This window comes from Suricata suricatta, chromosome 5 (assembly GCF_006229205.1).
Source record: "Suricata suricatta isolate VVHF042 chromosome 5, meerkat_22Aug2017_6uvM2_HiC, whole genome shotgun sequence".
Lineage (NCBI taxonomy): Eukaryota > Metazoa > Chordata > Mammalia > Carnivora > Herpestidae > Suricata > Suricata suricatta.
In genome coordinates this window covers 79757070-79886354 of record NC_043704.1, presented here as the reverse complement: position 1 = coordinate 79886354, position 129285 = coordinate 79757070, and the positions used below count along the sequence as shown (strand labels likewise).

General features: G+C 43.7%; 3 protein-coding genes and 2 long non-coding RNA genes across 25 annotated transcripts in view; 2 read left to right on the top strand and 3 right to left on the bottom strand.

Moving 5' to 3' along the window:
* The window catches only part of ST6GAL1 (ST6 beta-galactoside alpha-2,6-sialyltransferase 1), a 119735-nt gene extending 97968 nt beyond the window's left edge, over positions 1 to 21767 (top strand). For 19 of the 20 annotated variants that reach the window (XM_029939663.1, XM_029939659.1, XM_029939662.1 and 16 more), the window contains 5 exons: positions 2141 to 2238; positions 14963 to 15061; positions 16177 to 16351; positions 18225 to 18456; positions 18820 to 18940. In XM_029939663.1, coding sequence (XP_029795523.1) covers positions 2141 to 2238; positions 14963 to 15061; positions 16177 to 16351; positions 18225 to 18456; positions 18820 to 18847 — 632 coding nt within the window. In that variant the 3' untranslated portion in view covers positions 18848 to 18940. Of the gene's footprint in view, positions 1 to 2140; positions 2239 to 14962; positions 15062 to 16176; positions 16352 to 18224; positions 18457 to 18819 lie in introns of all 20 variants that reach the window. The other variant, XM_029939678.1, reaches the window with a different exon arrangement.
* LOC115291910 lies at positions 12462 to 15221 on the bottom strand. Its single transcript, XR_003908726.1, has 2 exons — positions 14921 to 15221; positions 12462 to 12624 (listed from the first exon to the last, which is right to left on the bottom strand). It is a non-coding gene; the product is annotated as an uncharacterized LOC115291910 (long non-coding RNA).
* A 16938-nt stretch (positions 21768 to 38705) lies between the features above and the next one.
* Positions 38706 to 113834, top strand: RTP1 (receptor transporter protein 1). Of its 2 annotated transcripts, XM_029940748.1 has the most exons (3): positions 38706 to 38755; positions 111060 to 111257; positions 113232 to 113834. In XM_029940748.1, exons 2-3 carry the CDS (start codon positions 111094 to 111096, stop codon positions 113749 to 113751), a joined length of 684 nt encoding a protein of 227 aa, XP_029796608.1. In that variant the 5' UTR covers positions 38706 to 38755; positions 111060 to 111093; the 3' UTR covers positions 113752 to 113834. The 2 variants fall into 2 exon arrangements, with proteins under 2 accessions (XP_029796608.1, XP_029796607.1); XM_029940747.1 differs by lacking the exon at positions 38706 to 38755 and having other exon boundaries at positions 110986 to 111257.
* On the bottom strand, positions 64178 to 70276 carry LOC115292717. Its single transcript, XR_003909105.1, has 4 exons — positions 70261 to 70276; positions 65706 to 65761; positions 64558 to 65053; positions 64178 to 64358 (listed from the first exon to the last, which is right to left on the bottom strand). It is a non-coding gene; the product is annotated as an uncharacterized LOC115292717 (long non-coding RNA).
* An 11921-nt stretch (positions 113835 to 125755) lies between the features above and the next one.
* MASP1 (mannan binding lectin serine peptidase 1) overlaps positions 125756 to 129285 on the bottom strand; it is a 59860-nt gene continuing 56330 nt past the window's right edge. The window contains exons 14-16 of the mRNA XM_029939657.1: positions 128952 to 129019; positions 126694 to 126793; positions 125756 to 126301 (exon numbers count right to left, since the gene is read on the bottom strand). Of these exons, the coding sequence (XP_029795517.1) occupies positions 126111 to 126301; positions 126694 to 126793; positions 128952 to 129019 (359 nt within the window). The 3' untranslated portion in view covers positions 125756 to 126110. The remainder of the gene's footprint in view (positions 126302 to 126693; positions 126794 to 128951; positions 129020 to 129285) is intronic.

Below are 129285 nucleotides of genomic sequence, written 5' to 3'. Positions count from 1 at the left end.
TGAGCCACCCAGGCACCCCAAGAGGTTTTCTTTTTAAATAGGAAATGTGGGGTTCAGTTTAGATCTATGAGCTGCCACCACCCAAGTTTGTGACCCTTCTTTGAGTCTCAGGTTCCTAATGGAACACTTATGGAGGTGTCTTGGATGCCATAAGTCCTTCCAATTTCCTGAGCACCGCAAGCTTTTCAGAATGCTAGAACTTTGCACTTGTGGGTTACATTGAGCTTACAGTAGGGTCTCCATTTTTCCAACAGGGCTACAGAAGTATGATCCACTGGTAATACTAAGAGAATATTTGGTTTGCCCTTTTGGTAGCTGGAATAGTGATTGCACTTTAGGTAGCACCCTGGGCCTGTTCACATTTCTCTTGCACCCGGGCACACTGGAGCCATTGAATGGGTTTCAGGGATGCCACAATTGGAGCCTCCTTAGCTCTCACAGTGGCTGGGCAGACAGGTGGTCCTCTCTGTCGGCAAACAGACTACAAACCTGATTGCCCCACATACATGGTGCCAGAGTCCAGCTCCAGCAGGTCTGGGGGTCCCTGAAGGATGGCCAGTGTCAGCAAAAAGGAGTGAGAGAGCCTCGAGTTTCTTTCTTGATTACCAGGCAGGCATCTCTGCTCTGTCTGCTTTGGCGTTTTTTTTTTTTAATTGGTCAAGCAATAACATGACATCAGAAAATAGAAATTATTTACAGCAACTAATTCTTAGTGATAAGATGCTTTAATCATCAAAAGTGTACAAAAACAAGTTTTATAGAAGTATTTTTTAGAACTATCCCATTCATTCTTGGCACCAGTCTCCCAGATTAAGAAAGTAACAAACCTATCTTGCTTTGTATGGGTTGGTTTTTTGCCAATAATTATGACTTTGTTTTTTAATTAACAAGTTATAACCAAATCATGTAATGCACTTACAGTGAGACTGAGTAAATCTCATAACCAAGAATGTAACAGGATGTTTTTAGTAAAAAACAGGATAAACATACATATTATTTAAGTTAGTAATGCTAAGCTTGAAACATAGGTTAAGTTGTATATAGATAGGCTACGAGTTACTGTGATTGGCTTATAAAATACAAGAGAAAGAATATTTGTTAATAAGTTGTTTGGGAAAGCCCTTTCTCTGATGCAATGGGGGCCCTGTGTGTGTTGGCCTTGGACCTGGGTTTCCCACATTCTTATCCATCCTCATAACTGAAGTCAGTATAAGGGATGATATTTGTAGAATGTAGACCTTGGGAGGGGATCATGTTTTGACCTTGTCTTCTACTTCTAATATCCAATTTAGGCTCCAATTCTCTTTGGATCAGACTCAAATGGACCATGTTTTTGACCTTGTTTTTATTTCTTTCTTTTCTTTTTTTTTTAAATTTTTTTTAATGTTTTATTTATTTTTGATACAGAGAGAGACAGAGCATGAGAGGGGGAGGCGCAGAGAGAGAAGGAGACACAGAACCGGAAACAGGCTCCAGGTTCTGAGCTAGCTGTTAGCACAGAGCCTGACGTGGGGCTTGAACCCACGAACCTGAGATCTGACCTGAGCTGAAGTCGGAGGCTTAACCGACTGAGCCACCAAGACGCCCCTTGTTTTTATTTCTTATCTCCAAATTAGGCTCCTTTTCTCCAGGCTAGACTCAAATGCAATTTTTATGTTTTTAACCCCTTTAAGTCTATGTTTTGGGTCTGCAAGGCTCATTAGAAGAGCCTTTTGTCAAACATTTATAGTGTTTTGATCCAAAATCTCTTATGCAGGGACAGGAAAATGTTTTTTCTTATGGGGTAACTGTGTGGGGAATATCGGTCTGATTTGGAATGCTGTAAGGCCTAATTGATGACAACAGGCTTATTTTCAACATGGGCATTAATAGCAGAAGGAGATACCAGTTTCACCTCTCATGGCAGGAGCTGTGCAAACGTCTGCCATTTCCTCATTGTGACTGTGTCATCCAGCAAGGCTGATGCGGCTCCCAGCAACATGGGGCCCTGTCCCCCTGTGTAGCATGATGGGATAAAGACTGGAAAGTATTATTCTCTTTCCCTTCCCTTTCCTCTGGCCCTCTCTCCCCCCAGACCGGTCTCTGTGTCTGCATGTTGCTGGTGCTCATCACCTCTTCTCTGTTTCTTTGTGGCTTATAGATGATCATGACGCAGTCCTGAGGTTTAATGCAGCACCCACAGCCAATTTCCAACAAGATGTGGGCACGAAAACCACTCTTCGCCTGATGAATTCTCAGGTAAAATGTCTTCTGTGCAGCTCTGAAGTGAGGGAAGGACCACAGTCCGGGCTCTCCCGTAGAACCCGTCTACTAGGAGCACATCCAAGGTGCCAAATTAAGTAAGTCCCACGACTGACCTTCCTGAGTCCTGGATTCCTCGTGGGAGAAGGAGAAGACAGTGATTCCAAGACCCAACCTGGTGATGTGTTCATGAAAGAGCTCCTGGGGCATTGGTTTGTAGCAATAGAGGGGTCCAGCACCCAGAGAAAACACAGTTGTGCTGTCCCCGAAGCTGCCAGCTTATGTCTGGAGTGTTGCACAAGGGACAGCACAGCAGAGAGTATCAGAGAGTGAGGGATTCTGTGAAAAATCAGTGAAGCAAGAATGTGGGCATGTTTTATAAGCTGTAAAATAGTATACAAGTCTTGTAAGACACCATCACCCCATGATTATGTGTTACACGGCATTAGAATTCATGTAGTACCTCATGAATTCCCCTAGATAATTGGCTTCCTGAAGTATTTCCAGGTAGCATATGGTGATTTCTCAAAACCAATGGAAACTTGAGACATACTCTTGCCACAGAGTTCTGTTAATATATTTAATTAGTGGTTAAAAAAAAAACCTGGATGATATGGTATTAAAACTAGCACGAGACATCTGGACACCCATTCACGTCACTCAGGACCTGCTGGTGTTTGTTGTTCTCTGAGTAAACACGTACACTTTGGCTGGTTTTATGTTAGTATTTAGAGTCTGTACATTGCTTGGGGCTCTGTGGATATGGAGCGCATCCTAGGGTAATCATCATGCCCTTTCAAACTCTTTTTTTTTTATGTTTTTATTTATTTTTGAGACAGAGAGAGAGACAGCATGAGCAAGGGAAGGTCAGAGAGAGAGGGAGACACAGAATCTGAAATAGGCTCCAGGCTCTGAACTGTCAGCGCAGAGCCTGACACGGGGCTCGAACCCATGAACTGTGAGATCATGACCTGAGTTGAAGCCGGACACTTAAATGACTGAGCCACCCATCGTGCCCCTTCTTTTTCTTTCTTTCTTTTTTTTTCCCCATCGTGCCCTTTCAGAACTGTTGCAGGAGGCCTGCACTTCTCCACTCCTCTGCCAGGGCTCCACTTCTGTTTCTCTCTGACAGTGATCTCTTCACTGCCTGCCCTTGAGGAAATCCCCAGCTGAGTAGCAGCTGCCTCCTGCATGGCCCACTTCCCATTTGAGGCCCACACTCCTAGGAACCTTTTTATGAGGGGACTGGGATTGATGAACTTAACTCCTTTGCAAATGGCTGCCATCTTGTTTTCTGTCCTTTCTCAAACCCCGTGATGAAGATATTACTTTTGTCACTGTACTATACTCTGTAGACTCGATGTGCTTTCAATTCCTACTTATTATTTAACCTTATATTTTGGGTTTGATTCTACTTTTATTATAAACTATAAGAGGGTAGATTAAAAAAAAAAACAGATTGGTTAGCAAGAGACTGGAGCACATGGCACCAGAGGTAGACTTTGAAAGATGGGCAGGATTTGGAGAAATAGTAATAGGGAGGCATTCTAAAAAGTGGTATTGGTGGGACAGAGATGCATAGGAAATGAAGGAGACATTCAGATAGGTCTGGCTATCATGGGGGAGGAACATGGACTTGGGGGCACGGGGGAGGGAACAGTCATGGCTGCCTGGACTCTGCCAAGTCTAGCAATCAGGCAGAGGAGTTGAGATGAGCATTTCTTTCTTTCTCCTTTTCCTTCTCGTGACACAGTCAAAGACATGTTGGAGCTGAAGGGCACCTCAGGAAGTGCTAAGGCTTAATCTCTCCTTGTATGTAAGATAACACCTGAATATCTGGGAGAGATGTTTATTTTGCTTCCTTCTCTCTCTCCCATTGCCCCCATTCACAGATACGGTCAGTACTGAGTGGAATGAAATTGCAGGCAATACGTAGATTGGCAGTCAGTTTGCATTGGGTTGAAACCCGCTCTGCTGCTTAATAGCTAAGTGATGCTGTAGAAGTTACTTATGCCTCCTCGTCTGTTCCTCTGTGGAGAGGGGAGGTTAACAGTAGCTTCCTCAGAGCACAAGGTTGTTATGGGGAGTAAACAAGAAGACTGTGCAGTGCACCTAGTACCTGGCACACATGTCGGTGGATGATGGCTCCTCTTGTTTATGTGGGCAGACACTGCGGTGGGTTTGCAGGATACAGTGGTGAGCACAGCAGGCTGTGCCTTTTCGTGTGCTGCCTGTGGTGTCTAATTGTCATGCAGAGAAATGGAAAGTTGCAACAGAGGATTGCAGAGGACAGGATCACAGTGCTACCAGGGCCCACAGAGCGAACTTTTCCCTGGTCAGGGATATCACGAGTTGCGAGGAGAGGAGGCAGCTGTGTAGGTGTAGAGGATGAGTAGGGCTAGGGCCTCTCACGAAGAGGCAGCAGCCCGGGTAAGGCCATGTGTGGAAGGGGGCAGGGGAAGGCGAGGGCCGGGGAGGGAGTAATGCTCGTGGGGATGTGGTGAGCACTGAGGCTGACGGTAAGGACCCACCAAGCGGAGGTACTGCAGTAAGGAGTATCTTCTCTGTGGCATGACCAGACTTGCACTTTGCAAACATCACTGGCATCCATCTGATCAGAGGCCCTGCAGTGCATGGGGGGAGACACAGTTAGGAGACACAGTTCACCACAGTTAATGAAATGTCAGTAGTTGCTGCGGAGTAGACATGAGGGCAAGAGGGGGACAGAATGGATTCAAGAGCCATTTGGCATATATGGTCCACACGCATTAGTGAGGGGTGAAGGGAGAGAGGCAGCAGCCGGCTTGTGTGGCTGGGATTGTAAGTAACTTGAAGACGTTTTGGGTTTCAGGGCTAGGGTCAGAGAGGCGGGTAGGAGAGAAACTATGGTTCTGGATAGGGTTGATCTGAGGTGCCTTGTAGATACCCATGAAGAGATGTCAAGCAGGCAACTCTACAGAGGGGGCTGAAGTTCAGCGGAGAGCTCTGTGCTGGATGTGAGAATTTGCGAGTCATCTTGATCTGTGAGACAATTAAATGGTGGGGCCAAATGAGAGCATGAGGGACCGGGTGTAGACAGAAGTTCTGCGCAGGGGCATTGGGTAACAAAAATAGAAAGAGGAGGTAATCAGCACTGTCTGATGCTGCTGAGGCCAATGGAGGTGAAGATCGAAAAGCACTGTTCCCTCTTTGGCAAAAGGGAGGCTCACCTGTGACCTTCAACAGCAGCTCTTGGGGAGAGTAGTAAAGCCAGAAGCCATATTGGAACGCAGGGTGAGGAGTGAATGGGAGAGGCAAATGTGGATAGTTCTTTCGAGGAGGCTGGCTCTGAAGGGCAGAAGATAAGGAGGGCGATAATAGCTGTGGAGAGTCGAGGGTTCCAGGACCAGTTTCTGTTCTTTTCATTTCTTTAGATTGGAGAGAATGGAGTACACTTAAAAGTCAACGGGAAGAGAGTCACAAGAGGGAACATACTATATTGTTATGCTTACAAGGAGTTCCTAGAGAAGTCCAATTCATAGAGACAGAAAGTAGAACCGTGGTCCAGAGCCTGAGGCAGAGAGGGAGAATTATTGTTTAATGGGTGTAGAGTTTCAGTTTTGGAAGATGAGGAAGTTGTGGAGGTGGATGGTGGTGATGGTTGTATGACAGCATGAATTTGCTTAATGCCACTGCGCTGTATACTTACACATGGTTCATTTTAGGTTACGTTTAGGTTATATTTTGCCACAATAAAAATATTTTTTAAGTCAATGAGGAGAAACCAGTTGATAGAGGGAGAAAGTGAATATAGTAAAAAGAGGAGATAACAAGGAAGTCATGGGGAGGAGGGAGTTGATCCAAAGCCCAGTTGAGAACCAAACCCCATAGGAGGGAGTCCGAAGGGAAGAAGCCTAGGAAAAGTGTAGCTGGAGGTGGTTTATATTGGAAAGATGAAAGGGCTTCTATTTTCTTCAGCAAAGTAGGAAGTAGAGAAAAGGAGGCTTTTTGTAGGGACACTGAAGGGAAGAAGAGGGGTTTCTGTAGAGGAGAGAAGGTTTGAACAAAGAAAGCTTGACATGTCATTGGGGAGAGGAGAGGAAGTAACCAGCTAGAGGAACAGAACAGGATTTCCAGGCCATGCTGACCACTTCGGGGCTGGAGAGTATGACCTCAGAGAGAATAGGTATCTTTCTGAGATCTCCAGATTGGTAGGCGGCAGCGATTGAGGAGAGAGCATGGAGGAGCCCTGAAAAGCCTCTTGGATTTGGGAGGCTACCCCCTTCTTAGGCATCTCTTCCAGGTGGTTAGTGAAGAAGTAAGTCCCCATCCTGTGACGATTTAATTTAAGGCTACGGTAGGTGCGCCTACGAAGCTCTTCTGGGCTGGGGAGTGAAAGCCTATGTCATGTGCATGGTCACAGTGCGTGCCGATTAGATTTGAACTAGGATGTTCTCAGATCACATACAGGGGCTTATCCTGAGACCATTGCCTGTGCCACTTGTTCAGTACTTCTGTTTGAGACCCGGGTTGGTGTGAGCATCAACTGTCATTTCAGAGACGACACCAGGGCCCCAAGAGTCTCAGTGAGTTGCTCAGGAGAGGGCTGAAAGGAAGCATTAGACTTGGGATTTGGATAGAAGTTCACTTGCCAATTTTCTGGAAGAGTTTGTGTAAGAACTGGTATTTTTATTTTTTTCTCTTTTTAAATTTTGGTAGATTTTTTCCAATAAAGTCATCTGGGCCCATAATGTACCTTGTGGGAAGTTTTTTAGCCACAGATTCAATTTCTTGAATAGATTTAGGGCTAATCATGTAACTCGTTCCTCCTTGACTGAGCTTTGGTAGTTTCTGTCTTCCAAGGAATCTGTTCATTTCTTCTTTTATTGAATTCATTGGCATAAAGTTGTTCATAATATTCCCTCACTATCCTTTTAATGTCTGTAGAATATGATGTGGTGTCTGATGTGATAGGACGACCTTTGGCGATTCAAATATTATTGGAATTCACCAGGCTTAAAAGGACTTTGTAGATCAATTAGCCACGAATTCATTCCTGAAATTCTCACTGATCATCTGCTCCATGCCAGCACCTGTGAAGGGAGCTGGAATTCAGGAGTCCACAACAGCAACACAACAGAGACGGATGTGTCCCCTGTGCTTGTGGAGACCACCGTCTTGTGGGGTCATTTCATTTTTTAAACAAGATGACCGAGGCTCGGGAAGGAAAGGTGACCCGCACAGCTGACATAGGGCAATGGCAGACCTGTGTGGGATGAAGGCCTCGTCACAGCTGGGTCAGGCTTCTCTCTGGTCCCCTGCTGGTGCCTTTCCAGCCCACGCCTGTCACCACTGTCATCCTAGTTACCCATCTCACCTGTTGCCGGCTCCCCCACCATGATGTATGGGCTCCAAGAGGAGGTGTGTTCATTCTGTTTGGTTCACTCATAAACCAAGTGCCCAGATCACTGCCCACTACATAGTTGGTGTGCAATAAATATTTGCTGAGTAAGGTATAGTCTAGAGAACCTTCTGCTCACTCAGTGGACTGCCTCCAAACTTCTCCAAATTCTTAAAAAAAAGTTTTTATGAGCTTTTTATTTGCAAGTACTTAAAACTTTCAGCAAAGCTGCAATAATCTGACTAATACCAAGAATGCCTGTATACACTTTGCCCAGACACACTTATTACCTTCTAATTTTGCCCACTGCTGTATCATCTGCTCTTTTCATTCTTCATAATAGATTTTCATTTGAAAGTAAGTTGTATATATTGTAGACATTAATTCCTAAGGACTTGGTTTAGACAGAAGGTTTATGCCCCCAACCCCCATCTACTCATTTGTTGAAGTTCTAAACTTCAATGTGATTATATTTGGGAATGAGGTCTTTCAGAGACAAATGTATTTAGATGAGGTCTTGAGTGTGGGTCCCTATGATATATCTGCCATGTGCGGAAAATGGCCATCTACAAGCCGGGATGAGCAGCTTTACAAAGAACCAAATCTCCTGGCACCTTGACCTTGGACTTCCCAGCCTCCAGAACCATGAGAAGTAAATGTGCGTTGTTTAAGCCATCCAGTCTATGATATTTTGTCATACCAGCCTGAGCTAAGATTTTTTTGGTACTGAGAAGTAGGGTGCATAGGGCGCCTGAGTGGCTCAGCCAGTTAAGCTCTGACTTCGTTGATTTGAGCCCTGTGTCGGCCTTTGTTCTGACAGCTCAGAGCCTGAAGCCTGCTTTGGATTCTGTGTCTCCCTGTCTCTCTACCCCTCCCCCTCTCATGCTCTGTCTCTCTCTGTTTCAAAAACAGATAAAACATTTTTAAAAAGTGGGGTGCAGCTATAACAAAAACCTAACAATATGTAGTGGCTTTGGAACTGGGTAATTGATAGAAGCTGGAGGATTTTTGGAGGGCATACTAGAAATAAAGATGCTAAGGGACATTCCAGTGAGGACTTGAAAAGAAGAGAGGCAGGGTACCTGGGTGGCTCAGTCTGTTGAGCATCGGACTTCAGCTCAGGTTACGATCTCAGGGTTCCTGAGTTCGAGGCTCACATCAGGGTCACTGCCATCACTGATGAGCCTGCTGCAGATCCTCTGTCTCTCTCACTCTCTGCCCCACCCCGGCTTGTGCATGCGAATGCATGTGGGGGTGTGTGTGTGCTCATGCTCTCTCTCTCTCAAAGATAAATAAATATTAAAAGTTTAAGAAGAAGAAGAGAGCTGGAGGAATAGCTTCTATCTTTGTAGAGACTGTGGAAATAATCATGAACAGAATGCTGGCAGATATCTGGATAATAAAGACCATTCTGGTGAGGTCTCAGGTGGAAATGAGGAATATGTTACTTGAACAATGGAGGAGTGATCCTTATTATAAAGTGGCAGAGATTTTGACTGAACTAAGTACTAATGTTTTGTGGAAGGTAGAACTTGTGAGAAAAGAAATTGGATATTTATCTTAGGTGGTTTCTAAGCAAAATGTTGAATGAGTAGCTTGGTTTCTCCGGACTGCTTTTGGTGAGATATGAGAAGAGAAAAATGAATTTAAAAAGGAATTGTTTAGCCAAAAGAAAACAGAGCTTAAAGATATGGAAAATTCTCAGCTTATCTATACTGTAAAAGAAAAAAAAAATGAGAAAGCTTGTTCTGAAGAGGAAACAAAGAGGTGGCCCAAGACCATTTGATAAAGAGATCAGCAAGGGTGTGAGTCACAGAGCTAATCAGCCACCTCAGCTGAAGGAAACGGATACAGGACCAAGTGGAGGAAGGCTCCTGGGCTTCTTAGATCCTATAGGACCAGACCTTGGAGCTCTTTGGCTGCAAACATTCATTGTTCTTTACAACAGGAAAAGCACGATCCCAAAGGTGATTCAGAAATGGTCAGTGCTGCGTCCTTGGTTTCAAAGGTGGGAGGGGGGCATTGCTGTGGTTTTATTCGTCCAGATGACAGCAACCCAGAGCCTTGGGGGTATGACTCCTGACTGGTCCCAGTGGGTGCATGAGGCATGGCACTGAACCAAAGAGGATCTTTTTAAATGTTTATTTAATTATTTTTGAGAGAGAGAGAGAGAGAGCGAGCGAGCGCGCGAGCAAGCGAGCGTGCACAGGGAAGGGCAGAGAGAGAGAGAGAGGAGGACAGAATCCCAAGCAGGCTCTGCACTGTCAGCACAGAGCCCAATGCAAGGCTCAAACCTATGAACCGTGAGATCATGACCTGAGCTGAAACCAAGGTTCAGACACTTAACCCACTGAGCCACCCAGGTGCCCCAAAGAGGATTCTTCTCAAACCTCTACATCTAGTTGTATTTATTTTGCTAGCTTCAGAACTTCCTTGGGACCTATCACCTCTTTCGTCCTTCCGATTTCTCCCTTTGGTAATGGGAGTGTCCATCCTATGCCGTCCCACCATTGTATTTTGGAAGGACATAACTTTTCTGGTTTCACAGGTTCACAGCTGGAAAAGAGTTTTGCTTTAGGATGAACTATCACACCCTTATGTGATTTAGATAATATTGACATGAGACATAGGACTTTAGACTTCAGAGTTGACGCTAGAGTAGGTTGAGGCATCCGATGATGTTGGGTGGGTTAATGTGTTTTGTGTGTGGGAAGAATGTGGTTTCGGAGGATCCAGGGGCAGGTTGTTATGAGCTGAATGTGTCTCCCCTGAATTCATATGTTGAAACCCTGACTACAATGCAATGGTATTTGGCAGTGAGGCCTTTGGGGGATGACTAGGTAGATGATGTCTTTAGGGTAGAGTCTCTATGATGGAATTAGTGTCCTTATAAGAACAGAGAGAGAGACCAGAGCTCACTTTCTCTCCACCAGGTGAGGACCCAGAGAATTTGCAAGCCACAAGGTGGGCTCTCACTGGGAAAGAAACCAAATGTGCTGGTACCTTGATCTCGGGCTACCCGGCCTCTACAACTATGAGAAATAAATGTCTACTGTTTAAGGCATCCAGTTTCTGGTATTTTGTTATAGTAGCCTGCATGGACTAAGTTCATATGCACTTTAGTCTGTATTTCCTAAGAATGAGAATATCACCTCATGCATCCAAAGTACAGTTATCAACTTCATCCATTTATGCTGATCATCACATACTTTTATCTGTCTGCATTCCAGGCAGATCTGTTTGCTGACTGACCTAATCATGTCTTTTATGGCATTTTTTTTTTTTAGTACAAGATCCAGTCCAGGATCAGGATACACATACACATAAAATTTAGCTGTCATGCCTTTTTAATCTCCTTTAATCTGGAATATTTTCATAGCCTTTCTTTGTCGTTTAAGGCACTGACACTTTTGAAGAGTAAAATCCTTCTTCTAAAACAAAAAGTATTAGGGGGTTGTCTGAAGCTTTCTGAAAATTAAACTCAGTGTGTGCATTCCTGGCTGGAAAACTGCATAAATGATGTTGGGTCCTCCTAAGAGCATCAAATAAAGAGGCATCCAATGTCTGTCTGGCCCTCAGCTGATTTTAATTTTGATTCACCCGGATAAGGTATTGTCTGACTTCTCCACTGTATAATTATTATTTTTTCCTTTATGGTCTATGGGTGAACACTTCAATATTGTGCCACTGTTCTGCTCCTCATCAAAATTTCCTCTCTTTTGCATTCATGGCTCACTTTTGCCTGAACCAGCCTTTACTATGATGGTTGCAGAGTGGTACTTTTAACTGTAGCTCTCTCTGCCCCACATCTCTGGGCTGGTGCTCAGAATTCTACTGTAAGCAAGACCCTCCCTTCTCCTCCTCCATTTATTTTCTCCATCCCTCCCTCCTCTACTTTCTTTCTCTATTTTTTATAGGTAAGAACACATGGATTCCTATTGTTTTCAGTGGTTTGTAATTCATCGGTGTTCTGAATTTGGTATTCACGTTGTCTTAGAGCTGACTCTTGGTTCCCTGTGACTCGCGTGTTCTCGTCATTTTTTTTTTAACACTCTGTGTCTTCTGGCATAACCAGATATTCCAGTTCATTCTATACTTATCTGTTGCATGTTAAATGTTTGATCATTATTAGTTTTCTCCTGAATATGTGTATACACAGTTCTTTGGATCAGAGACAGATTTCTTATTTAAATACTTTATAGTAGATAATGAATGCATTGGTCCCTCTTTGCCGAAGCTCCTACTCCTAGGGCAATGCAGCGAGAGCCAGATCAACTATCCTGCATGATTAGTCAGATACCCCAGAGGCAAGGGACAAAAAATAAGTGATTACCCCCCCCCATCCTGCTTGCAGATGGCAGGAAGTGGTTTGGTTTTCCTCTACCCCCTCCAGAAAGGGGATTTTTTTTTTTTTTTAAGACAAAGAGAGTGTGAGCAAGCAGGGGAGAGGAACAGGAGTAGAGAGAGAAAGAATCTTATGCAGGCTCCACGCCAAGTGCGGAGCCCAACTTGAGGCTCAGTCTTATGACCCTGAGATCATGACCTGAGCAGAAATCAAGATTTGGCCACTTAACTGACTGAACCACCAAGGCGCCCTATACTTACGGTTCTTTTGATGACTTTCTGGGATGCCAGGTAGAATTCAGGCCCCTCTGACTTGGGGTTTGTGGGTGGCTTTCCATTTGAGGTGCCCTGGGCACCTCCTGTTCAGGTCCAGTTTACGATGGTCAAGACTTCCTTTCTCATGTCTACTCAGGACCATGACCGCCCTTTGTTTGTCTTCCTATAGCACAAACTCGGTTCGTGACTTGCAAATTTCCAAATCAGCCAGAACACACTCTTTCTTTTGTTATCCCTTGTTATTTTGAATGAGGGTTGTCTGGTGCAGTGGGAAAAGATCAGACAGGCCTTGGTTTGCATCCTGGCTCCATCCATTCCTGGCTGTGTGATCTTGGGCTCGCTATGTAACCTCTTAGCGCTTCCTTTTCATACTCTGTTTGGGGCTGGGAAATATTGTGAGGGATAAATGAGAAGACATTGAGTTTGATTGTTGTGTGAATTTAACAAAACAACTAAGTCTAGACTCTAAGGTATCAGTATCTACACACACACACACACACACACACACACACACACACACAGGGGATATTTGTTTCCTAGGCCTGCCGTCACAAAATACCACAGATAGGGTGGCTTATACAACAGAGATTTATTTTCTCGCAACTCTGGAGGCCAGAGCTATAAGACCAAGGTGCCATCAAGGCTGGTTTCTGATAAAGGCTCTCCTCCTGGACTGTGGATGGCCACCATGTCTCTGTGTCTTCACACGGTCTTTCCCTTCTGCACATGTGGAGAGAGAGAGTTCTTCGGTGTCTCTTCCTTTTCTTGTAAGGATATCAATCTTACCAGATTAGGGATCCATCCTTGTGATCTAATTTAACCTTAATTATTGTCCTGAAGGCCCTATCTCCACTGGGGTCCAGGGTTTCAACATATGAAGTTCAGTCCTTAACTGAGGGAAGAAAGATTTGGGAAGAATAAAGACCCTTCAGGTAATATCTGCCAAATGCAATGATTGTGGTTATTTTTTTATTCTTCCATATATAGATATATGTGTATATTCTTGTCTTTCTGACCCTCTGCAGTGAGCTTTTCTTACTTTGTGACTGGAGAGAATACTTTAAACAGGTCTCCGTCTCCCGGGTGTAGCCTTTTCCTGGTAGGTGTTCCTTGGGGCTCCGTTGCTATGACAGTGACTTACTTCCCGCATCGGGAGGCTTCTGGGATCCCTTGAACTTAGGTCAGACTCTGCACAGAGTTAAGTACAGGAGCATTTGTAAAGACTTTGATTCTCTCCCATGTGCCTTCTGCTGCAGCTGAAAAAATGACAGAGATGCTGCCCAGGCACGCTGGTCATTGCAGGGTCCTACAGGGCAATAATGTCCTATAAATAAGGCACTGGAGCCTAGGGAGGGGCAGCCGCCTTCCTAAGAGCGCAGAGCAGGTTAGACACAAAGCATTGCCCACATGCCCAAGCAGTTTTGAGGCTCTCTTGTCTTTGAGAAGATCTTTAAATCTCATACCAGAATTAACGTGCACTTGCCCTTCACTCATGTGACTTCAACCTCACGGTCCAAGATCACTGCTCAAGCTCCAGCCATCACATCTCCTTTTAGCCAGCAGGAAGGAGGAATGAACAAGGAAAGGCATGACTTTGCCTATAAGGATACTTTCTGCAAGTCACACCCCTGGCCAGAATATTATCATTTGGCCATGCTTGGCTGTAAGAGAGGCTGGGAAATTTTTATTTCAGGTAGTCTTTATTTTAGATAGTCATCTGTTGAGGCAGACAGAAATGTTTGTTTCCAAGGAAGAAAGAATGAATGAATACTGAGTGATGCCCAGCAGTCTCTGCCACATAATGTCACATTTGGGGATTTGCACACATTGTTCTGTCTGAGACATCTTCCCTCTCCCCATACCCCACTTCCCTGGCTTGGCCTGCTATTAGTTGTCCCTTAACACTCACATCCTGGCCATACTCACCCTGGCCCCCCGGTGACTGCCTGGGGGCACCTTAGCACCCAGTGCAACTGCACAAGCCCCACCACTAATATTTTTCATCTCAAAGATATACTGAGGAAGTGAGGTTATATTCTTCAGGCTTCCAGGGACTTCCTCCCTTTGAGGAAGGTATGGGGAGGGATAAAGTGGCAGAATGACCTCAGAGGTTAATGACAAGTTGCTGTTCCCTGGGTTGTACACAGACCCTCGGCCTTCCTATAGTCATTCATGAGATACTACCATGAGACACTGATTAGGTCCCCACCTCGTGATGGTGACTGGTTGAGGTGGGGAGGGGTTATTGTGATTCTTGCTGGTATTTTCAAACAATTCCTGATTGTTCCTCTCAGTTTCCCCTGGGGCAACATGTGTTGTTTTTTTTTTTAACATTTATTTATTTTTGAGAGACAGAGAGAGACAGATCATGAGCAGGGGAGGGGCAGAGAGAGAGGGACACACAGATTGAGAAGCAGGCTCCAGGCCCTGAGCTGTCAGCACAGAGCCCGATGTGGGGCTCAAACCCACGAACTGTGAGGTCATGACCTGAACCAAAGTCGCTCAACTGACTGAGCCACCCAGGCGCCCCAACATGTGCTTTTTAAGGTGAACATCTGTCAGCTGATCTCACCTATCACTGAAATTAAGTGCAGCACCAAAACTTAGAAGCCTCATGGGGACCTGGGGCCTCAGGTGGTACTTGTGACCTGTCACTTATTACTACAAGCGGATGCTTACCAGTCAGCATCCGGGTGACAGTTTGTCTGTTTCTTCCTGCAGTTGGTCACCACTGATGGGCGCTTCCTCAAAGACAGTTTGTACAACGAGGGAATCCTAATTGTGTGGGATCCATCTGTTTACCACTCAGATATCCCAAAGGTGAGTGGGTATTCATGGGAGGTAGGGAGGAGTCTTCTGTCCGCCTACAGGTGTCCCTGAGTTCCTGGGTTTGAAAGTCATGGCTGACCTGGGCCATCACTGAGGACTGGCCCCTTCAGTTTGAGGAAAACACACTTCATCCGGACTGGCAGTGCAGAAGTATTCCTGTCCCTCTGTGCCTGCCCCATTGTGACATGTCCTTATTTCTTAATAATAGTATGGATCAGGAGTAACAGGGGCAGAATTGCTCACTGGGGTCAGGGTGTGTTCACTTAGTAGTTATTTCTGATGCAGATCAGCAGGAATGGACAGTGGTTACTCCTTCCTGTCACAGAATCACCATGCTTGGCCTACTTCCAGTTTCCAGAATTCTTCCATTTCACTCTCATAGCAACATAGGGAAGTAGAGAGAAGTGTGGTTATTTCCCTTTTGCAGGTGAGACTAGAATGTGAGGAGGGGAAGTCGCCTGTCCCAGGACTTGCTTTACTAGGCAGAGGGCACTCTCTCAGGAAGGGGACAGAAGGGGACAGAGGTCTCGGGCCTGCTTATTCTGCAGCCTCTCTGGAAGACACTTTTGCTGTTTGTCATGCATGTCAGTTGGTCTCTCCCTGCTGTGGCTGCAGTGCCACAGGAGAATGGCTTTAGGGCAGAAGGATGGAGGGTGCTTGGGGACCCTCTGGGGACACTTGATTCTCAAGTCAGACCCAGCAGGAGCTGACAGGCTCTGGTGATCCCTGGCACCTTTGCCACCTCTGCCTCCACGGTTTTGCACCCATCTCACTGAGAACAGAAGTTTGCGTGGGTCTGGATAGGGACTCTGAACCCCCGGATGTGGCCAGCTGTGCCCCAGTTTTTGCCCCTTTAAAAATGATAGACGGGGTCAGATGGTGCCAAGGGCCCCTTTCAGCTCTGGTAGCATTCCCAGAGGCTATGATCCCAGAGTCTGAGGCTGTTCCAGGGTCACCAAGCTCAAAATGCCCTGTGAGCATGGGCTATGCTGGTCCCCTGTGCTATCAAGTGCGTGCTGTGATGTGGAGAAGTCTGGAATCCGCTCTGAGGGAGGGGCTTCGGGGCACATCCCTCTCCTTGAGAAGACCATTTGCTTCCCTTTCAGTGGTACCAGAGCCCCGACTACAGCTTCTTTGAGAACTATAAGACTTATCGCAAGCTGCATCCCGACCAGCCCTTTTACATCCTTAAGCCCCAGATGCCTTGGGAGCTGTGGGACATCATTCAGGAAGTCTCCCCAGAGGAGATTCAGCCCAACCCCCCGTCCTCCGGGATGCTTGGTGAGTCTGCGTCTGGGGGAAGACCTCTTGTGTTTGTTCCTAGAAGAGATTAGCTCTCTTCTGGGATCTCATTTTTTCATACATCCATTTGTTTCTTTGTTCATCGAATAATTGCTAGGTTTTTGTTGTATTTGTACACCGTGCCAAGTTCTAACTAAGATCCGGAGATCAGTAAGATACAGTCCTTCTCCATTAGGGTGTCTGGTGGGGGAGTTCAGCCAGGTGGCCGAGGCCAGGAGGGAGCCGCTGCCTGATTGTGCCAGGAGAGAGCTTTTGAGGAGTGGCATCAGGCCAGGCCTGGGCGAGGGGCAGATTTGGGGGAGGGGAGGCTGGAAAGGAAGACAGAAGAGCAGGGCTGGGATTTGGAAGATGAGGCAAGGGAGGCATTTGCCTCAGGTGTATGATTTAAGAGGGCCCAAAAAACTTCAGTAACAAATAACACCAATACAAACTTTTATTTTTATTAAAAAAAATTTTTTTTACATTTATTTTTGAGAGACAGAGAGAGACAGAGCACAAGTGGGGGAGGGGCAGAGAGAGAAGGAGACACAGAATCCGAAGCAGGCTCCAGGCTCTGAGCTGTTAGCACAGAGCCCGATGTGGGGCTCGAACCCACAAACCACGAGATCATGACCTGAGCCAAAGTCGTATGTTCAACCAACTGAGCCACCCAGGCATCCTGTCAAACTCTTTAAAAACCACAACTAGTAAGATTTGATGCTGAAGGAAATATCAACAATTTTAAATAAAAACAGGAGCAGTAATAATGTTCTGCTGAGCCATATTGGCATCTGAGGAAAAATCAAGAGTAATACTTCATTCCGAATTAAAAAAAATGTGTTTAACCCCGCTAGGACCCAGCCATGTTCCTGGGAGAAGATTGAGCTGTGAAGCTTTCTGGGGGTTGGGTGTCATGAATGGAGTTGAGGGAGCTGGTGGGCAGGCTGAGGTCTGAGGCCAGAGGGTCCTAATGCTGGCTTCTGACTTTCTTCATGGACACGTGGAGGGGAAACTGTCTCATCTGGGCCCCCACAGGGGACCTTTTTCCCTTGGGATGGATGGATGGATGGATGGCCCCTGCAACCCGCCAGTGTGTGATTTATTTGCCTCCTGTCCTTCTGGAATGCAAACCCCTCAGGGTGGGCACTGAGTCTGATGCATTCTTCTAGGTCTGGCACAGGATAGCCCTGTCCTCTAAGTATATGAACACGTCAGTGTTGAATGTCAGAGGCATTCCTTATAGAAAGGGATGGGGGCCATTTCAGTATCACGTCTTCTTCATACCTTTCTCTTCAATGTCTAGATGTGTGCATTTGGAGCAGGAATACTTGGAAAAGCACTTTCCCATCACCACTGCCCTGCCTTTGCCCACGTGGTCCCTGCACCACCAATCCGCCCCTCGTGCCCGTCCCTCGTGGCCCCTCCCGGCCCCACACCAGTGCTTACAGGAGATTTATGGAAGACCTCTCCCACAGGAAGGCTCCCTCCCGTAACTTCTAGAAGCACTTCTGTGGTGCCTTCATCAGTTAGTTGCACAGGTGTCTTTTTTTCCCCATTGGACCAGAGGCAGCCAGTGAGGGCTTTTCCCATAGCTGATTCCTCTGGAACAGAGTTGCTATGAGCAGTTTTCAGTTTTGCTCTTCGCAACAACTGCTTCATCGCAAGCGTTCCCTATATTTATGGCTGACAGAGGGGTCTGAGAGCCACCGTCTTACTGTATCCCAGCAACAGCCTGTGTGGTAGGAGGAGCGAGTGTATCACCACTTGGGGTAGCGGGAGAACCTGACGCCCAGAGAGGGACATGTCCTGAGCCAGGTGGGGACCAGAGGGTGGTAGCTAGAGCCTCCGACCTCTGGTTGGGTTTGCATCTCAGCACAGTGTTCTGGGAGCGCCAGCCTGGCCACACCCCTTCGGCTACATCTCCAGCCCGGCAGAGCGGAGCCCATCCATCAGCCCATGTGTGCTGCTGTTCCCACTGCCCTCCTCCCAGCTGCGGGAAGGTTGGTCTCCCCAAGCACTGCAAGCAAGAACTTCTCCCAGTCAGCGCCATCCAGCAGGCTCCTGTGGGATGTAAAAGTGCTGGAAAGTACTACCTACGCGCGACGGTACTGTCTCTTCAGTCATCGTGTCCTCTCTTTTCATATAGCTCATTCACCCTGATACGTTCAGTGAGCGATGGAGCGCTCAGTCCTCTATTCAGGGAGGGCCTGTCATGTACCAGCCCCTGACCTAGGTGCTAGGGACACACAGGCACACAGGACACAACAGCCCTCCACTCCAAAGAACAGCCTGCGGGATTGGCTCACTGGCAGGGCTCAGATTGGGAATCACAGTAATTGACAGAAACTCCAGATAGACATCTCCCCAGATCTGGGTCCCTGCGCTGCCGGGCTGACGGGGCACGATGTCGGGATGGCACGATGACGGGTGGCTCGTCGGGCAGGACTTACCTCTGCTCCCCTTTCCAGGTATCATCATCATGATGACGCTGTGTGACCAGGTGGACATTTATGAGTTCCTCCCATCCAAGCGCAGGACCGACGTGTGCTACTACTACCAGAAGTTCTTCGACAGCGCCTGCACCATGGGCGCCTACCACCCCCTCCTCTTTGAGAAGAATCTGGTGAAGCACCTCAACCAGGGCACAGACGAGGACATTTACCTGCTTGGGAAAGCTACGCTGCCTGGCTTCCGGAGAATTCGCTGCTGAGCCCGGGCTCCCTGGTCAGGTCCCCTCTCCCTTCTCCACTGAGCCTGGGCAGATCATGTTCCAGAACAATCACAGCGTGCACGGAGGGCCTTCTGTCAGCAAGAGCCCCAGGCTGCAGGAGTCTGCTCCCCTCCTGCCTCCAGGCCCAGCCTGCCCCATAGCTGCAGAGGTGTGTGACCGCAGAGCCTCCTGCCACTCACATGTGCACACACACCTAGCATTCTTCCCACACACAGTAAACTCGGGATCCACCTTTCTCCCGAGAGCTGCCAACGCTGGGTTATTCTCATAAACCAGCACTCTCTCTTGCTTGAAATCTGCTCCTAGATACTGATTTCATGTTTTAAAGAAATTCTCCTAAATTATGATTTGCCCCTGTATAAGGTGGCTCGGAGGCAGGGGACGGTAGGTGGTAGAGAGCATAGGACACATCCTTGATTCCTCTGGAACAAAGGTGCTCCTAAGCTCCATGCCCCCAGGAGAGGTAGCATTGCTCTAAGGGTTTAGCAGGTCCTTAACCTGGGTGCTTATGGGCAAAAGGTCTTGGTGAATGCACCTCCTCTCCACGGGGTGATGAGAGGCACAGAAGGGCACAGGCTCTTCCTCCAGGCACTCCCAGTTTGGTGAGAGAAATACAGGGAGGACTCGGGGTGCTCAATGCACGGGGTGGGGGTAGGGGGATTTGTGGGGAGGCAGGCTTGCCCTGCCATCTGTCTGGGCACCTGGGAGGGGCCGTGCGCCTGCTGTGTCTGCGGGCCCCACAGCCCTTCTGAGCTGGGCTGTGGAGGGGATTTGAGAGGAAGAGGAGAAACGTGTCACCCTGCGGCTTGAGTCATTTGAGTTGTGTTTTCCTTTCTGCCTTTATTGCCCACCTTTATTCTCAAAGGTCTGCCTGAACTGAGGGGCTCAGATTGTATTTTGAGGGAACCGCTCCCCCTGTCCGAGGCAGCACGTGCAGCCCCATGGCATGGCAGGCACCGGGCAAGCCAGGAGCCGAGACCCTGACTTGTCCACCCTCAGCCTGACCTGCCCCTGCCCCAAAGTGAGATTCTACACACGCGCCCCGTGCTCCCTGGTTACCACCCACCCCACCCCCCGACTGCCATCTTGTTTTCTCCTTTAAAGCAGTAGGTTTTATTCTCTCTCTCCAAACACTTTTCAACCTTTTCTACTTTATAACAGTATCCTGATCTGATGATTTCTTTGACCATCATGGGCTGTTTGTGGAATCTCTCAGGGAGTGGGGCTGTGGTTCCCTAAAGTTCAAGTTGCTCTCGGAAGTCAGAACCTTCGAGATCATAACTGATTCTCACAAGGTTTATCAGATGGCCATGCCCTCTGGCCCTCCAGCAAGGGGGCAGCGTCAGAGTCTCCAGATGGAGGCCTTCCCACCTGCTCTGCCAACATGCTTCCTGGGGAGTTGTGCTCCCCCTTCCCTGGTGGAGAAGCACCCTGGGCTGGCCCAGCCCGGCGCGTGGAGAAGGGAGAGCACTTGCTCAGGATCACGAAGTAATGCTGTAGAGCCAGGGTTCCTAACCCAGACTTTTGGACTCCTGGCCTCATGTGCTCAAGGGCCTCTTATGCTTGAGCTCTAGACCAGCCCTCTGGGAGCTGGAGCGCTCGCTTGTTGCCAAACCCTTGGTTTATATAAGCAGTAGAAGGACCCCAGAGGGAGAAGCCCTGGATTTTCAAATTGCTGCTCCCCCCTGCCCCCATTTAACAGCCGTGCCACCATGGGAGAATTCTGAGACTCTGTTTCCATATCTGTAAAATGGGGGGTGATGAGCCTACCTCACAGGGCTGTTATAAGGGTTACATGAAACACCTAACCTGGTTCTGTACTTGGCACGTAGCAGGTACCGGGTACATGGTGGCTTCCTTCCTTCCTTCCTCCCCTAAGGACCTGCTGTGTGCTCACACCTGGGCAAGACCTTGCTTTGAGGGTGGCCAGAGAGGGGAGGTCCTGTTATCAGGGAATTAACTGTCCTATTGGGACACCAGCCTGGAATGCCCAGGAAACCCATCCGAGGCAGTGGATTGTGCAGAGCGTGTCTCCCCTACCCCCTTCTTCCCCTTCCTCCTCCCCCTGCCCCTCCTCTTCCTCCCTGCTTGCAGCTCTGGCCTCTCTGCTTAGGAATGGGCAGTGCACCTGAGCCACTTCCTGCTGTATGGAGAGTCTTTCCCCTCTCCGGACCCATGAGTTGCTTTATGTTCTGATCTGATGTGCTTGCTGCAATCCCTGAATCACAGGCAGTGAGAGGAAGGAGGCATTCCATCCGCAGGAAGTAGGTGTTGGTGTGGACAAGGAGACTACACTGGGTAGACACTAGCTTTAATTGTTGCTGTGCATATAAGGGATCCAATTAATTTAATTCTTTGTTGTCTCTCTCTGGAAACTAGCAAAATGCAAATAAGATAGGGGTATTATTGTTGATCTGGTGAGATGTTTAATATTTGTGACAGATAATTTAAGAATGGTGACTGCGTGCTGCATTTGGAAAGCCCCGTCTGGAAGGGGTCGCGTCTTTGTCAGTAGCCATCGCTTCATCCTGTATCATGAGGTCCCCCTGCTCTTCAGTCACACAAACCATTCACGGTGGTTTGGAGACCTCGATCTCAGAAGTGTCTGAACCGTGCCTGATCTGATGATGAATTATCCAAAGATTATGTAAAATTTTAAAATAAATGTGTTTTTCAAAAATCGTATCCCTCTCTTCTTACTTGCTAAGGGAGTGAACTGCTGGTGGTCAACTTTCATCTCCAAAGAGGACACGCCTGGAGTCCCGAAGCCCTGAATCCTTTCCCACTAGCTCCTCTCCACCCCCCACCCCCACCCCCCAGGAAGAAGGACGCTCACCTACGAGGTAGACAGCATCTTTGAGATATTGATTGATCACTTTTTTTTTCCCTTTTGCTCTTGCTTGGGTTCAAATGATGAAGTTATTTGTCCAGCACCTCAGGGACGGGGTGCAGTAGGTCAGGAAGAAGGATGAAAGGAAGACTTTTACCTTGGTTTGCAAAAGCCTAAAACTCTTAAGGGAATGATGTCCCAAGAGAATAGTCAAAATGTTTTGATAAAAATCTGAGAAACAGGAACCAGAGGAGAAAGGAGAATTCCTTTCCTCTGTGAGCTGGGTACCTCCCATTATGGGTTGGATATGTCCCCTTACACCGCATTACCCTATACTGTAGTCTGTTAAGTGTGCAGCAGCACCACATCTAAAAAAAATATTTGATCAAAAATATTTTATTGTGGGGTGCCTGGGTGGCTCAGTTGGTTGAGCGTATGACTTTTGCTTAGGTTACCCTCGCTCAGCTCGGTTAGTGAGTTCAAGCCCCACATTGGGCTCGCCGCTGTCAGCAGTCAGTGTCCTCTGTCCCCCTTCTGCTTCTCCCCCACTGTGTGCTCTCAAAAATAAACATTAAAAATATGTTTTATTGCTAAAAAATGCTAGCCATCATCTAAGCTTTCAGGGAGTCCTAAGTGAGGGTCTTGTCTGGATGCTGTTCGATGCTGCCTGCTCAGGGTGGTGGTCACCGAAGTCTGGGGTCGGGGGGCGCTGTGCCGGTTTCTAAAATACGACAGCGGTGAAGCTGGCCAGTCGATTGACTCTTCCTTTCACAGATGATTTCTCTGTAGCATGCGACCCTGTTGGGATACCTTTTACCCACAGGAGAACTTGTTTCAAATTTGGGGTCTGTCCTCTCAAGCCATGCTACTGCTTTGTCAGCTAAGTTTATAATTCTAAATCTTTTGTTGTCATTTTGACAGTCTTCATGGCCTCTCCACCAGGAGTAGATTCCATCTCAAGAAACCACTTTCTGTGCTCGTGCATGAGAAGCAACAATTTGTCCATTCAGGTGTGATCACAAGATTGCAGCCGTTCAAATATAGCAGTAGTAAGCAAGTTTGAAATACTGTGAAAAGTAGCAAAATGTGACACAGACAGGAAGTGAGCGACTGCTGTTGGAAAAATGGCACCAGTAGACTTGCTGGATGCAGGGTTGCCACAGACCTTCAGTGTTTTAAATGCAGTATCCGTGCAGCACATTAAGCAAAGTACGAGAAAACAAGGTATGCCAGCACCCACTGCCTTCGTGCTGTAAGTTCCCTGTAACTCAGATTGTGATGCCTTGTCAGCAAAGATTGGCTTTCTGTCTGGATCCCAGTAGAGATGGATTTCAAAATAGAAGTGACAGAAAAACAGATTTCAGTCAGTTTGGGAGCGGAGATTTGTGCTTGCGGCCTTTTACGGTGGCCCCGATTCTCTGTAAGGTCCCTTAGCTGGTGAGCTGGTGGGCTGGGCCCCTCTATCAGGGCCTGGAGGGGAATTTCTGCACCACCTCAGGCTGTCTTTCCTGCCCCCCTCCCTGTCCCCACATCTTCCTTTCCTCCCCCACCTTCTTCCCCTCTTCCTTCCTTTCCCCTTCCTTCCTTGCTTCCTTCCTTCCCTCCTTCATTCCTTCCTCCCTGCCTCTCTTCTCTCCCCCCTTTGTTCCTTCCTTCCTTCCCCCCCACCTCCTCCCTTCGTTCCTTCCTCTTTCTCCCTTTCTTTACATCTTTCTTTTCTTTTTTAATGTTTATTTTAGGGAGAGAGAAAGAGGGTGAATGCATAGGAAAGGGGCAGAGAGGGGGACAGAGGATCTGAAACAGGCTCTGTGCTGACAGCAAACAGACCAAAAAGGCTCAAACCGGGAGATCATGACCTGAACCCAAGTTGGTAAACCCACTGATCTACCCATGCGCTTCTCCCCTACTTGTCACTGGTTAATCTGCTGCTTTCTGTTTCTAATGTTTATTTTTGAGAGAGAGAGAGAGAGAGAGAGAGAGAGAGAGAGAGAGAGAGAGAGAGAAGGTATAAGCAGAGGAGGGGCAGAAAAAGAGGCAGACACAGAATCTGAAGCAGGCTGCATGCTGCCAGCCGAGAGCCTGATGTGGGGCTGAACTTAAGAACCAGAGATTGTGACCTGAGCCAAAGTGGGACATTTTACTGACTAAGCCACCCAGTCCCATCTGGTGCTGCTGCTTTTTTAAAGGTGTTCATGTTGGGTGTCAGGGAGGAGGAATGGGGCCCTGGCTCTTTCTTCATCAGCCACAAAGGAGACTCCTGGGCTGTCTCCCATCCCCCCGGCCCCCAACCCCCATTCCTAGCTCCCGGGCTTGCTGTGTGGCTTTGGTTTCCTCCTCTTCCCTTGTGACCCTTGGGACAGCCTTCCTGGACATGCTGTGATGTGACAGGGAGTGCATTAATGCTCCAGGGTCACTTCCCACCTTTCCCACCCAGAAAAGTCATCCCTATGAGCTGGGATAATGGCATCAGTTGCTGGAGGGAGGAAAAGGCCTCACCGGTGCCCACGGAATCCCACCACCCCATGCACTCATGCCACCATCCAGTCCTTGGTCCTGACCGGGAAACAAGCTGATAATGGGAAGAGGAATTCTGTTCAGTTCAGTGAGTTGAGTCCCCAGGAAGCACTTACGGTGCATGGTGCTGGGAGACAGTGATGAATAGTCCCAGTGCCTGTCATCCAAGAATTTGGGGCCTGGGAGAATGGGCCTGCCCCACCTGTGAACAGCACTGTGGTCACGTGAGAGCAGTGGTGCCATTTCCGGGAGACCTAAAGCTAGTTAGTACTCTTAGGTTGTTAGGCACGCATTTATAACTGCATAGAAGGAAAACACCATGCGAATGCCAAATATGAAGAAATGGGATCATACAAGGAAGAGTACAATAATGAGGTTATTGAACATGAGATTGATATTGACAGGAATTTGGGTAGTTTTTATTTTGTAAATTTTTAAAAGTTTATTTATTTTGAGAGAGAGTAGTGGGGGGTGGGATAGACAGAGAGAGACAGAGAGAGAGAGAATCCCAAATAGGCTCCATGCCATCAGCGCAGAACCTGAGGCAAGGCTTGGACTCACGAACTGTGAGATCATGACCCAAGGCCAAACCAAGAGTTGGACGTTTAACCTGCTAAGCCACCCAGGCTCCCCGGATTTGGGTAATCTTAATGGGTGAGAGTCTTAAAGGATGGGCAGGATTCTCTTTTTTCTTTAAATGCTTCTTCTGAGTGTAAAAGTAGTACAGGGGCATCTGGGTAGCTTAGTTAAGTGTCTGAATCTTGATTTTGGCTCAGGTCATGATCTCACGGTTTGTGGGATGGAGCTGACAGTGAGGAGCCTGCTTGGGATTCTCTCTCCTCTCTCTACCTCTCCCCTCTCGTGTGCATTCTCTTTGTCTCAAAAATAAATAAATAAACATTAAAAAAATAAAAGTAGTACATATTCACTGTCAAAAGCACAAAACCATAAAGGGAAAAAGCCCTGTGCCTCCTGTCATCCAAAAACAATCCCTGCTAGTATTTCCCAATTCTTACTATATATACACATGCATACACACAAAATACTGCACACGCGCACGCACACACACACACACACACACACACACACCCCTTTCCTTTTTTTTTTTTTAATTTAAAAAGACATCATAAAATTGTCTCCAAGTCAGTAAGGATCTCTTTGTAATTATGCTTTGTAATGGTTGTGTAATTATGCTTTGTAATATGCTATTAATAAAAATGTGCTATACTTCATATACTTTTCCTTGGAATTGGACATATAGTTTCTTTACACTCGTGTTTCCCCCAATAACTGCTCCTGTTAGGCATGTCATCATCTCTGCATTGGGAGGTGGTGGGCGGGTAGGATAGGTAGTCTTTTCCTCTCAGGAATTGTGGCTGGAAGACTTACAGAATCATCTTAGGGGGAGTTCTGGAGTAGTCGTAGAAAATCAGAAAAGGCAGCTGGGGAATAAACCAAAGGAAGCACTGTAAGATTGTTAGAAACTCTGACATTTTCTGGTTTGTTATTTTGTTATTCCTTTCCGTCTTCTCCAGAGAAATTAGTGAACACCTAGAAAAGGAGTGTGTATTAGTTATAGTAGTTTATCTAACAAATGGCCAGCAGCGTCAAGTCACAGGGAACATGTATTCACACAGTGTATGTGAGTCAAGAATTGGGGAGTAGGTTAGCCAGGTGCTTCTGGCTTGGGATCTCCCACAGATTGGCGTTAAGGTGGCAGCCAGGGCTGCAGCCACCTGAGGGCTTACCCGGTGGCTGGTCTCCTTCCAAGACGGTTCTCTTGTATGGCTCTGGGGTCAGGGGCGGTGCTACTCACTGGGCCCAGTGGTCAGAGCGAGCCACCAGCTGGGCTCTGCAATCACTTCCGGTTGAGTATGGTCTCAGGCTGTGCTCCCTGGCATGGTGGTGTCACTGGTTGGCCTCTGGGACTGGGCAGGTCTTCAGGCTGGACTCCACAATCTCTCCTGGTCGGTCAGGGGAATCAGGCTGTGCTCTCTGATATGGTGGTTCTGCTGGCTTGACTCTGTTCAGGAAGATTCTGGAGATGACCTCAGGTTGTGCTTTGTGATCCGTGAGGGCTATAGGCTGGTTTTGGGGATCTGACAGTCTACTGGCTGTGCTCTGCTGATACTGGAAAGGGATGAGATGTGTGTGGTGGGAGCAAGAAGGATTTGGAAGCTGTGAGTATATTTAGCAGGCAGTAGGGTTAAGGTAATTATGGCAGACTGTAGTAGCCAGGCTTCAGCATGACCCCCAGTGACCCTCACTTCCACTGATAGGATCCTGAGGAAATGATAGCATATTGCCCCTGAGGTTAGGTCACAAAATTGAGGTTAGGTCACAAAGACATTGTAGCTTCCACCTTGCTCTCATTTGGATCACTTGCTCTAGGGGAAGCCAAGCACCACATCCTGAGGACACCCTGGCAGTCCTGTGGAAAAGTCCTGAGAACTCCGGCTTCTTATCAACAGCCAACAGAAACTTGCCGGCCACGTAAAAGCAAGGTTTTTTTCTGGCCAGGTTCTGTGGTCGGAAGAGGCCTCCAGCTGTATTCTGCAGTTGGGTGGAGCTAGTGACCAAACAGTGTTCTGCGGTCAAGCAGAGTTCCTGTCTGGGCTCCTTCATCAGGCTGGGCTGCAGGCTAAGCCCTGTAATCGAGCTTGTGCAAGGCCACAGGTTGTGTTCAGCAATCAGACAGGGTCGTAGGCGGGGGTCTTCTGCTGGGCATAGTTATAGGCTGCGCTCCATGGCTTGGCAGGACCGCAGGCTGAGCTTTGAGCCCGCCTTGGGTCACTCTTCAGGCTCCCTGGTTTTGCCGAGTCAGAAGCAATGCTTAACAGCTGGATGGGGTGTCTGGCTTGGCTCCCTGCCCAATCAAGGTTGTAGGATGAGCTCCACAGTGGCCCTAGTTTGTTGGCAAGGCTTCCTGGATAGGTGGGACTGGAGGCTGCGCTCAGGAGCTTGGGTGGGTCTGCAAATCTGGTTCCCAGCCCCAGCAGAGCAGAAAAGGCCCCACAGTCTATGTGGCCCCTTGACTGGGACTCAAATCTGGTGGAAGTGCCAACCAAGCTCCCTGGCCAATCAGGGCCACCAGCTTGGTTCTGCAGATATATGGGCAGCGGCCCTGACTGGAATCTCCACTCGAGTGCTGTTGCGTGCAGAGATGAGATCCCCCAAGATCCGAGCACTGGTGACCGTAGGCTCTGTCCCCTTCTTCATCTCTGTCTGATACCTGGTGGTTGAGCCCTGCACATCCCCCCAGTTATCCCCTTGAGGTGAAACCTAAAAAGGTCCCCCAGAAAGTATCCTACAATGCTGGGGGAGCTGGATGTGCACCTTGGGCTCTCTTTTCCCACTGGAGAAACCGAGGCTCAGGGGCACCCACTCTATAGCACAGTACAAGTGGGGGCAAGGGAAATGCATTTACAATGAGGCATAAGGCTCTTCATGTGGTCCTTTTTGGTCTCTGTGGCTCTCGGAGTGCTTCAGCCTCACCCCTGAGTTTTGGGATTTTCACAATAGTGTTCTGTCTATGGGTCATTGCTAGTTGGTCTTTTTGTGCAGGGAGTAAGGAGTGACCCGTGCCACCATTTTGATGACTGCACCCCATGTGTCTTTTCAAGTACTTATCAGATATTTGTATATCTTTTTGGAGAAATATCTATTCAGATCTTTGGCCCATTTACAAAAATGGGTTAATTTGTCTTTTTAGTTTTTAGAGTTTTCTTTTAAGCTTTTTTTTTTTTTTTAATTTTGGGGGAGGGAGGGTGGAGAGAGGAAGAGAAAGAATCCCAAGCAGGCTCCATGCTGTCAGCACAGAGCCTGGTGTGGGGCTTGACCTGAGATCATGACCTGAACCGAAATCCAGACTCCTAACTCTTAACCTGGGTGACTGGGCCACCCAGGCATCCCATAATTTGTCTTTTTATATTTGAATATTTTTGGAGTTCTTTATAAGTCACTTGTCAGATATATGGTTTGCCAGTATTTCTCCCATTCTGTGGGCTACCTTTCACTTTCTTAGTAGTATCATTTAAAGCACACAAATTTTTAATTTTTATGAAGTTTATTTTTCTTTTGTTGCTTGTGCTTTGGTATTGTATCTAATAAAACTGCCTACCCTAAGGTCATGAAGATTTCTTTCTGTTTTCTTCTAAGAGCTTTATGGCCTTAGCTCTCATATTTAAGCCCATGATCTATTTTGATTTAGTTTTGGGCGAGGTATAAGGCAAGGAATCCAACTTCATCTTTTTCTTTCTTTCTTTCTTTCTTTTTTTTGTATGTGGATATTCACTTGCCCCAATGCCATTTGTTAAAAAGATTGGATATACTCATGACCATCCTTTTGCTTATAAGGTTTTTATGGGGGGGAGGGGCTCATTTGGTTTTATGTGTGTTTCTTAAAAACAACATACTATTAGGTTTTGTTTTCCAACTCAGAATGTTAGCCTTTTAACAGGGACATTTTAACTTAATTTAAATTTATTTTAATGAACCATCATAATTGTTATATTTTTATTTTAATTTTTTATTGAGAGAGTATAAGCAGGGGAGAAGGGCAGAGGGAGAAAGAGAGTCTTTGTGGCTCGATCCCACAACCCTGGGATCATGACCTGAGCTGAAACCCAGAGTCGACTGAGCCACCCAGGTGCCCCCATAATTGTTGTCTTTAACTGTCACCTTCTTTCATTCTATTTTTATACTTCCTTACTATTTCTTTTATTTTCTCCTTTTATTATATGGGCTTCTCATTTGATCATTTTCAGAGCTGTGTATAATATACATTCTGTACAGTGCACTGGGTATCTTACATTTCATTCTACCTTAAAGTTTTACAACTATTAAGGTAACTAATATTAAGATTTTAGATTCAGAATATTATTGAGGTTTGGAGAATAATTTTTGATGGTATCATTCAGTTTTGTAACCAGAGTTACAGTGTATTTCAAGGGACATTTCTATTTTAAATTAATTACTTACTCAGCAACTATCATTTTACATGCTGTGACATCCCCAATCTTAATGCTCTTAATTTGTTCCATTTATCATTCTGTTTTAGTACATCTTCAAAAAATTCTTTCAAGAGTACACAAATACATATCTGAAAATGTCTTTCTGTTTTCGTGAGAAAAAATTTGCCTAGGTATAAAATACTAGGAATAAAATTTTTTCTTTCAAAAACTGCACAATGGATTCATATTCCTATCTGGTTTTAAGGTTCAAAAGTCAGTATATAAGGCAAAAAACACACATAGTCAAAATTTCTCCTGAATAATTCCTTTAAGTGCCCTAACCCCAGATCTGGACCCTTGAAAACTCAAAAGCCCAAGATGATCTTCTAGGTGTTTCTCCTCTCCCTAAAGCAGTGACGGCCCAACATCTGCTAGCCCAACATAAGTTTGAAAGCAGACTCTTGCTAGGCAAACCATGAATTATTTTATACAGTTATACAGATTGCTCCCAAGGCCCAGGCCTGGGGGGCAGTTTCTCTTTCCAGGCTCAGCAGGCCTGGCTCAAGTTCTAGGGGTCACAACAGGAGGGGAAAGGGACACTGTTGCATATGCTCTGGTATGGAATTAGGAAGAGAGGACTGTGGTGAAAGCATGAAAAACTCTGGAAATTCAGAGTCCTTGAAATATCTCTGAGAAATTGAAAACTCAGTGTGGTTTGAGCAGTCTGCATTTCAGCAACACTGAATATAGGAGTGAGGAGAGGTGGCGAGAATGGCTGGTGCCAGGCACTGGGGTTTATAGAAGGAAAAAGAAGAGGAGGAAAGTGTTGGCTGTCAGGAAGACAGGTCCACCTCAGACCAATGTCTCCCCATCCTATTCGGGCTGAGATTTGAGGGATCTTGGAGCTTCAATTAAAGGGTCAAGACCAAAGCATGAAGCAAGATTTGGGGAAGCAAGAATGGCCTCTGACAGAGAAGTGCCATATGGAGGGGGTGCACGTACATACCGCGGTCAGTCCAGAAGTGGGGGCAGGGGCAGCAGGTGGGGGGAAGCTGCAGAGTAGCGTGGTTGCTTTGGGAAACTGAGGCTCACCCAGGGCTCTCACTGTGCTGCCCCAGATATTTATTTTTACTTCCTTCCAAAGGAAGATTGAAGGGGCCTGAAGACAGGTGGGAAACAGTTACTCAAATTTCTTTATCGGGACACTCGAAACCCCACCTGCTAAAGATCTACTGGCATTAGATGAATGGAAAGAACCCATCTCGGGCACAGACGTGAAAATGGCTGTAAGTCTTAAATTGTGAAGCTCAGGTTGAGACAAAGGCTGTGAGCCTTCGTGAATCTCTATGGAAGGAAATCAGAAGGGAAATATCTGATATGTTTTTACAGGAATACCTCTTTTCCAAACAGTAAGCCTCCTGTTCTTGGAACACATTGCACCAGGAAAGTGTGTGGCCCTGGGTACTGAGTAATAAAGTAGCATTCAATGGAGAGTTCTAGATGACAGTAAAAACACAGAGAAACCCTGAGTAGCCACTTTTACAATAAAATAATCCGTAGTTGACTCCAGGCTGTGCTTGCTTCCCAAGAGAAGGGAGTCGGTGGTTTGGCCTGGGGTGATATGCTGATCTCACTGTCTGCTGTACTTGGCCAGCGGTTAGTAATCCCAGCTTTTTCCCCTTCAGTTTCACTCCTGTGAGTTATTTCCTAGCAGGCCCTGGTAAATTCCACCAGAAGCCACATAGCAGTTGGAAGGACACCAACACTGCCAGCCCACTACTCAAAGAGTAGGGACGCTTTCTAAGTTTAATTTTACACGGGAGGTTCTACTATTCCCCAACTCAGCAATCTTCACTTAGGGCAGACTCTCTAATTCAGACCCAAAGTTCATTTAAAACTCTTTGAATCTGGTGCCCACTAATCCTGCCACCTCTTTGCACCCTCTTATTTTAGAACTTTTAAAAAATATAAAATTTGTTCATCCAGCTGTCCATTCATCCACCCACCCATCCACCTGTTTATCCAACTGATCAATGTGGATGGATATACGATGTTCCTAGTAATGGCGCAGTGTGATAAAGTTACAAAGACTGTAACAATGATAATGACAATCACCAAAATGGTGGCGTAGAAGCCCCCAGCTCCTGTCCCCACATAAAGATCAAGAATTAGCTGGCTGTGAACAAAAACAGTTCTGGGATCCACTTAAGGAATCTTGGCAACACAGTGAAACACAAGCACCGGAGCATAACTGCAGGCGGAGGAGGACTGCTACGTTTTGCCTGAATCGCCCCACCTTGCAAACTGGTGTTGCTCTGTGCCAAGCAGGGATTTCCCAGCTAGAAAAAGCTCCACGTGTCAGGAGAGGAAAAATGGGCTGAGCAACCAGCTTCTCCAGCTTTTCATGGCATCACAGAAAAGGCCTGCTTCAGTCTCGCTCAACCCAGACATGCAAAGCGGAGACATATAGAGAGGGCTAGGAGCAAAGAGGAAAGCAGGGGCTACCAACACAGCCCTACGGGAGGAGCACTTGTGGTTCAGTGACCTGCTTCACAGATAAACCCAACAGCTTTCACTCCTGAAGAAGAGTGATGATGAAGAAGAAGCCAATGGCCAGCACGGCTCCCAGATCCCAGCATATGTCACTGGCTTTCACGCTACAGGTATTTGTGTTCACGGATGCCAGCCACCTGCGACCCTCCTGCTCCACTGCCACCCCCTCCCTGTCCCCGCCAAAGCCTGGGCATCACACTGGCAGCCATCTCGGGCCTCCATGGCCGCATCAGAGCAAAGCAATGGCCTAGATCTTCACGGCTGATCCCACTGCTGTGTGTGCACTCAGGCCCAGCCCCTCCAGCTGCTTCCTTGCGTGCTGCCAACCTGACATCCATCACCAGCCTTTACTGCAGTGACACACCCAGGGAGACTACTATGCAGCCGTGGGAAAGCATGCTGCCAGCCAGGGCCCCCCACAGCTGCTCGTGGGCCCAGATCAGGCCCTGTCTTCTGTCGCTGGCCCTTGCCACTATACTAACCTGTCGCTAGCCCTCCATCTGTGTAGTTGCACCCCCTGGCCCAATCCCTGTCACCAGCCTCCACTGAACTATACACATGCAGCAGAGATGGTACAACAATGGGAGATTGCTGATATTCAGGGTCTTCATAGCTGCCAGTGAGCCTGGAGTTGTCCCTGGCCCTTTTTGTTCACCCTGGCTGTGTGTGTCTGCAACTGGTGCCTGCCATTACATAGGCACCTGCAGCTGGCCCCCACTGCTGTGTGTGTGCATACCACCAGCTCTGGCCATGGAGGTGCCACTGAAGATCACAATAGCTCTTGCAGTCATTACTAATTCCCCCACCCCACCAGGCCTCCCCAGGGACACACAGTTGATGCTGGGGACTGTGGCTTGAGCTGAAGAAATATGCCTCCCCCTGGACTCAGTATTGCCACATGCTCACAAATGGAGCCCTGCACCACTTGACCTGGGATCACAGTGTACTCCAGCATGCCCCCATCTGCAAGTGAAAGTCTTCCCTTACCAAATTCAGCCCCTAAAATCTAGAAGAGGTAACTGCTTCTTCCAATGCACAGACACCTACGTGGGGCTCCAGGAATCTTTGAGAATAAGGGAGGGGTGCCTGTGTAGCCCAGTTGGTTAAGTGTCCAACTGTTGGTTTTGGCTCTGGTCCTGATCTTGCAATTCTTGGGTTTGAGCCCCATATTGGGCTCTGTGCTGATGGCATGGAACCTGCTTGGAATTCTGTCTCTCCCTTTCTTTGCCTCTTACCTGTTTGTGTTCTCTCTCTCTCTCTCTCAAAAAAGATAAATAAACTTTTAAAAGATTAAGGGAAACATGATTCCACTAAAGGAATACAGTAAGCCACTAATAACTATCCCCAAAGAATGGAGATCTAAGAATTGTCTGACAAAGAATTCAAAATAATCATTCTAAAAATGCTCAGAGAGGAGCTGAAAGAGAACAGAGATAAACAAGTTAATGATATCAGGAAAATAATACAAAAACAAAATAAATTTGACAAACAGAAAACATGAAAAAGAACCAAAGAGGGATTTGAAGAATACAATAACTGAAGAATTCTATTGAAGAATTCAATAGTTTCAACAGCACACTTGACTAAGCAGAAGAAAGAATTAATGTGCTAGAATACAGACCAATTAAAAGTATCAATCAGGGAAGCAAAAGGAAAAAACGAAAAGAGCCCATTGTGACTTAAGGGACACCATCAAGGGAAATAAGGTACATGTCACTGGAATCTCAGAAGAAGAGGGGGAAAAGGGATAAAAAGCATATTTAAAGAAGTAATGGCTGAGAACTTCCCAAATCTGAGGAGAGATTTAAACACGAAAACTCATGAAGCTAATAGGTCACCCAAAAATATCAAACCAAGGACATCTTACCCAGGACACAGTATAATAAAACAGTCTAAAATCAAAGACAAGGAATTTTAAAAGAAGAGAAAAAAACATTCTTGCAACAAGGAACCCCCCATAACACTATCAGTGAATTTTTCAGTAGAGGTCTTGCAAGCTAGGAGAGAATGAGATGATATATTCAAAGTACTGAAAGAAAGAGATAGCCAGTATTCTACCCAGCAGATTGTCCTTCAGATATGAAAGCAAAATACAGACCGTCCCTAAAAAACAAACAAACAAAAAGCCGAAGGAATTCATCCTGCTGAACCTGCTTTGCAAAAAATGTTGAAAAAAGTTTTTCAAGCTGAAACAAAAGGCCACTAACTAATAACATGAAAATGTACAACACTGGTAAATATAAACATAGATTCCAAATACTCAAATACTAATGTGGTGAATGTGGTGCTACTTAACTCGAGCATAAGGGTTAAAAGACAAAAGTATTAAAAATAACGATGGCTATACCAATTTGCTAATGGATACACAATACAAAAATATGTAAATCAGGACATCAAAAACATAAAAGCAGGGAATAGAAGGGTAGAGTTTTTGTATGCAATTGAAATTAAACTCATCAGCATAAAATAGACTGTTATTTATATAAAAGTTTTTATAAACTTTTCACAGGAACCACAAAACAAAACCTAGAGTAAAATCACAAAAGATAAAGAGAAGAAAATCAGAAAATACACTAAGGAAAATCATTAATCCACAAAAAAAGGCACCAAGAGATGAAGAAAGGGTCAAGAAAAGTATAAAACAGCCAAAAAAGACTATGATGGTATTAGTAAGTCCTTATCTATCAATAATTACCCTAAAGGTAAATGGATTAAATTCATCAAAGACATCAAGTGGTGGATGGATAAAGAACAAGAAGCAAATATATGCTGCCTAGAAGATTTCCAATGGGGAAAGGACAGTCGGTCTCTTCAATAAATGGAGCAGGGAAAACTGGATAACCACATGAGGAAGAATGACATTGGACTCCTACCTTACACCACTCACAAAAATGAACTCAAAATGGACCACAGATTTAAATAAAACATAGGAACTGAAACCAGAAAACTCAGAAAAAAATCACATTAAAAAACTCTTTAACATTGGACTTGGCAATGATTTTTTTTTTAGATATGACACCAAAAGCAAAGGTGACAAAAGCAAAAATCAACAAGCAGGACTACATTGAACTAAAAAGCTTCTGCACAACAAAGAAACAATCAACAAAATGAAAAGGCGCCTTACAGAATGGAGAAATTATTTGCAAATCCTGTATCTAATAGGGAATTAAAAATCCAAAATTTATCGGGGGGCCTGGGTGGCTCAGTTGGTTAAACATCTGACTTTGGCTCAGGTCATGATCTCATGGTTCATGGGTTTGAGCCCCACGTCAGGCTCTGTGCTGTAAGCTCAGAGCCTGGAGCCTGCTTCAGATTCTGTCTCTCTGCCTCTCTCAAAAGTAAATAAACATTAAAAAATTTTTTTTAAATACAAAATTTACAAAGAACTCATACAACTCAATAGCAAAAATACAATCAAATCAAAATATTGTAAAGAGAGAAAGATCTAAATAGACATTTTTTTCAAAGAAAACATACAAATGACCCAAACAGGTACATCAAGAAGTTCTCAAAATCACTAATCATCAGGGAAATGCAAATCAAAGTCACAAAAGTTATCACCTCACACCTGTTAGAAACACTATCATCAAAAATAGCTAAAAAGTGTTGGCAGTGATGTGGAGAGAAAGGAACCCTTGGTCAAAGTTCCTGGGGGAAAGCTTACAAGAGGTATCTCAATAAGCCACGTCCCTCACTACTGCTGTCTGTCCTGAGATTGTAAGGAATATTTGTCATTTTTCTTTGCTAAATCCTATTCTAGATCCCCCACCTTGCTCTTAACTACTATTTCTGGCAGTCTAGGCGGCTAGCCTGGTGAGATGACCCAGACCTTCAACCTCAGGATTCTGAGCTCTTGGTTACCATGCCTTTATTAGGCCATGGCTCTGTAACTACCCATTCGCACCAATTACTGGCCATGGAGTACCAAGGAATATTCCAGTGGGCCACCTGAGCACCAAATGTATTCTTCCTTACCTGCTTTATAAAGCACAGTTCTGTCTCCCCAGAGGCAATTCCCCCAATAGTCTGGCAATTCATTTCTATATCTTTTGGTCTCCTGGCAGTAACTAGTTGGTAGCCATTGCTTTAAATTTAATGGGATTATTTTTTTTTAATATTTTTTCATGTTTATTTGAGAGAGAGAGGCAGAGCACAAATAGGGGAGGGGCAGACAGAGAAGGAGAAAGAGAATCCCAAGAGGGCTCTGGACTTACATGTGGGACTTGAACCCATGAACGATGAGATCATGACCTGAGCCAGAATCAAGAATCAGACGCTTAACTGACTGAGCCACCCAAGCACCCCTTTAATGAGATTCTTAACATATCCCTTGATGGAAACATATCTTCCCTGGAAACCAAGACTTTTAGACCCACAGGGCCTAAGTTTGCAGGAGTAAGAAGTACAAATTCTTCAAGTGGGAGTGATGGTAACTGAGGTCATTTCCTACTTCTACCAGTTGATTGCCAGACTCATATGTTCTACCTGACTGATTACACAAGAACCCAATCCTCACAGGGTATCATCTCCAAGCTGGCATTTCAGATGCGCCTTTTAGAGGCTGATTCAACAGCCTCTGGATGATGTAGTAGAGGACTGGTGGATCCTACAGTTTTGTGCCCATGGACACACATCCAGAGCATCATTATGCAGTATTTTATGCTGGTAAATCAGATTCTCTGGGGGCCCTTGGTTAGAGAACTGAGGCCTGTGAGCAGGAAAGGCAAACCCATTCCGTGAATATACATCAAACCCAATCAAGAAAAACGTTTTCCTTTTCAGAGTGGACAGAGTCCAATGTAACAAATGTTTCACTAAATGACTCATTGTCTTTGAGGATTAACACTGTATTTGGATTCAGTGTTGGTTTGTTTCTGATAGGTCATTCCGCAAGGCCAGCTGTTAGATCCACCTGGGTGAAATGGAGCTATGGGCCCATAAACAGTGTGTCTTCATCTCTGCCTTCATGGCTGCTCATTTCCTGGGCCTATTATACAAACACTGATATGGCCTATGGCCAAAAATACAGGTGAACTGACATCCATTGGAAGAGTCACTCTGTCCTGCTTGTGGTAGCCTCTTCTGCAGGGATGGATGCTTACTGGTGGGCATGAAACATGTGGTACAAAAATGCTCATCTTTTGAGCCCACACACCTAGGTTTGTCTGTAGACTGCTTTATTCCTGATTTTCCCACCTTTCTCCCTCGAGGCCCCTAACCAATCATCCAAGCCATTCACGACTGCCCATGATTCTATATATACATATCCTTACCACAGGCCATCTCTCTGTCCATATAACAGAGATGACCAGATGCAATGTCCAAACTCTGCCCAGGTGGGGAATTCTCCTCACCACCATCTTTCAGGGCCACCCATGAACGGAGGGCATATACACTGCTGACTGCAGTGCTACAGCATGTCAGCGCCAACCATGCATATTTAGTTCATGGTTGATTTTTGGCTTATGCCAACATACTCCATCCATGAATCAGACCTAGGTATTTTCCCCCTTTGTCAGGTAATCAAAGGAACTCCCCCACAAGACCACAGTTGTTAGCAGAGAGGTTACTGGTGCATTGGTGATGAGGAGTGAATGCAAACGGAGCTGCCTGCGCATGCAGATTATTTGTGTCCTCTGGCAGCGGCTGCATGCACATCCAGAATACACCACTTCTGTCACAGAATGCCCAGCATCATGACTTGGAGATTCTGACAGCTCTCAGCGCAGGTGGGCCGCTCTGGCCCAAGAGTTACTTGATTTCCTAAGATCAGATACTTTGTCTCTATCAGGGCCCAGGACCATGCTAGGAAGCTGTTTTTTGTTTTGTCTCTGTTTTAATGCTGCTGCATATAATTTCATGCTGCAGGTGGTGGGCCTTCCTCTCTTTGATATATCTAGGAAATCCAGCAATATTACCACGTTCTACAGTAGTCATCATTTTGATTTCCCTTGTATTTCTCAGATGCTGGGGATATTGAATGAGTGAATGCATTGCCCTCTACCTGTGTAGTGCCTCAGTTAACCTCAGGTGAAGGTTTTAGTAACTGCAGTGCTACAGCATGTCAGCGCCTACCCACATGGAGTCATTGCCATCTGGCCAGGGTATGGTCCAGCCCCAGAATCTCATCCTCAGGGTAGTGTGCTTCCTAGGACCAATTCTGTTACTGTCTCATACTGGTTTCTCCCAGAATCACAGCCTGAGTCAGGGACTCAAGTGCTAGTGATTTATTAAGGGAGACATGAGTGAGGAAGTGGCAGAAGCAGGATAGGGGAGGAGATGAGGCTAAGCAAGGCAGCAATTCCTGGTGGAGCGCAGGTTTAACCGGAATTGTAAGAGACCTCCAGGAAGTAACTGACTCTTCACAGTTTGTCTCACCCATTCTTTTCACAACAAAGGAGCTGTGTGTGGGGGTAGAAGGTAAATGTAAAATACCCAGGCACCTCCTGCGCTCAGTAAGGATGCACAGCCCCGCCTAGGAGAGAAGGCCTGTGAAGGTCACAGGTGTTGGCCGTTACCTTCGAAGGATGCGGAAGCTGGGGGGCGGGGTGAAGACACATGTGGTGGAAGGGCTCTGGGGGGCTCTGGGCAGGGCACCCTCTGCCTACTCCAAAGTGATCCAGAGAGAACTGCTCTGAGTTCAGAAGATCAGGAGATCACGAGTGAGACGGAGTGGCTAGAGAAGGCTCCCCAGACAAGGTCGGACTTCGAGTGGATTTATGGAGAGGAAGTACACTTGCGACTCCAACTACTGCATTTACAGAGGCACTGCAGCCGCATTCGGCGGGGCTGTCCGCACTGACCGGCGCGCAGGAGGGCCTAAGGTAAGGACTTAGAGCAGCTGATGTGGACAGTCTTGAGTAAGTTCGCTAGAACCCTTGTTAGGCTGGAGGAAAAAAAGACAGCAAAAACACTGATACCTCAAACATCTCTACTTGCTCACTCCTCTCTCCATATATGCGTCAAGGCCTCTCCTAGAAAGAGGCCTTTTGAAGGGGTACATGCCAAACACCTTGGCCTCCTCCCAGCCCTCACGAGCCCCTTTTCTTTCCCATCCGTCACTCTATGTGCTCGTCACCAGGCCTCAAAGCAACATGCTGCATCCTCTCTTGGGTGTCTGTACCTACTGAATGTTTATTATCCCCCTGCCTCCTCTGAGGGCTCAGAATTTTCTGCAAGTTCCGTATCTTTGCAACCTAATAAAATAGGAGATGCTAGAAAAGTGTAATATATTAGGATTATGAGAGCCCAGGGACCAGTTTTGTTCAAGCGAACAGGAGTGACTTTCGGAAGAATGGGGGGCCTGATTTGAGTCTTAGAGTATGCTACGATGTAGAGAAGGTGAAGGGAAATTGCCTTCAAGGGAGCTGAGGTATGTGAGTGAAGGTATCTAGTATGGAGGCCAGAGGCGGGAGAATGGGACATTAGTGCCTCCTGAACTCAATCCTAAGATTGCTTCTTTATTTTTGTTTTAGAAATTATTTGCTACAATGGAAGATGAAAGCTTAGCTATCTTACAACTCACCCCTCACCCATACACACTTCTCTATACCCCATGCCTAGTATACTCCTTCTAGTATCATGTTCGGTTAAATCAGTATTTGATCATTGTATTTTTATTATATAAATGTTATTTGGTGAGCCATAATTCGTGGTTAAATTTTCTTTCTTTTAAATTCTTCCTACCTCAGAGTTAATCACTTTTGTGTGTGTGTGCTTGCTTAGTATTCTTGTGTAATATCCTGTTTTATCCCCCAATTCTGACAGAGCTATAAAACTTTTCTCGTATATTTACTCACAAATATTAGATATTACCTTCCTGTTTTGAGTGGGGTGGTGGGGGAACGATCCCTCCAGGACTGGCTTTCTCTAAGCCCACGGTAAACAGCATTGTCCTGGAACTTCATTTTGTCATTCTCTGAGGAACTCCCTTTGTCCCTCTCTCCTCTTTGAATTCTGTTCCTTCTCATCCCCTCTCAACTGGTTCCTTCTTGGTTTGCATTTCCTTGTTTTTGTGGCAAATACCAAACCAGTGGTTTCCAGAAAGACAGGGCACACAGAAAGAGAGAGGGAAGTGGGGAGCACAGGTTGGGATGGTGCCAAGATCACATCATATAGAAGGGGATGTGAAGTGAGCACTGGAGGGTAATGCAAGAATGCTGTGTGCTTCTGGACATTCTTCCTGCGAACACAGAATGTTTCAGCTCTACAGAACTGGAAAGGCAAGGGCCTTCAGATAAAGCTCTATACTCTTCAGTGCACATTACAGGCTTGGATTTCACACGGAGGACTTACAATCCCTCCCCAACCACCAAAACTATACTTAAAAGTCTGTACTTAGCCACTGACAGAAGAGGGCACCTTTAAACTAAGAATCTTGTAAACCATCTCAGATCCACAAAAATAATTGAAGAAAATGATATAAATCTATGCAAAATTTACTTAAAGGTAAAAAAGAATCAATACATCGCAAGTGAGAAATCCTCCACCATTCCAAGGGAGATAGCAAACAAAACAGAACAAATCCGAACCACAGGAAGCAACCATGAAGCAGAAGAAAATGGCATGACGACCTTCTAGATTGAACTAAATAGCCTCGAACAAGTATTTGGAAATATGAAAAATTGCCTAGAATCAGAAATCAGAAACATAAATGAGTTTGGAAAAAGAACAGGAAGAAATTAAAAGAGAGTTGCTCAAACTCAAGAAATAAGCAGAACAAAAGAAATTTAGACTCGAAGAGGAAATTCTAGGAAGCTGAGTGTGTGAGATTCCTAGGGCTGCCTTAACAAACCACCAAACACTGAGTGGCTGGAAACAACCGAAATGGGTTCTCTGGTGTTTCTAAGGGCTGGAAGTCCGCCAGCAAAGAGTCAGCAGGGCTGGTTCCTCAAGAGGCTGCCCCCTCACTTCTGGTGGCTTCTAGCAATCCTTGGCTCTTTGGTTTTGTACATGCATCACTGTAATCTCTACCTCCATCTTCACATTCCCTTCTTCTCTACGTCTGCTCTCCTTTTCTTCTAAGGATGCTTGTCTTTGGAATTTGGGTCCATCTGGATAATCTAGGATGTTCTCATCTCAAGATCCACATGGTAATTACATCTGCCCTAACTCCTTTTCCAAAAATAGTCACATTCACAGTTTTTGAGAGTGGACCTAGCCTGGGGGGGTGGGGGGAGTAGCCTTTCAACCCACTACAGCACCCAAGGGAGAACAGGCTCAAATGTAAATTCAGTAAGTGGCACTAAAGGAAGTGAGCAAACAGCTAAGAAATTAAATGAGATAGAAAAGAAAAATACAGTCGTGAAGGAAATGGTTGACACAGAAGACAAAGCAACATGGGAAAATTTGGAGTCCTTAAAGAATAATATAAAACATGGAATGATGATTATTTAAAACTATAATTAATAACTATAAGAAATAAAACACAAATCTACAAACTGAAAGGATCTACTAGATAGCTGGAAAGATTAATCTGAAATAATCAACTCCGAACTCAGCTACTAAAGCTTTCTCCTTCCTGCCCTCTACTGAGTCCGCACTGGCTCAATTACCACAGCTTCACAGTAAGTCCCCAAACCAGGAAGTATGAGTCCTTCGACATGGTTGTTCTTTTTCAACGTTGTGCGTTTCCATAAAAATTTGACAACACACTTGTCTATTTCTACTATAAAGCCTATGATGTTTCTGATTAGAATTGTGTTGAACCTATATATCAATCTGGAGAGAAATGACATTTTTGCAACATCGGGCTTTCTAATCTATGAACACAGTTTATGTCTCCATTTACTTAGGGCTTTGCCTTCTTTCATCTGTGTTTTGTAGTTTTCAGCATTCAATTGTACACATACTTTGTTAGATTTATACTGAAGTATTTAATGTTTTTTAGTGTATTATAGATGGCACTATTTTAAAAAATTAAATTTCCAATCACTCACTTTTACAATATAGAAACTCAACTAATTTTTTACATTGACCACACATACTGTCACATGGTAGCTTATGAAGTCTGGTATCTGTTTTGTAGAATTTGGAGGATTTTCTACATAGAAAACACTTCATTTATGAATAGAAACAGTTTTATTGCTTCCTTTCCGGTATGTATAAAACCTCCTTTTCTTGTCTTAGTAAACTCAGTTTGATGTCGAATAGGGTTTTTTAAAAAAATGCTTTTTAAAAACTGTTTTATTTTTTTGAGAGAGAGAAAGACAGACAGACAGCAGGAGGGGGGTTGTTCAGAGAGATCGGGAGATGCAGAATCCGAAGATAGGCTCCAGGCTCTGAGCTAGCTGTCAGCACAAAGCCTGATGCGGGGCTTGAACTCATGAACCGTGAGATCACGACTTGAGCCGAAGCTGGACGTTCAACCAATTGAGCCACCCAGATGCCCCTCGAATAGGATTTTGAGAGAAAACACACGTACTTTGTTTCTGACTTACCAGCAAAGCAGTCAAGATAGATTTTTTTGTAGATAACAATCACAGAAGAAATCGTTTTCCTCTATTCCTAGTTTGCTGAATATTTTTTTAGCCATAAATGCATGTAATACTTTGTCATCGTGTTATTTCTATTATTTCCATTTGACGCTTTTTTTTAATAGTTTCCATCTCTCTACTAAAATTCTCCCCCTGTTCACATGTTATCCACCTTCTCCACTTGAGCCTTTAACATATTGTAGTTATTTAAGTGATAGTTCCAACATAAATCATAGATGAGTCTGTTTTATTTCTGCTGGTTGCTTTGGGATTATATTTTTCTTTTTTGTGTATTTTGTATTTTGGTTGAAAGGCAGACATTGTATAGGACAGTAAAAACTGAGGCATGTAGTGTTTAAGCCTGGAATTGGGCAGCCTTTTGCTGGGCCACAGTATGTGGGAGGTTGAGTGACTGTAGTCAGAGTGGAGCTGGGTTTGGGTTTTGTTCTACATTTACTTTCAGTTCACCAGTGGCTTCCAATTCTAGTGTTACCTTGTACTTACGGTGTGACAAGCTTACCTTTTCCTCAATGTTCCTGCTCTACTCTTCTCTTTAGGCCTTTACTGTTTGCCTTTGCCTGCATTTCAGAAAGGTTGTCTCTTGACTCTTTTACTCCTCCCCTAGAGTAGATTGCAGCTGCTTCTTACTACCAGTGCTTGGTCACCTGGCTGGGGCAGGATTCCTTGGTCCCACCTCAGTCTTAGGCAAGCCCTACATCCCTGCATTTCGGGGGTGGTAGTTGGTCAGGGATCCTGTCCTCCCCCAGCAGTAGGAGACCTCTGATAGACTGAGCCCATGATGACGTTTTTCTTTCTGCTCCTTACAGCCATAATCAGCCTTCAGCCATGCTCTGGGAGGAGTAGGGGCTGCTGTTCTTGGCCCACCAGCCAGCCTTCTGCTCTGACTGAGATACATTTCCAGACAAGGCTTCCTGCCTTTCCTGCAATAGAGACTGCTCCTGTCCTCCAGGCCTGTATCCCAGGGAAGTCATCTCTTCTAGACTCCTCCTCTGCTAGCCAGACTTCGTTATGAGTGAAAATCTTATGGGGGTCCATGGAGGAAATGCCTGCCAGTGGGTATGAAATCCCTTATTTCTGTGGTTCCTAGGGGTCCTGTCCTCTCAGATTATCCCACATTCACACTCAGACTTGAGCAACTGGATTAAAATGTTAGCTGAATAATTCTTCTCTACTTATGATAGGACCCCATATTCTTTCTGTGCCTTTCATGTAAGTCAGTGTTTTGTGTCTTGTCTCTTTTTAGAGACTCCTGTATTTCACTGGAGTTAGATAACCAGCTACCTGAAACCTTACCTAGCTAATGAGTTCAAGGAAAGTTGCAATTGTATAGATTGTCCTCTGGCTTCTCAGGATTTTTATCTTTGATTTTCTATCATTTGAAAATGATATGCCTGGGGGCGCCTGGGTGGCTCAGCTGGTTAAGCATCTGACTTCACCTCAGGTCATGATCTCACAATCTGTGGGTTCGAGCCCCGCATCAGGCTCTGAGCTGTCGGCCTGCTTCAGATTCTATGATTCTCTCTTTCTGCCCCTCCCCCGCTCACTCTCTGCCTCGGTCTCTCTCTCAAAATAAAGAACTAAAAAAAAGATATGCCTGGCTATATAGCATTTTAAAAAATGTATCCTGCTTAGTATTCTGTAGGCGTGTGGCTCTGTGCTTAGTGACTGACATTTGGGGGTAATCCTCCATCACTATTGTTTCATATATTCCTTCTGTTTCTATTTTCTCCTTCTGGCATATCCATTGCATGTATGTTACGGTTTTTGTACTATCCCACAGTCCTTGGATATTCTGTTCTGCTTTTTTCAGTTTTTGTTCTCTTTGCTTTGCAGTTTTGGGGATTTCTATTGGTATATCCTCAGGCTCAGAGATTCTTCCTCGTCTGTGCAGCCTACTAATAAACCCGTCAAAGGCATTTTTTTCCCATTTCTGTTATAGTGTTTTTGATTGTTTTTTGGTTCTTTCTTAGGATTTCCATTTCTCTGCTTACCTTGCCCATCTCTTCTTGCTATTTTACCCCTTAGAACCTTCAGCATATTACTGATAGTTGTTTTAAATTTCCTGGGCTGCTGGGATTCCAACATTCCTGTGATGACTGGTTCTGATGCTTGTCCTGTGTCTTCAGATTGTGTTCCTTTAGTGTGCCTTGTAAATCTTGGCAGGACACGTGATACCAGTTAAAAGGAACTGGTGCAAATGGGCCTTTAGAAATGTGGTGGTGAGGGGGGAAGAGGAACTATTCTGCACTCCTACGACTGGGTCTCAGTCTTTTCATGGGCCTACGTCTCTGCACCGTGAACTTCACAAGTGTTTCTCAGTTCTTCTCTCTTGTTAGGTGGAGCAAAAAGTTAGAATGAGCTGGAACAGTGTAATTCCCTTCTCCTATGACAGACAGGCTCTGGTTACCCAGTTTTCCCTGAGGACAGGCTTTGTTAAGAAGAACAGGGTCCTCTGGTATACTTTTTAATTTTTTTTTAGTTTGTCAAATTGGTTTTAAAATGGTTTTCCCATTCCACTGAGGGAAGGGTGAGGAGCTTTTTCTCCAAAATTCTGTGAGAATTTGGTCATGTTCTTAGGAGGTAAATCTCACAAAGTTATTCCCTTTCCCCATGACTGGGTCCCTCTGGTGTTTTAAATTCTGAGTTGTCCACCCTAGAGCCTCTAGTAATTTGTCAATTATAGTTTAGGTTTTCCTACCCTGCCACTGGTTCTCACGGTGTTTTCTGCTTATGAGTCTCTAATCAGGTAGGCTGTGACTCTCTCCAGTCTTGGGGGCAACAATTTGCCCTGTGTCCTCCCTTCTCTTATGGATCCAAAAGTTGTTGATCTTTCCGTCTGTTCAGCTTTTTAACTTGTTAAGAATGCTAACTTCTAAGCTCCTCATATGCAGAACAGAAACCTGGAAGTCTGTGAGTTAAGATATTCTATTGTAGACCTAGGACAACAATTGGGTTCAGAGTAACATACAGTTGGGGGCACGTGGGTGGCTCAGGCGGTTCAGTATCTGACTTTGGCTCAGGTCATGGTCTCGCGGTCCATGAGTCCTTCACTTTGGCTGCTGTTTTAGTAATGACAACAGAGTAAAACAGGCTGATATAGATGCTTTTACTTAAATTTGCCACTGTTTTCTATGATCCTCACTAGCTCAAAGTATGTCAGAGAAAGAGGGCAAGTGAGGGACTGAGCGTGAGGCTGTGTGGGCTCTGATGCTCAACAAACTCGCAACCAAGGGGAGGAAAGCTCTCTAATGCATCTGTTAAGGGTCGTGCCGGGTGCCTGGGGCTTTCCTCCATTTTCCGGCCTCCATTAAAAGAGAAAGGATTTCAACGGACCACAGATTCCATTAGAAGACAGATGTCCTGTGGTCAGAACATAACCTGTCTTGTGTCTGTATGACAGATTAAAAGCTTTGAAGCATCAATGCTAGAGTGTAGTCAAAACCCTTGCCACATCCAGAAGACAGATGAGAAACAGAAGATACAGGAGTAACATCCCCAGAACCAGGCCACTCCAAGCAGAGGTTCAGTCAACCCAGGTGGCTTAATCCAGCTCGGGGTCCAGCCTCTGAAACTCTGAAACTAGGCCTTTTGTGAAAAAAACTGTATGCTTTTTATTGCCTTGCAGTTTACAAAGTTTTTCTTGATATCTTTTGAGACTTGTAATCCAGTGAGGAAGGCAGCTTCCTATTTTCAGATGAAACAATGAAGACTCAAGAGAGGTCTACTCCAAGATCAAATGACTACTGGGGAGAGCCAGGATGCCAGGATGCCAGGATACCTGGCTCCTCCTCCTTCGCTTTTTGTTTCTGGCTTTATTCTGGCAGGATTCTCCCCAGAAGCAGAACCACTCCCATAAGCTGAGAGTCTATGATTTCAAAATTGAGACTGAAATGTTAATATTGGAGCAAAGCTTTGTTCAGTTAGCCAGGCTCAGGATACAGAAACCAACACAGGATTTTATAGATGGATCTCTGTGGGGAAAAGGTTCTACTTACATAAATGGGTTACAAAAAGGCTTAGGGCAGAAAGCAGCCACCCAGGGGTTGAAAACCCCCAAGGCTAGGTAGCAAGATATTGCAATGGAATCACGAGTAACTTGTTATATCACCTGCAGGAAATTACTTTCCATTTGGTGCCAATGTACCTTGATCATAAACTCCACTTGCCCCTCAGACCCTTTGCCTCTTACACAACTTAATGACTGTTTTCTCCACATTCACATGTGTAAGATCTTGTTTTCTTCACGTTCACCATGTGGGTAATATCTTGTGAGCTCATATATGGTGACAAAACCCATCTGGGGCTCTTGTCTCTTCCCGGACATTAGCCTCTCTCATATTCAATTCTGTGTTGAGAACTCCAGACTCATAGTCTGCGACAGATCTCCTTTCCTCCACCACAGCTTTCCCCTCAAGTTCTATCACCCCAAACCACTGCCCTTCTAATGCACAGCCTGGTATTTCCTCCACGGTCCTGCCACTAAGTTGTCTTTCTCCACTTCATCTTAGCTCTGTATAACATTGTTCTAATTCCTATCGATGCAGGGTGTTTTGAAAAATTATGTCCTAAAAAATACCTGTCCTAGGCCTTCTTTATACTCCCAATTCTTTCTCATCCTACAATAATACCCATTCATACTTATAACATTCACCTCAGATTTCTGTGCTTAGGGAAGCTACACATTTACAAGCTAGAGCATGCCATTCCATCCTGAGAATAAGGAATTCCCTTCTAATATTAGAGATGTGCTGACCTATAGATGGGCACTTTGGTACAAAAGAAAAAATGTACCTTTCCTCTGGGCAGTTGTAGCCTTGTACAAGGGGATGGGTTGACAAGGGGAATTCTGGCAGAGTTTTAGTCCCCATTAGCTCCCTTGGTCAGGCATCTTTGTGCAATGCTCAAATTGCACAATTATACCAGATAGGCTTGGGTCAGGGAGACATTAAGAGTGTTACCTTAAGATTCTTGTTAGTGGCTGAGGGAGCCTGGGTGGCTCAGTTAAGTGTCCAACTCTTGATTTCAGCTTAGGTAATCTCACAGTTTGTGGGTTTGACCCCCCACATTGTGCTCTGTGCTGACCATGTGGAGGCCTGCTTGGGATTCTCTTTTTTTCTCTCTCTTTGCCCATCCTCCACTCATACTAAGATAAACTTTTAAAAAAATTCTTAAAAAGCTTGTTAGTGGCTGACAAGACATGTTCATTTCATCATGTATAATCACATTTGCAAGATTTAATGTTTGCTTCCAGTCCAGTAAGATCCATGAGTAGGGACTTTATACTCACTCCATATGCTAATGCCTCTTACAGTGCCTGGTATATAGTAAGCATTCCTATTCAGTCCTTTTTTCTTTTAAAGGTTTGAGAGAGACAAAGAGGGAGGGAAGGAGAGAGAGAATCCCACACAGGCTCTCTGCTGTCAGTGCAGAGCCCAATGTGGGGCTCAATCTCAGAAACTGAAATCATGACCTGAGCCGAGATCAAGAGTCAGAGGCTTAACTGAGTCACCCAGACAACCCTATTCAGTTTTCTTGATAATTGGCTTCAATACTTTGGGAAGAGCAGAGTTTACCTCTTAACTCAGACCTGACCACTGTCCCGAAGTTTACCTGTGGCAAACATAGAAGCCCTTATAGAGAAGAGTGAAGAAGATGGGCAGCCATGTCAAAATCAGAGTGCTAAGTATAACAGTTAGCCAAGGTTATTTCTGGGCCAGAGTCTGCAACTGCTTCTGGATGCTGTCTCATTTAAATAGAGCAGCTTTGGAAAGGACTGGCCCTTTCCTGACCATTGTTCTTTCCAATCCCACTCTTGTCTCTTCCTCCAATCCTTTCCCTGTACCACCAGCCAGTATGAAAACCAACCTGATTCAGGTATTTTTAGCAGCTCAAAATCTTTCAATGGTTTGATGGTGTAGGGAAAAAAGACAAAATCCTGCCGTAATGTACAAAGCCCTGCATGATTTGGCTTCTGCTTATCTCTGCAAGCTGGTCTCTCCGTTCGATAGCTGCTGTTCTCTCACTCCCTTCAAGCCTGAGCAGCTCAGGGCCTTCCTGCATGCTCTGTCTTCTGCCCCAAGTCCTTGTTCCCCTTACCGTACCTGTCACATACCTGCTCCTTCCCCTCCGCCAGTTCTCAGCTTAAATGGAATTCTGAACGCACGATGTAACAAGGGTTTCCCCACCTGCCCAGTAACTTAGCCTCCTAGCAGCCCATTCTGTCATAGTCCGTATCCCATTCTGTCCCATTCTATACATCTGTATGAGGTGATTAGAATCTACCCCAATAGGATGGGCTGGTTCCAGGAAGGTCTGTTTGGCTCACAGGTATATTCTCGGCATTAGTCAGGGGATTGGCATATAACCCAGATTCTAGCCTTTACTGAATAAACAAAAGTATATTTTTTAAGCATCAGAGAGACATGTGAACATGGGATGGGGCAAGGCAACATGCAGAAGCAAAGGCAGACACGAGAGAGGATCTCTGGCGTTGGTGCCAGGGCTCATGGCCACGCAGGTCCTGCAAGCAGCTCAGGGCAGTCAGTGAGCCTGGAGCAGTCTGGGTCATGGGTGATGGCGTCTCAGCAGCAAAAGTGGGCGCCCTTGGTCCCTTCTGTTCCCGCATGCTCTTTATTTCTCAGCAATACTTTTTGTTTCTCTTGCTAAATGTCCATCAAGAGGAAGTCTTTTCATTTTTTAAAAATAGTTCTTATGAAAAAGTTAACAGCTCATTACAGAAAAATTAAGTAGAATACCAAAAGATTCTATTAGCCCATTTATCTAGGAAAATAACAGTAGCAGCTTGATAATATCCATGTGCATATAGAAATGATCTTCCTGTAAACTGAGGCAGTAGTAGATTTTATTTTGTGGCCACAATTAAGTAATACATAACTTCTGTATAACTCTGTAGGTTGTTGCAATAACCCTTTATATTTTTAGGTCTTAAGCTGTTTCAGTGTTTCACTATTACAAATAAAAAAAAAACAAATAATACAAAGCTGGAATGACTGGCTAAAGATAAATTGGGATCTAAAAAGAGAGTAATCCATCTCCGCAAAATTTGAAATATGGATTACGCATTTAAAATTGGTAATGTATTATGAAACCATCTCATGGTACATTTATATTACTATTCTAAAACATCTGTGATACTGTTTAAATTCTAACTGTCAAAATTAGCGGACTTCTTGTCAACTGAATTGTTTCTCAAATTGTAACCCTCTACTCCACTGGAGGGCCTTAGACCTTCCATTGATAAGAAACGTCAAGTCTTGTACTTGTAGCAAAGAGGTATGCACAGCTAGTTTTTAAAGAATTTAGGTGTAAAACAAGTCTAAGCTGCAGATGGTAAGAGTAAATCATGGCAGCAGAGTCCTACTGCAAATAGTGTTAGAGATCTAGGAGCAGCACAGATCTGCTGTACACAAAGGGATGGTACAGTGTGGAAAAATTATGCAGTTCTGAGTGCATAGGTGTCCTGTTGACCCAGCCTTTTCACATGTGACCTAAGTTTCTCACTTGGTTTTTCTCACCTGATTGTATTGTTCCAAGATGCCTGTTCTATGTCTAGTACCTCCCCTAAGATACAAACAGGAAGAAGGGGAAAAAAGAAGAAGAAAAGGGCACATGCCCTGAAGTTACCCCCTTTTAAGGAGCTTTACTAGAAACTCCTCTTAACACATTTAGTTACCCCTCATTGACAAGAGCTGTGTCACACTGTGCCCTCCGTACCAGTAGTGGAGAACAGACAATGTAGTTTTGTTTTGTTTTAGCTGAGCACATTGCAAATGTGCTTCATGCAAATAGGGTTTGATTAAAAATAACGAATAGAGGGGTAGGTAACTACCAGTCTCTCATATGCACAATTTTGGAAAAGATGGCTTCCGAAGACTTTTGGGAATTTCAGCTCCCAAAATAGCCAAAAGAAAATGGGGAGGGGAGATGTAAAAAAGAGAAAAAAAAGAGGTTCTCAGTAGAAAGCCTATTGGTCTGGCTATTAAGATAGGTCCAAAAAGGCCCAAATTGATGGGCAACCCCTTAATGTCATGGTAAGGAAATACCAAGAGAAACAATAGATTGTTAACCATACTGTCTGTGTTCAAACTTCAGAGAGTTCTGAGACAACTGCCCCTAGAGGGAAGCCAGGGACCGCAAATTAGGCCACTTCCTCCACTGGGAACACTTGGGAGCAGGAAGCTTTACTTGCAAGTAACAGAAGAGTGGGTATGGAAGGTGGGGTATAGTGTGGGGTGTGGTTGAGATACAAATGTTTCAGGAACAGCAAGTCACAAGTACCCCTGTAGGAGTCTACAGGCTAACAGAGGTAATAGGCCTGGAAACACTGAATAGGTAATACAAATAGGGAGTACACTACTATCTCTGCCCCATCCTCTCTTTTTCTCCACACAAAGAACCTTTAGCTACCTATCACAGTTCATCCTACTTGGACTAAATGATGACTTCAGCTATCTATAGAAGGAATCTAGCTGACCTTGTTCTACTCTTGTATGTGACTTCACTATTCCTTCTATGGCAATGTCTACCAGTGGCTATTTGGCTCCAACCACTACAGAAATAAGCTTGGATAGATGCAGGGGATGTGGGTGGCTGCCACCCCAATGACTCTGCCATCTCCTCCACTGAGAACACTGGGTGTCCTGGCCATGTTCTTAAAGTCATCCTCATTTAAGAATCTTCTTAAAGAAAACTTTATTGTAGTAAGACAAAGAAATTCACTAAGACAAAAATGTGTCTGGTACTATTCCAGGTATTAGTTCCCAGTGAGGAAGGTGAGTAGAGTGCTCTCTTCTGGGGACTATTTGGCTTGGAGCGTTGACTAGTCATTGCCCCAAAGTTCAATGCCAATGACATACTTCTGGAGCTGGAGCTAACTGTGCATGGAAACTTTCTGAAAGAAACACAAAGAGGTATCTGCTACCTGCATTGAGAACAATGAAGATTAATTATGGAAGGGCTGGCCATAATACCAATTTAAATAAGGCTACAGCCAATAAGCAAACAGTCCTCATTCTAGTATAAGAAAAACAGTGGTTTTGAGTTTCACCTTGAAGGAATAATCACAGTCATTTCCTTAGACATCTCAGGTAATTCAGGGCACCTGCGGTAATTGATGTTTCTCAAGGAAATAGTAAATTGCTCGTTTGGCTACGCACCAAGTTGTTTAATTAGCCTAGAGGCTACAGATACAGAGTAATACATAGCCCAACTGCTCTAAGGTACATACTTTATTCTAGAACAACTGAGGGATGGTAAATCATGGTACCGAATAAAAAACCAGGCAAAGTCCAGAAGCCGGATAGCCTATGCAAACGCTAAGTTTAAAAGTGATAATAAATGGAAGGCTCTTCTGCAGTTAAGAGAGAAAGTACATGTGCGGATGGGGCACACTAGACTTATCAAATCTCTATCAGCTGGAACAAAGTTGATCGTACCTAGTCATTTAAATGGACCCATGAGAAGAATGATCCATTCCCCAACCCCCGAGACTTCCCAGCTCCTGCTGTCCTAAGGCATAGTCCCAACCCTATGTAAATATGGCTTTCTCTGAGATAAAGGGAATAGGCACCAGTATTTGCAACATCAAAGATGCTCACAAAAGTCTCATATTATAACATCCATATTAAGTACCAAAAATTGGAACTCTGGGTTTTGTCAAAAAGTATAGGTCTACTCCTAATTCTCCCAGTTACTGGATATGAGGATCCCATGTACACCAATGACTCCCTGAGGAATATAGGAGGAGAGGCTATTTGGGACTAACTGGGCCAGCACTGGGAGCCACTAAATGGCTCCCCCAAATCCCTGCTGGGCTCAGGAAGAGAACTTACTATATAATTTTCCAAAGTTCAGATTGATCGGGCTACTTCAAAGATCAGTGATACAGCTATAAATAACTAGCTATGCAATAGTAATGCTGAAGAAATGGTAGCTATAAGATATATGGTGGTCTACAACCACACATCCTTAAAATTATATTTAGCTGGGGAGGGAGAAGGAACGTGTTATTAAACAGAGGAAATGCCTACATGCCAGACCACTGCCCAAACTCATAGGATTCAATAAAATATGTTCATGAGGAAATGGTTAAACTGAGTGGACCTCCATGTGGTCCTAGTTCTCCATACCTTTAGGTAAAGTAGGAATTTATAACAAGGACATTTATTATTTGTGAAAGCAATATTTCTATTTTAAGGGACAAGTTATATAACAATGAATAATGGCATCATGTTGGTCTGGAGATCAACGTGTTGGTCCACACAAAAGTCATGAGCTAAGGGGTGGATTGTGGTGGGTCATGACTTTTTTAAGTATTGTAACTTAAGAAATTCCCTGGGTGGAAAGCCCCATGTTATATGCAAAGCACCCTTTCCCCACCCATCCTTTGAAGCTCGGAACTCGGAAGTTCCTGCATCCTATGGTATAGTTTGACAGTCTATACTCAAAACATGAACTTTAGGTTCAGCAACAAGGTAGCTAGAACATCATCATCTATAAACTGGTAGAGAAAAACACAGGTTGAGGAGACTCAGTGTCCTCCTCACCTGGTGGGACCCCCATCCTGCACTTACATCATAAGCCCATAGATTTTGGGCACATCTTAATGAAGGAAAAGAAAGGTATTGGGGAGCAGCATGTGCTTGACTGTCTTAAGGAATTCTCTGCTCTAACTATTTGGGTTAGAGCCTTTATCTGAGATAAGCTAAAGCCTGCTACCATGAAGATTAAATTCTGGCATTTATCCTGACACACTATTCACAGGAATCATGGACTCTACTACAAGCAACCCTTACCACTTTCAGAGGACCCTGACATTCATCAAAAGACTGTCAAGTATATTTAAAAAACTCTACAAATAGCTCTCAGAGTTTGTTCATTCCTACCTCAAGCTGAGCTTACACAAATTGCTATACATCTTAATTGTCAAGCCCCAGTGAGAGTATTCAAGATAAAGTATCTTACCAAATTCCTAACAATCTCTTGACATCCGGAAAGCCTGCCAGTTTACTTCCTAAATTCACTTGTGTATTTCAATCTTCAATCCCCTTTAAAATATAACTCCTAGAGATAAACAAAAAGATATAACCCCTAAAGATAAAAGATTCATCCCTATCCAGAAAGAATATATTCTGATTCATCAGCAAGGGGCTAAGAAGGGGTACCTTCTCTTTGAGAATCTTGCCTATCTTAAGGGATGAACATGACATTAGAGTCAATCAGGGGTAAAAAAAGATGATATAACTTATGTTTTTAGGGGGAGAGGGAGGTGGTTAAAATATCATTCATCAAGTACTTAGAACTTTCTGATAAATAAAGTTTGGGGCATTCCACATGATCTCCCAGAAACTGTCCTAGGGATAGACGTTTAAGTCATCTACGCTTCCTAACTTTGGTGTGTCCAGACTGGTTAAAGATGTGGGTAAAATTAAACCTCATAGACCATGGCATAAACTGCAAAATGAATCCTACATTAGGCACATCTCTGCATTTTGTAAGGCTTTCTGAAGCTGTGGGAAGCATTCCTTGGAACCCACTGGAAGTATCAGAGCATTTAGGAGTGGTTAGAGGTCATAAATATGCAACCCTGGGAGTCTTTTCACCCTGGATGAAGTTGTAAGCTAAAGAGAAAAAGTTTTTTTAAGGATACAAATATCCATAGAATCTTTAGGTTTTAAAAAACCACAGTATTTTGAAAAAATACTGTCCATTAATAATTTATTTTTCAGATTTCCTTTCTGGTAATGATGGTTCAGGTTTTTCACATCAGTCCTATAGCTGAAAACAACTAAAAAAACTGGATAAAATATATCTAGATAATCTTTTCAAAGGCATCAAAGAGATTATAAAATAGCAAGGAATTATCAGGCCAAAAGTAAAGGGAAGCCAAGAATCTAGAGAAGGGAACAAGCCTGAAGCCACTTTTGTCCTGATTGTGCTGGCTAATCCCAGAAAATTAGAGCCTCCATTTTTATGACCTTTCAGGGTAAAGAAGAGGACTAATTCTAGATTCAAACAAGTTGGGGAATTTGATGGAGGCCTTCCCCTACAACAACTTGGGTTCCAGGATCTCAGCCTGAAGGGAGGAAGAATTGGAATACTCTAAAGATAATTAAAACATGATAAAAATGGTAAAAATCCCTTGCATTGTCCAGGATATAGCAAACTCTGAACAGGCGATCTCAGACTAACAGTGCCCCCAGGTGCCTGGCAGAGGCAAATGCAAATACTTTTGAGCAGAGTACTTTCTTTGTAGGGCTCACAGTTAGTTATTCCTGCAAAATAACACATCAAGTGCAATGACTAGTACAGAGTCAAAGATATCCAGTATATAAGAAAATTAGAGAATTCTATGGATGACCTTGACGACTTCACTCATCTAAAACTGAAGCTTCAGAGAATTGTGCGTTGCCTTACTCTAATTATGGGTATTTCAAGTTGCTAGTTGAAGAACGTGGCCTGGACTGTAAAGGGCTGGCCTCACACTAATTCCTGTTGTGATATATGAGAACAAAGAGGGTGGAAATTTTAGGAAAAGAAATCAGCTGTACATACAGTTCATAATATTAAAAGGTTCAGAGAGAGGACACAAGATGGTGGAGAAGTAGGGAGCTCTGTAATCTTCACCCGCCCACATCTATCAAACTGAGAAAGACTGAAGTGACAAGACTCTGATCTGCAAGAGTGGGAGGAGAACACACAGACTCCAGAAAGAAGACAACCTCAAAGGTGCCTGAGTGAGGGAGTGTGTACTGGGGAAATTGAAAAATGGGCCGGCCTGGAGGTGCGGAGGGGTGGGGTCCCAGCCCAACACAGGAACAGTGCGCAGAGCCCGGGAGAGACAAGGGGAAGAGAAAGAGACTGAAAATGCTCATAGTACTGTCTCTAGAGAAGACAAAGAACTTAGACTGGATGGAGATATTGTTACCCCATATATAACCGCTGGGCACGGGGACAGAAACCCGTCCCACGGTGAATTCCTTGAGTTTGGCGGCATCGGCACTGACCTCGGACAGCACCAGGAGAAACAGCCCCCACCCCTATGTGATCCTGGCTAAGAAGCTGGCCACCAGAACGAGTACATCTCATCTTGGGTGGTAGCATTAAAGTGCATGGACTAGGATTTTGAAGTGAGGTGGGGCTTGGAAATACAACTTGGCCTGCCAGCAGCACAGGGAGATCAGACTCAGAAGAGCAGCTTGCAGCGCTTGGTTTGATCAGAGCTTAGGGCGTTGCCATTCTCCCCACAACCCCCATGGCGGGGCCTCCGAGAGCAGTCCCCAAGACCTACCTACACCAAACCATGCCCATCCGTGTGGAAGAGCTGCTTTTCTTTCTTTTTTCCTTTTTCTTTTCTTTTTTTTCTCTTGCCATCCAGATATATTCTTTTTTTTTTTTAATCTCATTCTTATCTCTCCCCTAGGTTGGTTATATGCTTTTAGACTGTCTATTGTCTTTTGTTGTCTCTGTCCCTGCCCCTTTTTTCTTCTCTTCTTTTTTCTTTTCTTTTCTCTCCTTTCCTTTTCTTTTCTTCCTTTCCCCTTTTGGTTTGCTTGTTTGTTTGATCTGTCTGTGCATTTGCATGCTTTTGTTCCATGTGTGTTTGTCTGTTTCCCTTTTCAGGGCTACCTCAAGAAACAAGCCGAAGTACACATGATGGAGAGTCCCAAATATTGCTGAGTAGGGAAATAAAATAATCAAAGGCACAACAAGAGAAACCAAAAGACACCATTAAAAGAACACTTCCTGAAATGACAGGCCCTGGACAGTCAATTAGCCTCCTTTAACAGAGCAATACTAACAGGTGCACAGTGCATAATGAGCTTTTAAAATTGACAAGAGACAGAAAGCTAGCCAAAATGACAAAATGAAAAGAACTCTCCTCTAAAGAAATTTCAGGAAGGAGTCACAGCAACAGAACTGCTCAAAACAGATTTAAGCAAGGTAACTGAACAAGAATTTAGAACAATTGTCATAAAATTAATTGCTGGACTTGAAAAAAGCATCAGAGAAGCTATTGATACAAAGACTAGGGACCTTCAAAAGAGCTGTGACGAGTTTAAAAAAAAGGCCATACATGAGGTGCATAATAAAATGGATGTGGCCACTGCATGGATTGAAGAACCAGAGAGGAGAATAGATGAATTAGAAGATACAGTTATAGCAAAAGAGGAAGCCGAGAAAAAGAGAAAATGATACAGGAGCACAAAAGGAGAATTCAAGACCTGAGTGATACAATCAAACGGAACAATATCCACATCATAGGAATTCCTGAAGAAGAAAGAGAAAAAGGTCCTGAAGGGGTGCTTGATCAAATTATAGCCGAGAACTTCCCAAATTTGGATAAAGATACAGACATTGAAGTCCAAGAGGCGCAGAGAACCCCCTTAAGACATAATTTGAGTTGAACTTCAGCACGACATATCATAGCGAAACTGGCAAAAGATAGAGAGAGAATTCTGAAAGCAGCTAGGAATAAAAGAGCCCTAACATACAAAAAGAAACCTATCAGAGTGGTTACAGACCTGTCTAACGAAGCTTGGCAGGCCAGAAAGGAATGGTAAGACATCTTCAACGTGATGAACAGAAAAAATATGCAGCCAAGAATCCTTTATCCAGTGAGCCTGTTATTCAAAATAGGAGAGATAAAGGTGTTCCCAAATAAATAAAACTTGGGAGAATCCATCACCACCAAACTAGTCCAACAAGAAATCCTAAGAGAGACTCTATGAGGGAAATGTTGCAAGGAATACAAGGTGCCAGAGAACTACTACAAACATGAACTCTACAGAGAACACAATGAATCCAAACTCACATTTTTCAATAATAATACTGAATGTAAATGGACTGAATGCTCCAATCAAATGACACAAGGTAGCAGAATGAGTAAAAAAAAAAACAAAATCCATTTTAGACCTGAAACACCGTCAGATTGAAAGTAAGGGGATGGTGAAATATCATGTGATTGGAAGTCAAAAGAAAGCCGAAGTAGTCATACTTATATTGGACAAACTGGACTTTAAAGTAAAGGAAGTAACAAAAGATTTAGAAAGACATAACTACAAGGTCTCTCCATCAGGAAGAGCTAACAGTTATAAACATCTATGCACCGAATTTGGGAGCACTCAAATACATTAAACAATTATAGAAACAATCTTATTGATAAGAATGTGCTCATTGCAGGGGACTTTAATATTCCACTTACAGCAATGGATAGATCAACCAGACAGAAAATCACTAAAGAAACAATGTACCTGAACAACACATTGGAACAGATGGAATTGATAAATATATTTAGAACTCTGCATTCTGAAGCTAGGGAATTCACTTTCTTCTCAAGTGTGCATGGCACTTTCTCCAAGATAGATCACATACTGGGGCATATGTTGTGCATGCGTGGGCACTCAGAAGCAAGGAAATGAGGGTAAGGGAATGAGGAAGAGAGAGTCAAAGGATGGGGACAGGAGGAACAACATGAGTGATGCCCATATTGCCCATTTCTCACATGCAAGCAGTTTTATACATAACACAAACAGCCACAGCTGTGGAAAAGACTTTCTTCTAGATAATATTTTCTCTGTTCTCACTGTTATCATTGTATCATACTCCCTGGAAACATTACTATCTTAAGGATTGCCAAAGCTTGAAGGACACTAGTACAATTAACATTTTAACTCAAGAAGCTTGAAGGACACTTGTACAGTTAACATTTTAACACAAGAGATTTAACCTCTGAGGAACTGGGACAGCTGCAGGGGTTGTAAGGGCACGAGAGCTTGTGCTCCATCACACTCTCCCTACTGGCTCCTTGCTGCTGCTTCCCACAGGCATAAAGCAGCCCTGCAGAAATATAAGCAAATAGAGATTATACCATGCACGCTTTCAGATCACAATGCTATGAAACCTGAAATCAATCACAGGAAAAAGACTGGAAAAACCTCCAAAAACATGGAGGTTAAACACCACCCTACTAAAGAATGATTGGGCCAAACAGGCAATTAGAGAAGAAATTAAAAAGTATATGCAAACAAATGAAAATGAAAATACAACAATTCAAACTCTCTGGGATGCAGCAAAGGCAGTCCTAAGAGGAATCCAGGCCTATTTCAACAAACTAGAAAAAGCTAAAATTCAAAATCTAACAGAGCATCTAAAGGAACTAGAAAGGGAACAGCAAGAACACCCCAAACCCAGCACAAGGAAAGAAATAATAAAGATCAGGGCAGAAATAAACAATATAGAATCCAAAAAACCAGGTGAACAGATCAATGAAACCAAGAGTTAGTTTTTTGAAAAAATAAACAAAATTGATAAACCTCTAGCCAGGCTCCTCAGGGGGAAAAAGAGAGAGAGAAAGAGAGGAGAGAGGAGAAAGGAGAGAGGAGAGGAGAGAGAGAGAGAGAGAGAGAGAGAGAGAGAGAGAGAGAGAGAGAGAACACCCAAATAAGACAAAATCATGAATTAAAATGGATCTATTACAACCAATACCTCAGAAATACAAGCAATCATCAGAGATTACTATGAAAAATTATATGCTAACAAACTGGACAATCTAGAAGAAATGGACAAATTCTTAAACACACATGCACTACCAAAATTCAAATGGGAAGAGATAGAAAGTATGAACAGACCCATAACCAGTGAAGAAATTTAATCAGTTATCAAAAATCTCCCAATGAATAAGAGCCTCGGGCCAGATAGCTTCCCAGGGGAATTTTACCAGACATTTAAAGCAGAGCTAATACCCATTCTTCTCAAGCTATTCCAAAAAATAGAAATAGAAGGAAAACTTCTGGTCTCATTCTACAAAGCCAGCATCACTTTGATCCCCAAACCAAACAGAGACCCAACAAAAAAAGAGAACTACAGGCCAATATCCTTAATGAATACAGATGCAAAAATACTCAACAAGACACTAGCAAATCGAATTCACCAGCATATAAAAAGAATTATCCACCACGATCAAGTGGGATTCATTCCAGGGTTGCAGGGCTGGTTCAATATTCGTAAATCCATCAATGTGATACATCACGTTAACAAAAGAAAAGATAAAAACCATACGATCCTGTTGATAGATGCATAAAAAGCATTTGACAAAATACAGCTTCCTTCTTAAGAAAAACCCTTGAGAAAGTCGGGATAGAAAGAACTTACTTAGGGGTGCCTGGGTGGCTCAGTTGGTTAAGCGTCTGGCTTCAGCTCAGGTCATGATCTCATGGTTCATGGGTTCAAGCCCCACGCCAAGCTCTGTGCTGACAGATAGTTCAGAGCCTGGAGCCTCCTTCAGATTCTGTATCTCCCTCTCTCTCTGACCCTCCCCTGCTCATGCTGTCTCTCAAAAATAAATAAAAAGCATAAAAAAGGAAGTTACTTACTTAACCATTATAAAAGCAATTAATGAATAGCCACAACTAATATCATCCTCAATGGGGAAAAACTGAGAGCTTTCCCACTGAGATCAGGAACACAACAGGGATGTCCACTCTCACCACTGTTGTTTAACATAGAGCTGGAAGTCCTAGCATCAGCAATCAGACAACAAAAGGAAATAAAAGGTATCAGAATTGGCAAAGATGAAGTCAAACTTTCACTTTTCACGGATGACATGATACTCTATATGGAAAACCTGACTCCACGAGAAGCCTACTAGAACTGATCCATGAATTCAGCAAAGCCACAGGTTACAAAATCCATGTACAGAAACTGGTTGAATTTTTATGCACCAATAATGAAGCAACAGAAAGAGAAATCAAGAAACTGATCCCATTCACAATTGCACAAAAGACCATAAAATACTTAGGAATAAACCTAACCAAAGATGTAAAAAGACGTGTACAATAAAACTATAGAAAACTTATGAAAGAAATTGAAGAAGACACAAAGAAATGGAAAAACACTCCATGCTCACAGATCGGAAGAATAAACATTGTTAAAATGTCATTATTACCCAAAGCAATCTACACATTCAATGCAATCCCAATCAAAATTGCACCAACATTCTTCTCAAAGCTAGAACAAACTATCCTAAAATTTGTATGGAACCACAAAAACCCCCAAATATTGAAGAAAACCAAAACAGGAGGCATCACAATCCCAGACTTTAGCCTCTACTACAAAGCTGTCATCATCAATACAGTATGGTATTGGCACAAAAACAGACACATAGACCAATGGAATACAATAGAGAACACAGAACTGGACCCACAAATGTATGGTCAATTAATTTTTGACAAAGCAGGAAAGGATATCCAATGGAAAAAAGACAGCTTCTTTAGCAGGTGGTGCTGGGAGAACTGGACAGCAACATGCAGAAGAATGAAACTAGACCACTCTCTTACACCATACAAAAAATAAACTCAAAATGGATGAAGGACCTGAATGTGAGACAGGAAACCATCAAAATCCTCGAGGAGAAAGCAGGAAACAGCCTCCTTGACCTCAACCACAGCAATCTCCTACTCAACACATCCCCAAAGGCAAGGGAATCAAGAACCAAAATGAACTATTGGGACCTCATCAAGATAAAATGCTTCTGTACTGCAAAGGAAACAATCAAATAGGCAACTGAGAGAATGAGAAAAGATAGTTGCAAATGACATATCAGATAAAGGGCTAGTATCCAAAATATACAAGGAATTCACCAAACTCTACACCTGAAAAATGAATAATCCAGTGAAGAAATGGGCAGAATACATGAATAGATACTTCTCCAAAGAGGACATCCAGATGGCCAATGAACACATGAAATGATGCTCAGCATCACTCATCATCAGGGAAATAGAAATCAAAGCCACACTGAGATATCATCTCATGCCAATCAAAGTGGCTAAAATGAACAAATCAAGAAACTATAGATGCTGGGCGAGGATGTGGAGAAAGGGGCACCTTCCTACACTGTTGGTGGGAATGTAAACTGGTACAGCCACTCTGGAAAACAGTGTGGAGCTTCCTCAAAAACTATCAATACAACTCCCCTATGACTCAGCAATAGCACTACTGGGGATTTACCCAAGGGATACAGAAGTGCTGATGCATTAGGGGCACATGTACCCCAATGTTTATAGCAGCACTTTCAACAATAGCCAAATCATGGAAAGAGCCTAAATGTCCATCAACTGATGAACGGATCAAGAAGAAGTGGTTTATATATACACAAAGGAATACTACATGGCAATGAGAAAGAATGAAATATGGCCATTTGTAGCAAAGTGGATGGACCTTAAGGGTGTCATGCTAAGCAAAATAAGTCAGGTGGAGAAGGACAGATACCATATGTTCTCACTCATAAGTGTAACAGGAGAAACCTAACAGAGGACCATGGGGAGGGGAAAGGGGAAAAAGAGTTAGGGAGAGGGAGGGAGGCAAATCATGAGAGACTCTGGAATACTGAAAACAACTGAGGGCTGAAAGAATAGGGGGTAGGGGGGTGATGGTCATGGAGGAGGGCACTTGTGGGGAAGAGCACTGGGTGTTATATGGAAACCAATTTGACAATAAACTGTATAAAAAATTTAATTAAAAAAATCAGGGAATAAAATCAGAAGATGATCATCAAAAACTCTCAGTGTAGACCCTAGCATCTGTTTGAATGAGCCATCCAAGTCATTCTGATACATGCTAAAGCATGAGAATCAGTTTTATACTTTAATTCACCTAAGTATGCATCCTACACGTAAAAATGTGTAAGTGTGTTGAGGGGAGGGTCCAAGAATTTGCATTTCTAACAAGTTCCCAGATGATGCTCATGTAAGACCATACTTTGAGGAACATGGCTATAAAAAAATGAATTACTCTGCAGGTCACAATAGTGGTTACCTGTGGGGAGGAGGGCTGTAATTTGGAAGCAACATGTGGAAGACTGGCAATCTTCTCTTTCTTGACCTCAGTGGTGGCTGCACAGTGTAATCATTAAATTATATGCTTATATTTTAATGCATAATGAGATCATCAGTGGTTACCCTTTTTCCATTTGGTCATATAAGTCAACTACTATGGCACTTGTCCTGCCCACCATCATCCAGCACCCTCAATTATAATCAACTCCTAAAGTAGAAAGCGTAAAAGGTTGCAAAGTTCCCAGACATAATTTCCTTTGCTTTAGTTCCTAATGTAATTAGTTCACAAAATAGTTTTAAGACTCAAGAAAAATTTAGTCAAAGTTTCTAATAACGCTGTTTAAAAAATTGTTTACAACCCAGAGATAGGATACGATTTATAGTCTTAGGTCTCCATCCTCAATGTAAAAATACCTGCAAAAATGAGTAACAAGTATCTTAAATGTTTACCAAGAAAAAGTTCCCAATGTAAAAAGGAACTTTAATTTTTTTCTCCCAAGTTAAAAGGGGAAAATCCTTTACCAGATCGAACTTTCTACTCCAAAGAGCCAAAGTTATTTGCTTCTCTCCAAATGCAACCTGAAAATAAAATACCTAGTACTGCCTGCAGTAACAGTAAGATTGTACACTCTTCATTAGTCCTTACCTCTGCGAAAATCAATATTCCCACTTATAAACCCTCAAACAGCATTAGTGAACTCTGGGATTGGAACACAAGCTTCTTATATTTATACAAAATACTTTTTTTCTGGAGGCCACATTCTTCTGTAAACTTCAAAAACAGTTAATACTTGCCATGTTTGCTTCACAGACCAATCCTATTACACAAATGCTGGCTATTACTCCGTGAGGAAACAATTGTAACAGTTATCACAGTTTCTGACTCTGGCCACTTAGTCAGTAGCTGCCTATGCCTTGTGATGTCCCAGACAGGTATCTGAACAACCAAATGGTTCCCACGGCCAGGTCTGGGGATAATACCTTGTTTTGGCAAACTACTGAGGCTTTGGCAAAAACATACACGGTTGGGCTTTGTTATGCCCATAAGCACCATGAGAGTGGTCACAAACACTGTCAACCCCCAGACGTACCTTCTCATTTATGTGGTAGGAACTGACCAGAGTGCTTGCTTAGCGGCCTACTGTATCTTTGACCATTGCAGACCTGAATTCATATGCCCCTTGCAACAGCTTCTTTCTTTACAACAACACAATATGACTGTGGAAGGTGCCTAATCATTCTTGGATCAACTGTAGGCAATGTAGCAAGATAGCATTGGTTGCTTAGCAAGGATCATTCCTGGATCCTGTAGGTTAGATCCAGATGATCTGGCTTGTGAAAGGCAGTTTTTGTAACCATATAATATCCTGGAATGTCAGATGAATGTAGTTGGGGATATAAGAGGCTTATAAAGCTCCTCCATCCTGAAGAGGCAGAACCTGAGTATCGCCAGCCTAAACACCTGTCTTGGGAGGAGCTGAGGAGACTGGAGAAGCCACATTCATTAAACACTCGAACCCAATGTCCTCTCTTATCTACAAGGTATCCTTCATCAAGCTTCAAGCCAAGTCTTTTGTAAGATCATTTCAATTTAGAAAGTAATACTCTTTTTTTTTTTTAAGGCATAACCATAGTTTCAGAGTAGAGCTGATCCTAGCAGAGCAATGTTCCCTTTCCTACTCATTGCTGACAACGCCTTAAATACTGAACTGGCCCTTCAAAAGTACATCCTCATTCAATTCTTTTGAGTAGAAGACTCCATATTATCATAGTGTAGCTGAGCTTGTTATATTAAATTCTTTCACTTGTCTTGAGGATAAGTACTATAGTAAAGCAAATATATAGCATCCTTTCATTAAGGGCTACAAGCTATACTAGATTACCAACACTCCAAACATTTAAGACTATGGTCAAAATTAACTTTAAGAAAACATTTACAGAATTTCTGCATTATTATACTTTTCAACACAATCCAAGTACTCCCCGCTTACTCCCAGATTGTTTTTGCCTTTGTGAGAATATCAGATTCATATGTAAATGAGTGCCACTGAAGAGCTGTATAAGTCATGCAGGTCATCCTGTAGGTAGGTATAGAGAGAATTTCAGTGATTGCTCTCAGGTTAGGTTAAAGATTTCACCCCATCCACAGTTATATACCATACTTTCTTATAACCACTTGACTTGGAAAAGCCAATCAGAAGCCCTCAGAGCATCCCACTCTTTCAAGAAAGCCAGAGACCCTGCCAATAACAGACTCAACCAAAGTTGTGGGTATACCTATTGATGGTCCTGCTCCCGAGTCCTCTGGATTGCAAGTATTGTCCTGAAGGGTTGTGGAATCTTCTAGTCATTTGTGAGTCTCACTGTGCTTCATGTGAGTTGATAATGTCCATGTTGTCACCTTTAAACCAAAGTTCTTTTACATACCATTCATTGGTTTTATTCTCAATCGGTCAAAATAAATGGAACCAATAAAACTTTTCAGCCTCCATTTCTTCTGTATGGCAAGTAGCATCTAAGTAATTTTCAATTTTGAAACCAAAAGTGTTCAAGTATCTCATGTATAGAAGTGGAGGTCTTTCTGCAAGTTGGTTTTGCGGCATTCCCGCCATTACTGGGTTACCTGTATTACAGGAAGTTTACATCAAATATTTGACCACACTCATCGGTGTAATTCATAATTTCTGTTGACTTGCAGTGAGTACAAAACATAACTTGATCATTTTTTGAATTTTCTTCCTTAGCATGTCTTCTTATAGCTTTCTGTACATCTCTGTTTGGTACACAACCGAAAGTCAAAATGTTATTTGATAGGCTTACCCCCCCACACACATACATCACTCCCACTACTATATACCCTCCTGAAAGTTGAAATCTTTATTGTCTTTGATCATTGCCAGTACTTAGAAGAACTCTGGAAATAGACTATATAGGCTTAAGTCATCTTTTGATGTGACCTTTCAGTGTGACCTTGAACACATTACCAAACCTCCTTGTTCCTCTTTTCCTAAACTGTAATATGTGGATAATAATACCTAAAGTCACAGGATTGTTATGAAGTTTCAATATGATGATTCAATATGTTAATAGATATAAAACTCTTATGACAATGCTTGACACATGATAAGCACTATACATCTTAGTTATTATATCTACAGCCATATAAACCCCACAGCTATAGAGATTACACATGCTCCTAGTCTTACAATTTCTGTGCTGTTTTTATCTTATGGTTTCTCTGCTGTTTTTATATTAATCAAACTATTGGTATATGAAGATATCATTTATACAGCCTACAAGTTAATCTAGTGGCCATAAGTGTTTCTCTTGTATACTCAAGGATACTCAAAGGAGTACCTGAGCAAATTATTGATAGAGTCTTCATCATCACACAAAATATAGAGCATTGCCTTGAGGCTGCTTACCATAATCATTAGTGCTGGCTGTAGGGGTCACAAACAGTCTTGGGCTCCCATGATACCTGAAATAAAAACCACAAGACGATATGTACCACCAATGGCAACATCGGGAGGTATGTCCCAGACAGTTGATAGCAAGATTATACACACATGTATACATATGCATACACATTTACCCAGAGGTGGTCAGCATTCTTGATAAAATCCTATTGCTATATGCAGCCTTCTTCCTCCTCCTCCACAAAAGGACATATATATTTTTTAAGTCTCATTAAAAAGTCTATGGCATTTACTCACCTGTTGGAAGTAAAGTCCAACCCTGGTGCTAGCTGAATGCTGAATAGAGTTACAAGCAGCATAGCATGTGTGAATCTACCTCTTTAGCTAGAGTTTATTTACATAATCAGATAAATTTGTTGTCGACTGACAAAAGAATGGCAGAGACCAATTTTGCTTTTTTTGTATTTTAGGGAAGATTTCACAAAAACCCTTCTGCCTTAGTAAGAAACAGATGTTTACCCATATGGCTTTTTACTATCTCAAGAACCATTTTTGTTCAGATTCAACATGCATAAGTATTTCACTAATTTGTCTTCTACCTAGGGTATAGAAATCTAGAAAGAAGGGTATAGAAATCTAGAAATCTGAGCTTGGGGGCTCCGTCAGTTAAGCATCCAACTCTTGAATTTGGCTCAGGTCATGATCTTAGGGTCATGGAATCGATGGGATCCATGCTGAGTGTGAAGCCTGCTTTAAATTCTCTCTCTCTCTCTCTCTCTCTCTCTCTCTCTCTCTCTCTCTCTGCCCCTCCCTACTGCTCTCATGCTCATGCATGCACACTCTAAAATAAAAAAAAATCTAGAAAGAACATCATTCTTACCTAAACACCTAGAAAAATTATAGAAAAGCTTTTCTTGAACCTATCGGAAAGCTGAAGTTAGGGTGACCAACTGGATTCTTCCTGCTTTTAGTACTAGAAGTCCCATTCTTGGGAAACGCTCAGTACCACACAAACTGGGATGGTTTGACACCCTAACAAGGGCTGCAGACAGAGCAAGTAGCCTGAGATCCAAGAAAAGACTGGCCTCACCAAGGAGAGATAGGATGTGAGCACTGAAGAAGAGATATCAAGTACTATATAAGGTGGTAAGAATTCAGCTAAAATTGTTAACACATTGCTAAAGGCCAAGTGTGGACAAGCAGGAAAGTTTAGAAACCCTTCAGATAAAAAGGGGCTTGTTTCCACTTCCACTTACAGCCTCTTCTCACTGGCTGCTGGTGAGAAAAACTGGGACAAGGCTGGAGACCACTCACAGTCTCCCTTGGAGGTCAAGGCCTTGCTGGAGGAAAGGAAGCTCCCACTATGTGAAGGACAAAAGTCCTATCATACCCTTCCTATGAAGGATAGCTTCAAGCCCCTGGGAAAGGGGCAGCAAACCCTGTTGCCTCTAGGCCTCCGGTAAGGGCAAGAGTAAGAGAGGACAAACAAAGAGCTTCCATCCCTGGATAAGGAGGGACAGGAAATGGTCTTGGGCCCAAGATCTCAGGCCAATACAATTACAGGAATGAGGAGACTCTTATTTTAAGACTCATCAAAGACACAAAGTAGATTCTGTCTGCCATGGGGAGACAAAGTTGCTGAGGAAGCCCCACTTGCAAGGCCTAAACTTCTAAGACTTGCCTAAGAGAGGTTGGACCAGGATGACTGGTCCTCTGGGCTCCCACTACCAAGCTATCAAGCAGCAGGTTACAAGGAGGCAGAAAGGGAAAAGCATGAAGGCAGGCTTCCCCCCCTCCCCTCCCCCAGGCTAAAAGGTAGGCTAGAAGCTGAGAGTAGAAAAGGAATATTGAGAAAATCCCTTCAGCCTTCCAGCCCATATCTTAAGTATAAGGTAACACTAGAGGAAACTGAAACCAATGTTTTTTTCCCAGTGAAGGTGAAACAATAAGACCCAAACCCAGGTCAACTACTGACTGATTCAGCACCCCACATTACTGATCTAGCAGAAGATGAAACATACTTGAGTCATCAATATCTTAATTTCTACTGTTCTATACAAGATGCCTAACATTGGATAGAAAATTATGAGACACATAAGGAAAGGAAAGGAACAACCCATTGTCATGAGAGAACAGTCAACAGAATGAGGCTCAGAGATAATCTAAGTGTTGGAACTATGAGAGGGCTTTAAAATAATTTTAATATATTATCATATATATTGAAGGGTCTAGTGGAAAAAGTAGACAACATGAATGATCATATAGAAAATTTCACTAGAGATAAAAACTATGTATATCAAATGGAAAAGCTAATAGAAAACACAGTAACAGAGATGAAGAACACCTTCAAAAGGCTCATCAGTACACTTGATACAACATGAACTTGGAAAGCATGAATTTGAAGCCGCATAATAGAAATTACCCAAACTAAAATACTGAGAGATAAAAGTATGAAGAAAACACAAAAAAGTGTTCAAGTGTAGAATAATATCAAACAATCTAATAAAAGTGTATTTTTAATTCCAGGAGAGAGAGATAGAAGAAGAAACATTTGAAGAAAGAATGGCTGAATCTTCCAAAAATAATAAAATATACCAAACCAAATCACAGATACAAAAAGCTCACTGATCCCAAGTAGGATAAATACCAAATAATACACACCCCAATACATTTTATTCAAACTGCTGGAAAATCAAGTTAGTTACAGAGAAAAAGACACATTACAGAGAAACAAAGAATTACAGCTGACTTAGAAACTATGCAACCAGAATATACTTGAGTGAATACCTGTAAAACACTAATAAAAAATACCGTTAGCCCAGAATACTGTGCCCATGGAATATATCTTTCAGATATGATGGAAAAATAGATTTTAAAAGACAGACAAAAAACCAAAAACCAACCAAAAAAAAAAAAAAACAAGGAAAATTTATTATCAATAGACCTGCACTAAAATAAAGATCAAAACAACTGCCCCCAGGGGCACCTGGGTGGCTCAGCAGTTAAGCTTCCATCTCTTGATTTTGACTCAGGTTATGATCTTACAGTTCATGGGTTTGAGCCCCACATCACAGTGCGGAGCCTGCTTGGAATTCTCTCTCTTCTCTCTCTAGTCCCTTCCCCTCTTCCCTCCCCAGCTTCTAAACTCTCTTACAATAAACTTAAAAAATTTCCTCAGACAGAAAGAATCTACCAAATAGAACTTGCATCTACACAAATAAAGATCTCTAAAAATAGCTAAAGTTCAATATAAAAGATGTATTTTCTCTTTTTAATTGTTTCATTCTCTATAGTTTTATTTTGCAAAACTAGACAAACAGCCACAGCAGTAAACAGCTGTGAGCATCTGAATTGGTTCTAGTGGCAAGAGCTGACACAAGTTTGAGACTTTCCTATACAAGTGACTGTAATTCTGCAGTTCTAGATTACACAGGGTACTTTTTGGAAGAGAAAGGGCAATGAGTTCCCTGGGGAGAGGCAGTTTTTCTGAACATTTTAAGTTCATCAGTTTCATTAGGTAAGTAGTTTCCAATACTCTGAAATCTTTAGAACAGTGTTCTCCAAAAGAAATAGGTGAACTACACATACAAAATTTTCTAGTAGTTACATTAAAAAGTAAAAACAGGTGCATTTTAATATATATTACTTAACCTAATATATCTAAAATGTCATTTCAGTATGCAATCATTATAAAAATCAAAAATTTTATATTAAAAAGTGAGACATTGAAATCATGTGTGCATTTTACACTTACAGCACATCTTACTTTTATTTATGTTTTCAAGTTTATTTTGAGAGGGAGTGTGTGAGCAGGGGAGGGGCAGAGAGAGGGAGAGAGACAGAGAATCCCAAGCAAGCTCTGCACTGTCAGCGCAGAGCCCTATGAGGGGCCCAAACCCACAAGCTGTGAGATCATGACCTGAGCTGAAACCAAGAGTTCGACACTTAATCTACTGAGCCACCCAGGTGCCCCTATTTTAATTTTTTAAAGACACTTGCTAACATCTATTTTTTAAAAAGTTTTTGTTTAAATTCCAGTTAGTTAATACAAAGTGTAGTATTAGTTTGGGGCATACAATCTAGCCATTCCACACTCCATGCATCACCTAGTACTCATCACAAATGTACTCCTTAGTCCCCTTCATTTATTTCATGCATCTGCACACCCACGTCCCCTCTGGTGATCCCCACTTTGTTTTCCGTAAGTCTAGAGTTAAGAGTCTGTTTCTTGTTTTGCCTCTCTTTTTTCCCCCTTTGCTCATTTGTTTTGTTTTTAAAATTCCACATGTGAGTGAAATCATGATTTTGTCATTCTCTGACTTATTTTGCTTAACATAATACTATCTCCATCTATGGTGTTGCAAAATGGCAAAATTACATTCTTTTTTATGGTTGAGTAATATTCCCTTATATACATATACCATATTTTTATCCATTCATCAGCTGATGGACACCTGGGCTGTTTCCATAATTTAGCTACTATAGACAATGCTGCTATACACATTGGGCTGCATGTATCCCTTTGAATTAATATTTTTATATTCTTTGGGTAAATACCTACTAGTGCAATTGCTGGATCATAGGGAAGTTCTATTTTTAACTTGAGGAAACTCCATACTATTTTTCAGAGTGGCTGCACCAGTTTGCATCCGCATCAGCAGTGAGAGAAGGTTCCCCGTTCTCCACATCCTCACCAACACCTGTTGTTTCTCGTGTGTTGTTGATTTTAGCCATTCTGACATGCGTGAGGTGATACCTCATTGTAGTTTTGATCTGCATTTCCCTGATGATGAATAAAGCACATCTCATTTTAGACGTCTCATTTAAGTGCACAATAACCAGTTACAGTTCGTGGCTACAGTATTGGACAGCACAGCTGTTTACCTTCTTAGCTTCCTTCTGGAAGTCTCTTAGTTCCTTCACATCATATCAAACAATGCAGCCTCCCCTCCCTGCCCCCAACACCTGCACCAGCACTTCAAGGGCACCTCTGAAAGAATACCCACTACTAGAGCTCATTTCTCACCTGCCTCTATCCTTAGGCAAGGAGCCAAACACTGTTGTCTTCAAAAGTACTGCACTTACGCATTCTGCATCTTCTCTGAAGGCCCTGAAATATAATGAGGAGTGGAGGTGAGCCCTGGATCAGAAAGCTCTCACGATTCCGACAACTGGGAGTTTAGGCAAAAGAATCATCCCTCCTCTGTCTCTTGAGGCTCTTAGTAGCTACTGAGAGTTCTGGAGAAGAATCCCTTTTAATTGTAATTTTATACAACTGAATTTTATCAAAGAAGGCCTTCAGGAAAAGATGAGAGTTGGGAACAGTAACAGTTTCATAATTTGCTGGGCTCAAAGGTAAAGAGAAAATATGGAGCCCTTTGTTCAAAAATTAAGAACTTTTAACTGTGAAGGCAGAGCAGTAAACCAAGCGGGAGACCCTCTTTCTGAGCCTGGGGCCCTGGGGCTAGGTGGGGCATGGTCTCTGGGAGAAGCAAGGAAGTGGGGAGATTACCTGGACCATCCTTGAGGAATGGAAACTTAAAGGAGACTCCAAAATCAAGTCTTCTAGAATTCACTAGGAGGTTTTGAAGCCAGTGAGAACCAACCCTTTGGGAGAAAAGTAGTGAGGAGATGAAGTAGGTGGGTAAGTCACTTGCCTTTGCTAATGAAACCACTGATTATCCTGGGTATTCCTAGAGTCAGCCCCAAGTTGGGTAACAACAGATTGACCTGCAACGGTGACTTGCAGGCCTGAGCAGGGGTGCCTCCGAGGCTATTTCATGGTCAACTTTGCCCCTCTTCAGGCCACACACAGGCGAGGGACGTCTGGGAGCTCCGTCGGTGGGAGCGGGTGTGAGCTGCGGCCCGGCCTCCAGGCCGCTGAGTGCGTGGGCCAACGGGGTCACGGCGGGGGAGCGGACTTAGCTCACCCTCGCCCAGCAGGGGGGACGCACGCCTCCAGCAGCAGGAGACTGGGGCGGGTAACAGACGGTCAGACACCCGGACCCGACACCCACCAGGGCGGGTCGCGAACCCGAACCATGCCTGCTGTCGCAAAGGGCGGCCACTGCTCCCGGTCTGGCATGACCGCAGCGCTCTGTCGCGGGAGCCTCGATATTTCAAGTCTCAGGTACCCTTCTACCGGCAACTGGCGTCCCGGCGCGGTAACGGTTCTGGCGTCGAACAGCCGCCGCTCTACCGAAACCCGGGGCAGGCGGCGCGGATTGGCCCGAGGGCGGTTTTGAGACAGGCTCCGCCCCCGGCCGCGCGCCGGGCCACGCCGTTTGGGGTGCGGATGGCTGGCAAACGGATTCCAGGGTGGCTTGTGCCTGCTGGGCCCGCTTTGACATCTCCTTCCGTCCTTAGTCTCCTTAGTTCTCCGTCTTGCCGCGTTGCGTGATCTGGCGCTGCGCACACAGCGTGGCGTCACCCTCCTTTTGGATAAACAAGAAAAAGATTTGCTAGCCCTGGCGGGTGCGGGCCAAACACCCAGAGCTTAGGCTCCAGTGGGCCAACGAGCGAGGAACGGCCAAGGCCTCCAGGGGGCGCCCTCTCCACAAACGACCGCCGGGCTCTCAGCGTGACGGCTCTCTTGAGCTCGATTTTTTCCTCGCTCCCAGTTAACTTACCTCCCAGCTGAGTCAAGATGCCCATCTCATATCACAGATTTCTTACACAACTAAACGTTAAATAACTCATTTTATTTAAAAATAATATTGACAAATTATAAGATTCCTGTTAATGCAACATCTATGATAATTTAGTTTTAAGTGGAAAGAAATGTCAAATCTCCTATGCAGTTTATCTCTTGTTCACCTTTGCAGTAACTGCGGTTGAAACCTGTTTCAAAACAAGCATGTAGCTGGAGATACTATTATAAAAATATTTTCTTTCCAAATAGGTGGATTTAGAAGTTTGAATTAGATCTAAAACGTTTCCTATTTACACTGATTAAATCATGCAACGGTGATACCTGTATCTTACCTACCTACATTATCCTGCAAGTATCTTACCTACCTAGGTTTTCCTGATGCTTTTTCGGTAATCACACAGATCTCTAAATCTAATCATCATAATGTCAGTATATATTCAAATCTATCTTTGAGGCTATGCTATTTAGCTCATTCATGCAAAGGTGGACATTTTGAAAGGTGTTGGTAAATGGGGTTAACCCAACATAAATTTGTTGATAAATAGCAACGTAATTTCCTTCATTTTAGGGAGATTGATATTATTTTCTTGCAGTTTAAGAAGGACTTTAACTTTCAAAGGTATTTGAAATATATGTCAATTTCACAGTATTTACACTTTTTACTTTTTTGGTGGAAACCAAGCAATACCTAGTCATTTCAAATAGTGAATATATTCAAATAGTGAATATTTAAAATTTTTTTAACTTTTATTTATTTTTGAGAGACAGAGTGCGAGTGTGGTAGGAGCAGAGGGGGTGGGGCACCGAACCTAAAGCAGGCTGCAGACTCTGAGCTGTCAGCACAGAGCCCTATGCAGGGTTCAAATCCACTTACCGTGAGATGATGACCTGAGCTGAAGTCAGATGCTCAACCAACTGAGCCACCCAGGTGCCCCTCAAATAGGGAAGATATACAAATATCATGTAAGGAAATTAATATTATTGGATTCTATGAAGCTCAATGGTCGTGATTTCTTAGCGTTGTTGAAGAATAATGCACCGATTGATGGTACACCTTACTACCCCAAAGCAGCTGACACTCAAATAATGACATTGGAATATGATTTTTAAAATTGTTTTCTTGTATGTCAAACATGAACAACTCCACTGTATCTATTGCCAGTAATTATCAAGGGGAAAATACTTTATCAGATTTTTTTAAATTAAGTTTTGGATTCTGAGATCATTGTACGTTCACGAGCATTTACAAGAAATAATACAGAAAGATCTGTGCCCTTTACCCAGTTTTTCCTAAAGGTAACATTTTACAAAACTATACTACAATATTACAACTAGGATAGTGAGATTGATACAGTCAGGGTTATAGAACATTCTATCACCGGAAGAATACCGCACATTGACCCTTAATATATATCCACTTTCTACCTGTCCCCACCCCATCCTTAATCCATGATGACTATTCATCTGTTCTCTATTTCTATAATCTTAAAATTCTCATTTCAGGATTGTAATATAAATGGAAGCACTCAGTATGTAACCTTTCCAAATTGGCATTTTTTACTCCACATAATTCTCTGCAGATTCATTCCAGTTGTTTCCTACCTCAGTAGCTTGTGTCTTTTTGTGACTGACTAGTATTTCATGATGGATATACCACCATTTAACTATTCAACCACTGAAGGAATCTGGGCAGATTCCAGTTTTTGGTTTTTATGAATGAAACTGCTATAGACTTTTGTGAATAGGTTCACGTGCGACGCAAATCTTCATTTTGCTGGGAATAATGCCCAGAAATGTAATTTGCTGGATTGTGTGTCAGTTGCATGTTCAATTTCATGTTCAGAAACTGCCAAACTGCTTTCTAGTGGCCGTACCACTTTACATGCCCACAAGCAAGTAAGGAGTGAGTCGATCTCTCCAAATCCCCACTAGCATTTAGTGTTGTCATTATTTTTTATTTTAGTTATTCTGATAGGTATATACTGATATCTCATTGTGGCTCTAATTTGCATTTTCCAATTGACTAATGATGTTGAACATCTTTTCACCTGCCGATTTGCAATCTATATATCCTCTTCAGTGAAATGTCTCTTCTTATGTGGTTTCGATTGTGTGGGTTCTTCGACTGTGTGGGGGTTTGTTTTGTTTTGTTTTTACTGTTTGGTATCTCCCCACCCTGCTTTACTGTGTCATAATTGATAAATAAATTGTAAGATGAAGTGTACAATGTGATGATTTAATATATGTTTACATTGTGAAAGATTCCCCCCTCCACCTAACACATTATCACATACTTTTTGTGTGTGAGAACATCTAAGTTCTACTCTCTTAGCAAATGTCAATGATAAATACAGTGTTACCAACTCGAGATACATGTTATACATTAGATTCTCAGACCTTATATGTTCCTGCAGGTTGTATCCTTTTACTGAACTCTCCCTATTTTACTGTGTCGTTGTTTGTTTATGTATTCTAAATACCAGCTCTTTGCCAGGTATGTGTTTTGTAAGTGTGTTCTCCCATTCTGTAGCTTGTCTTTTCATATTAGCAGTCTTCCAGAAAGCAAAGGTTTTTAACTTTGTTAAAGTCCAATTTATCAATATTTCCTTTTATGGGTGATATTTTGTGTTAAGCCTAAGAACTCTTTGCCCAGGCTACATCTTGAAGATTTTCTTCTATTTCTCTCTAAAAGTTTTATGGTTTCATTTAAGTTTATGACCCGTTTGAGTTCTAGTTTTTGTGTAAGGTGTGAGACTTAGATCAGGATTCATTTTTGTTTGTTTATGGATGTGCAATTACTCCAGCAGCAATTAAACCTCTATCTTTTTTAAAAACTTTGTTTAAAAGGAAAAACTAAGATTGGTGAAACTACAAAAATTGTCAAAAATTTGGAAATTAAATTTTATTAGGAAAACAGTATGTTAGCTATGGAAAAAGCAATACTCCTATTGCATTATGTATGACAATAGAAGAAGAGGAATTTTCTTTAATAAAAATCAAGATATCCTTTAAGCCACTTACAACCTATCCTATGAAAATAATGCAAAAGGAGGAGGATGTTCTTTGTAGCATTATTTACACTAAGGAACTTACATATCCTTATTCTTATCCCCAAAGTGTAACATTTTAGGTATCTTCTCTGAATGCTATTTTATGCAATCATTAAAAGGGATATATATGGAATTATTATAGCAGCACGAGCTACGTAAAAATATTTTTTATTGAGATCTAAATGATATGTAACTTTGTATTAATTTCAGATAATCTATCACCTTTTAACCCCTTAAATGCCTAAATAGGTGAACAGCAAAACTTCATTATCATGCATTATCATTCAGGATGCGTTCATGCATAGTAATGAAAATTAGTCTGACAACAGTTTAGATTTGGACATCTCTCACCCTGTCATTGTTTAAAAAATATAATTACTCAAGACAATACAATGAAATACTTGTATTTCTTTCCATTGTGACCCTGATGTAAGGTTGTACAGTTTGTAAGATGAAGTTTTATCTGGTACTATGGGATTTACATTTGTATCTTATTATTGATTTTAATGAGGATGTTTCTAATCTATCTTCCTTTAGAATAAATGTTGGTTTGGAGACAGAGGTAAATACATTTTATCATGTTAATGGTATATCTTCTGCTTACATCAGAAGTTTTTATCCAGAACAGGTTTTGAATTTTATCTAACACCTGTCAATGTCGAAGGGAATGATAATGTATTTATGTATTGAAATCTGATATGGCATTTTTAAAAAAATGAACCAGTCTTTTATTCCTGGAGCAAACCATGTTTGGACATGTTGTATTAATCTCAATATGCTACTTTGTTTTCTACTATTTTATTTTGATTTATGTCTGTATTCATAAGATTATTCTATAGTTTTTTTTCTCTATGGTGTCTTTTCTTGGGGGGGCAGTTCCAAAATGGAAACCCCCTCTTTTTATATATACTCTAGAACAGTGGGATCCTCTGTTTTTTCAGGGTAAAAGTCCCATGTGAAACTGTCTTGACATCGTATTTTTGGGAAGACAGGTCTTTGCCAAATTTAATATATTCTATAGTAACTGATCTATTTAAGACTAATTTTGGTGAGTTATATTTTAATAAAATTAATTTTGTTAGAATATTTTCTATTTCATCCAGATTTATTATTTTTTGATCATTATTTGTATGCCTTGTCATTATAAATCATTCTTTGAGACATCATTTGATACTATTTATTTATTAAAAGATTTTGTTAATATTTATTTTTGAGAGAGAGAGTGTGAGTGGGGAGAGGCAGAGAGAGAGGGAGACACAGAATCTGAAGCTGGCTTCAGGCTCTGAGCTGTCAAGCACAGAGCCCGACACAGGGCTTGAACTCACAAACCGTGAGATCATGACCTGAGTTGAAGTCAGACGCTTAACCGACTGAGCTACCCAGGCACCCCAATTGATACTATTTATTTTTTAAAAGTTTATTTTAATTTTAATAAAAATAAATTTAATAAAAATTAAAATAAAGATTAAAATTTAATAAAATTAAATTTATTTAATTTTGAGTGGAGAAGAGGCAGAGAGAGAGAGAGAAGAGGAGAGAGAGAATCCCAAGCTGGCTCTGTGCTGTCAGTGCTGAACCCCATGCGGGGCTGAATCTCACAAACTGTGTAATCATAACCTGAGCTAAAATCAAGAGTTGGATGCCACCCAGGAGTTCTGATACTGTTTTCTTTAAATTTGTCTTATATATGATGGTGATCTCTCTCTCTGCCATTTTTTTTTTTTTTTGGTCTTTGCGTAGTATACAGTTCTCATCATTTTACTATCAGTCTTAAACCCATTTGTTTTTAAGATCGCCTGTATAGTATTAAGTTGTTTCAGCTTGGTAATCCAATATGAAAGTTTTCTCCTTAGCCGATTAAAATGTATCACTATCAGCCATGGTGTGCTGGAGCTTCTCATAAATTCTCAGCTCCTGTTTAGTGATATCCACATCTGTAACTTGAAATTGGGGCCATGATAGGGTTAGGTAGAAGATAGAAGTAAGGAGGGGAAGGACCGCCCTGAGGCAGAGTCCCAAGTCCTTGAAGGGGAATGATAGAGACCTGAGCTGGAGGCAAGGACAGTGGTAAAGAGGTTACACAATAGAAGCCCAGGGCACAACCTCCTGACCTTGTGGCTTCCAAGACTCTGGGGATGACAGCTCACGGGCCACAGGTGCAGAGCCTGCCCTCTCCTCCTCCACCTCTGCCCCAAGGTAATCCCTAGGCTCATTATACTGTATTTGCACTGCACGTAAGGTACACCCCCTCCTTCCATGGAGAAAGGCTGCCATTAAGGTTCTGGTAATAAACCTTGTAGATTCAAAAACTCTTCCTTTGAATATGTGGGAAGAGTCCCCCACGTGATTGGACCTCCATTAAAGCAACCTCCATTAAAGACCATCCCCACTGAATGTCACAGCTCCTCGAAGCCCAGAGAGAAGCAAAAATTATCCAATGCCAAAACAACCTATGGGCCATTCCCCCTTTAGGAATCTGCGTGCTCTTCCGCTTTGAGAGTGTACTTTTCACTATAATAAACTTTGTGCTTGCTATTTTCCTTCTGGCTGTCTTTATTTGAGCGTGGATTCCCAGAAAGTCTTCTCATGGGGAATTCAAGGAAGGAGACTTCCATTCACACAAGGCAGATTCTCCTACTGGTAGCAGTAGGGGTATTCACACCAGGGAAATCAGCAGAAGCTACAGGTTATTTTGTTATGTTTTCTCAAGAACAGTTGTTGAACATTTGCTAGCATAGCCCTGGCTCTCAGTGATATGTTTAGCTTAATTCTGCCATATTATTTTATGTTTTTGTGTTTTAATATCTATTATGCAGTATGTTTTGCACTCTTTTTGAGTGTGCATGTTTATTCTAATACTTTGAAAAGTATTTCTTTGATCTAAAGATTACTGTTATAAACATAATTTAGGATAAAACTTTTAATCTGCAGTTTATACAGAATCTATTAAGTCTATCTATTCAGTATTCATTAGTATCTATTTACTCCCCAAATTCTTTTCTCAGATCTGTTAGATATGTCCTTTCCATATGGTAAGAATTCCTGGATGGAAATTCAGAGGGACACATTTGTGCTTCAGCAAGACTTGACTTTCAACGGAATACATTTTTCTCTTCCTTATTCTTGAAGCCTCCCCTTCCCCTTCACTTGTTTTTCTGTAGAATCTTTTGTTCCAGGAACTTGGTAGGGATATTGGCATCTCACTGACCTCAATGTATACTTGGTGAGAAAGCTCCAGTACTAGTTATGAGCCCACCTCGAAGAGATGAGGCACTCGCCTGGCAGCGTGTACCAGACCCAATAAAAACTATTTAGATGCAGCCTTTTCCTACAAAACGTTTCAGCTTTTTACCCCAGGCGGGCTTGCAGTCTTGGAGGCATTTGCCTGCTGCAGTCTCCTTTGCCTGGCAAAGTAATAAATGATCTTCCTTTTTTATATCCACACTCTGTCTTCACATTATGTATTTCAGCTCCGGAGAACAGAGGTCAATTTTCAATATTGCTGTTTTCTTCCTGCATTGTTACCATAATCCCTACATTTGCTCTCATCTTTATCCTACCGCAGAGTAGATTCAATCACAGTGCCAAGCCTGTTGTTTTTTTCATTCATCTCTTGGCTTAGTGAACTTCATCTTCTATTGTTTTCTACAAGAAGGGCTCATCAGATATTAAAAATGTTCATTTCTTGCCTTTATACTTGAATGACATTTTGGGAGAGTAAAATAGTTCTTGGTTGCAACTTATCTCCTTGAAGAGATTATAAACATTGCTCTACTGTTTTCTGCTGTGGGAAATCGCTTTGGGGGAATCTGAGGTCAGCCTTATTTCTTTTTCCCCTTGTAAATGAATTAATATTTTTGCATGGCTCCCCAAAGGACTCTTTGTCTTTGAAGTTCAGTAGCTTTGTGACAGTATGTCTCTGTGTTACTGTGTCCTGGATCACTGTGTGTCCTTCCAATTTTGCAGATCAAATCTTCTTTTACAAAGTTTTTAAAAATCACATAATTTTCAATTTTCCTGACAATTGTTTTTCATATTGTTTGTTTTTCTTTTCATCATTTGTTTTTATAGGAACTTTGCACAGATCTTTGGCAGTTCCTATTTGTGACCTCATTTTTGGGTCCCTGGTGAGTTTTTCCTGTGTCAGATAATTGCAGGAGGTTCACATGGAGGTGAGGCCACACCTGTGTTCTGAGGGTGCCAAAATTTTCTTTTGAATCTGAGTTTTATTTTTTATTTTTAATTACTTTTTAAAGACTTTCTTTTGAGAGAGAAAGGGAACGAGTGTGAATGGGGGAGGGACAGAGGGAGAGACAGAAAATCCCAAGCAGGCTCCATGCTCAGCACAGAGGCCGACTTGGGGGTCTATGCCATGATCCTGAGATCAAGACCTGAGCCGAAATCAAGAGTTGGACGATTAACCAACTGAGCCGCTCAGGAGCCCCTAAGATTTTATTTTTAAGTGATCTATACACACAAGGTGGTGCTCGAACTCACAGCTTGAAGAGTTGAATGCCCTAATGACTAAGCCAGCCAGGTATCCCTTGAATATGAGTTTTAGATGTGGGTTTTGATAGCTTTTCCTTCCCCCCAGTAATGGCAAAAGGCTGCTATAGGGCTTTTAGCTTTGCGAGTGTCTCTTCTGCCCCAACCACATAGGTAGACTCTTGCCTGAAATTATGTCTTGTCTGTGTAATGCAACCTTGCCTGTTTCACGTTTCACATCAAAACCAGGGCCAGGGAACCGGCCATCGTGGTCCACTATATCCTTCAGTCACGAACAAAAGGTTTTGGTTTTGCGCTCAGAGTGTGTTCGTGTCCTTAGAAAATGTACTCTGTGATCTCTTGTAGCCTCCGTTCCACTTCCTCCCATACTCTTCATGAACTTGCGGTGCCTGTCCTAACCCTTCCTGCTTCTGCCAGTTTTGTGACTAGAGACTTCAGCAATCTTGCTTCTTTGAAGGAAGACTTCACATTTCTGCTTCTCCATCTGCTGGTTGCTTTAGGATGATTTCCAGGAAAAGGAAGAAATGGAAACCTCAAGCCTCATCTTCATTTTATTTATTTTTATTTTTTATTTTTATTTTTTTTTTTGAGAGAGACTGAGAGAGTGTGAGCTGGGGCGGGGCAGAGAGAGAGAGAGAGAGAAAGAGAGAATCCCAAGAAGGCTCTGCTGCACTGTCAGCACGTAGCCAGATGCAGGGCTCAGACTCATGAAACTGTGAGATCATCATGACCTGAGCAGAAATCAAGAGTTGGCACTTAACCGACTGAACCACCCAGGTGCCACCCCTCAAGCCCCATCTTCAAACCAGAGATCTGTAACTTAATTCTGACCTCTCTGGAGTTTTGTCAATTGCAGTTTTCAACTTCCCACCATGAGAACTTGCTGGAGCCTCTTTTTGATGCATGTAGAGATATGGGTATGTGCGGGAAATGTGGCCAGTGAGAATTTCCAGTGGTGGAATTATTTACCTTACTGGATATTGCCTTTTGAATATCTAGTATGGTGACTCTTCTTTGACCTTTGTCCTAGCAATGAGCCCTTCTAGCCAGATAAATGGTCCTCATTCATAGCCTACATAGATAAAGGATGATGTTTTCCCAGGTCCCCTGCTCCCTGTGTGATACATGTTGTCCCAACTTTTGTTGTCTCCCTAGTTCCCATCTCCTTTGTGAGCCCTGTAAAAATTCCCTGTCCTCAGAAATGAACTCGATGAACCCCCTATCTAATTCCAGTAATGAACTTCAATATTTCCTACTCCTGAAATGAAATGACACGAAGACATGTTAAACTGTGGCACAGGAAACAAAGCCCGCAATGTGCTTGTTGTGAAGAGATGTCTCCTCTTCAGAATCCTTCCTCGGCTGCTTTTGAGGGACGGATTCTCCTTACATTATCAAACTAAGAATTCTCTTCTCTCTCTCCTGTGTCAAATCCTCTATTTACTATACACACAGACCTTTCTCTTTGATTTATTCTTATTTATGTCTTCTTTTTTCTTCTTGATTTATTCTCTTATAACCTCCTCCTCTAGAGGCTTGCTAAGAATGTATGCAGAAGAGGAAAATATTTTGAGACATTATATGTCTGAAAACATCTCTATTCTTTCCTCATTTGAATTAGCATGTTGGATGAGTATAGGCTTCTAGATTGGAAATAATGTTATCTCAGAATATTGAAGGTCTTAACTCCATGTGCCAGCATCTAGGGCTGTTGTGGAGAAATCTTATTCCTATCTGATTCTTGAACTTGTGTACATGCCCTCCCTTTCCCCATCTCTGGGAAATTTTATTATCTTTATTCTGGCTCTTCTGAAATTTCACAATAATGTCTTATTGTGGTTTCTTTTATAAATAAAGGAGCCACAATTTGATGGGTCACTTAAATTAAGAAATTCATGTTTTCAGTTCTGGGAAATTATTTCTTTTTATAACTTTCTCTTTCTGGAACATCTACTAATTGGATATTGAATTTCTTGGATTGAATTTGTTTGGTAAGAATACTTAACATCAGAACACTAGAGCTTATTCCTCTTGCTTAACTGAAATTTTATGCCTGTTGATTAGTAACTCCCTATTTCCTCCTCCGCAGCTCCGGGTAAACACCATTCTAGTCTTTGATTCCATCAATTTGACTATTTTAGATACCTCAGGTAAGTAGAATCATGCACTATTTTTCTGTAACTGGCTTATTTCACCCAGCACAATGTTCTCAAGATTCATCCATGTTGTCCCGTATTGCAGATTTTTCATCTTTTTCAAGTCGTTGTGGTATTTCATTGTGTGTATATATACACCACATATTCTTTATTCATTCATCCATAAATGCACTGTAAGGTCATTTCCACTTCTTGGCTATTGTGAGTAGTGTGGCAGTGACGTAACTAATATGCCTTTGAGATCCTGATTTTAGTTTTTTTGAATAGATACTCAGAAGTGGGACTGGTGGATCATATGGTACTTAAGAGGTTAATCATCAAAATATATAAGAAATGCCTATAGCTCAGTTAGCAAAATGCCCCTAATAATCTGATTAAAATAGGCTGAGGGTTTGAACAGATATTTTGCCAAGGAAGACCTAACAAATACATTAAAAAAAAAAAACCTTAACTTCATTTATCATCATGGAAATGCAAATTAAAATTACTGAGTGATATCATCTTAAACCTGTCAGGATAGCTGTTACGAAAAACACACACACACACCAAAGGCAAAAAGTGTTGGTGAAAATTAGAGCCCTTGTATACTGTTGGTGAAAATGCAAAATGGTAGAGCCAGTAGGAAAAGCAGTACTGAGGTTCCTCAAGAAACTGAATATTTGTGGGGCGCCTGGGTGGCTCAGTCAGTTAAGCATCCAACTTCAGCTCAGATCATGATCTCACAGTTTGTGAGTTCAAGCCCTGTGTTGGGCCCTGTACTAACAGCCCAGAGCCTGGAGCCTGCTTTGGATTCTGTGTCTCCCTCTCTCTCTGCCCTTCCCCCACTTGCTCTCTGTCTCTCTCTGTCTCTCTCTCTCAAAAATAAGTAAACATTAAAAAATATATTTAAAAAAGGAAATTAAATCTTTTGGATTTATCCTCTAATTTATTCGTGTTTTCTTTAAAAAAATTTTTTTTACATTTATTTATTTTTGAGAGACAGAGAGAGACAATGAGAGCAGGGGAGGGTCAGAGAGAGACAGAGGCACAGAATCTGAAGCAGGCTCCTGGCTCTGAGCTAGTTGTCAGCACAGAGCCTGATGCAGGGCTCAAACCCACCAACCATGAGATCATGACCTGAGCCGAAGCTGGACACTCAACGGACTGAGCCACCCAGGCGCCTCCTTTGTGTTTTCTATGTCCTCTTTGCCTTTTTGTTGTTGTTCTGATCTCCTTAACGTTACCATTCAATTTTTTCTTGCAATTTTAATTTCTCCTAAAAACTCTTAAAATTTCTAAGAACTCTTCTTTTTCATCTGAATACTCTTTTTTACGGTTTTCTTGTCACATGTATGCTCTTCCTGGCATTCAGAGGGTATTATTTGTGGGGTGGAAGCCAGCGTGCGGGAGGTAAAGAGTTCATCGATGGCAGGACAATAGAAGGCAGGAGATAGAAGTTTGCTGAATACACTGCAAGGGGGCAGTGGGCAGGACAGCAAAGGAGAGACTGTGTGCCATGAGGCGGCGGTGGAGGGTTCTGGTTATGTGAGGGAGTGAGGAGGTATGGGGGTGTATGGCATTTTCCTTTTTTGGTGCTGTGCCCTGATGTAAGTAGCCCATTGGTCAGTAGGGCTGGCTATTTTGAGGTGGGTGGCCTAATGAACCTGTTTGCATTGAGCTCAGTGGTCCCTTTTGCCTTCTTCAGGTTTCCATTGCTCAATGCCTGTTACCTAATAGGGGCCTTTACGTTAATTATAGTTTTCTTCTTCCTGCATTATCTTTCCGGTTTTTTTTCTTTTGGTCTGTTTTTGTGTCTTTTGCATTATGTCCTTTTTTTTTTTAAGTTTATTTATTTATTTTGAAAAAGAGATAGAGAGGGAGAGAGCCAGTGGGAGGGGAGAAAGAGAAGGGAGAAAGAGAATCCTAAGCGGGCTCTGTATCATCAGTGCAGAGCCTGATGCGGGGCTAGAACCCACGATCCATGAGATCATGACCTGAGCCGAATTCAAGAGTCGGACACTTAACCAGCTGAGCCACCCAGGTGCCCCTTTCCTTTTTTTTTTTTAAATCGAAGTATAGCTGACATACAATGTTATATTATCATTATATCCTTTCTCCAAATATCCTGTGGTCTTTGGCTGCCTCTTCCCATTTAAGAGAGCACTACAGTGCAAGTGCATCAGTGGGGCTTGTAGGATGATGGGTTTCACTGCAGGGTAGATGGGCAGCAATTTATAAGGGGGGCCATTACCCCATCATGTCAATGTCTGTAGGCTACTCTGCCCACCTACATAGGAATTCTCCCTTCTCCTGCTTGGGCAGGGAGATCATGACAATCTTGATGCCCAACATTTTGGAAGCCAAGAGTCAGAAGAAGCCACTTTCATAAGTAGGTTTTGCTACAACTCCCTGTTTTGAGTATATTGACTCATTCGTATTCCCTGCCATATCTGGTCCATCTGCTTCCAGTCCACCTGCTACATCATCTTCTGAAAGCAAACTTCTTGTTTGTATGCTCATGTGGTTGCTTGAACTGAAAGAAGAAATCTGAGGTTCTTAACCCTCTTCAATCAGAGTTTGAGTTACTTCTGTTGAGGGTTAGCCTCTGAACCCCTATCCTCAGAGAGAGCAGATGCTTACAGTTCCTCAGACTTTGGGTTTTAATGCCCGACCTATTGCCATGTTTTTTAGACTCAGTGTGTATACAAATTGCTGGAGTCCAGCTCCAGCAGGTCCAGGGCTCCCTGAAGGATGAACGGTGTCAGCAAGAGAGTGAGAGAGCCTAAGCTTTTTTCTTCAGGCAGGCGTCTCTATCCTTGCCTGAGAGGCAGCTTTATTTATTGAAAAAATGTATGGGGTACAAAACAGAAGTGGCAATTGCATTAGACAATAATTTCTGATAAATTCTTTGATATGTAAAAATTTTTTAGACTCAGTGTGTATACAAATTGCTGGAGTCCAGCTCCAGCAGGTCCAGGGCTCCCTGAAGGATGAACGGTGTCAGCGAGAGAGTGAGAGAGCCTAAGCTTTTTTCCTCAGGCAGGCGTCTCTATCCTTGCCTGAGAGGCAGCTTTATTTATTGAAAAAATGTATGGGATACAAAACAGAAGTGGAAATTGCATTAGACAATAATTTCTGATAAATTCTTTGATATGTAAAAATTTCCCAGAACATAGATTGGTGGAAGACTCATGCATAATCTTTACCAATGGAGATTGAAGCAGGTGATTAGATGTTTATCACATGGGGAAGGAAGGGAGCTGTAGCATTCAAGTACAAGGCAAAGTTTTTAGCACAGCAAAGACAAGAGTTAGGTCTTTGTGAGCAGGGGGGTCAATAGCCTGTTTTCTGAGGGGAAGAAAAACAGGTTTTCTCAGGAAATGTAACATTTGCTTCTATAATCACAAAAGAAGAAATTCCTATAAAAAGTTTTTTCACAGGGTACAATTCACATATTTTTAGCATAGGAAGGCAAGTCACTCCTGATATCAGTCAGTCAGGCGCCTTGGGGGTCGGTGCTCAAGCAGAAATTGAGTGGGGGTTGAGTGGGGGTAGATGCCGGTCTCCATGTGACGGTGAGAGGCCTTGCAAACCCGCCTTGCCTCTCAAGGAGATTTTTCCTCTACTTATGAGTTCAGAGAGACCCAGCTTCTCACACAAATCACCTGGAAAACTTGTTGAATCACAGATGTCTGGGTGCCACCTCCAGAGACTCTTATGTGGAACCAAAGTATTTCCATTTCTGACAAACTTCAGGTGATGCTGATGCCACAGGTGAGTGACTCATTATGCTTTTTATCCTCAGGCATTTTACCTCAGGTTTTATGACTAGTGACAATTTAATTTCCTTTAATATTTATTCAACTAATTCTATTTCCCAAGAGTGTAATCAATTCTCCTGACAGCTGCAGTCTCACTTCCCATTCCATTTGTCTTTATGGATTTATATATTTCAAAAAGTCATTTTGTCTTGTCTTTATGTGGTGTGGGAAGGAACTGGAAATAAAAGTAAGTATTCAGACTGCTGCCATGTGTAACCAGAAGTCTAATTTCATTATCCGTCATCTTGGGGCAAATCCTGCTGGTGGCCTCCTCACCCTTTCAAACTTCTCCCTTCCCAACAAAGGCCCAAACATCATTACTTCACCCCAGATTTCCATCCTCCCTTTTAGTCCACATCTCCCACCCAGTAAAACCTTCCCTTCAACTTGACCTCTTTAATTTCCTGCCTAAATATCTGAAACTTTATTTAGTTGGTCACCTCCCTTTTTTTCTGTAAGAATTACCTTAAGATGGTGACTGAGTGGCCATTTTGCTCTGGGTCGGCGTAGAGCGACAACCCCCACCTGCAGACCTGGGATGTCCTGCGCCGTTTGAAAACAGCCAATCATGAAGCTCCAGCTTCCCATCACCCCGACCAAAGAGGCAACCAATCACACCCAACCATGGCCTAAAAATGCCCTTACTTGGTAATCTGCCCTCCAGAGACCAAACCTGGACCTCTTTCACCCATAAAACACCTTGCTCTCCCATACCGGGCGCGACTTCCCTGACTCAACCCCTACTCAAGTCACGGAACCTTGCCCGGGGGCCACAGACTCCAATAAAGGCTTTCTTGGCTCCATAACTTGGTCTCTCTCTTTCCTCTCGTCTCTGCCTCCACACATTAAATCTTACACATTCTAGGAAAAAGAACTTGTTATCCTGTTCAAAAAAAAATCCCTTTATCTTACACCATCATTCACTTGTGCATGTCTCTCTCCTCTTTATAAAATAAATTAAAAATCTGGGGCGCCTGGCTGGCTCAGTCAGTAAAGCGTCTGACTTTGGCTCAGGTCATGATCTCACACTTTGTGAATTTAAGCCCCGTGTTGGGCTCTGTGCTGACGGCTCAGAGCCTGGAGCCTGCTTTGGAATTTTTGTTTCCCTCTTTCCCTGCCCCTCCCCCATTCACACTCTGTCTCCCTCTCTCTCAAAAATAAATATAAAATAAACATTAAAACAATTATAAAATAAATTTTAAAAACCCACTATCCCCCTCTCCCACCCCAAACAAATGATCACTGTAATATAGGTCTGCTTCTTTTATTTTAGCTCTTTCTCTCATGGACCTAAATACTAAGAAGTCTTATGCTTAAGGTATTTTGGGGTAATGGATTATAATAGATGGCCACTGAGACCAACAGTTTCAGTAGCTGACAGAGGACCTAATAAAAAGAGGCATGGGGGCACGTCACTTAAGTGTTCGACTCTTGATTTTGGCTCAGGTCATGATCTCAGGGTTCGTGAGTTGGACGCCCACATCGGGCTGTGTGCTGACTGTGGAGACTGCTTGGGATTCTCTCCTTCTCTTTCTGCCCCTTCTCTGCTTGTTCTCTATCTCCCAAAATAAGTACAAATAAACCTAAAACAAAAAGAATGAAGATGTGATGGGGTGTGTGGGCTCTGAAGGGGGGTATACATAGTAGTTATATGTCCCAAAGTATAATTCAGTTATTTTCAGGGGTGTGAACAGCATGCTTTTAATTGTGACATTAACTAGTCCAGCACTGGCTCTGGGTCTCTGCTTCACTGGGTCTCTGCTTAACTCTTTCTAAAGACTCCTTTTCCCCCTCCTTTCTTTGTCCTCCTTCTTCCCTCCACTCTCCCTGATTCTTCCCTCCTACTTCCTCCCTGCTCCTCATTTATCCCCACTACATTTTTTCTTCCTCTTGGTTCACTCTTGGCTCTTCATTTTCTTTTCTTACTCTCTCCCCTGCTATGGCCCATTTTCTCCCCTGGTTGTCCTGGCCCAGGAGGAGAGGGAAGCCCTGTGGTCGATCCCTCCCTCTCTCTGGCTGTGGGTTGGTGAATCTGGATCTTCTTCCTCCCTTAGAGCCTCTCTCTCCTGCTGCTCCCTCTGGGCAGTGTTGAGAGGTCCCTGACCAGCAGGGGCATGGCCCTGCCTACCACATACACAATGCTGATGCTGAGAGAGGCCAAAGAAGTCAGAACATTGTCCCTGGGGAGATCAGTTGTTTTTCTGAGCATCCAGAGTAGGGCCTACATGCTCTGTGAGGTCACAGAGTCAGTAGTAAGCCACTTTTCCTCGACCATTCCCCTCTTGTCCTGTTCACGTGCTCAGAACCCTGATGAGCAGTCATGGTACTAGTGAATTCTGTGAGGGGAAGCTGCCCTAGTCATGCCCTTTTGGGGCTCTGGAACTTGGGGTTATCTGCTCCTGGCATTGACAGGGCACCCTCTACGCACCCTTCAGTCTGGCTTTATGAAGGCAATAAGATTTGAGCCTGCCTGCACACACCTTCTGCAGTGGTCCTGGAATACCCTTCTGGAGAATGGACTATGCACGTGGCCAGTGGGTGTCCCACATTCAGAACGCACCCCCAGCCGAGGCTGTGCAGAGGCTCTGCGCTGGGTGGGTCCTCTTCTGTGTGTCCCACATTGGTTGTGGCTCAGCTGAGGGGCCGCCCTGGGATAGCTGCTTCTTGGGTTAGGTGCATACAATGGGCCAGGGAATACGTGTTATGATTATTAATGTGAGCCCATCAGGATGGGCACAGTGGCGAGGTCTGGGCCAGATGAATGACACACCGAGGGCTGAGCTGGCACCAGATCCAGCGTTCCCCAGTAGGCTCTGTGCACACTGCCGGTTTCATGGGATGCTGTGCCTCTCTCTATCAATGAGGGCTACCAGAGAAAAACATGCAGTGATCTTTGGGGTCAGAGGAGAGAGAAATTGTGACTGGGAGAATCAAGGAAAGCCCTGCAGGATGGGTTTGTTTTGGAAGGTGAAGATAGAGGCAGTAGCAGTTGAGTTCCTTTGGAGATAACTTGAAAGCTGCTCCAGAGACTCTAGGCTCTGGAATCAAATGTCTCAGTGGGTGGAAGAATCCAGAACCCTGAAGTGAAGCAGGTGTGCAGAATGAGGCAGGAATGAAGTATGGGGGTGGGGGATGGGGTCTCTGGACTTATCTGTGGCTTGGCTTGAGCAGTTTGTGGGGCTTGCTTCTCACCGGTGAGGCTGTGCCTTGTCCACAGCCACTGAGTCACCTGCTGCCTCCTAGCCTCGAGCACACAGTCCTGGGGCTGATATGTAGGTGACGGGGCTGGCTTGGGGCACTCCGAGGACTATGCCAGTCCCGGGCTGGAGAGCGGCCAGTTGCCTGGCTTGTCACCTGACTTGCACCACATCCCTGCATCTTCCCTTTGCCTGAGACACAGGGAGGTGCCACCGCAGGGGCTGGACCTTTTTCTGGGACAGTTGGATGTGAGCATAACCTTACTTGCATCCAGGTCCTGAAAGGCGCGGAATGGAAAATACCGAAGCTAGAATGATCTGTGGCCAGGACCTAACGGCACTTTCTTGTTTCCCATCTTCCATCAAACGCGAACTTTTAAAGAAACAACAAAACAAAACAAAAACCCGTAATGTCACTCTTGAAAGAGTTTCCAGGGAGTCACAAATTGTTTTCACGTGGGAAAACCAAGAATAATAGCACACGGTGCTATTATTGAGCCAGGGTACTTTCTAAAACACGGGTTTCCCAGCATGTAACTCTGCCCATGTCATGAGCTCTTTCGTTTTGTTGGGATTGCATGAGGAGACACACTCTGTAGTGTTTAAAACCTGGGCTTCAGGGTCAGATCAGCCTGAGTAACATTTTGGTGCCTTATAGTTTTAGTCAAGTTCTCATTGCGCCTTGTTTTTTTTTGTTTGTTTGTTTGTTTTATCCTTTAAATAAATATAAGCACAGGATCTGCTATATTGGAATTATATCAGAATTGAATGAGATAATCCACATAAAGCACCTGCGCAGTGTCTGGACATGGTTACTCAGTAAAGCTCATCTAGTATTGTTATGTTATATAGGTTGTAACACTTTTTAAAGTTTATTTATTTTGAGAGACACCCAGACAGCACTAGTGGGAGAGGGGCAGAGAGAGAGGGAGAAAGGGAATCCCAAGCAGGCTCTGTGCTGCCAACTCAGAGCCCGACACGGGGCTCGAACTCATGAAACCGTGAGATCGTGACGTAAGCAAAAACCAAGAGTCAGACATTTAACCCAAAGAGCCATTTAGGTGCCCCCAAATTTTGCATTGTGTACCTTATCTTTCAAGAATTATTATATAATCTATATATATCTATATATGTGTTATAACTGCATCTGCAGTGAATAGCTTGTTGCTGGCCATGGGCTTCCTTTCTATTTCATCTTTTCTTACCAGACCTTTGGCTGTCTGGGGCCTGCCCCTGCCCCCAGCTGTCCCGCTCCACTTGGTGGCTTTGCAGGTGCCGGCAGGGCTCCTACTCACTCACTTTTCTCGGCGTTTGCAGACAAGTCCTCTTTTCACATATGACTCGTTGGTCAGGGTGTTTTTCAATCTTGTTCTTTCCAGGTCATTCCCTGAAAAAATGTCTTCAAGTTTCTGCTCCACTGATGACAATTCACTTGTTATTTAGATAACAAGTAAAAAAAAAAAATATATATATATACACATATAGACTCCAAAGAGCATCTCGGCCAGGGCACCTTGGCAGATCCCAGGTGCAGGCCCCAGCAGGTTCAAGTTGGGTTCAAGTTACTCACAACTCTGTTTCCAACAGCAGAAGCCCCACTTCAGGCTCAGGACAACACGCCCTTCTCTGTGCCTCACGAAGCTCCAGATGGCCCTGGAGAGCACACGGGCTGTCTCCCTCTGGGAGCACCTATGCTCTCACTTTTTGGCAGATCTGTTCTTTCATGACTAAAGCCAAGGTTTGATTTATTGTTAGGTTCCTCTAGGAGAAAGGCCTCTCAAAACGAATCAGAGTTGGGATTTGGGTCCCTAGAGTTGTGCCTTTAGATAAATTCCCTGTGTGGGGAAGGCACAGTTTTGCCAAGAAGAGGAGGCAGGGCTAGATAACAAGGAAAAATGGCTTCTTTAGACTCCAGTTCCAGATAACAATTGGAATTTTTTTTCAAACCATTGAAAACTTTGTTGCTGAGAAAGCAAGTAGTGATAAGGTGCTGATCAGGGAGCGAAATTTCCTGCTTAACTCATCCATTTTCCTACTCATGGTATAATTTTGAGTGCACATCATTCTCTGAGCAGTAGGATGCAATGTGGCCTGGCCTGGCCCATTTGTTTCTGCAACATGGAGACCATGGGTGTCTCTAAGGTGTCAAGAATGTCTTCAACATGTTCACTGAGGCCCAGGACTCCTGTAAGCAGGGATATGGGAGGGGAGGAGGCAAGTTACAGACTTAACCTGAAAACAGGTGAGGAGGGAGTACCGGCAGAGTTTACATAAAAGTTCCCAGTAAGATGGGCACTTGCCAGGTCTTAAGTCCATACTGTTGATACTGTTGGGGTCATCACCCCTGCCTGGGCCCTGGCCCTGCCTTTCACAGCCCTGTATCAGACAGATGAAGAACCTTCTTGACACCGAGGGTCTCTTGGCCTCTTTCTTGGCTGTCATCCTATCCTAGTTGCTGTCCGCTGCAAGAGGGACCCTCCCCGAGGTCCAAGGGGACTGCTGAGCCCCGACCTGGCCAGAGTGTGTGTCCCCTGTCCTTCTGTGTTTTCTGTTTGAATTGTCCTACCAATAGCCATTTCTGCATCTTTCCCCTTTTTTCTGTCTGTAACCCTCTTCACCATCTCTCGGTTTCTCCCTCATCTTCAGTCTCTTCTTTTTCTTTATTTTCCTCTCTTCTCCTGACTTTTGTTACTTTACTCTCCCTCACACTGTTTTCCTTTAAACATTTCTTTCTGGGCTACCCTGGTCCCTTCTCTTTCTTTCACCTGTCTCTCTTTCTCTCTTTTACCCCCTTATCGGCATATCTCTTCTCTTCTCATCTAACCAAGTTTCTCTTTGCTACTTTATCTCTTTATGTTCCTGCCTTGTCTCTGTGCAACTCTCTGTTCTCTCCCACTTTCCTTCCTTTTCCTTTTCTTGAAAAATACCTTTAATGTAAATATAAACATACATATGAGGAAGTCACAAACTGTTAATATAAAGCTTAGCAAATAATTATGTAACACTTGCAAAGGTGAAAATAGATCATCTCTAGGATCTGTGGCCTCCGTTATGTGCTGTTCTGACCATGGGCACATCTGTCCTCAGAGTCTCACTTTCTTGACTATCATTTCCTGATTTTCTTTATAGATGGGCCATCCATGTACTCTTCCATAGCAATATAGGTTAGTTTTGCCTATTTTTGAATGTTAAGTATGTGGAATCACACCATATATATTCTTCTGTGTCTTGCTTCTCTCACTAAGTGTCGTGTGTGTAAGATTCATTCATGTTACTATTTCCAGTCATGGTTTATTCATTGCCATTGCTGCCTAGCAGTCACTATTTGGATGTGGTAACATTTATCCTATCTGTTGAAAAGTTGTGGCTTTCAGAACACCTGTTCCACCTGTAAAATAGCTGGATTTGCTGCCCCCTGGTGTCTTTCTGCCACCTTAACAACATCATGGGACGTGTCTTTTCTTACACCTTTTAAGCCAACGAAGGTCCCCCAAAACCAGCTGGAGTTTCATCAGTCCAGCTTGCTCAGATTACACCTGGGGGCCCGGAGCCCACACTTCTCAGCTGCAAAGAGCTCTGAAGAGGGAGAGAGGCTTTTCTTGCTGACCCCAAAGTGAGCTCTGACTTGAGGCTTGAGTCACCAACACAGAAAGGATTTCTGTGTGAATAGATTTGTCAGGATAGAGTTGGGAGGGGCTCAGAACCCTAGAAGACTGTTTTTAAAAAGAGTGTCTTTTACAATATTATTATGCAGACATCAAGTCCTATTGTAGAAGCAGGCTGGAGAAATTTATTTCAATGGGTATTTCTTTTATTCATCTAATGTTTACTGAGTCCCAGATTATTCTAGGCACTAGATGACAAAACAAAGCAATAAACAAAGAGTGAAAGAACTATTATAATAATCTGCCACTTAGTGATAAGTGCTGAAAAGATGGCAAAGAAATAGAGGGTGATGAGCTGGTGCATGGAAAGCCACTCAGAGCTGGTGACAGGCGAAAATGTGCTTGAAATAATGGAGCAAGCCTTGTGAAGGTCCAGGGGAAGAGCACAGGAAACAGCCAGGGTAGAAGTGTTGAGGTGGGAAAAAGTATGGTGTGCTTGAGGCACAGTGAGGAGGGGGGTGTGGGAAGAGTGAGGAGAAGGAGCAACAGGAGGCAGAATGGAGAGATAAGTGGGGACACTGCAGGTGTGGTAAGAAAATTGGGCTTTCCTTGGAAAGGGATGGAAATCCACTAGAGAGCTTGAGTCATATGATCTAATTTATATTTTGAAATTGTCATTCTGGCTGCCGGTAGAAAATTTACTCTAGGGAGACAAAAGTGGAAGCAAGGTGGTAAAATAGAAATCTTATCCAGAAATGGGATAGCTTTGGACTGGGTGAAATGGAAGTGCAGGAAGTGGCCACATTCGGTCTATATTTTGATGACAGGCGGATGGTGAAAGAGGGAATCAGGAGTCCAGAACGACACCTGTTTGGGCTTAGCTGGTAGTGGAGGGGTGGAGGTCAAAATAGTCAGGGAAGGGGCCCATCTCAAGTTCTATGGGGGTGCATTAACTTTGAGATGCACATTGCACATCCAAGTGGCCACATCCAGTGAACAGTGGTACTTAAGCCTGGGAGTGAGATTGGAGGTATCTGTGTGGAGTCATCATGGAAGAAATGGAAAAAATGAGGTTACATAGGAGTGAGTGGGAGAAGAGAAGGCTGAGGACTGGACTCTGCGACACTCAACATTTAGACAGCTGGAAGAGGAGGTGGGGCCACCAAAGGAAGCAGCAGGAATGGACTGTGCGATGGAAGAGAAACTTAGGGAGTTTAGCATCTCAGAGCACTTTAGGTTTTTAAATGTTTATTTGTTTATTTTTTGAGAGAGAGAGGTAGAGAGAGAGAGCATGTGTGTGCACCTGCTTGCAAATTGGGAAGGGGGAGGGGCAGAGACAGAGGGAGAGAGAGAATCCCAAGCAGGCTCCATGCTGTAGCACCGAACCTGATGCACGGCTCAATTGCATGGACTGTGAGATCATGACCTGAGCCGAAATCAAGAGTCAGATGCTTAACTGACTGAGCCACCCAGGCACCCCTTAGAAGACTACTTTTAAAAATAGTTAATGACGGAAAGCAATAAGCTGCCAAAAACCAATGCTATTGAGAAGCCAAGTAAGATGAGGATTGAGAATTGGCCACTGCATATTTCCAGGATGGAAGTCATTAATGACTTTGACGAGAATGATCTTAGTAAGGGTGATGGGCTGGACGCTTGGTTGGGAAAGATTGCCTTAAGACCAGGGAGGGGAGATGTAGAAATCATGACTAAAGACAGCCAAGGAGTTTTCAAGAAATGTAATCCATACTCACAGGGAGTTGAGCTCACTAAAGATTGATTAATAGTTCAGGCAACTTCTGTGGCTTTTGAATTTCTATCTGCCAACATGAAAGGCAGGCCCCAAAAGAAAAAGTTTAAAAAATGCCTCTCTTGTTTGCTGGGAGGAAAATCATTGAAAAGTTTTAAAGAAATTTACTTTTGCATCTAAATGGCTTAAAAGTTAAGGAGAAACACAGAGCCCATTAGAAGGCAGAGTACTAACCAGACTTTTGCAATAGCATCCGACATGCTGACTGGGTTCAGGAGATTATACCAATGACTGCGATTTTGTGCACGATCTTTTTTTTTTTTAATGTTTTATTTATTCTTGAGACAGAGAGAGACAGCATGAGCAGAGGAGGGTCAGAGAGAGAGGGAGACACAGACTCTGAAGACAGGCTCCAGGCTCTGGGCTAGCTGTCAGCACAGAGCCTGATGTGGGACTCAAATCCACAAAAGAGAGATCATGACCTGAGCTGAAGCCGGACACTCAACTGACTGAGCCACCCAGGTGCCCCTGCATGATCTCCTCTTAAATAATTTTTTTTAGTGTGTATTTATTTTTGAGAGAGAGAGAGAGAGCACAAGTGGGGTAGGGGCAGAGAGAGAGAGAGAGAGAGAGAGAGAGAGAGAGAGAGAGAGAGAGAGAGAGAGAGAGAGAATCTGAAGCAGTCTCCAGGCTCTGAGCTGTCAGCACAGAGCCCAACATGGGGCTCAAACTCATGAACCACTGTGAGATCATGACCGGAGCTGAAGTCAGATGCTCGCTCAACTGACTAAGCCACTCAGGTGCCCCAATGATCTCCTTTTTAAAGCACAAATTTAGTAAACTTACAGATCTGTTTCACCTTACTTTTTTTTTTCATTCTTGAGTTCTCTTTGACCACATTTCCCCACCTATTTGATGTAAATGTTTTTACCATTTAATGATGGAATTATTTATTCTTAAAAACTGCTTTCATGCTTTTTTGGAATAAGGTAAGTAATAATGTTTTAGCTTACCCATATGGTTATTGAAATGTTTGTAGGTGTCCATCCAAATGGCCTTTCATAGATGACTGATATATAGAAAATGTTATCCCACATCCTTGTGGATTCCAGCATTATACAGAAGCTTCATATTTATATGAATGTTTATAGCTTCATGTTATAAAGCAATGAATACATAGTCTTTAGTTATACACTATATTAGTCATGAACTCCAGAAGAACAGAAACTATATGTCTATATCAATCAATCAATCAATTTATTAATTAATTAAAAGGAATTGCATCATATAGTTATGGAAGCCAGCAAGTCCCAAGATCTATAGGGTGGGTGAGTCAGAAAGCTGGAGGCCCAGGAGAGCCGCTGGTTTAGCTCTATCCTGAAGGCCAATAGTCCCAAGATTCAGGAAGGGTTAATGTTTCAGATGGAGTCTGAAGCCATGAAAAAGCCTGTCCTAGTTTGAAGGCTGTTGGCAGGAAGAATTTTCTTTTACTCAGGGGAGAATCAGTCCTTTTGTTTCTTTCAGGCTCTCAACTAATTGGACAAGGCCCACCAATATTAGGAAGAGCGATCTGCTTTACTCAGCCTACTGATTTAAAGGTTGGCTTCATCCAAAAGCACCTTCACAGAGACCACCAGAATAATGTTTTAACATATATTGGAGTATTCAGTTAACCATTGGGGTAAGATAACTGTTACTTGAATAGTTAACAAAAAATTAACTGTCACATAAATAGAGACAGTTCTATTTTTAGGTGTTGAAGCTGAGGATGACCAAATAGTATTGAATTGATATAAGATCATAATATACAAGTAGTTCTGGTAATAATGGAGTCTTTTGACTCTAATGGTATCCAGTACGCTAAATAAATACAACAGGGTAGGTATTTCTAAGGGCACAGTTCAAGGATACCTGTGTAACAGCATCTAACATCTGATCTGAGTGAGGATGACCTGGGATCTCACAGAGGGATGCTGGTGGAGACTGTGATTATCCCCTGATCTCTGTCCCCTAATATACACCATCTGGAACGCTCAGTCTCCTACAGAGGATGGGGATGCTGTGGATGGAGTCTCTGGTGGCAGACATATCAGTATCAAACTCCCAGCTGTGTCAGCCTATCCATTCCAGCAGAATGCCAGTGACAGGTGGACTCACGGACTGATAGGGGAAAGAGTGGACAAAGTAGGTGACATCATTGGGTCCAGCTTAGGCAATGAGAGTAGCCTTGTGCTATTCTTCTCTCCGGCCCTTATCCGACCCCCTCAGGAAGCATCCATAATCCTGATCCACAGGGAATGCTGTTGAGGCTTTTTTGTAACTTGGGACTTGGCAAGATATGGGATACCCATCAGCCTCTTCTGCCTTATATAGCATTTCTCGCCCTCTTGACCTTTAGGTCTTCTCACGCCCTCTCTTTCCAGCTCTGTCTTGGTTTCATGCTGAGTGTTGTGCTTAGAGAGTCAGGGGTACTGGGGTCTGAATCCCAGTTCTGCCTGTAGAGGCTCTGTGACATTGACTGGTCACTTTCCCTGTTAGGATGCCAGTTTCCTCATGTAAGGAGTCAAAGCCATGGTGTGGGCGTGGCGGTCACATTCAGGAAGTGAAGCGTTTGGATCTACCTGACTTCTCCAGCGTCGTCCTGAAGTAAATATATCCTTGCTCCCACATTGCTGTTACAGGTTTGAGTGAACCCACCCCTTTCTCTGTTGCAGTCTTTATATACATGGCATTTTTCTCCAGACTAATATTTATTATACTCCTGTTTCAGCCACCCTGAAGGATGACTGTTTCTTTCCTCTGTCACTCAGGGGCCCTTGTAACTTTTATATATACCACTCAGCTTTGAATGCAAATCAGACTATTCCAAACATACCATGTCCATTTAGATCTGAATTCTATAGTGACATATAGAATCTCTCTCTTTAAGTAGGCTTCAAACCCAGCACAGCTCCCAATACTGGGCTTGAACTCCCCATCCTGAGATCAAGACCTGATCTGAGATCAAGACCTGATCTGAGATCAAGACTTGGATGCTTAACCGACTGAGCCACCCTCCTGAGCCCAGTGACAGGTAGAATCTTAATTTTACTTTTAAAATAGAAAATACGGCTGGACAAATTACTTGGGGGTAAAGAACATGTCCAACATATTTCAAGCAGAGCTCAGTTTGGAAACCACTGTAAAGTCAATAGCATGAAGCGTGTGAGCCCTTGTAGAGGCTCCTTCACAACGCAGTCCCCGTGTATTCTTTCCGAGAGTATTGTAGAGGACCAACTACAGGCTCTGCAAAGACTTCCCAGTGGGAAAGAGCAGAGAGCAGTCCTCCGTCCAGAGCATTTCAGAGAGAAGGGAGGGAAATGAATGTGTGTTATATCTGCACTGAGTGGGTGACATGTCTACACTGCTTCCCTCGTCTGAGCTACATGCCTTTCTGAGGGTCATAGTCTTATACAACTAAGAGAGTGAGACAGTGAAGTGCAGGCCCGGGAGGTCAGTCACAGCCCCAGGGAAGCCTTCCTGGGTTTGTTTTGAATGTGTTGTTGAGGATGGTGCTTTTCAGGGCACCTCTCAGTGGCTCTCTAATGAAGACCCATAGGAGAGGTTTTGCTTAGGACTCAGCATTGGGAATGGTGCTGTACCTGAAAGTCTTGTTTGCTTTTGCTGTATAGACACTGAGAGCTTTCTCACTACGCCTGTTTCCTTTTTCACATTGGTGGCCACCAATTTTGTGGCCATTCCTGTAACACGTGGTTAGGAGTCCGTTGAACTCATTTGTGCACGAACTCCAGTTCCAGATCCATCTTATTTACTGCTCTATTCTTGTTTACCCTCTGCTTTTGTTTTTACTGATTTAAAGTCCTTTGAATGAAATTTATAACATACTTAAAAGCAGAGAGAATTTTACAATTAGCCTCTGTGGATCTAGCCCCCAGATTAAAGTTATCGAAATGTGCCACACTGGCATCGCTGATTGATTCCTCTTAGGGTTTTGTTCATGGCTGGGGAATTTTGAAACAAGTTTTAAATGTCATGCCATTTTACCCTTACATACTTTAGCGTGTGTCTCTAAAAAATTTGGACAGGTGTTTTTTTATTTATTGCATTTTTAATTTTAATTCCAGTATAGTTCCCATACAGTGTTAAATTAGTTTCAGGTGCACAATATAGTGATTCAGCAATTCTCTACATTACTCAGTGCTCAACATGATAAGCGTGCTTTGTAATCTCCAACACCTAGTTTACTCATCCCCCCACCAACTTCCCCTCTGGTTGGACAAATTCTTTAAAAATCCACCATGACATTATCACACCTAATGAAATTATTAATAATTCCTCAGAATTAGCTAATTCAGTCTGTAATCAAATTTCTCATGTGATTTAAATATGTCTTTCTATTTGATGCATTCAGTATCCAAAGAAGGTCCATATATCACATTTGGGTGTAGATCTCAATTCTCTTTTAATTTATAATAGTTCCCCCCTTTCTTATTTTTCCTTTGCCATTTATTTATTTGGAAAGGACAAACATGAGTGTTGTTTTTCACATTTTCAAAATTTCCATGTTTTGGACTTAATAATGATAGCATTCTTGTGGTGCTGTTTGGGATACCCCCTCCTTACCCTGTGTTTCATCTAGCCTACCTTGAATTAATCAGATTCAGATTTAATTTTTTTGATACGAATATTCCATGGTCAGTGTTGTACAATTCCCGTAGCATTCCATCGGGAGGCACATAATGTCTCATTGCCTTTCTTTTTGTGAGTGACCATTCTGTTCCCTCCTTCTCTGATAGGCAAAAACTTTCTTTGGTTTTTTACTTGTCCTTCCATTTATTTTTAATATATGCAAATGTTTATTTCTCATACTTAGATCAAAGACAGCACTCTCCATATGCAACATGCCCTCATTTTTTCTTAATTTAAAAAATTTTTTAAGAGAGAGAGAGAGAGCACACGCATAGGCAGGGGTAGGACAAAGAGAGAGAGGGAGACACTAGAATCCAAAGCAGGCTCCAGGCTCTGAGCTTTCAGCACAGCTGAACCCTACATGGGGCTCAAACCCATGAACTGTGAGCAACCGTCTAAGCCAAAGTTGGACACTTAGCCAACTGAGCCACCCAAATGCCCCTCCTTCTTGTTTTTAAAGTTAAGAGATGACTGCATAACTTATGGAGGTAATCCTCCTTCCTTTTTTCAACATTTCCATTGGGCAATATTCCGTATTTTATTCATCTACCCTATGAATAATGATTTAGGTTGTTTTCAGTCTTTGGCTGCTACAAAAAATGTTGCAGTAAATGGTTTTTGTACACATCATTTTTGAATTTTGCCAGTATATTTAAGGCATAGATTTCTAAACATGGAATTGCTGAGTCAAAGAGAAATGCATATATTATTTTGTCACATATTTTTGGTTATTTTAAAATATAGAACATATTGTATTTTGTATATATTGGAAAGCTACTTAAAACTTTTTTCAAGAAAGTTGGGCATGAATTAATTGTTATTTTCTTATTATAATAATGCTTTATAAGGCATTGAATAAAATATATTTGATTGTATGTATATCTATCATTCACAGGTGTAAGTCTATTGTGAACATGAATATTAATCAGGGATTATCCATATACTTCCCTTTTGCCCCTTGAAAGCAAACACCATCGTTGCCAGATCAACCTTTCCCTTCTCTCCTCCACGCTTTTTCCAGCCTTCACACTCTAAACTGGTCACTGCTGAACCAGTGTCTAGCGTTTTGTGAGAATGGGTCAAGAAGGATTTTAGGGCAGTGAGAAGCCACCCAGAGAGAAAGGTAGAGGGATGGGAAATGAGCAAACCGAGGCCACTGAGGCTGGAGGTGAGCAATGTTGTGGGGGAGAGAAAGGTAGCAAATAAGGGGTGCCAGGGGACTTGAAAGGGAGGAAGTAGGGGGGAGATACATACGAATGTGAGAAGTCTGCTGTAGCTTGTGACTTTGATCACTTTTGTCTCCTTTTGGAAAAGTAAATGAATACAATTCTTCTATAACTACATATTTGGCTCTTGCAGCATGCATCTTGAACATAATGCAGTGTAGAGATGGACCTGTGTGGACCATAGCATCGAGACTTTGTGATACAAGCACCTAATGCATTTGCAGAGAATACTGGGTTGAGATTTAAGTTGACTGTCAGTGTGAAATCCATTTTGTGAGGTTTAATATATGTGAACCAACTTATGTAGCGTTGGAAGCCCATCCACATACCTACCACGTAGATATATCTTTTTCTAATTATAAGCAGACCTAAAGGCAAGACTGAGTCATCCCAGATATCCACTTATATCCTAATGCTTGCATCGAGGTCTTCTGAAGTGAAACTATATGAATCACTGACAACATCTCCAAAAAAGAAGAAAAAACATAGCAACAGAAAATAAAGCCTAACTGCCAATGGGTTAGCTGCACAGAATAACCAGGGTGTCAAAATGTTGGCAAGTGTGAAACTGAGGTCATATGCTTATGATCAGAGCCCAAGGAGAAGCTACATACACCCTTCACAGGATTCTTCCGTGGGAGAGCAGCCTTCTGGGCCTGGTCCCTGATGGCCTTGAGGGCTAAACTGGAAACCCATTCTCTGAGGGCACTGAGGGCAGCGCTTGGCAATTCTCTATTCAGTCCATCTCCATTTGTGGAAAACTGGGGCTTGAAATCAAGGTTCTTTCTTCCAGAGAGGATCTAGACTTGTGTTTGCAGTAGTCTGGGGGAAGTAACAGACACACAGTTGCTCGCTCAGCCTTAATTTGGGGACCTGGGTCAGTTCTGCTTTCTCTCTGCCCGAAGCTTAGAACCAGATTATTGTACTGATATTGGCATTTACCCTGGAGACAACTCTCCCTTTTGTACCCACTATTGTTTTCAGCTCAACATTTTATTTCCTTTCCTTCCTCCCTTCTTCGCTTCTCTTCCCTCCTTCCTTCCTTCCTGACTCAGGACTTGATCCCATGATCCTAGAATCATGATGTAAGCCTAATTCAAGAGTCAGATGCTTAACAAACTGAGACACCTGGCTGCACCTCAGCTCAACATTTTAAAGGTAAATGTAAAACTTCAATATACAGTGGACTCTTGAATGACATGGATTTAAACTGAACGGGTCCACTTATATACAGATTTTTAAAAAATAAATACAATATAGTACTATAAATGTATTGTCTTTTTATGATTTTCTTTTCTCTACCTTATTTTATTGTCAGAATACAGTATATAATACAGTAACATACCAACAATGTGTCAAATGACTGTTTATGTTATAAGTAAGACTTTCAATCAACAGTAGGCTATTAGTAGTTAAGTTTTTGGGGAGTCAAAAGTTATCTGTGTTTTGACTGCACAGGCATTGGTGCCTCTAACCCCCACATTGTTCAAAGGTCAACTGTATTCATCTCATTCACCCTCACCAGTACCCTGTGAGGTAGGAACCATTACTCCCCTTGCTCCTACTCCAAATCAGCCAAGTGAGGAAACAAGGCTTTCGAGAATACAAAGTTCTCCAAAGTTACACTCCTAGTAAGTGGTAGAGCCTTGAGTTCAGCCTTGAATCTTTTATTCCAAAGTGAATGTTCTTAACGACTGTGCCTCTTGCTGTGTCCTACCTGGAATGGACTATGGTCATGGCCTTGAGATGGCCACTGTGCTGTTTTTCATTTCAGTCTGCCCTTCATGCTGCCAACTGACTGTCAATTGAAAAATTTGGCTGTCTAAAAGCATCAGCCTAACAATTCCCAATACATCATCTACCTACTTCCTACCAAAATGTGCAAAAACAAACACACAAAGGACACAAATGCCATAGCACCGGGAATTAAGGATGGTGATGTATTGGCCAATGTCTGGGAAATTTCCCACTAAGTGAGATGTGGAGGGGCTTAACATGACAGACTTTTCATTTTGACTTGAGACACAATAGCGAGCCAAGTCATAATGATACCAGGGAGCAGATTTGACACTCTCCACCCCAATTCCTCTCTCCAGGCCATGGAAACTCCCCATCTTTAAGTCACCACAACCATGGCCATGCAGTTCCTTGTGTGAAAGGAAAACAGAGGAAGAGTCTGTGCTAGCTTCTTCCTGGCATAAGATATAAAAGCAGCCAGGCAGAAAATCAGAGCCTGGGGACAATGCACTCAAAGACAGCTCTGCCCTGCTCCTCCCTCTTACCACTTCCCTTAATTGTGGCAATAGAAGTGAAGGATGGGGAGAATTAGTAAGTCAACAGGTTTTATTGGGGAGGCACTTAGGAAAGTCAGCAAGGAATGGGTTTCTGTGTGGTTTTGTAGGAAGAAAAAGAAAAAGTTTTAGAGGAATAGTTGCTATGATAAGTGAGAAGTGGATGGTGGCAAGAAAGTTTAGGATACTCTGTTTTATGTTACAGTATGTAATTCCCCATCTGGCATCCCTCAGAAAGATGTCAGTAAAAATGTAGATTAATTTTCAATGCCTTTTTGGGATTGCTCTTCTCTTTATTATGTCTCTGTTTAATGAATGATTGCATGGTGGTCCAAATTCATCTCCTCTTCACAAGGAGGAAGTGGAAAAAATGGCAGGATTCCTTCTTAGTCTGGGAGAGTCACTCCTGATGCAGGTCTACAGATGAACCAACTCCATCTAGGGTGTGATCTGAATGAGGAGAATCCATGCCACCTGTCTAATGGAAAATATTGAACCTGCATGCATTTCTTTCAAATGTGAGCAAATATGGAAACAAACCAAATCAAGCCAAAGAAAAATATAACCCCACTCCAAATGGAATCCATAAAAACAAGCCACAAAAAAAGCACAGTAATACTCTAAAAATGTTAAAAAAATACAAATATAGAAGTTACTATAGGAACCAAAAACATGCTTTAGAGGAATCTGCTTTCCTTCTTTTCTTTCCAACTTTCTTTCTTTCTTCCTATAGTTACCTTGCTTCTCTCCTCAATCCTTCACTATTCCGTATTCTTTCTCTCTCCTCTCTCTTCCCCTCCACCTGCCCTTCCTCCTTCTGAAGCTTACTCTCTATATTTTCCCTTATCCCTTTACGTTTATGTAGTCCCTGCTAAGGAGGACATGATAGACATCTTCAAGTCTTCCTCTTGTTCTCCATCCCATGTCATGGAGGGACTGTCATCCCATGACTTGAAGGTCCAGGTCATCTCAGTCCTGAAGCCTCCTGGGGAACTCTCTTCCTGTAGCTTCTTTGCAGCATTTCATTTCATGTCTTACATCAGATTCCCTTGGATCCATGTTCACTTGTTGAGGCTTGTTAGAGCAGGCAAGATGTACCAGGTGTGGGACAGCAGTGACCCTGTGTAGAGTCTATAAGTGCCTCAGATTGAGTTTCCTGGAAACAGGTGCATAGATAGAGAGCTGCACACAGAGTTTACTGGGAGGTGCTCTCAGGAGTTATACCTGTGGAGTGGTGAGGAGGGCAGGATTGGATAGACAAGATACTGTCACACCATATGGTTGCACATGAGACTCAGCTGATCTGAAGGGGAACTCTGAACTGAGATGGCCTTTCAAAGTTGTCCCAAATCAGGCAAGGGGGAAAGGCCTTCAGATCCTTGAACCAGCCACTCACTGGCCTTGGGGAGTCTACTGTGAAGGGTAATTCCCAGTGAGCCATCAGCATTTTAATATTCCCAGAGGAGGGAGCAGAGCATCTCCAGAAGGGAGAGAATCTGGGTGGGAGGTCTGGAGTCATATCTAAAGATGAACATAACATAGGTGTTTTAGAACCATCCACCAAATACACTTCTTCATTCATTATCACAGTGATGAATGAGACAGAGGTTTGGACATGGATTTGGTCTTCAAAATTCGTTATTACAAAGTGATAATGACCAAAAAAATGAAGGATTGAGAAAAAGATTAAGAAGGGAAACACCAACCTCAGAGGGGATCTGGGTCTCGCTGGGGGAAGTAGCTTTGAACTGGCCCTAAGAGAAACACTAGATTTGGTAGGTAGATGTGAGGTGTAGGGCAGCTAGAATGTAGACAGAAGGAGTCATTCTGAACCACACTTCACCCTTGGACAACACAGTGATTAACAGTGCCGATTCCCTGCCCAATCGAAAATTCGTGTACAACTTTTGACTCCCCCAAAACTTAACTACTAATAGATTACTATTGATCAGAAGTATTACTGAAAACATTGTGAATTAGCACATATTTTGTATATTATATGCATTATATGCTGTATTCTCACAATAAAGTAAACTAGGGAAGAGAAAATGATTTAAAAAAATTTATAAGGGCATCTGGATGGTTCAGTTGGTTAAGTGTCTGGCTTCAGCTTAGATCATGATCTCATGGTTTGTGGGTTTGAGCCCCGTGTCAGGCTCTGTGCTGATGGCTACCTCAAAGCCTGGAGCCTGCTTTGGATTCTGTATCTCCCTCTCTCTCTGACCCTCCCCTGCTCACACTGTCTCTCTCTGTCTTTCAAAAATAAATAAAAAACAGAAAAAAAATTTATGTTCACTTATTTTTAGAGAGAAAGAGAGAGCGAGAGAGCAAGCCAGTGAGCGGAAGAGGCGGGGTGGGGAGAGAAAGCCCAAGCAGGCTTTGCACTGTCCATGCAGAGCCCAGTGTGGGGCTTGAACCCATGATCTGTGAGATCATGACATGAGCTGAAACCAAGAGTCGGATGCTCAACCAACTGAGCCACCCAGGGGCCCCTTTTCTTTCTCTTTCTTTCTTTCTTTCTTTCTTTCTTTCTTTCTTTCTTTCTTTCTTTCTTTCTTCTTTTGTTTTTCTGCAGAGGTAAGGAGGGAGAGAAAATGTTTAAGAAAATCACAAAAGAAAATACATTTATAGGATTTACATTTGTTAAAAAAATTGCATGTAAGTTGACCTATGCAGTTGAAACCTGTGTTGCTCAGGGGTCACCTATACTTTAAAGTCTGTGCAGGTCTTTGAGCTCCAGATTATTGTGAATAAGGAAGTGTTTTCTCAAAGTCAGTATCTTTAAAGACTTGGGAATAAAGCGCAGAATGGATAGAATAAAGTGGAAAGAAAACCCAAGAGGCCTTTCCCTGGAGATGTTTTCATGAATTAAACCGCAAAGATGGCAGGTAGCTACAGATATGGAGGTGTTCCCTCAAGACCCCATAACTTTAGCATTTTGTATTTCATGGAAGTTTAGTCACAAGGCCTTTTCTGAAGCTGGTTCCTTGAGATGAGGTTGAGAATCTTAAGGACTGTAGTAGCTGCTGCCTTCAGGTATCTGAAGGGTGCCATGGAGTGGGTGGGGTGGGGTGGAGCTGGGTCTAGCACTTAGTTACTATGGATCCAGCAGGCAAACCTAACATTACTATATGGATGAAACAGGAAAGAGATGGCTCACCTCGTTGAAAGGGAGAGTGTTAGGAAAGACATTGAGTTGTCAAAGTCAAATCAGGTTAGGAAGCAGTAAGTTGACTATAGAAGATATTTCAGCAGAAGCTGTAAATGCAGACAAGGTTAGAGAGAAGATTCTTTCTTTGGGATTCACAGTTGATCCAGATGATCTTTAAAGCCCATTTCAACTCAGAGATGACATAACAATAACTAATATTTATTCAGCATTTACTATTACATGTAACTGGGGTTAAGAGAACAGGAATTGCCATCAGACTACCCAGGTTCGAATCCCTCCTTTACCACCTGCTGGCCAAATGACCCGGGGCAAAGTTGTCAAACCACTTCCAGGTTTGTTTGGCTCACCCATAAAAAGCAGAAAAACAAAAGCCTACTTTATACAACTGATGTGAGGATAAAATGTAAACTTTAACAGGGTGCCTTCCTGGCATATAGGAAGAACTCAGTAAATGCCAGCAATCCTTATAAATGCTGTCACCTGGAAAGGTGGGTTGCTATAGAGAACATAGGAACTCCCTACCTCGGCCCAGTAGAGGGGAGGAAGCGTACCAGACTGAGTAAAATGGTTCTCTATGAAGACAGGATTAAGGCATTTCAGGTAGAAGAGACATCAAGAACAAAGGAAGAGGTGGGATTCCAGAACCTGTCCTGGGAGTAGAGAGGCATCAGTCAGGTGGGTTGAGAAAGGGCAAGGTAGTGGAAAGCTATGCTTGGTGAGTTAGATTAAGACCACATCATGGGGGAACTTGAGAGCCACACTAAGCAATTAATTTGGGGGGGGCTTAAAATGTGAAAACAGGTTGATTTTCATATTTATGCACCCTTCTTTTATAGACTCTGCTGAGTCTACTTGGAGTCAGAAAAAGACTTGGAAAACACGTTGCCAGGCAAAGATATAACCTATAGCTGTCTGGATCAGGGGATGGTTATTTTATAACTTGGGTCATTTAAAAATTTGAGAAGGATTCTAGACAGTCAGCAGCCCTTATTTTTTCATAAAATCTTTAGTAAGGAAAAATTATGGGCATAGTATTATTATCTCTTCATTGGGAAAACAGAGGGTTGTTCCTTGTTTATGCTTCTGAGGCTGAAGGGTGATTTTAGAGAGGGAAATCTTGTCTTTACCAGAGCTTTGGTGTGTTATTAGTTTGGGGCCTGGAAATTATTAGGGCAGAGAGGAAACTTACAGACATGTGGTACAATTCTACCAGTTTTCAGGACAGAGAAATGTAAGGCCAGGAAGGCCAAGTCATGTAGCAAGTCAGTGACATAATGCAGACCTATCATTTCTCTTTCTCGTTCCCATTCTTTGTACACAGATCTTTCTAAAACTATTTCTATCCTGTAGTTTCTGAGGGTCTCTATAAATAGATACGTACTGAATATCATATTTACAACTAAGATGTGGATATATGTGCAGAAGTGAGTGGCATCACATCGTACCAGATTTTGTTTGCTTCCAGAAACAAGGGTCCCAGATGTCTGAAATGCAATTCAGTCAAACAATGGTGAAAAGTCTATGGGAAATAGTAAAGGTTTAAGCTAAACTGAAAAGGCTACGGATGCTAAAGCCCTAAGACTAGCCAGGTGTGGGTGGCTGCCATGTAAGAGGAAGCATGGGTCACTATGACCTGTGAGTTTTCTCTGGTGCAGACTTGGCCGGTCTGGGCTGGAGTGTTCATGTCCTTGGGCTCTCTGCACCTGTTCCGCACGTGCACTCAGATATGGGGGGTCAGGCCCCTTGGCCTTCTTCTTGGTGTGAAAGTCATCTCTCTTCTGTTGGGGCTTGTCAGACTCCCTGAGCAGTGGCTTTCCTTCTGGAAACTGAGAAAAGCAGAGTAGAAATGCTGCTTCTGGTACTGGTTCCCCAGACAGTCTACAGACCGACTGCCACTGAGGTCATTTGATGAAGAATAAGTTGGAATACCACAGGGCTAGTTATCTTGATAGAAAAATTATTTTATTAGAGAAAACATTCTGCTACACAGAAGGATGTACTACATTGGCCTCTGCATAGCAAGTGCAAGTTCTAAATTAAACTTAATTTGTGCCAATGGGGATTGCATCAGCTGATTACATACACACTTGGGTGCGTGCATGTGCGCGCACACACACACACACACATACGATTCTGGTGGTTCTTACCTTCCATGTTCTTGTTTTTCATCATAATGTTTACTGTAGCAACAACTGCAAAATGCTTCTAGAGAGTTCATTCCTGGTATTGGGGGATGTACTTTGACTCCAGGGCAAGGTTTATAAGCTTCTCTCAACCTTATATGTTTTCTGGGAATATCCTCAGCCCCTATTCTCGCCTTGGCTAGTGGCTACAACCTGAGACAGCTCCCAACACACCTCTGAGGCCAGTTATGTCACTTCACTTCTCTGGGCATTGATTGCCTTAATTCAGAGACAGGAATACTGACTTGAAGGATAAAACATTTAATAAATTTAAAAAAATCCTTTCTGGTGTTAAGGTTCATTGGCTACAATTTAATTTCTGCCTTTCTTACTGTGTCCAGTATTAAACTAGTGGAGTGACCCCTCCCCAGAGCTTTTCTGTGGCCCTAAGGAGACAGGCCCTGAGTCCAGGCATTACCCACAATGCCTCATTAAGAGCTTACTTCCTCCATCCAGTGGCCTCTATCTTCCCTCCCATCCTCCAAGGATTCCAGTGTCTAAGTATAAAGCTCTTTGAAACCGTACATAGGTATCATCACATATACTCTGATACTCCATTGAACAAATGGACAAACAGGTCAAGAGACGTGACTTGTCCAAGGAATGAAAGCCAGCCAGTGGCAGAGCTGGGATGTATTTATATCTCCTAACTTTGAGTTTAATGCTCTTTCTACTGCACCTGGGTGCCTGTCATCAAATGGTTACAGGCTTCACAGGAATGATATACCCACAGATGGCTTTATCCACTCACTATATCTTCTTTGGTAAGATTTCAAGATGAATTTCTATTTCAGCTCTAAAATATTTGCACTGAGCATCAGGGGTCCATGGACATCTGCAGCAGTAACAGGGAGACTGATGGATCAAATAGCCACACCCCTCTTCCCCAGGGTTGTGGCCTCAGTAGGTCCTGGTGAACCCCTAGCTGGAAGGGCATGAACTTCAATCCTCAGAGTCTGGAATGGCCATATTGAATCATGAGAAGGTAGAAAGACACATTTATTTTGTAAATATTTTGTTGTAGATTCCATGCTGGACTAAACTGATCAAAGCTGGGGCTTTGGAAACAGTCACATAAAATCCAATCCCAGTTCCACTAATTATTAGCTGTTGGATTTTGGGCAAGCTATCTAACTTCCCTGCCTTAGCTTCCACATTTGCAAAATGGAGCTGCTGGTGCTATTCTCTACCTATAGAAGTTGTTATTAGAATGAAATAAATGAATATGTGTAAAGCAGGATAATGCCTGATACCTAGGAAGTGCTATATAGGGATTGCTATTTCTATGCAAATTAAAAATATGTTCACATAAAATATCGACACATTTTGCCAGAATGAAATGACACACATTAAATATATTAGAATAGCTACCTATGAGAATATAAGAGAATTACAAATCAGACAAACAAGAACAAAAACCAAAGAAGTGATTTCAGAGCCAGTGTTTTCATCCCTACAGATATTGCGTCCTTATTATCTCATTGTCAAGGTGAATAAAATGAGGCTAATATAAAATATGTCAAGGCATCAAGCATTCATGGAGGGGCAGGAGGAGCACTTGGAAGGTGGTCTCCTGTACCAGATGGGACATTTAGGTCTTGTTCTTCCATTCGTAAACTCCACGATCTGGAGGCTGCCGATAGTCATACTGTTTGAAGACCCTGCTCAGATTCTGAGCTTCCGCAGAGAAGAGAGTCAAGATATGTGTTTTGCAGCTGTAGGAGGCATTGTCTCTGAGACCTCGAATACAGCACCATGAACCTCATCAATAAATTTGATACAAGTAGATAGCAAGAATGAAATTATAAAAGATTGGAAAAAAAACTTTAGTACCCCCAAATAGAGGATTAGCTAAATAAATTATGTCCCACTAGATCAGAGAATACAGGCAGACTACAAGATGAAATAATGATAATTAATTAAAAAAATATTCACTATATATTGTTATTTAAAACATAGATCACAGTGGGGCATGTAGAATGTGTGTCTGTGTGTATGTTTATGTTTACGTGCACAAATAAATGGCAGTCAGGATGTATATATCGTAATACTAACAGTGATTATGTTGAGCATGGGCTTTAGGAAGAGTACTCCTTTTGCTTTTATCTGTATTTTCCAATTTTTCTAAATAAAACACTTTGACTTTTATAAAGGAAGTTGTTTATTAAAAAATAGCAGAGAGACATCTAGAATAAAGGTTGTTTTCCCTATGGATAGTGCCCTCCTCTTCTATAATCAGGTTGAAAATCATCTTTTCTGTTCCTGTCAGGGTGATGCAATGGCTCCCACCTTTGTGCAAAGGTGGCTGCTCTTGCACAAGGCTGTCAAAGTACAGATCCTGTTGCGTTCTGGCTACTGGGTACATACCCAGTTACCACCACTCAGCATAGAGCCTGGCACAGGGGTATGTTTGAAATGAATGACTTAAATGAATTAGTATGGGCTCAATAGCTTGGATTTGGATATGAGCTCTCTGCCATTCATAAGCTAGGTGAGTCCTGCCTCCTGATCTGTAGAGTGACAATAACAATTGTGGGTCAAAAGACCGCCAGTAGTTCTTGTGAATGGCACAGTGCCAGTCACAAATGGGTGGGAGTGCAGAGTTTATTATTATTGCTGCATCTATTAACAGGTCCGCATCTTCCCATCCCTGATGTCTCTTCAGCTCCCTAAGGCATCATGGTTACTATAGCAGCCGGATGCTGATGATGCCTCCAGGGGCACCAAGGTGAAGCTGAGCCAGCTCCCGGGTCCTCGCCTCGGCATGCCCTTCGCAGGCCAGAGTGAGATGGGCTGAAGTTCAGCCTCCTTTCAGGCCCCCCACCTGTCCTAGGTCACTTAGACCCAAAACCCTACCTCCACAGCCTCAGTTTAGGGCTCTGAGACACCCTTTTGGAGAGTCCCTTCTTCCCAAGCTCCGTCTCTTGGCGCCCTGCCTGGTTGCTGTGGCAACAGGTTCCACTGCGGACAAAGGAGGGAGCTGGGTCCTGCTTCCTCCCGGTCCTGTCGATGAGGATTTTTAGACCGTGGAGACTGCGCTGTCCTGCCCTACATCTGCCCTCTCTCTCCGTGTTCTCACTCAGGTGGAGCCTGCCCTCCCTGGCCTCTGACGAGACCATGTGTAAGAGCGTGACTACAGGTGAATGGAAGAAAGTCTTCTATGAGAAGATGGAGGAGGCCAAGCCGGCCGACAGCTGGGACCTCATCATAGATCCCAACCTCAAGCACAATGTGCTGGCCCCTGGCTGGAAGCAGTACCTGGAATTGCACGCCTCCGGCAGGTGAGTGGCCCAGGAAGTAGGAGCCCAGCAGCCCGGGGGCACCTTCCAAGAAGAGACGGAGATACAGAGAACCCAGAGGCTTAGGGTCAGTTTCACTGGTGGGCCGGTGTAGACAGAGGCAGAGAAAGAGTCCCTCACTGGAAGATGGGACACCTGAGTTTGATTCCAGCTCTTCTTTTGCACTCCTATATAACGTGCTCTCTCTGAGTCCTAGCTGGCGCTTCTGACAAAGAATATTAGTTCTAAACTCTGACATTTTACATATTTTCAGATTTTAATCATCTAAATTGGCTGAAAACCAAGAGATGGGGGGCTCAAGTTCTATGGAGGTTGAGTTCTGTGCTCTGGTCCTGGGACAATTCAATTTCCAATCTATTTAATTCAGCCTGACTTAACATAAAATACTGAACACATGAGGTATTCTAGAAACTGGCTCTACTCTTAGCTCCATGGCCCTTGAGCAATTCATTTTCCTTATTGGATTTCACGTTCCCCATTTGCGAAAGGAGAGATTAGATGAGATCCCTGCCTTGTGGGTCCTGTACCAGCAGCATCTAGAACTTGTTAAAGATGCAGAATCTCCAGCCCTGTTCTAGACCTACTGAATCAGAACCTGCATGTCAACAAGGTCTCTCAGTGATTCAGACGCACTGTAATATCTGAGATGACTTTCTAAAACACTCTCGTCCATGGGTCTATCATGTAAGACTTCCCTTTGGGACGCAAGATGGGGAGGCTCTGGGGTGCAGCATGGGGGTCAGAAGCAAGGCCTTACTCCTCACCTGGTTCAGTTCATCCAATCCAATTCAAGAAAAAAAATCTAGGGAGCACCTGTTATGTGCTGGCTACTGGCTCTGACTCTTGCTGTGTGGGGATCAGTGTGTTATTCTCTGTGTCTAAGAGTAAAACAAGGTTAATTACTTGACTTTGAAGGTCCCTCCAGTTCTGACATTTTTCCAGTCCAAATTTTATAGTCCAGTCTCAGAGAGGGAAAAAAGTTCCCAAAGGATGTAAGTAAAAGAGAAGAGAATGGAAACATGACTCCCCTACGCTGGCTGATGGGAGGGGTACCAAGAACTGGATGTTTGCTGGCAGGGCCTAGGAGCTGCCTGGAGGCTTGTGGGGCTGAGTGAGAAGGGTTGGTGGCATCACTAGTCTCAGTAGGTGGCCTGTGATCACCAGCTGGCCTAGGTCACCTCACTCTGGGCAGAAACTGCCTCCACTTCTAGGCCTTAAGATGCACTGATCCACGCACTGGTTTGGAGGCTGAGCAGTCGTAATGGTGTCATTTTTCTCCTGATTTGGGTCTAGCCTGTTCACAGTCAGTGTTCACAGGTGAGAATGTGGAATTGCATTAGGGCGCCTGGGTGGCTCAGTCGGTTAAGTGTCTGACTTCAGCTCAGGTCATGATCTCACAGTTGTAAGTTTGAACCTTGCATCGGATTCTGTGCTGACAGCTAGCTCAGAGCCTGGAGCCTGCTTTGGATCCTGCGTTTCCCTCTCTCTCTCTCTCTCTCTCTCTCTCTCTCTCTCTCTGTCCATCCCCTGCTCATGCTGTCTCTCTCTCAAAAATAAATAAAACATAAAAAATTTTTTAAAAAATGTGAAGACGCATTGTGCGTTTCCCAGCAGCTCGGGCCATTCCCGCTATGAGATTTAAAAGAGGTCTGAGCAGGAAGAACCCATCTAGGGTACCCTGAACACTGTGCAGATGAGGAAGTGTCCCGAGAGCCAAAGCCCCAAGGGCAAGGCCTGAAGGCACTGGGATGCAGGAGGCAGGGGCCTCTGCAGCACGCAGGCGAGGTGGTTGCTGGGGGCTTCCTGACCAGCCTGCTCTGGTCCTGACAGCAGGGGGACGGGCTGGACAGATGCTTGGGGGAAAGCTAATGAACCCCAGCTAATGAACTGCCTTTCTGGGGCCGGTTCCACCATCTCCACTCGGTCCTTTCCTCCTGCCTCAACCCCTTCCCGCAGGTTCCACTGCTCCTGGTGCTGGCACACCTGGCAGTCGCCCCACGTGGTCATCCTCTTCCACATGTACCTGGACCGCGAGCAGCGGGCAGGCTCGGTGCGCATGCGCGTCTTCAAGCAGCTGTGCTACGAGTGCGGCACGGCGCGGCTGGACGAGTCGAGCATGCTGGAGGAGAACATCGAGAGCCTGGTGGACAACCTCATCACCAGCCTCCGCGAGCAGTGCTACGGCGAGCGCGGCGGCCAGTACCGCATCCACGTGGCCAGCCGCCAGGACACCCGGCGGCACCGCGGCGAGTTCTGCGAGGCCTGCCAGGAGGGCATCGTGCACTGGAAGCCCAGCGAGAAGCTGCTGGAGGAGGAGGCCACCACCTACACCTTCTCGCGGGCGCCCAGCCCCACCAAGCCGCAGGCTGAGGCGGGTTCTGGCTGCAACTTCTGCTCCATCCCTTGGTGCTTGTTCTGGGCCACGGTCTTGCTGCTGATCATCTACCTGCAGTTCTCCTTCCGCAGCTCTGTCTAAGTTCCCCTTAGTGGGCTCAGGGGAACTCTCGGGGCCCAAGGCCCCTGGGGGCCAGCCAGCTGGAGGGAGGGGGCAAAGAGAGACCTGGGTTGGGAGTGGGTTAAATTCTAGTGCTGGTGCTGCTGCTGACTCCATGGGGACCTTGGGCAAATCACACATCTTTTACCGTCTATAAAATTAAGGGTTTGGCTTAGGTCCTTGGTTGTCTGAAGTCAAATGCAGAACCCGGAAGTTCTGCCTAGCTATCTCAGGGACTTTTGGATTTGGAAGGTAGGCTGGGTGAGTAGGGGGTTTCCATCCTGGTTATACTGTCCATTCCCAGGTCCTATTTCTTCATCTTGCCTTGATCAGAACAGTTCCATCTTGGAGTTACATTTAACAGTTGTGGATGAAAATGCGTTCAACTGCTTAAAAAAAAAAGCTTGAAAATCAAGGGCTTGGTGATCTCAAAAGGCCTTTCCGCAGTGATGAACTCGTTCTTGCTTTCTTGTTAAGCTCTTACCCGTGCCCTTCATTAGGTCGCACATGTGGGGCTGCAGCATTAAATTAGCCTGTGCCTACTGTAGAGGCCTTATGCGCAGCTCTGCCTCCATGCACACAGCGGAAGTTTCTCTTGAAGAGAAAGAGGTGGAGGCATTTGCTGCTGGGTACACAGGGTTCCTTGCTTCTGTTCCCCAGCTTCCCAGCTTCCAGCCTCTCTCCACTCAGGGTGGATTCTGAGGCCTGCATGGCTCAGAGATGGTGGCTGGGGTGGAGTTCCGTAGACTAGGCTTTCCACCCATCGCCTATGAACTGACAGAGAATTTAGGGGAGATTTAGAAGGTAGAGCGTTAGATGCAAAGCACAAAATGCCTAGGAAACAAATATATAAGTCTCTATTCTAATGAGGAGTATGCAGAGTCAGGGACCCGGCCTCACTGATTCTTAGAAGTTCTGATGGCCATGACACAGGGGCAGGGGCCTGGCCTCCTGGGCTCCTTGCTGATATCCTAGTTGAGAGGCTTTCCTACATTGGCCGTGCATGGACCCTCTCACAGCCATCAAGCTGTCCACCTAAGAACCTTAGGGATGGGACCTCATTAGCAAGAGAGGGAGCATTAAACACATGGAGTGCTTTACCCATAGAGAAGTGCATAGATATGTGGGAGAACCTTATATCACTTTTAAGTGGATGCTGTACGGTTTAGGGTGGGAGGAGAGACTTTCTGATGGTACGGCTGGGCGTGGGGGGAGGCAGAAGGTGGGAGGTGGGATGCCACCCTGCACTTTCGAGGGTCCTCATTCACCTCCCCTCTGTTAATAAACTTGACTCCTTCCATGTCCCCTACTGGTCCCCTTTTTAATGGAGAGTTGCCACCATATGTCATGGTGGAGGGAGTAGGGCCACTTATATAAAGGTGGGATGCTTTAATAAAGACTGTATATCTTCAATCAGGCTTAGTAGTCATTCATGTGCGCTTGAGATTCACCACAAGGTTCCTGACATGAAGTGAGCTGTTAGACCCCCTTATCTCCTTCTTTCCCCTTTCTTGGGCTCCCATATAAGGCTTTATCTAGCTCTGGCTTTGAGGTCTGGGCTGGTCAGGAAGGTCAGGAAGGATACAGGCAGCCCTTGGTCAGTCATCTAGGGGACTCAGCCTAAGGCTGGTCATACCCTTGATTCTAGTACCTGGTTGCTGACTTTATTTACATGGTGCTTATCCCTTTATCCAGGTCACGTATCCCGAATCTGGCAAGCCCTGATTAGGTGCTGGGATACAGTGAGCACTAAGAGAGCCTTGTCTCCCAGAGACCTCTGCTTACTGCAGAAGTTCCTAGCCCTGGCAGTGCTTTCAAAATCCTGGGGCACTTCTAAGGAAATATCTGTTCGTGGCCTCCACTTCAGTCCTCCAGAATCAAAATTTGTGGGCATAAGGCCTGAGCATCTCAGTTAGAATAAGACTCCCAGGTGGTCCACCTACACTGCCTGGTATAATGCCCTCTCACTGAGAAACAGGCTTCCCTTTGCACCCAGTCTTGTTATGATGAGCCCTGAGGTCTTCCTGGATGGCCTGCCTTGGATTCTCCAGGACTAGGACTCAGCTTCCCTCTTACCCCTTACTCTCTGCCCTGGGAACTTGACTTTCCCTCAGGACTCCTGGTTCCTGCCTGTCCTCTGGCTACCACTCTTGCCAGATGCTTATCAAATTTTGTTGCGAGTACTTTCTTATGGCTCTAACCCATCCTGGCATGTGACCACAGTGTGGAAGTGGTTTACCTCAAGTCCCCTTGCCAGCTAGTGGCAGAGCAAGCCATCCAACCCTCACCTAGTTTCTAGTTCAGTCCTCTTGTTTAAAGCCTTAGGCCTATTCCTTCTCTGTGGGAAGATGTCTACAATCTACGGAGGCTTCCTTGGTCTCCTTTATTGTATTTATAGTTACTAAAGATGGGGAGGGGCTGGTCTAGGTTTGCTTACTGACTTACCCCTCATCTTGGCAAAGACTTCTCTGGGACAGTCCTTCCTTTGTACACATTGTCCCATGCCACATGGTGAACTTCTTAGATGTGCCCTAGGCATTATAATAAACTTCTTGGAGACATTCAGGATCCCAGCCTCTCCCACTGGAGCTTCTGGGTACTAGTCTTGATGTTCAAACCAGGAACAGACCTACAGGCTCTGAATTGTGGCTCCAGAGGCTGAACTCCACAGTGTGGGGTCAGCAGGAAGTGCAGCCTTGATCACTTCCCTCACACTCGTGGGACAGGGCCATCCCCATGCAGGAACACTTCCTGGGGTCAGGAGCCCTGCAAACAAAGAAAATAACCAACTCAGGACAATTTCTAACAGAGTGAGTCCATGGACCAACAGATTCAATTTAGGGCCTTTATGTCATGGGTAAGGAGCCTAGAGAAAGTAAAACACTTGACCAGCATTATATGCACAGAGTCAGGGAAGATGATTAGTTCAGGCTTAAGAAACACTTGAGTCCTGGTTCTGCTACTTATGAGCTGTTTGTCCTTAGGCAAATTACTTAAACTCCTTGAGCCCCATTTCCCCTCTCTTCAAAATGTCAGGCTGTTGTGAGAAATAAATGATGCACTGTCAATAACTTTGCCTGATACACAGCATACACTCATCCTCTTCCTTCTCCTTTTCCTTTCATCTGGCAGCCTCCCCTTTGAGTCTCTGAGAGAGGCTCTTTCTCTTTGTGATTTCAGCTCTGCTGGTAAAATGATTTAGGGGAAAAAAAAACAAATAAGAAAAAAGAAAAAGGAAGGTAAGGGTTAACTTCCCCAGCCCAAGGCCGAGACCTGGTTTATTTAAATGTATGTAGAGTCATTTCTTTTCTTCCTCTGAAATTTATTTCAAAGCAGTGACTTCATTTTTCCAGTGGCATGGTAGCCACTCTTCATTCTTCAAAGATAGCTATATAAAAATCACCCCAAACAAAAACACCAGTGATTTCTTGGCTCCGTTCCCATTGGCTGGAATACTCCAAAAGGAATTTAGTTTCATTCCAAGTCCCATTCTGGTTCTCCATAGGACTCCCAGCTAAGGAAATTCCTTTGGAATCGTTTTTGGCACTGTGTGGGAACTGCCACATGCGCCAGGGAAATGAAACCCGCCTGTTGTATGGCTATTTTGTGACAAAGCTTGTGGGAGTAGGTAGGGTGGTGGTTGTGCTACAGAAAACTCATTGGCCTGGGACTTGGGCCACATGGGTCCCAGCTCTGGCTTAGATGTTATCCAGGCTGCCGACCTTGGGTGGCTTAGTCTTTCCCCTCTCCTCGGTCTCAGTTTCCTCATTTGTGAAGCAAAGAGGTAAGGTGATCTGAAGGATCCCCGCTAGCCTTGACCTTGCTCACACACTGCAGCTTAGCCTTATCTGTCCTCAAGCATATGGGGTAGTGCCTGATCCTAACCCATCAGGCGGGTCATCTAGTTCAGTACCTCAGTCTGACCAGGTGGGTTTGGAGTTTGATCTTTTCCCCCTTTCCTTTCTGGAGGCAAACTTTTAGACATCATACCCTAACTAGACCTCTCTATAGTGATATTTGCATTTGAAAAGGCAGTTACTTTGAGAGGTGCTACCTTATACAGGGACTTGCTTGGTGGCAATGGAATTTCAGCTGTGTTTTGTCCTTTCATTTCTAAAGTAAGCTCAGAGGCACCTGGGTGGCTCAGTCAGTTAAGTGTCTGACTCCAGCTCAGGTCATAATCTTATGGTTTCTGAGCTGTTAGCACAGAGCCTGGAGCCTGCTTTGGATTCTATGTCTCCCTGTCTCTCTGCCCCACTCCACTCACACGGTCTCTCTCTCTCAAAAATAAATAAACATTAAAAAATTTTTAAATAAGCTCAATCATTCTTCACTCCATCGTAATAGGATTATAGTAATGTTTTGAAGGCATAGTAAGATTTTCCCTATTTCCAAGATTATTCATTCATTCATTCAACAAATGTTTATTGGGTACATACTATACATTAGGCATTGTTCTAGGCACTGTGGAAAGTAAAGTGACTAAATAGTTTACCTTATGGATAAAGAGGAACTAGGCAATAAACAGTGTGAGTAAGGTATGTGACATATTAGGGGGTGTTAAGTACTAAGGAGTAGAATAAAGTAGGCAAGGGAGATGGAAGAGCAAGGACTGGAGTTACCATTTTAGATAGGGTAACTAGGGAGGGTCTCACTAAGGAGGTGACACTTAAAAAATGATGAAGGAACTGAGGAAGAGGGGGGTGGCATGTGCAAAGGCCCTGAGGTAGGAGACCAATGTGGCTGCAGTGCAATTCAGGCTTAGTAGTCATTCCTAAAGGGTAACAGGGATTAGAGTAGGAATGGGGGTCAGACCACGTAAGTCACAGGTTATTGTCAAGACGTTCGTTTTTAATCTGAGTGAGACAAGAAGTCATTGTAGGGTTTGAGCAGTAGAGTGATGTCATCCAATTTACCATCACCATGTTGAGAACAGACCATAGAGGGGCAAGAAAGAGGGAGGATTAGCTGGGAGGCAACTGCAGTAATCCAGGAAAGAGATGACTGTGACCTGCTCCATTGTGGTGGAGCTAGAGAGTAAATTGGAGCAGTCAGCATTTAGATGATATGAAATGTTATAGGCTTAGCTGAAAGTTTTCAGGGAGTGAAGGTAGATGGAAAAGAGGCCAAGGACTGAGTCTGGGGCTAAGTAGAGAGGTTGAACAGAAGGAGCAACCCACCAGGGGCTGTGGAAACGAAGGCACAGAGGACGTGATTTGCTTGAGCTTTCAAAGCCATCAGGCAGCAGAGCTTGGCCTGGAGCCCAGGTCTTCAGCATCACGTGCAGAGCTCTTCCAATGGGCCCAAAGCACCTTCTCTGTCCTGGCGCCAGCTTGCTCTCTGGGTATGGAGTCCTGCCCCTCTCCCTTGCACGGAAAGTGTTTTGTCAAGTCTGAGCAGGACATGGATTTTTGTTTCTTTTTGTCTCAGGGTGTTTGAAGTATTTCATAATTTTCAAATGCACTAAAATTAAAAGGCTTTGTGGGAGGCCTACACTGCCAGTATGGGTTTGGGCATTGGACACAAACTCAGACCAAAGGAAGATGTTGTCGGAGTTGTTTAAAGGATTAATTCTGTTGTCTCGGATCCCGTTGGAAGGCCTGGGCCACGTGTGAGCACTTAAACGGGCGTGGATTAAATAAACCAGACAGTGTCGTAGTCAGGAGATGGGCTCGATGGAATAATGTCACAGGATAAACAGCTCAAGGGGAGAAGACGGTCTTCTCTTTCAAAATAGGTTAGCATCTTCTGAAATTTGGGTCTGGACCACATTTCCACGGTGCCCTCCAGAGTCCTGGGGCTTGCTCTGTTTGGTTCTGGCCTGTGGTATAGATTGGGGTCATAACCTGTTAATTTGCAGAATCTTCCACGGGGACTGGCGAATGGTAAGGGAGATGTGTTCCCACCCACGCTGATCTGTTGATTCAGCACGCTTTCCCCGGGGCACCGTCCAGGATTGACACACCTTCCCCTTGTCATAATACTGTCTTGTCCTAACACCCCATTCTTCAGATGGGACCCTCCTTGGAGCCTCTGTGATCTCCATAGGTGTCGAAAGGGTCTTGGCTCTTTTTCCTGCATCAGAAACTCATTTCTGGGAATTGAGCCTGTGCTTTTACATACAAACAATTTTTCTTAACTTCTCCAAAGAAAGGCCAACACACATCGGATGCAGGAGACAGTTGCAAAAACCCTGTTTGTGTCCTTCCCCATGCCTCCTTTCTGGAGATAAGCACTGAGGCCTGAAGCTCACAGAAATACCAAGGGCCTGGAAAACCATTACTGCCCTTCGGTTTTGGTCCGACCCCTGTTTTCTCTCTGATTCTCTGCTAATTCACCCTAAAGTGTTAACAGAAGCTGGGAATCTCTTAACAGTGTCTCTTTTAGACTTATCCCTAAATTCTCAGAGTTCTGAAAAGCAGATGCCTGTCCTCTCTTCCTATAGGCTTGCACTCATTCAGGACCAACAGGTTCCTTGCCTGATGTCAGAAGCCATCTTGAGTCCCCTACCTTTGGTGTCATCTCCCTCAGTTTCTTTTCTGCACTAAGGCCTCATTGGAAAGGTCACCTGATTATACATCTCCCTTTCGTTCAAAAAACAGATGTCTCCCCATTCTCAAAACCAGGCTGAGCATCTAAGCATTGAGAATGGGGATTTTTCTGATAGTCTTCTATTTTCTCCCAGTTTTTCTGGTCTTCCATGGACATTGAGTCCCTGAGGTTCCCCCAAACACCCACTGCCCTTTCATATCCTTGGTTTTGCGTATGCTGTTCCCCCATGCCCAGAACGTGTTCCCCTTCTTCAGTTTACCATTGCAAAGTAAAAAGACTGTTCATTCCAGAAAAATACTCACGAAGAGATATCTTAGTGAATATTTTGTGGCTGAGAGTCATAGAACGTTCTGGATTGGGGGCTAAAGCAACAGGGTATCTACCTCACCTCTGCTTCCCAAAAGCCGCATGGCCTCAGTCAAAGACCCAAGCTGGTTGAATAGAGACTCCCAACATTCTGCAGGGGTCACACACTGGCAGAATGGCCTAGAAATGTGGTTCTCAAACTGTATGCACATTAGAATTACCTGGGGAACTTTTAATCCCTCCCACCAATGCTCAGGACTTACTCCAGACTGGTTATATTCAAGTGTCTGGGGGGTGGGGCCCAGACATTGGTATTTCTGGTGCCTCCTGTGTGCCTTGAGAACCACTGGGAACCAGTGGAGTAAGGGCTTGGGCCCCAGAGTCCATCAGAACTGCTTTCAAATCCCAGTTTCCCCATCTCCCAACTGAGGGACCTTGGGTCACATTTTAAAAATAGTAACTTTTAATTTGAAAATAGTTTTTTTAGAGTTCATTTATCTTGAGACAGAGAGAGCAAGAGAGCAGCAGGGGCAGAGGGAGAGAGAAAGAATCCTAAGCAGGCTCTGCACACTGTCAGCACAGAGCCTGACACGGGGCTTGATCTCATGACCCTGGGATCATGACTTGAGCCAAAATTAATAGTCAGGCACCTAAAAAACTGAGCCATCTAGGCTCCCTAAAATAGTTTTATATTTACAGAAAAATTGTAGAGATGGTACAGAAAGTTGCCATAAACCCTTCCCCGATGTCTCTTATTATTAACATCTTATGTTAATATGGTTCAATGGTCAACGGTATTGATGTGTTATTTTTAACGAAGTCCATCCTTGATTCAGATATCCTTCGTATTCACCTAATGTCCTTTCTCTGTTCCAGGGGGCTATCTAGGGTCCCATGTCACATTTCGTTGTCAAGTTTCCTTAGGCACTGTGTTAGTTTCCTCGGACTGTCATGACAGAGCACCCAAACTGAATGGCTTAAAACGACAGACATCTATTGTCTCATAGTTCTGGAGGCTAGAGGTCTGAAATCAAGCATTGACAGGGCCACACTCCCTCTGCAACTTCGGGATTGGGGTCGGGGGGTGAGAATCCTTCCTTGTCTGTTCCCAGCATGGTTGCTAGTGACCCTTGGCCTTCCTTGGCTTCCACCTGCTTCCATCATCACATGGTGTTCTCCTTCACAGGTCCCTGTCTCTGTGTCTCATCTTTTCTTCCTAGAAGCTCACCAGTCATATTGGGTGAAGGGCCCACCCTACTCCAGTATGACCTTGACTTAACTAGTTCTATCTGCAAGGACCCTATTTCCAAATAAGGTCACATTTGGAGGTCCTGAGGATGAGAACTTCAACGTATCTTTTTTTTAGGGATACAGTTCAGCCTATTATAGGCTTCTGTTGGCTGGGACAGTTTCTCAGACTTCCAGTAGTTTTGATCACCTTGACAATTCCAGGGAGTATTGTTCAACTGCTCTGTAGACTATCCCTCAATTGGGATTTTTCTGATCTGTTTCTCATGATTTTAGGCTGGAGTTATGAGATGAAGGGAGGAAGAATGCAGACATACGGTACTATTTTCATTATGGCGTATCAAGGTCACATACTGTCAACATGACTTTCACGGTTGATATTAAGTGTGATCACCGAGCTGGGGTGGTGTTTTTGTTAGTGTCTCCACTCTAAAGTTGTTCTGTCTCTCCACCTTCCCAACTCCCCCACTTTCATGCTGTACACTTTGGAAGGAAGTCACTATTTGCAGCCCACAATTATGGGAGGGAGAATTATGCTCCATCTCCTTGAGAGCAAATTATTTATATAAATAATTTGACATTCTTCATGGGAGATTTATCTCTTCTCCCCAATTTATTTGTTTATTCAATAACTTACTCATGTAAGTATACAGTTATGATTATGTGTTTTATATTGGGTTACAATCCACTTCTGTTTTGTTTTGTCGCTCAAAGTGTTCCTGCTTTGGCCATTAGCACTCTTCCAGTTGATCCCTGTGTCCCTTTGACATACACACATCACCGTGTGACAACATTCTCTCTGGGACAACACACTCCAGGCTCATCTTGTATATTTTCTGTGCTAGTCCTAGAATGAGCCATGTATTTAAGGATCCCTTGTTCCTTTTATTGAAGAATAGTGGTAGAAACCAAAATCTGGAATTTAGGTGTGCTTGTTGCTACTGGGGTGTTGGTGTTTGTAGGTTGGGCCACATTTTTAACCTCACTGTTTCCGTTTTCTCACCTGTAAAATGGGGAGAAGAGAATAATAATACTTTGTGAGGATAGATGAAAGAATTATGTAAGAGCTTATTGGTCTCAATCAGAGAGTAAATGTTCAGAAATGTTAGTGATTATTTTTCACAGAACTTTTTATATTTGAGCCACATTTAGTTTCCATAGTTTTTTCCTATATAGTAATTCATCTGGTTCTACAACCCTCAGACAGAGGTAGGGCAAAGATTTTTCTGCCAGTTAATAGATGGAAAAATTAAGTGGATAAGAAAGTCAACCACTGGAACCTAAGTCTCTTGATTTCAAGACCTATTCCAGACCCACATTGGCCACCATCTCTGCCACATGATTGGTATAGATTTCCTCTCCCTGATTTTAACTATCTTTGCTTGAAGGACTTCTAGTTGGTGATAATTCTCTGACTCCTACCATCAAGGAACAAGATTAACACACAGCAACAGAAAACTATATACTACAATGCAGAAGAGGGTATTCATAGACATGGTACCATATATTCTGAAGCAAACAATTGAACACATACTCCAAAAAAAATTATTTTCTATTCTGCAAGTTGATGACAATCGAGAAATGTTGAAAGATTAGCACCCTAGAATATTCTGATAATTTACGGAAATAATAGTACAAGGTATTTAATCAGAAATGACCTGAAAAAACTAAGACATGCTATTGTACTGACAGCATGACCTTCCCCCTCTCCCATCTCTATTCATGGTACAGTGATACTGACCAGATCCAGAGGAGTTGGATAAGTGAAAATACAACTTACCAGAGTCATCAGTGCATGAAAAACATAAAAGGCAAACAAGAGTTCATTGATTCAGTGCAGATGTTTATTGGAACAAATGTGTAGCTATTCACAAAAACAGTAGCTTTTGTTGCTAATCAAGGTGGCATGATCATTATTACAAATAACAGAATTCAAGGTATGGAATCATGGCTACAAACTATATTCTAAGAAAAAAACCTATATTCTAAAGAGGTGGATTTTTGTTGCATAGAAGAGGCAGTCTAAGAGGCAGCACATTTTGAATTTGGAATGGGCTGCATTTGGAGGTAATGGGTTTCCCACCTCTAGGTAAGATGATCCTAATAGACACTCCAACCCTCTGCTTCTAGAACTCTGTGAGAAGTTTGGGTTTCTCAAAACTGAGCAGCAGTGCAGGGGCTGATAAATGCTTGTTGATCAAGGGAAAGCTGAAGTTCCAGAGCACATTTAGACATTTCCTCAGAATAAGGATAAAGGGAAATAACAGGATGAACTGGGTCCACCGGAAGTCAGTATTTATGCACAAATCCTGAGGCTATTTCAGATCCTATAGTTGTCTGACTTTTAGGAGAAAGGCTATTTCAGATGATGATTCTGATCCCAGAATCGGAACAATGTCCTTTCATGGTAGTCACTTGTGTATGTGTCAGTTCTTCCGGTAGGAGCTCCCGGAAGGCACGAACCATGCTTCCCTCATCTAGGTGTTCTCCATAGCCCAGTCAGCACAGCCTAGCACACGGAGACACCCAGGCAGTGCTGTGAGGTGGGAAGTAGGGGGTTTTGGAATATCTTAGAGCAACTCCAAAACTTTGCATTGCAATTCTTTGGTGTCTGAGATGGAGCTCCAGCTTGTCTGACATATATCTGATGAAGTTGGGTACCCATTGCCTTCTTCCCTTTATAGCATAGACTGCAAGGCACAGAGTGGTAGAATGACTTGCTCACAGAACCAGCAGCAGGCTGTGAATTGCTGTCCCTGAGCACTCAGCCTAGGGCTTAGTTTCCATGAATACTCATCCCTCAGTATCTTCATCTTCTAACAAGAGGTTCTGAATGACTCCACCAACTGCAGGGCAGGTTAAGAATGGAAGTCTCCCATGAAGACCAATTTTGATGAAACAAGACAGGAACTTGGAGATTCTGATCCCTTGAAGGGCTTAAATCTCAGAGCTCTGGAGGGGATGAGGTCTCCTGAGAGAGGAGGTGGTTCTTTCCGGGGAGAGGCATTCTGCCTGGGAAATACTTGTGATCTTGTGGTGCCAGGGCATTTGGGGTGAGGGACAGGAGTGAGGAATCAGCGGAATTGCTGCTTTGGCTCAGGAGGGGACATAAGAAGGAAGAGTTCAGGGATTTGAGTCTAGCCTATCAGGGCTGACCTTGTGCAGCTCAGGTTCCCAGGAAGAGTAGGAGCAGATACTCCGCTTAGGAATGAGGAAAGTTCCTTTGGTTAGCACTTTGCTAGGCTACATTCTTGGGAACCAGGGCATGGTGGATGAGGTGGGGATGGGGAGAGCAGTGGATGCAGTATTGGGTCTGCATCAAAGCCCTGTTGAACCTTAAGGTAATTTTTGCCTTTTGGTTACTTCAGCTTTAACTCATGTCATTAGGAAAAAAATGTCTTCATTTGGATCCTAGACTCTTAGAGCTGGAAGGGTCCTTTTAGATGACGGGAAGGGACTTGCATGGAGTCACAGAGGAGCCAGGGGCAGAGCTAGTTCTAGAACCTGGCATCTGACTTCCCAGTCCACCGCTCCTGGTCTGCCCCTTCTTCCTGTCTTGCGTCTCTCAGGCACTCTGGCAGTTTCACGTCCAGCTCACTTTCACAAGTGCATTGCTATGGGACATGCTATTGGACTAATAACCTTGTCTCTCTTTTTTTTATGGGGAACAGGGATTGGGATTGGGAAAAGTTCATGGAAGCAAAGAAGCATCGAACATTTGTGGGCAGATGAAGGAGATGGTCAAGGTTGAGGGGAAGGATATATACTGATCAGCCCTACGACCGATAGGATTTGTAGGAGAACTTCATCTGTGAGGTAAACACCATGACTTTTGCTAAAGCATGTTTATTCAGCACTTAAGTTATTTCTGCACTGTGCTAAGTGCTGTGTATATTTTAATTAATTTGATCTTCATCAGACTCTTATGAGGTAGGAAAGGTATGCCATTTTTATAACATGGGCAAAGAAACTGCCGCTCAGAGGTAAAGTCACCTGCCCAATGATGCAATTCCAGTAAGTGATAGAGCCTGGATTCAGCCTTGTGTTCTGATCACTCAGCAACTCTGCTCCTTTATAGATTGTGGGGAGGGAGCTAAGCTGCCCCTTTGTATTGGCCAGTAATGGGTGGGTTGAATGAAGTGGGTCAGAGGTGAGGGGCAGGCATCTTGCATCAGATAATTATCCTGTGCTGCTGACTGACCCAGGACAGAGGGTTGGCGGGTGAGGAACGGAATTCAATTCATTATCCCGGTGATCCTCTGGATCCAGTCTGTGTTGTGGTAGATGTAGGAATACACTCCATAGCGGTCCTTCTTTCCACAGTCGTCGCCCCAGGACACCGTGCCCACCAGGTACCACTGGCCCGTCTCTTTATCCAGGGTCACCATGGGACCTCCGGAGTCACCTGCACAAGCGTCCTTCCCCCCTAAATGAAAAGGAGATGCATGTTAAAGCTTTCCCTTTCCTAGCCCCAAATCCAAAGGAGCCTCCTTTACCTTACATCTGACTTGTAGTTCAGAGAATTGAACACGAGGGGGCGCAACAGACCACGTGACCCAAACCTGGCCTCAGCAGTTCTGTCTGGGCATCTTCAGAGCTCAGTGATTTCGGATACTGCAGGCACGTTCGGATTCTGCTTTCATAGGGGAAAGCTTGCGCTTGGAGATGGGAATGATGGGAATTTCTTAGCACTCCTTTCTCAGACACAGTGTAATTCTCCAGTGGAATCTTTCCTCTCATGATCTTTCCCATTCCTCTCTTGAATCCTCCTCTGTTCAGCCCTTCCCTTACTGGTTGTATGCCACACTCTTGACTTACCTTCCTTCTCCCCAGCACAGATCATGTCCCTGGTCACTTTCTTCTTCAGAGGGGCATAGGCCTCTTGGCACGTGCGGTGGTCAACAATTGGGATTTCGATCTGCAACATAACACCATTGTTGGTCCCTATGCTTGGTTGAGGAGTTCCTGATATTCTGATACCCCTAGAGCTGGCTCCTCCCCATCTCCTTCCTAAATGAGCTTAGGTAGAACCTCACACGTGGTCTCAGAGACTAACCTATTGCGCAGGTGAAGGAAAGCTAAAGAATCAGGAGATACATGTTCTACTACAATCTTAGTCATGAACTTGCTAAGTTCTTTTGCCCTCTCTGGGCCTCATTTTTCTCATATGTAAAATGGAGATAATAATACTTGCCTAGCACATTCATTATTTCAAATGTGGGAATGTATACGAAACATATGGTCAATCTTCTTGCCGCTCCCCCCGCCTCCAATCCCTACAATTGCTGGCTGTGGGACCTGCAGCATATAGTTTAATTACTGCTTCTCAGACCTCTGAGATTGCTTCCTCATCTGAAACATGGAAGTCACACTATTTGACATACTAACCACATGGCATGGTACAAAGAGGAGATGCACGAGCAGATGCTTTGTAAATTACAAACACTGTATAAATGTTCAGTACACAGGGGTTACCACTGTTTGTCTTACAGCACGCATCACAATAGTATGAGCTTCTGGATACTGAGTTTGTGTTTTGTCTGCTGCTTACATAGCTTGGGACAAAGTCAATACTCAGGGAATATTTTTTTTTAATTGAAGCAATACATTGATACATAAAAGTAAGGTATTGTGATGATTATTGCCTGGATTCAGCTAGGGGTAAATGTTGGAGTAGATGTCTGGAATAAAATGAGGAAACATATGAGTCTCATTCACCCACACCAAGAATTGAATGGGTCATGGGACCCCAAAGTAGAATTTCTGGTGACCCTTGCCATTTCGATCCCTCTTGGGCCATGGCCTTCCTAGATCACTGGGGAGAGAAAGTTAGGGTAGAGTGGTTATGAGCACATGTCTTCAGCAGACCATCAAGTGCCTGACTGACCTTCATTCATTTTTCAGCTATTAAAGTGTTACTACTTCCTCTGGGGAGCACTTCTGGACCCCTAAGATGACGTGGGACTTCCTGTTATATATTCTGGAGTTTCCTGCACTTCTTCCTTATCACATTTATCATGTTGGTAACTGCTTTCTGTCCCTCTCACTTGACTATAAGCACAAGGAGCCCAGGGACTGAATCTGTCCTTTTACCCCTCCTGCAGACCCAGTAGCTAGTACAATGTCTACATGGGAGGCACCAAATAAGTACCTGCGAGTTAATGCAGAAAAGGATGAGTGGCTGTTGCAAATCTGAAATTTTAAAGTATGTTAAAATAACACATGTTGAAGGATTCAAAAAGTAGCTGTAGCAGCAACTAACCCCAGTCCCGTCTGAGCCAGGCAGATGGTGGAGGGATGTCTGGCATTGCCCCTAACTTTGCAGCTTAAGATACTACACAACGGTCTAGAAAAGCAAATGACTTGTTTCAGTTCACCCAGCAAGTTAGTGGAAGCCAGTACTTGGAGCCATGGCTCCTTACTTCTAGTTCAGTATTCTTTTATGAAATGATACAAATGTGTACTTCTAAATGCAACTGTCAAGTTTATTACTACAAGGACTGCAGCTCTCAAGAGCCCATTCTCTGGTATGTGAATCTTTGTGGTGTACTGATGGATCACCTTTTGGAGTATCCAAACCTGCTGTTTTCTGGCAGAATTTGCATAAGCTGAGCCTTTCATATGCTACAGAAATACTGAACAATGTTTAGAGACTAGTGCCCCACGTAGAACAAACAGACCAAACTTTTTGGGATTCAAAGTCCCAGTGAACTTCGGAGGTGAGTCTGGGTCCCTGTGTCTTTCTCACCCCAAACTCTAAATCCCTGAGGGGCAACATGGAGCAGGAAGGGCCAATGCAGGGCAGAGGCGTCCCTCTCTCTTTAATAAAAACATTTTTTAAAATGTTTATTTATTTTTGAAAGACAGAGTGTGAGCAAGGGAGAGGCAGAGAGAGAAGGAGAAAAAGAATTTGAAGCAGGCTCCAGGCTCTGAGCTGTTGGCACAGAGCCCAATGCCGGGCTTGAACTCACAAACCCCGAGATCATGACCTGAGCTGAAGTTGGCTGCTTAACCAACCGAGCCACCCAGGTGCCTTGAGAGGTGTCCCTATGTGTGGGACATAACTTGAACCTCACCTCCATCAGGGTCTCTGGGAATCTTTGCAAGAACTGCTTCCCCCAGCCACTGACGATGACCATGGCCTCTGGAGGAAAGAAGACACAGTGAGAGAAGAGAGGCTGTCTGTGGGGTTTTCAGAGGGTTGTGTCTTGTTGTCCCATCATTCCCTGCCTGGGAAGGAAGGGCTGAATTTGCCCCCTTGGAGAATGGCAGCATGGTGGAGAGGAGGGCTGCTGGGTTGGAGCTCACCTGCAACAAAGGTTTGGACATTTGTTTCTAGGACTCATTAGCTGGCTCATTTGTTGTCCAATCTCTCCCACTCCCAACTGGCATGGAACCTAGGCTCCGTGA

What these genes read in the sequence shown, in the direction of transcription:
- RTP1 (XM_029940747.1), top strand. Translation starts at nt 110,986, where the DNA reads ATGAGGATTTTTAGACCGTGGAGACTGCGCTGTCCTGCCCTACATCTG. An exon ending in GAATTGCACGCCTCCGGCAG is followed by an intron (nt 111,258 to 113,231) that starts GTGAGTGGCCCA and finishes CCCTTCCCGCAG; the next exon opens with GTTCCACTGCTCCTGGTGCT.